General features: G+C 36.9%; 4 protein-coding genes across 7 annotated transcripts; 2 read left to right on the top strand and 2 right to left on the bottom strand.

Moving 5' to 3' along the window:
* Window positions 1-25,299: 25,299 nt before the first annotated feature.
* On the bottom strand, window positions 25,300-37,975 carry suds3 (SDS3 homolog, SIN3A corepressor complex component). 2 transcript variants are annotated; one of them, XM_084115933.1, is made up of 12 exons: window positions 37,749-37,975; window positions 35,330-35,399; window positions 35,015-35,070; window positions 33,554-33,625; window positions 33,412-33,431; window positions 33,154-33,310; window positions 31,064-31,159; window positions 30,533-30,594; window positions 29,903-29,948; window positions 29,705-29,810; window positions 26,218-26,302; window positions 25,300-25,817 (listed from the first exon to the last, which is right to left on the bottom strand). In XM_084115933.1, the coding sequence occupies exons 1-12, from the start codon at window positions 37,858-37,860 to the stop codon at window positions 25,719-25,721; spliced, it is 981 nt and encodes a 326-aa protein (XP_083972059.1). In that variant the 5' UTR covers window positions 37,861-37,975; the 3' UTR covers window positions 25,300-25,718. The 2 variants fall into 2 exon arrangements, with proteins under 2 accessions (XP_083972059.1, XP_083972060.1); XM_084115934.1 differs by having other exon boundaries at window positions 29,927-29,948.
* Window positions 37,976-39,001: 1,026 nt separating this feature from the next.
* On the top strand, window positions 39,002-110,796 carry taok3a (TAO kinase 3a). 3 transcript variants are annotated; one of them, XM_084115398.1, is made up of 20 exons: window positions 39,002-39,458; window positions 82,006-82,216; window positions 83,577-83,648; window positions 84,534-84,635; window positions 84,803-84,848; window positions 85,425-85,521; window positions 86,356-86,469; window positions 86,558-86,649; window positions 87,414-87,507; window positions 88,871-88,952; window positions 95,394-95,561; window positions 97,029-97,214; window positions 98,576-98,710; window positions 102,744-102,980; window positions 103,445-103,573; window positions 103,706-103,909; window positions 104,929-105,168; window positions 105,780-105,992; window positions 108,105-108,287; window positions 109,559-110,796. In XM_084115398.1, exons 2-20 carry the CDS (start codon window positions 82,082-82,084, stop codon window positions 109,718-109,720), a joined length of 2,691 nt encoding a protein of 896 aa, XP_083971524.1. In that variant the 5' UTR covers window positions 39,002-39,458; window positions 82,006-82,081; the 3' UTR covers window positions 109,721-110,796. The 3 variants fall into 3 exon arrangements, with proteins under 3 accessions (XP_083971524.1, XP_083971523.1, XP_083971522.1); XM_084115397.1 differs by lacking the exon at window positions 39,002-39,458 and adding an exon at window positions 40,444-40,643; XM_084115396.1 differs by lacking the exon at window positions 39,002-39,458 and adding an exon at window positions 41,245-41,265.
* Window positions 110,797-110,801: 5 nt separating this feature from the next.
* pebp1 (phosphatidylethanolamine binding protein 1) lies at window positions 110,802-113,950 on the bottom strand. Its single transcript, XM_084115399.1, has 4 exons — window positions 113,715-113,950; window positions 112,732-112,841; window positions 112,525-112,625; window positions 110,802-111,379 (listed from the first exon to the last, which is right to left on the bottom strand). The coding sequence occupies exons 1-4, from the start codon at window positions 113,847-113,849 to the stop codon at window positions 111,162-111,164; spliced, it is 564 nt and encodes a 187-aa protein (XP_083971525.1). The 5' UTR covers window positions 113,850-113,950; the 3' UTR covers window positions 110,802-111,161.
* Window positions 113,951-114,667: 717 nt separating this feature from the next.
* On the top strand, window positions 114,668-137,463 carry txnrd2.2 (thioredoxin reductase 2, tandem duplicate 2). The gene is made up of 17 exons (XM_084113366.1): window positions 114,668-114,834; window positions 115,105-115,173; window positions 115,321-115,377; window positions 115,473-115,617; window positions 116,980-117,054; window positions 118,517-118,595; window positions 118,697-118,759; window positions 119,357-119,427; window positions 122,085-122,104; window positions 123,985-124,076; window positions 124,730-124,904; window positions 129,826-129,962; window positions 131,990-132,085; window positions 132,524-132,616; window positions 133,221-133,292; window positions 133,939-134,036; window positions 134,234-137,463. The coding sequence occupies exons 1-17, from the start codon at window positions 114,762-114,764 to the stop codon at window positions 134,355-134,357; spliced, it is 1,539 nt and encodes a 512-aa protein (XP_083969492.1). The 5' UTR covers window positions 114,668-114,761; the 3' UTR covers window positions 134,358-137,463.
* The last annotated feature ends 6,716 nt before the right edge of the window (window positions 137,464-144,179 follow it).

Genomic DNA, 144,179 nt, shown 5'->3' with positions numbered 1-144,179 from the left:
AGAGCTGTTGTTAAGACCAACACAAACTATTTCAATCATACATACCCTGAGGTGTGTGTGTGTGTGTGTGTGTGTGTGTGTGTGTGTGTGTGTGTGTGTGTGTGTGTGTGTGTGTGTGTGTGTGTGTGTGTGTGTGTGTGTGTGTGTGTGTGTGTGTGTGTGCCTTTTTAATTCTATTACGATGACATCTATGAGTAGGGCAGAGGCTTGTCCTCAGGGTTCACTTCATAGTCAGTTCTAAAAGCCCCAAAAGCTCCTGGCTATGAAAATACAGTGGTACACACATGAGTTATGCACTGTGTATCAGGCTATAGAGAAATACAATGACATACTGTCATCACAGACAGCTACATGCTCTGTTTCCATTTGCACCAGTGACCAGTGTTGGGGGTAACACATTACAAGTAATATGAGTTACATAATCAGATTGCTTTTTTAAAGTAACGGGTAAAGTAACAAATTACTTTTAAATTTACAAAAAATCTGTGTTGGGTAGAGGCTTTGTGTGTGCTTTGTGTGTTAACATGATGGTTAGTGTAGTTCATTTATTCATCTCACTTACACAAAAACAGACTCAGATAAAAACACGAAAGATATAGTACACTGTAAAAAATTATATGATCAATAAGTTATGACAACATATGTTTTTACAATGCTTTAACTCAAAATAAGTTAAGCAATTTTCGGTAACACTTTAGAATAATGGTCCATAGTTAACAAGTAGCTATGCAGGAAGTAATAGTACTGCATTAACACCGAACTTAATACTATTAACTAATATGGAAGCAATATTAACTAAGCAGTAAGTAATATCTAATTTAGTACATAGGTATAGTTCCTTGGTATTTGATTATTACTAAAGAAATATTATATCCTCATTGAAAACTACTTGTGAACTAAAAAAGAATAACCAATTAATTACTAATCACAAAAGTAACATGTCTAAAAAGTGAACAATTGTGTTTTGTTTTGTTTTACTCTTAACATGGTCATAACATTTCAGAAGCTTGTGCCTCAAATGGGTTCTTTGTGGAAACCAGTTTATGAATATTATATTCCCCCAAATACATTAGCTACAGGTTGAGATTGTGACTACTACTCTTGCCAAAGGATGGACGTATGTTCTCTGTTTATTTCAAACTTAAACATAGAATAATACTAATAATGATAATGATTGTTTAAAATTTTAAATAATTAGGAAGTGATGCTGACACTCATGATTGGATTAGTTCACTATTATGAGCTCTATTGAGTGTCAGTTCAATATGTCTCAGACTCCAAAGACCTACCTTTATGTTACAGTAGCCGCCAGAGGAGGACTTCTCTTCCGGATATGAATATAAACATTGTTGTTATCTTGTCAAAAACAATTTGCATCCTTAATGAAGAAATTGGCTGCATTTATGTTGCGATAATCGCAAAACCACATCTTCCAGATTACAATGTTTGTTAGAATATTACTAGTGCCTCACAGAAATGTATGCCTGTACGGTATGTGTTTTACTAGCAGTGATTTTAAATGGATTTCTCCAAATAGCATGCCAAACTTTACCTGTCGAGTAGAAACTCAGTGGGAAGCCCAACCTGTGCTTTTAGCACACGCCAGCGTGTGAAATATTCTCCCAAAAACACTCTGGTCTTTCTCTTCTTGTCATACTCTTCTTGTCATATAAACACTTTTTCTTTTGCGACCCTCAGACATTTTGAAAAAACCCGGTGAGAACGGCGAGCTTCAATGAATGGCTGAAACCGTAGCTCACCACACATATACACCTATGCATGCGCAGAAAGCGAAAACTACCTAGGGACAAGCACGTACGACGGCCTTACGTAAACATATCACCAGAATGATTGACAACTAGGAGGACCAATAGTCTTGATGATCCACCCGGAAAAAGAAAATCCTCCACTATACCTTTAATATTGCTTCCATATTAGTTAATAGTATTAAGTTCGGTGTTAATGCAGTACTACCTATTACTTCCTGCATAGCTACTTGTTAACTACGGACCATTATTCTAAAGTGTTACCCAATTTTCTACTTTTTTATAAGTTATACAAGATTCAACTCATGTTTTAAGTCATTTTAATGTAATTTAAGTTGAAATGACTTTAGCATCTAAGTTGATTGTACTTCAAAATTTAAGGCAGCAACATTTTTACAGTGTACCTTCAATATCACTTCTTAGTAGTAAGTTAGGTGCCATGAAAAATGTAATGAATAATAACTCATCACAAATGTATTGTTGTAAAGACTACATATACTTATTCAAAAATATAGTCAAGTAGAGAGTAAAAGTTGCAAATATCTTTGAAACTCAGTAAAACTACAAAGTATAGATAAAAATATAGGCTACCCAAGTAATTAATTACATTTACTCAAATACTGTAAGATAAATACACTCTATCAATTACTGACTAGTAGTGACCTTGAAATTTAGTAAACTATAGGTTGTTTTCTAATTTTGATCTCCACTGTAGATCAAACGAGTTCTGAGAATCTACTCTAGGTTTATTTGAATTGGTAGCTGTAGTCTGTACATGAACCGCATTACTTGATTTTTTCAGAATCCGTTCCTTGGGCACAGAGGTCACCTTTTATTTTATTAGACGGTTCTCTCAAACTTGCTTGGTAAGCAAAGAGGAAATAACGATTTTTATTCTCAGTTAAACAAGTAAACAAAACTGGCTGGCTTTCTATCAACCTCTGTCTTGATCATGTCATTGATTTTAGTGCGGGAGGAACGTGGTCATGTCCTACTCAATTACATCATGGGTTAGCAGTGTTCTTTGAGCAACAAAGAGCATTGGAGAGCCCTGACAGATCAATTTAATGTACAAAGAAAGGTGAGTTCGTACAATCCATTTGTATTCTTAACGGAATAAGTCACAAAAAAAAACTTCTGATGATCAACAACAAATCAGTACAAAAATGGAAAAGGTACTGGTCATTTTTCTGTTGAGTTTACAGACATTTCCTTTAATCATAAAATGCAACAAAATGCCATGTGTAATAAAAAAAATATGAGTAAAACGCCAGTCCTATTTTTACAGACTTAATGTCATTCCAAAAAAAACCCCTGACACTTTTTTTAGTAAATGAAGACTATAAGGGACAAAATGACAAAATATAAATGGGTTTTGTAAGCCTGTTTATGGATCTAAATGGCGGTCTCCAATAATAGCCTACGGGTGAAGGTTTTTGTGCGTTACTGTCTTTCCTTTTATGCAACACAACAAGATTAAATGAAAATGTTCTTATATGTATTACCTTGTTATTTCATCTGACTCCATAAATGAAAAAGGTTTTAATGATATCCGAGCATCATTAAAAGTGAGCGAATGTTTGGTTATTCTATTTAACTCTACTCCATGGTGTTGATCAATGCTGATGAGATGGGCGCGTTCACAGAAAATCTGGTGCACACGCAATGACCAGCACGAACTCAATGGGAGGGTATTAGTTGATAGTGGGGGAGGGGCATGAGAGTTGTAAACATTAAAAATTTTGGCTAAGTCCACTCAATCTTCCAGGGTTGCCGACGGCAGCTTTAAATTAAAACAGAGGTAAGACACACCCAAATTTAGATTGGTCAAGCAGCATTTGCTGTTCTAAATGGAAATTCACTTCTTGGGCCCTATTTTAACGGTCTGAAACGCAAATATCAAGCGCGAAACACAAGTAACTTTGTGGGCAGGTCTTTGGCGCTGTTGCTATTATACCGGCGGGATAAATGACTCTTGCGCCCGACGCAAATCTAAAATGGGTTGGTCTGAAGTAGCTTCATTATTCATAGGTGTGGTTTGGGCGTAACGTCAGAGCGTCATCTCACATTCCCTTTAAGAGCAGGCACGCTTGTTCCATGGCGGATTGCTATTATAACGGTGGATTTGCCAGGCGCGCACCAGGAGCAGTTCACAGCCGAGGAGACCGACGTTCTCGTCAGGGCCGTAAAACACGTTGGGGATGGAGAAACACACCCAAATTAACTTCGGTTAAACAGGCGTATGATAATTTGGGTAAATGTGTAAGCTAAATGTATGCTTTTATAACTGTCTATCTATCTATCTATCTACAGTGAGGAAAATAAGTATTTGAACACCCTGCTATTTTGCAAGTTCTCCCACTTAGAAATCATGGAGGGGTCTGAAATTGTCATCGTAGGTGCATGTCCACTGTGAGAGACATAATCTAAAAAAAAAAAATCCAGAAATCACAATGTATGATTTTTTAACTATTTATTTGTATGATACAGCTGCAAATAAGTATTTGAACACCTGAGAAAATCAATGTTAATATTTGGTACAGTAGCCTGTGTTTGCAATTACAGAGGTCAAACGTTTCCTGTAGTTTTTCACCAGGTTTGCACACACTGCAGGAGGGATTTTGGCCCACTCCTCCACACAGATCTTCTCTAGATCAGTCAGGTTTCTTGGCTGTCGCTGAGAAACACGGAGTTTGAGCTCCCTCCAAAGATTCTCTATTGGGTTTAGGTCTGGAGACTGGCTAGGCCACGCCATAACCTTGATATGCTTCTTACAGAGCCACTCCTTGGTTATCCTGGCTGTGTGCTTCGGGTCATTGTCATGTTGGAAGACCCAGCCTCGACCCATCTTCAATGCTCTAACTGAGGGAAGGAGGTTGTTCCCCAAAATCTCGCAATACATGGCCCCGGTCATCCTCTCCTTAATACAGTGCAGTCGCCCTGTCCCATGTGCAGAAAAACACCCCCAAAGCATGATGCTACCACCCCCATGCTTCACAGTAGGGATGGTGTTCTTGGGATGGTACTAATCATTCTTCTTCCTCCAAACACGTTTAGTGGAATTATGACCAAAAAGTTCTATTTTGGTCTCATCTGACCACATGACTTTCTCCCATGACTCCTCTGGATCATCCAAATGGTCATTGGCAAACTTAAGACGGTCCTTGACATGTGCTGGTTTAAGCAGGGGAACCTTCCGTGCCATGCATGATTTCAAACCATGACGTCTTAGTGTATTACCAACAGTAACCTTGGAAACGGTGGTCCCAGCTCTTTTCAGGTCATTGACCAGCTCCTCCCGTGTAGTTCTGGGCTGATTTCTCACCTTTCTTAGGATCATTGAGACCCCACGAGGTGAGATCTTGCATGGAGCCCCAGTCCGAGGGAGATTGACAGTCATGTTTAGCTTCTTCCATTTTCTAATGATTGCTCCAACAGTGGACCTTTTTTCACCAAGCTGCTTGGCAATTTCCCCGTAGCCCTTTCCAGCCTTGTGGAGGTGTACAATTTTGTCTCTAGTGTCTTTGGACAGCTCTTTGGTCTTGGCCATGTTAGTAGTTGGATTCTTACTGATTGTATGGGGTGGACAGGTGTCTTTATGCAGCTAACGACCTCAAACAGGTGCATCTAATTTAGGATAATAAATGGAGTGGAGGTGGACATTTTAAAGGCAGACTAACAGGTCTTTGAGGGTCAGAATTCTAGCTGATAGACAGGTGTTCAAATACTTATTTGCAGCTGTATCATACAAATAAATAGTTAAAAAAATCATATATTGTGATTTCTGGATTATTTTTTTTTAGATTATGTCTCTCACAGTGGACATGCACCGATTACAATTTCAGACCCCTCCATGATTTCTAAGTGGGAGAACTTGCAAAATAGCAGGGTGTTCAAATACTTATTTTCCTCACTGTATCTATCTATCTATCTATCTATCTATCTATCTATCTATCTATCTATCTATCTATCTATCGTAATAATGTATGATTTGCAAAAATGAAAACTGCTGCTTCTGTGTAGATGAGAGAATCAAAGTGTATGCGCGTTGTGCACACGCTACATTGATTATGGCATGCCCCCTTAAAATAGTATGTGAATAACATGCGCAATGCACCACTGACTTTAAACTAGGTTTTTTTTGGTCAGTGGCGGAATTGTTTTCTAAACCTGCAAAATAGCATGAGGGAACGTTTGCGCCGGAACACGCGTCCTCTTTGTGCTGAACCGCCCCTGGGAGCGCAAGTGTATTTCTTAGTTAACCGACGTGCGTCTGTGGAGGGAAAAGTCCGCTGTGCGTGGGTGCAAAATAGGAATGATACATGCGTTGGTGTACAAAGTCAATTGCGCTGGGTGCAAGATAGGGCCCCTTGTCTTTGCAAACCAAGTACACTTGAATCAGTGCCAAATATTAGTCATCACTAATCTGACGCAAAACTTGCGGTAACATACGAATCCGTTTAATCTACTTGGGAAAACAATTTCAGAGTCAGTCAGAATAAAATCAAATGTAACAATTTATTATGTCAGGTAAATGTATCATGCCAATTTCATAATCAGTTCAAAAATAATAAATACAAAACATTAAATGCTCTGGAATAAAGAGAAAAGAACAAACCTGACATTAGAAATTACGGGCCAATTTGAGCTACAAATTGCCACAAGCCATCTTCAGCATGTCCATAAATACTCAGACCAAGGCAGAAACCTCTTTTCAAATATAAACATGAGTTCACGGTGGGAATTTGCATTAATCACCATCCCAGACTCACTGGGGACAGAAGTTGATTTACATGGGGGCACACCCACAGCAGTTAACAAGATATCTCTAAACTCTTAAATACCTTATTACCTTTTGGTTTACTTCTTTGGGAATGGGACCTTTGTACCAGTCGCACTGAGACATTTTAAATGATACCAAACATGTGTAATACTGTATGATAATTATTCACATTAAACTATAAAGATTCTTGGGTGAATTTTGGTGATCTCAGCATGAGAGAGAAGGAATGGGGGAAGAGGGAAAGAGGTGTAGATTAGGAGGATGATTCTGAGGTGAGACTTGCGTCTCGAATGGTGCACAGGAGTGAGTTCAAATGTTAATATCCTTTGTTCTCTCAGAGAATTGCCCTCTCTTCCAGTTTTTCCAGTCTTACAGGTAATAATGGGTTTTGCACGACATAAGAGTGATAACAAAATGTTCATTTTTGGGTGAACTATCCCTGCTAAAGTCCCATGGTTTTCTAGAGAGCCATTTTTTATAACATAAAAAGTCAACAATTTTGCATTGTTTATTTGACTGTCATGGCCATGATTATGTGGCTTAGAATGCCATCTTACTTAAAACTCTGTCACAGAAAATAACAGGCACAGAGAAACAGAGGCAGCTTATTATTGTTTGATTGCACAAGAGATGCTCTTAGTTTTCTAATTTTCATCTATGAATGCATCAGCATGTTTCCATATGCACTGACTTCAGTCATGCTGAACCATTCAAATTGAATTCTCTCTTGTCCTTTAGAAAGGTCTTTAAATATCCATTTTCTTCAAAAGTCAGACTATTATTAAAGTGTCTATGCTGCTGTAACACTGGCCACTTAAAATGGATCGCGACAGGTAAAACACCCTCCACTCGCACTCCTCTCTATGAATGACAACCATTTAAACTAACACTCTGTCTGTTTGCTTGTTGTTTGCTTGGTTTAATCATCCAGAGTGGGTTTGGTGGATAAACAAAAAGAAAATTATATATCATCAAAATTGCAACAACTTGCCATCTCAGACTTTCTTCTATCATCTTTTAAGAGTCCCTCTCACTTGTTTATAATCTCCAGCTGTAATAGCAGATTAAAGTCAGAAACGAATCAGATTGAGCAGAATCATTCAAATGGCTTCATGTTGTGTTAATGTTCAGTCACAGCTGCCAATTATCTTGATGACTGCATCTGGAGTGAGTCTCCAATAGATTTCTGTCCATCAGCTTGCAGAGATATAATCCTTCATAATCATTTGGTAAAGCACAAAAAACATTTCAAATAACATCTATACAAACATTAAACACTTTCATTCCGATAGGGTTACGGACAGCAGAAGAAAAAAAAATCATGCTTGATGCAAAAAATAAAATGCAATTAACTATATCATCTTGCTAGTTAGGATAGCAAAATAAATAGGCTTAATCAACTCTTACAAAGGAGGAGAAACGCTTTACAAAGCCTTTGCTGTTAATGGCAAAGTTTACGTGTCCAATCAGACTTGGCGCAAATTTATCTGTCAACTAAGAGAAGCTATTCAAATTAAACATAACAAATATATATCAATAAAACAGCTGTTGGAATGCTTTGCAAAGCAATTGAGGATGATGTAGTCAGCCGGATCCAGGCCGTATCCAGACCAGATAGAGGACCTGCACCTAGACACGACCACAACGCATAATGTAGTCAGCCGGATCCAGGCCGTATCCAGACCAGATAGAGGACCTGCGCTATAGACACGACCACAACGCATGATATAGTCAGCCGGATCCAGGCCGTATCCAGACCAGATAGAGGACCTGCGCTATAGACACGACCACAACGCATGATGTAGTCAGCCGGATCCAGGCCATATCCAGACCAGATAGAGGACCTGCGCTATAGACACGACCACAACGCATGATATAGTCAGCCGGATCCAGGCCGTATCCAGACCAGATAGAGGACCTGCGCTATAGACACAACCACAATGCATGATGTAGTCAGCCGGATCCAGGCCGTATCCAGACCAGATAGAGGACCTGCACCTAGACACGACCACAACGCATGATGTAGTCAGCCGGATCCGGGCCGTATCCTGACCAGATGGAGGACCTGCACCTAGACATGACCACAACGCATCCCTGTAGTGTCAGCAGAGATTGTGTCAACTAGATTCTCCCCTGTGAAGGCCTCATCGACACGACAGCCATCGACACTGATCCTCAACAAACTCGTCTCCATACCATCGTGACTCCGATCTTCAACCAGATGGAACTGGATAATATTCTGTTTGTTCCAAACCAATCACCTATAACCTATAATGCTGCCTGAATCATAATCATACACTGTTCGTTCATTGGCCAGAGGAGGACTGGCCCCCCGACTGAGCCTGGTTTCTCCCAAGGTTTTTTTCTCCATCCTGCCCTAATGGAGTTTTGGTTCCTTGCCACTGTAGCCATTTTCCACCTTTGTTGCCATTGGCTTGGCTTGCTTAGCTGGGGACATTAAATTTAACATTTCATTTAATATTCAACAATAATATTGATCTGCCTGCATTGACACTATTATACAAGAACTGAACTGAGCTGGACGATGACATCACGGTTTACTCCAGAGTGGATATATATATATAAATGAACTAAATTAATAACTTTTTTTAAAACAGAAATTAAACATCACTGAACTTTATTAAGCTGAAACTTTGTTGCATTATTTTCCTGTTATCTCTGTAAAGCTGCTTTGAAACAATCTGTATTGTAAAAAGCGCTATATAAATAAATGTGACTTGACTTGACTGTTTGACTTTAAAGCTACACTGTGTAGGATTTTCTCCCATCTAGTGGTGAAATTGTTTATGACTACCAACTGAATATTACATTCTAGCCCCTCCCATTCCGAGGGCGTTTTAACTCCTACGGTGGCCGTATTATTTCAAATCTGCCGGCAGTCGCGAGTAATCTCCTCCTCGCATTCGTCACGGTGCCACTGAGTGTAAAAACGCGAAAGGCGAAGCTTGAATTTCCAGGTATGTCCCTCTTTGGCTAATGTATTTTCAAGATGGAGGCGCTACATGGCTGCTGCCATTCGAGCGACTCGCTCGTATGTATTCTAAATGGCAGATTCTACGCTTACGAGAATACTTGATTAGTTGGTAGAAGTAATTACACATAAATGAGCACATATCATTTTGAAAGAACAAAGTGTTTTTTGCTAAGAATCAACTTAAAAAATTATACAGTGTAGCTTTAAGGTCCCTTTTGTTCATTTTTCTATAATAAGCAGTTTTGGTGCTGTGTTATCTCTCCATTTGATGTCCCATAAGAATCCACGTACTATGACATTACCATGCCTTGTAATCAATTCTATATAAATTGAAAAGTTAATAATTCCCAGAAGGTCCTCGCACCCTGGTGCTCGGGTCCTAATTAAAAGACTGATGAAATAGTATTTTTCATCATATTAATTAGCCCAGCATATGCTGCATTTTATGTCAACCGTGACTTGAACTGAATGTAGCATAAGATTAGTTCACATACTGTAGCACATAAAGGTGTACATTTCTGTTCATGATAATTTACAACTTCTCCAGCCAGTTTCAGCAGATTTTTATGCATGGTTCTTTTTTTTTTTCTATTACATCTTGTATTCAGCAAACAGTCTTTTTATATTAGCTACAGTTTTTTTTTTTTATCACCCTCCAAAGCAGAATGCGGAATAACAAAGCAGAATAACTCTAGGTCATTTTGCATGCTTGAGATGCACAACAGAGTTAAATAAGGGTATGTAAAATAGAAATTCAAATAGCATGAATTGTAACTTGATGCTTTTAACAATGAAGCTTTCAGCAATCATAGTTTATTAATTAAAAGTAGGGTGGGTTTGTTTACGTTATCGAATGATTGGATGAGACTTTCACAGAAGATATAGCCTATGTCATTTCTTTTCATATTTAGACAACTTCTATTACTGATTGCTATCAGCAGGGCCGGACTGGGACACAATTTCAGGCCGGGAAAACCTACACCCATCCAGGCCATTCTATGCACCCAAATAAAATGTAGAAACACGGACAACCCTATTTTTTCCCTAAATTACATTTATTTCACAGTATGACCATAACTTAAAAATTATTTACTATTTAGACAGCAGGATATGGCAACACACTGCACAGTTTTTGCAAGTTGAACAAACTGTGCCCAGAATCTACATCTATTTGAGTAAAAATCAAAGTATTATATTTATGAAAAAATGTTGTTGATTTATCTTAAAATTACTTAAATATCCAACGTTTAGCAACACTATATTTCATACAATATGTTAAAAAAAATTACAATCTCCGAATGCAATGTAACATGAGGAGAATAAAGATGGAAAGCTCCTAAAGCTTGTTTCCATATAAATTCATGGATAATTTTTATCTAAGTTATCATGCTTTTCATTGAAATTAGAAGTTCATGACATTTCCTCATATGGAGTCAGTTCATTAAATTGCATTCGGAGATCGACTACTTCTGACTGACAAAATTCCAGCCATCGGAAACACTAACTGATAAAGTGAGTCGTACAAAACCTTTATTTTTAGTAAACTTTGTGTACACAAACAATATAGTCAGTGCTCAAGTTCATGTGTAGAGCCCCTGGTGATACTTCGAGCACAGTTTTATGTTGTGTCGAGCATTCTTAAGTGTTTTAAAAATAGCGATTTTGATGCTATCATAGAAGTGCCCCATGCACTCCCATTCAAAAGGCATTTTGACTTAAAACGAAAATACGGTCAATCCTAAAAGAGAGTCCGTGTATCATCCGATCATTTCATTTCCTATTTGGTAGGAAATCTGTAGGAGTAGGAGCCAGTAGGAGCCCCCGCCAGTAGGAGGAAACTACTACCCCCCCCCCCCCCAAAAGCATGGAAAGTGATATAATTGCATGCAACCTTGAAGATACATTTTAGATGTCTTGAATGCGTTTCAAACAAAACATCCATTAAAGATTTCTCTTTCTTTTTTAAGATGCTTTTAGACTATACATTCAAACAAATGAAAAGATTTGTCTGTCTTTTATTCTGATGCACAGGGGTGAAATGTTTTTAGAAATGCATATTCTGGCAGAATTGGCCTCGGGGCCAAGAGAACATACAGTCCAGCCTCCCACGTCGCGGAGGGGAGCAGAGCAGGCAGGCAGACTTCGAGCGGCAGCGTCTGACATACTGTGCAGTCAATTCACTCAGCAGGATTCTACTGTAACTCGCCCTCAGCTAAACGCATTAGAGAAGGCAACAAATGCAGCCGAAAGCTAAATGTGCATCGGAAAAAGGACAAATGGAACAAGCAGAGAACAGAGTGAGTAGGAAATAAAGATGGACACACAGACCTTTTCAGTTCAGTAATTCTTTCTATCCATCTCACAATACATTAGGCTGTGATGTGCCCCATGGCCATATGAGGAAATAGTTTTAGTGAAGCAAAAGTACAACCTGAAACTGTGTTATTTTAGTCTCGTTGATATATAGTTATAGTTTGTTCATATTTTAAATTAGATTTTATTTTTTATATTTTCAGTTAACATTTTAGTAATGTTATTGTGTGGAATTTGTTATTGTTTTTTTTTTTTTTTTTTTAAATGTCTGTATAGTTTTTATTACTCTTAAAAATAATGTTCTTTATTGGCATTGATGGTTCCATGAAGATATTTTAACAACCTTTACATTGAGGTTATTTTTATGGAAAAAGGTTCTTCAGATTATTCAAATGTTCTTTGGGGAACCAAAAATGTTTTTTCTACACTCTTAAAGGTGCTCTAAGCGATGTCACAAGTTTTTTTAGGCCAAAACTTTTTTTGTCACATACAGCAAACATCTCCTCACTATCCACTAGCTGCCTGTCCCCTGAACACACTGTAAAAAAACACGGTTTCTGTAGACAGCCCAGGCTCCACAAACGGCAACAAAAACAAACTGGCCCAGCCTGGACCACGAAACATAACAAACTGTTCCAGCCAATAACCGACAAGAAGGATTTGGGGGTGGGGTTTGGGGGGGGTTAGAACCTTTTTCCATGTGAAAATGAGGAGGAGGGAGGGTCTAGCTAGCCTCTGCTTTGTTTGACAATAGGCTTGTTCGACTTGAACCGGCGCTGCACAGATCGATCGGTTTATGACATCAAAGTACCGCGAGAGCAATTCAAAAGCATAAGGAGCCGTCTGCTTTCTATTCGCTCTCGCAGTACTTCGATGTCATTCATCGATCGGTCTGTGCAGAGCCGGTTCAAGTCGAACAAGCCTATTACTTTGAACAATCAACAAGAAGTGATGTCACCCAACATCACTTAGAGCACCTTTAATAAAGCTATGATCTACTCTCAAAATTTCACATCTTTTTTGTTACTTTATTTTTCATTATTCATAGAGGAATAACACATACATTTCGTCTCACAGGCTTTCTTCAGTGTGTTAGATAATCTAACCGCTCCATCCCGAATCTGTGGGTCTTCTACAGAACCTTGAAGTGGAAGTTCTTAAAAGAACCATTTTTTTCTTAGTGTGAATAACATTTTAATAACCTAAAGAATCTTTTGTGCAATGGAAAGTTTAATGAATGGAATGAAATGAATTTTTTTTTTTTTTTTAGTTAATGATAATAAAAAAGGGGAAAATGTACTGCCTTCACCGCCAAAACATGGTTCAAGGTTCTGTACTATATTTATAATATTATACATATACTAATACTGTTTCAACTTTAGGTGTTCGTGCTACCTTACAATTTTAAGTTTAGTCAAATTGAGATGTGAAATTGTATTAAGTGACTTAGATATTAGTGACTTAGACTTAGATATTAGTGACTTAGTCAAGTTATATCCAGGAAAGTTATTCTAAAGCATAAGTTTAAGTTGTGATAGCTAATTGCTAATTGGTAGATTAAATGGTAATGTACAATAGGCTACTTCTGGTAACTGTTACTCTGTTGTATTAATGCATATGGACGCAGAAATATCATAATGAAAATTGTTGATTGATGCAGGTCGCTTCATGTCAAAGGCAGCATCAAAGTTTCCTCATGTAATCAAAGGCAGTTAGCTGCTAGATTAGTCACCGGTGATGAAATCCGGTGAGAACCGATTTCAGTTCGCACTCACTGACAGAATTCTCTAATCATAAACCACAAAGTGCAAATATAATGTATGTAACATTAAGAAATTATTTTTTCTCTGTATTTAGCTTTTAATATAACGGGAGTTCCATGAGTGTTTTACTGGTATTTCTCAAGAGTGAGTTGATAACATTGCTTTTCGCGCCTTGCGGTCACGTGCTTAATGTTAGCAGCTACACAAATCCGTGTTTACAATCTGTTTGAATTGGTTTCAAGTAGGATAGACACCAGCTTCACTATATTTGCAGCCTTTTGGTCAATATTAAAGCATGATGTGACGCATAACGCATCGATTACTATGTTGACGAGATTCACAGTATTTTGAGGAGTGGTGAAGAGACAAAATGAATATGTTTTTCTTCAGATATTCCTTATAGATTGTGAGTCGGCCTCAGAACCGACCAAATACCTTGAGTGTAACTTTTATCAATTAAAAATAAATTCACTATATTTTAGTTAAGTTATAGTTAGAATATATTTTATGGTACTAAAGAATTATGATAAAATAATGTCGATTGGTGCATTACATCAGTGTTCATGGCTATCAAATTGAGCACTATAGCCAATCACACGCGTTTCTGCTGAGTTTAAAAATACAACATCCAATCAAAGGCGGTTAGATTCGTCACCGGTGAAGAAATCCGGTGAGAACTGATTTCAGTGCGCGCTCCGTCACAGAATTCTCTAATCATAAACCACAAAGTGCAAAATTATGTAAGTGCGCGCACTGAAAGAACGAGCAGAGAGAGAGAGAGCCCCGGCGGCGCGCGCGCACTCTCACGTCTTCAAAGCGATGTCTTGCTCTCTCCCTCGCGCAATTTATCAAAATCAAATGACAGAAGGTCGAAAGAACAAAGGTGGAGCATTCTGAGATTTTTTTCCCCTGAAATACCACTGGGTGTGAATTCTGCTGGACAAAAAAAAACCGTTGCCTTATTTTCTCTGAAAAGCGTTCCTCACATCCAAATGACATAAAACACACTTTCAGTAAACTATTCAGTGATGAAATGTGTTCAATCTTGTGCGATGTGCTAACTGCTGGGATAATCACTCAACGCGTCCACGTCCACTAATGACTCTTTTGAACCGATTCACTTTAATGAATTGTTAAAACAACTGATCTGTCCAACACTGAACTCACAAGACGTCTGAATCGGTGTATAGGCTAACACTTTACAATAAGGTTCCATTTATCAAACTCTTGTTAACTACATTAGTTAACATTAACTATTAATAAACTATTAATATTTGTCAATGTTAATTTCACCATTTACTAGTAGTCTACATTATTGAAATCAAAAGTTGTATTTGGTAACATTAGTAAATGCACTGTGAAGAAACATGAACAAACAATGAAAAGCTTTATTTTTATTAACTAAGATTAACAAAGATGAATAAATACAGGAACAAATGTATTATTCATGGTTAGTTCATGTTAGTTAGCGTAATACATGAATGTTAAATCAAACCATACTGTAAAGTGTTACAAACAAATAATTTACTCAGAACTCAGAAGATGCAAAAGCCTCTAAGTGCCATCTGAAATTTTCTTCTAGAATTATCATTTTTATCAAGCTCATATATTTAAGTTCAGTGATTTCACTTAAATGGCAATGACAATTACCTATGAATTGTCATTTAAGCGAAATTACTGAACTTAAATATACGAGCTTGATAAAAATTATCATTCTAGAAGAAAATTTCAGATGGCACTTAGAGGCTTTTGCATCTGAACTCTTCATATATATATATATGTGTGTGTGTGTATGTGTGTTGAATAATGTGCTCCAATAAGTCAGGAACATGCATGAAACTAAATTTAAAACATAAAAGTAGAGCAAAAGAATCTTGATTATTCTGTAAAGTGATAGTCTTTAAAATGAAAGAATGACTAATCATGACATTATATAAAAAAACAAAGATATCATATCTGTCACACTCTCTGATCTTAACTCATGCTGCATCGACTGGATGATTTTGACCTTTATTTGCTGTGTTATACTTCAGTTAGTTTTATCAGTTTTATCGGTTGCTGCTAAAGTAAAAACAATTAGTCCCGCACTGCTGCCTTAAATTGCTTGGTTAGAGAAATATCAGTTCAAACATCTATTTCCCTTGCAGCTGACAGAGGGATTTTATCTGATGTGTCTGAAAAATCAAATGGGATATTTTGAGCCTCCAGGCTCTCTGAAGTGGGGGGTCTGAACAAACGAAGGGCTCATATCATAAGTTAGTATACCAGTTTTCATTTGAGATTTCAGAATAGGGTAAATTATGCAAAAGTGGATCGGTTTATGGTAGATTTGTGGAGTGCTGCTGAAAACTTTATATTCTCAGCTGTATGTGTGAAGTCTCTGCAGGGTCCAGTTCTCTCTCACACATGTTTTCTTTCACTCTCTCCTTTTGTCTCTGAGTCACATTGTTTAAAACATACATTTAAAAATACACCCATTTCTTTTTATTTCCATTCTTCTTTTCCCTGGGTGTGATGTTGAAAATTAAATCTGCATGCATTCTGTGATATCCTGAAGAATTCACACAATTTATATTTAAAAATCTGAATTAAGTTGCTTTAGTCCAGTTAAGGTCTTAAAGTCCCTTAAACTACACAACTGCTTCCTTAGTTATTGCCTAAGAAAATAAGAAGCAGTTCATTTCACATGCATTGACCTTTTGTGACAACATGCCTATTTTGAAATATAAAATACTATGTCAAATAGTGTGTAAAACATCTTAGAAACAAAATTCACAAAACAACTAATGCAACATGCAAATTTAGCAAACCATTGTTTTTGCCTACAGGATTATCAATAGTGACAGTATAACAACTTTTACATTTTACATACATATATATATATATATAGAGAGAGAGAGAGAGAGAGAGAGAGAGAGAGAGCATCAAATCATCATATTAGAATGATTTCTGAAGGATCATGTGACTCTGAAGACTGGAGTAATGATGCTGAAAAATCAGCTTTGATCACAGGAATAAATTACACTTAACTATATATTCACATAGAAAAAACAGCTGTTTTAAATATTTAAAACATTAAAAATGTATTTTTAATCAAATAAATGCAGTCTTGGTGAGCAGAAGATACTTCTTTTAAAAACATTAAAAATCTTACTGATCTAAAACTTTTGACCGGTAGTGTATATATATATATATATATATATATATATATATATATATACTACTGGACATCTTATTATTAACAGTAATAAGAAGAAGAAATGTTTCTTGAGCAGCAAATCAGCATATTAGAATGATTTCTGGAGGATCATGTGACACTGAAGACTGGAGTAATGATGCTGAAAAATCAGCTTTGCATCCCATTTTAAAATGTTAAAATCGAAGAAAAAAATTAAATAGCTATAATATTTCAAATATGCTTTACTATATTTATTTTGATCAAATTAATGCAGCCATGAGCATAAGAGACTTCTTTTAAAAAACATTTTCATATATCTTACCGACCCCAAACATTTAAAAGTTAGTGCACAGAAAAGATATTAACATTCTTAAAAAAATTTAACTAAATATGTAAGTAGCAAGTAGGCTACATAATCACCTGGTTTCACAGACAAGGCTAAAGCCTAGTCTCAGACTAAAATGAATGTTTGAGCTGTTTTAACTGATAGCAATGCACTGAGATATCTTAAAATATGTCCATGCCATCGTTTTGTCTCAAGATGCACTCAATAATGTTTCTTTTTCTTTCTAGGGCACATTTATAAAAACACATGTTATGTACTAACTGAACTAAGGCTTAATCCTGGCTTAATCTAAGCTCTGTCTATGAAACCAGGCCTATAGGTTACTTGGTTGACTTATCTTGATGAAATAATCCTTTCATTTTGAGAGGCAAATATTTCAGCAATGGGCTTGAGAACGGAGAGAAAATGAGCTCGCCGTTGTCACAGCAACACTAATTGGTGGTCATTTTGTGCTCAATTTTAATAAAGGGAATGAGAGACAAAGTGGCGTGTCCATAGCAGCGGGAAGAAAAGTCACACACTCGACTGTGCTATCCGGCACGTCTTTCCATGCGCGTGGGGGGGGGGGGGGGGTGTTTCTGAGAGGAGTGAGGAAGAGCAAAACTGATGACATTCACAGTGTGTCATGAGCCATAAAAACGCAGTGTCATTAAAGCACAGACACTGATGGTCAGATATAGCGCAGTGATATTTTCATCACTTTCTCCCCCTCTTTCAAGTTTTACTCCTCTGTCTCTTCAATCTTCAGCACTGTGAAGGTGTTTAGTTGCTGAACTGTTGGTTGTTACTATACTAACTCTCTGTTTCTGAAAATTGCTGTCAGTCTTAAAAAATTTGCTCAAAACAGTCTTGCAAGGCGGCATAATATAATCTTTCCTCAGTGCGTTTGATGGCTGAAATGCTATCTAGGTAGGCAGTTCTGCTGGGCAATATTGTCAAGTCAAGTCAGTTTTATTTTTATAGAGCTTTTCACAACACATATTGTTTCAAGGCAGCTTTAGAAACCTCCTACTGAGCAAAGCCAACGGCAACTGAGGCAAGGAAAAAAGAGAGAAACCCTGAGAGGAATCAGACTCAGCAAGACACATTTTACAATAAATGGGGTGAATTCAGGTTAATTGAGACACTTTTTGCCATCGAGATGAGTGGTAAAAAGTATCCCAATTAACCTGAATTCATTATCTACACTGTAAAAAATTTGCTGTAGTTTTGCAGCTGTTTGCCAGTAACTTACTGTAGATTTAAATCGATGTTATTTACTGGCAACAGTTTGTTCAAAGTTAAATGAACATTAAACATTAACAAGTCTTTATCTTTACAGAATAAAACTATAAAATAACAACCTAATGCAAAGCATTCTGGGAACCAGAAATCTTCATCAACCTTTTTCTGTTTTTTTCCTTCAGATTTTGGTTCCCAGAATGCTTTGCATGAGGCTGTTATTTTAGTTTTATTCTGTAAAGATAAAGACTTGTTAATGTTTAATGTTAATTTAACTTTGAACAAACTGTTGCCAGTAAATAACATCAATTTAAATCTACAGTAAGTTACTGGCAAGTAGCTGCCAATAATCCTGTAATTTCTACAGATTTTTTTAACAGTGTAGTTATGTGATAAATACCATTAGTCATGTGTTAATTGATATTGCTGAAAATATCACTCAATAAGTCAGATGAACTAATATTTATATGCACAAATACACTGTAGCATTGCATTAAAAACAGCAACATTTACTTATATTCTTACGGAGTCATTTTAATATTCTACCGTTCAAAAGTTTGGGGTTGGTAAGATTTTTTTAATGTTTTTGAAAAAAGTTTTCAAGCATGCATTTATAAAACACATAAAACATTTATATTGTGAAATAATATTAGAATTTAAAACTATTTTCTATTTTAACATTTTAAAAATGTAATTTATTCAAAGCCAATTTTTCAGCATCATTACCACAGTCTTCAGAAATCATTCGAATATGCTAATTTGTAGCTCAAGAAACATTTCTCATTATTATCAATGTTGAAAACGGTTGTGCTGTTTATTAATTTCTCCCTCAATCTTCGAACAGTACTGTACAAAAGAAATGCCAGACAGGGAAGATTGAGTGGTGCAAACAAATCATTGAATCAGAGTTTTTAATTGATTTATTGAAATAGTTTGAACAGATTCACAGAAACAAATGTTAACACTTCACAAAACGCGAGTCATGATGACTTAAAGGGATAGTTCACACAAAATTAATATTATGTCACTTTTTACTCACCCTCATGTCTTTCCAAACCTGACTTTCTTCTGTGGAACACAAAATTAGATATTTTGTTTAAAAAAAAAAAAAAAAATCATTGAACGGAAGTCAGACCAATGTTATGGAGCCCACTGACTTATACAGACAGTTGAAGCATTCTGAAAAATGTCTTCTTTTAAGCCTTCAAAAGAAGAGCAGCCCTAGATTCTGTAACACTTCGCCCTTTTCTGCACCTATGAGCTTTAAAGATGCACTAGCCTACTATATAAGCACACTCTCACAGACGCATCTGAATATCTTTGTCATGTTGTCAGGTAGTGAACTCCTGACTCCAGCGAGATGTTTATTGTGAATCATCCCTCCATCTGTTCCCTCACAATAAAAGAGCAGTTCTCCGATGCTCGCTGTTTTCTGGCAGTAATCAGACGCGAGCTATAGAGAACAGGGTTGATCGATGAATCTCTAGGCTGTAGAAAGTGCACAAGCAACAAATGCAACATGCACCGCTGTGCTCGAGCCCTGCTGCACTCCATCACGCGGAATAGCCTACACTTCGCTTTATCGATCTAGTGTGATGCCATCTTTCCCCTCTGCAGCAGCTCTAGAACCTCCTGACCGGAACAGAAAGCAAAAAACAAAAAAACACTTCCATTTGTCCAAAAATTTAATTTCAACAATCAACAAGCGAAAGGCTATTTATCCACCATCCCTAATTCTCTCTCAATATAAAACGAAGGATCTCGTTATGCATTACACAGAAAATACTGCTGCAGATTCATCGTTTTTGTCATTTACTATTGAAACTGGAGCTCTCAAGAGTGTTAGCTTTTCTTTATATAGCCTAGGATGTTGATTGCATTTTGAAAGGGATTTTTTTTTTTTTTTTGATTTGGCACCAAACACCACAGAGAAGCAGCAAAACAGCCCATCAGTAAAATCAAAAACCAACTAATATTTTCTCTCGTGCAGGTATCGACCCAGACTCACAGCACAAAATTAAGCCATTATTCCCACTAAGGCTCTAATTTCCCCTCAAGAAACAGACATGTGTGAAATATTACATATTCATGTAGCAGCTGTTAATCATCAGTGTGCAAGAATGCAAACCATAACCAGAGATATGTAAATCAGAGAGATGTAAAAAGGAAGGCCGTGAACAACAAATGGATTTTCACAGTCACAACTTGTAGCAGATGATAAAATCTTGACAAAGAAGGCATGAGTACCACAATGAATATTTGAATGAAAATGAGGGAAAAGACAACGCATTCTCATCCCAAGGCGTCATAAACTGACGCTTTTGAAATTTCGTCTACATTCGACGCACATGGCACCCTTTAGCGTCAATATGTTTAGGTCTGGGGTAGGGTTAGGGTTAGACCGCTAGGAGGCGCCTTCTGGCCCATATTTATCTGCGTCTCATATTGACGCTAAAGGGTGCCATGTGCGTCGAATGTAGACGAAATTTCAAAAGCGTCTAGACAAAAGAGGGTGTGTGTCTCTACTAGACATGCAGTCAAAACAAAATCAAGTTAGTTCTGAATAGAAGTTCTGTCATCATTTATTTACCTTCCAAGTTAACTGAAAATGTCAGACTGATTCAGTGCAAACTGAATCTCTGGCTTTTCTATTTTTCGAAACTGAATTTGGGGCTCTTCAACTGAAAACTTGAATATAGCTCAAATCTGAACAAAAATAGTTGTTTGAAGATACAAATCTATAAAACAATTCAATTTGGTCAAAAGTCCCAGCAAGAATTCAAATTTACAAAATGATAATCTATAAAATAGGCTTCGATTTGTGGCTGTTACACCTCAGGTGTGCATTATTTTCTAATAATTCAACAGACCAGAGTCAATTATTCCTTACTTAAACAAGCAGAACCATACATGAGATTTGAGAGCTACAGTGGAGGGGAAGATTTTTAGCAATACACAACTTTAGTTTCTGTTCCTCACAAAAAAACAAAAATAAAAAAAAAACATGGTATGGCTTCAGAAGACTTGTAACAATAATTATAAAGGTGCTTTTATAAACTTGACAACCACTGGTCACTATTTGTTTTGGTTGCATGGAAAAGATTAGAAAAAAGAAAATCATGTTTCAGACAACATGAGGGTTATTAAATGACAACCAAATTTAAATTTTGTGGCTGAACTATCCCTTTAAGCAGAGCTTGAACCCTCAAAAGGAGCTCATGAAAATCTTCAAAAACATACTACTTCCTTCTAAACTTAAACCAGGTCTGCCGTTCAGAGATAAAGCAGGAGGAAATGCAAACACGCAGAGCAACATATCAAATCCATATTCCCTTTAACAAGTCAGAGCGGCCCAGGGGCCAAACTTCAACCAGCCAGACGTCCCATGGGAGGCAACAGATTCACAGCGGAACAGGGAATTGCTGGGCATCTGGTTCTCAGGACTGCGTGAAAACTGATTCAGAAAGGATTGAAACCAAGAAGCTGAAGCAGAGCTGGTGTCCAGGGAACTCTTGAGTAAAGCCCACCGCAGTGAGAGCTGCAGGTATTACCATTTATAGACTGACAGCGCTTGCTCTAATAAGGCACATTAACTGTTCAGAGCTGAAAAGCCTTAATGGAATCCCTTTTCCCAGAACAAATAATAATAGGTTAAAGACTATTTCTAGAGAAATAAATAGCAAGTATTTATTGTGAACGTTCATTTGGTCACTACTATGTATTTTCATCTAATGCAACCCTTGCTGACCCTTACTGATATTGATTCCAGTAATTAGGAATCATCGATTAGAATGGTGATTTATTTAATGCTGATTGGCCCTGGAGGAACCGTCTATTTAAATGCAAAAAAAAGACAAAACGTGTTTTCGTGGATTCATTTAGAACTCCCTTTTTTCACAGAAGCCATTCAATAATGAGAAACGAGTCTTCAAAAAAAGAGTTTAGATTCACAGTTTTAACATGTGACAGTAAAAAGTGGGAATCAGTCAATAGTGCTTGTAATCTTGAATCTTGAATGTTCATTTCAGATGGAAAGTGCAGTGACTTATGTATTATATGTGACCCTGGATCACAAAACCAGTCTTATGTTGCACGGGTATATTTGTGGCAATAGCCAACAAAACATTGTATGGGTCAAAATTATAGATTTTTCTTTTATGCCCAAAATCATTAGGATTTTAAGTAAAGATCATGTTCCATGAAGATATTTTGTAAATTTCCCACCTTAAATATATAAAACATTTATTTTTGTGAATGGATGCAGCACTATCGCCAATAGAAATGGACAACTTTAAAGGCGATTTTCTCAATATTTCGATTTTTCTGTACCCTCAGATTCCAGATTTTCAAATAGTTGTATCTCGGCCAAATATTGTCCTATCCTAACAAACCATACATCAATGGAAAGATTATGTATTCAGCTTTCAGATGATATATAAATCTCAATTTAAAAAAAAAAATACCCATAAGACTGGTTTTGTGGTCCAGGGTCACATTATGTGTTTGTTTGTTTGAAGCAAAAATGTTGGTAGAGGCATGTTTTTCCAATGAGCCTATATGGTGCAACATTTGCTGTGAAATTTGCAACATTTGTCTGTCAGTGTCACAGTTTAGTGAAAAAGGTTTGAAAAGAATGTTTCAAAAGAGCAAGCTGACTCCCGTAAATTACATTTGCGGTTTAAGGAGCAGTCACACTGCATTTTGTGTTCTATAGAGTGTTGCTGGGATGACATCTAGTTCCATCATATTGAGACCAATGGGTTTTTTGAAATGCCTGAAATAAGGTCTTCGGTGAACACAAGCTGAAGATATTTTCATGTTTTATTGTACAACATAAAATACATCAGTAATAGCCCCTTTGTGAATGATTTTTTAAAAGCTTTTCTTGTCTTGTAAAAGGCTATTGCTAACAAGTGGCTAAATGGGACTATAGAGGTTGTCAGGGACATTGAACATCATCATTGAACAGGAAACATCATCAACTCACTAGTCTGCTTTCACAGCCCTTTTGTGTTTATAGTTGTGTACTTGCAAACTATTCTAACTCACACTTTCAGGGATTTTTATATAAAGACTGAAAGAGTTGGAAGCTTAGAGGTGGTGATGTTGAAGTCATGTGATCGTGGTGTAGTTCGTTTACAGCCGGCATTAAGCCTTTTACTTCTGGCGATAATATTTAGCACATTTCAAAATTTGTGTTCATTATGATGAACAAAACGCATAAGAATCAAACTTTTGTTGGTCAAAGAGCTTATTTTCTGCAATAATCCCAAAGTCTATGGAAAAATTATATTTGCTTTTTCGTCGAGAAAACCAGGATGATGGATGATGCTAACGTCTGGGTAGGACTAAAAAAACAATCACTGCAGCGCTATCGACAACATGCTGGAAACCGGAAACGTAAGTTCATGCCAATTTCGTTTGGTCCAATCTAACCAAACATATCACTTATCACAAATTCGTATCACATGACGATGTGAGACCAATAGAAAATCGATATGTTACAGCTTGACCTCTGAATTCAAAGAAAGAACACAATTTTAAACATGCAGGTTTGTAGCATTGCAGGAAAGTGGAGATGGAGTTTATGGCCTTGATATTCTCAAATTTAAATGTTTTTTGTTTTGTTTTTAATAGTCATGTTATACTATACACAACATAAGGGTTGTGTATGAATTCTCTTATAACTTCCTTCAACCCTTGATAAATGTTCTGTAGGTTTGCAAATGCACTTCCTTCTATATAATGTTACCACTGATTCGTATGTTATTTGACCACAAAAGTGAAAATAATTTACTTGAATGCTGTTAATCATGTACAATTTAACCATGAGCAACAACTTCTTTACTTACAACCCTTACATTTTAAGATGTCTTGGAAGAGAGTCTCTGTCAGGAAAGAGGTAATAATACAAGATGGTTTATACAACTCTGAAATACAGTCACACAATCATTCTGCTAAATCTGTTATCTTTCAGAATCAATGCAAAAACAACAACAACTTTGTGTTTGGGGAGGAATTCAATTTTGAACTGTGCAGAAGAAAGGATTGGCCTGTCATTTATAGAAGAAATCATTGTGACAGGAAAATGACAGGACTTTCAAAATAAAGTGTCTCAAGTGGATCCAGAGACAGTCATTTCACAAAAATGTGTTTAACCTAGGAACTAAACAAGGAGAATGTGATTTCACCAAATACAACATGTTCCTGGATCAACATTACAAACAACAAATCAGATTTGAGAGACAAGTTTATAGTTAGGTTTAAGCTTACAACCAGGCTTAGGTGATTGTACATCAGTGTTATTCACCTATTGTTTCTCTCTGATTTTAGGGATAAGTTTTGGGTAGTTTTAGGGGTGGGGATAGGAATAGGACTACATTTTCAGGCAGAAATGTTGTTCCAGGATCCCCAAAATGTGTTGAGCCAAGAACATGTCTTACTTGGCTAAAATCACGACCACCTAATGACCAACTAAACAAATCGTTAACGGAAGACTGGGAAGAGAGGTGCTGTAATAATGTAAAACAGTTATATAGTTTTTTGAACATTCAAGCATGAAAACCTATTCTAGTAGACCCCAAAAACTAAATCAAGACTTTGAAAAAGGGCATAACAGGCCACTTTAATCGATGTTAGAAAGTGAACGCACCATTATGCATTCTCAAACTAACCGGAATCTTGAGCTCTAAGCCCAAGGATCCCATGTACTTGTAAGCATCTTAGCAAACTTCTGAAATAATTGTCATAAACACATTTACTTGCAAGTTGTTTGTTATATAAAAAAAAGCTTCAGCCAAGAACATAAATACAAATGTAAATTAGTGCTTCTCATTTTATAGTACGTGTAAGAAGAAGGGCCATTAAAAATAAAGTCAACTAGCAGTATTGTTAACAGGAGGAAAAAACTAAAGCAATTATGCAGAAACAAATGTTGTTTTGCACTGTATGAGCCAAATTTATTTAATGTTGGACTAAATACAAAATTAAAACTTGCAAAGTCATTTGAAATCTAAACAAAACAACAAAATAAATGCCTTACTGGTAATACAATAGAATGCCAAAGTGTGTTGTCGCCTACACACTTCATCTGAGCGCTTTGAAATCAAACAGTAAAGCGTTACCTCAGAAATGGCGACTGCATTACATGTACAATGCAAAATTCATACAGAAAGAAAAAGCAAAAAGAAGGACAAACGTGAGACATTTCATGATATACTCAGTATGTGTGAGAGTGATAGAAAAATAAGATAAGACAGGAAGAAAAATCATGCTTCGACATGTAGTGACGACTTAGTAAAACGAGAAGAGCATTAAAATGTTTGTAAAATAAGAGATGAGGAAGAGTGACGTCTATGCTGCTGATCGGCGTCTAATGATGAAGGCCCCTCGCTGAAGCTGCCCTAAATAAATCCTCATCTTCGTGCTGTCACTTGTCTTTCTCACCCAGATCTGCAAGAGAATCGAAATCCAAGACAAAGCACTTCAGTGTTTATCCTGTACCACCTTCTTCCAGAATCCAAATGAATCCTAAACAGTGATTTGTACTCCAAAGCCACTGGCTCAGCAAGTAAGAGTCCAGATCTATGCAGTGTGCTATTGATGCTGGCATTAAAAGGATGCAAATGAGACAAAAGCCATTGAAAATACATCCTCGTACAATTTGATATGGATGCAGATTACAATAAATGAGAGCGACTAAATGAGAATTTGCCTCTTCTGGCTCTCCAAAGCTGATGCACTCGGGCTGATCTCAATAACCTGCTGTTTATTTCCCCTCTGAGCAGGGCATTAGTTTGAAGAGCACAGTCATTTGTTTAGCACCAATCAGAGGAGAGAATCAGACACTAACCTCATTGGTCCCCACAGAGCTGATGACACAGCTGATCTTGGTGTTCTCCTTGGACTCCAGATAGATTGCTTGACTTTTATGGTACCTGAAACAAAAACAGTATTAGTCACTTAAGATCCTTTAGACTGAAAGATCATTACAGAAAAATCCCTCTCAGTCAGGTACTGTATGTGAGCTTATCTCCTCACGTATCTTCACTGAAAAAGCAATATTTTGGCTTAAAGGATTTCACAGTTATTAAAATGCTGTCATCATTTTCTCATCTTCATGAAATTCTGCATGGAGAATTAACTTTATTGATGTAAGAGTTCAAATACGTGTTGCTACAGTCAGATATTCTACTTTGAAATGTGCATTCTGGGTCGGAATGTCTGTTTTTGTTTTGGTCTGTGTGATCCCGCCCACTGCCAATTTACTCAATAGTATTTCGACACCCCAGGCTGACAGCGAGCGGAAAACACATCATTTTGCAGCCATGGAAGCAAGCAAACGAACTGGGTCAGAGATCTCAGATTCTACCTGACGTAAAAAGCCTCAGCATCATCTAAAAAGCTCCATGACGACTTACAGTGTAAGGCTCATCACTTTCTATTGCCAATTGCACTCATTCCTGTTGCGTGCCCTCAGTCTGGCAACCCACGGGCGTGAGCGTCGAGGAGGGGGGCACAAATTTGGCACCCATTTCAACCGCTAGCTGTCAATATTACATACTGCACTTTTAATTGGGAGCACTTACTGTTCCAGTGTAGTTATGGTTCAATTAATTTTGGTATATTTTAGTTATACTGTCCATTTTTCTTACATGTAAATTAAACTCTCTCTCTCTGCTAATTCTATAAATTATACAGGGCAGTGTTTCAGACTGATTTAAACTAGCAACTTTTTGAACTATTCACTAAAAAAAGAACTGGCTCATATGAGTCTTTCATTTTGGGAACCATGCTACACTGGGCTCAATGTATTTTTTTTTTTGATTCAGTAAAAAGAACCGGCTTATAGGATCAGACCAGGGACTGATCGGATCGAATCGGATCAGACTGGTCATGCCGAATGTTTGCTTCTGTTTTGTAGTCCGTGATGACAACTCAATAGAAAGAGGTTTTTTTGCTGTTATTTTGTGGTACACTGCTTTTTTATTGCATTACACTCAATACAGACTGCAAACTCAGATTCACAATTCAGGTAAAATATGCCAGATTAAGAAATGAGGAAAGAATCGGTTCTTAAGAGTCATTATTCGTGAATCGTTTTTTGGCGTGCAGCCCGTCAAAGAGGACAACTCAATAAAAGTTCTTGCCTTTATTTTTGTCTTTTTGTTCCATTACATTCAATACAGACTGCAAACTCGCTTTTACAAGTGTGCTGTGGCACAAACACCACTAATTAAAGAGTCATTTCTTAAAACGCAGTATACATAGAGAGCGAAAGTAGCCTGTGGCTTCAACCTTCTCAGATAAGCATCCTCTGGAAAAGTTCATAGAGAGGCATAACTCAACCTCTCCACTCATTATCAAAATAGCAGAATAAAACTGCATTTAATATACATGTAACATTATTTATTGCCTGCGGTATCACGCCGAACCATATTTCCTCCTCCGCTCACTCTATCCTCATCTGCACAGAAACATTCCGGTTGGATTGCAATGCTGAAAGCTACGGCAGCCCACTGTCTAAAGGGCACGACTGGATAAATGCATGCTGACACGCTCATAAAAATCCAGAGGCATTCATGACATTTAATGTCACAAACGCATAAGACAAAGTAATCTCCAGTCCTCATCCTAAACCACAAGCTTCCAGTGTATTATGATCACTTATTCAAAACAACAAAATATAGATTTATGTAGTCTGTACAGAGTACTGCATGTCAGAATTTGTGGATCTTGATGCCCATGATGTTTACATTATTAAATATCAGGACACGGACAACGGTAAATACCATGTTAGGAATGTGTGACCTGAATCCTGGCACAGATTTTGCCTTGTTCAAGCAAACTACCCCTTGCAAATACATCACATTCACATTCTTATGTACATACATCGAATGAAACAACAGCCAATAGTAATAACTTATACGATATGATATTAAAGATAGCACCTTCTTATAGCCCACATAAAATAAAAATCAGAATGCTGCAAGAAACAAAATTTTTTAAATATCCTTCCTCCCATGTAAATTACCTACATGTCATGCTACTTAAATCCCGGAATCACTATATAAAATTGTAAAAAAGTAACTTATGATAGAAATTATGTATACAAATAAGCCTATACAATTTAAAGACTAAATATGATAGACAGAACAAAAGACAGAATGACAAAAAGATAGAATGATAGACAGAACAATAGAATGATAGACAGAACGATATATAGAACAATAGAATGATAGACAGAACGATAGATAGAACAACAGAACAATATGATGATAGAATGATTGAAAGAACAGTAGACAGATAGATAGAACGACCGACAGATAGATAGACAGATAGAACGACAGACAGACAAATAGATAGATAGATAGATAGATAGATCTGTCTTGTCTCAGGTCAGTTCCAGCTCTCTGATGTGACACTGTCCTTTATGTAAACTATATGATAGAATTGAAAAGCAAAAGAGTGATTGTGCCATCTTGTGGTCAGTATAAGTAAAAAAGTTTTTTTTTAGGCTTCAAGGCCCTGCGGGAACCAGGGGGTCAAGGTTTGATTGGCAAGCGTGCAATTAGCCCCAGCTGCAAGAAGCTGTAAATACACCATTAATTTCCACAATGTAAATCAGTCAGTCTTCATAAGGGCTTTTATTTTCACTATGTGCTTTACCTAAGGTTATCATCTCTTTAAACCAACATCGAGTCACTGATCATTAAAATGCAAATAAGCATGTTAAATCAGAGTTCAAAAACCTTAAAGAAATCTTAAAACCTGAATATGTAACATGAATTACTAATGAAGTATGTAAAACACAATAACCCAAAATTAAGTTCACCCAAAGATTTTCAGAGAGGCTAACAATAGTGATCCCACCCTCCCTTCAGAGTGTCTCCAAAGCCACGCCTTCTTCAAAACAGCAGGGAGCAAACAAAAGCATCACAAGAGGCTCAAAAGCACATAACATTATCATAATGAACATAAACAACTAAAAAGAGCACTTACCTGTATCACCTGACAGCTGCAATTCATTTCAGCGTTGATAGTGTTGCTAGTAAAACCTATCAATTCGAGTCACGAACCCGACGGAGTATAACGTCACAGGTTTCCATCTCTTCCAAATTACAGTGGTTAAACCATAGTTACAGTAGTTAACACGGCATAAGCTCATTGATTGGGTTCAGGAGGAATTGTGAGGCAGAGGCGGCTTTTTCGGTTGCGGTGCTCAGTGACTGACGTCTGTCTAACTCTGCATAGCATGAAACGGGCTGATGACGTGTGTTATCTGCGAGAGCAGGTGCATGGATGTATCGAAATACATACTTTGACAGGCAGAATCTTACCATCTCTTGTCATAGTAGAGTTTCCCCTCCTCTATCCGTGCCTCATAACGCTGGGACGGGGTGTCCACTGGAGTGGTCGGGAGGTGCTCTGGAGAGGACGGGGATGCTGAAAAACATCGCTTTTAATTAATTTCCAACTCATTTTTAAAGACTTTGTGGTTTAAAAAAGATTTGATGGGAAATTATATGGGGAATCACCTCTAAAAGACAAAACCTCCATACCTGGTCTTTTCGGAGATTTAAGCTATAAAGGAAATGAAGCAAAAAGGAAGATTGTTTTAATTTTCTTCAGCAATCTCAGGTGTAAAACACGACAGACACAGACAAACAACCTGATATCTTGGTCAGCTAACAGTAATCAGCAGTTGCCAAAAAAAAAAATGAATCCAATAGTATGTCAGTATCAAAACCCTATTTTCTGTGGTCTGCAGCCTTTTCAAGTCAGTAAAATACAACCAATTTTTGTCATCCGCAAGTAATGTGTCTCGTATCTCTTTGAGTAATAAAATGTAATACAATTTTCAGGGGATCCTGCTTTTTATTACCCAAAAAGAGAGAAAAAATCCTTTCTTCAAAGCCGAGACGCAAATCTTTAAGACTTTCATTACAATTTGATGAAATTTTTTAAATCACACTACATTTTCTCATCTCATAGCCTGCAAAAAAATATGCAAGTGTATTACATTTTTATAAATGGTAATGGTATAAAATTAGATATATTGAAAATTAGGTCAAAAAGTTCTGAGAAGCAGTGAAATTTGTACTTAGATTGTAACAGGGCTTCATTTGCCGCATAAAAATGGAGCTAATTCCAATTCGTAACCTTACCTTGTTCAATGTTCTTAGATCTTCCATGATCTGTTCATCAGTAAGTAAATAATTTAACTGAGGTGAGGAGAGTTAAGAAAACCTGATCATTACAGCATACACACTGAGATATTTGACTGCACATCACATTTTTTACATTATTGATACTGCTTGCAATTATAATGGACCGGTCTATGGGACATCAATTAAGACTTTAATTAAAAGGTTTTTTTGAGCTGTTGACACTGTCATTTACGATAAAAGAGCCTGCACAGTGACAGAAAATAAAACCTGCCTACCTTACACAACACTAGAGTTAAGCTTGCACTCAGGAGTAGAGCGGACAAATTCTTTCAACACACACTCACAATATGACGTCACACTCTGTGCGAATGTTTTAAAAAACATAATTTGTGTTGCATTTACAATCCAGTGAAAACAGCACCCCTACTTCCAGCGCCCCCTGCAGATGCATAGAAGATGCATAACTGATGTGTTGGTGGTCTGAAGTGTTTCCAGTGCATGGGGTCTCTACAGCTATGTGAAGGATATCAGGTGCAGGCTTTCTCCGCTTGTCTGGAATGGGCACAGGGTCATTGGGTCGTCTCCGGAGCTTCCGGGTTATGTGGGTTTTTACCTCCATGGAATCTAAAATAAATAAATACATGGACAACATACTAGGTTTAGGGATTTAAATGAATATCTCACACAAAAATAAATTCAATGAAACACAAAATGTAGAAATTCTGAAGGCTGTACTGTTTTTTTTTTTTTTTTTTAATAATAATAATAATAATAAATTTTATTTATAATGCACTTTACATTTCAGCGAAATCTTCGCACAGCGAAAGCGAAGTGCTAATTTTTCATGCAATTGCAATGAGAAAGATAAGAAACCTTGAGAAAGATAATAAGAAAACACCATAAAAGTATAATAAAAGTGGTCTATACGACTTCTGTAAATGTCTTCTGACATTACAGGATAAATTTGTGTGATTTAAGTTAAGTTTAAGTTTAAATTTAAGTTTTTATGGATGGATGTTTTTATGGATGGAAATGGCAAAATACACAAACTCTAAAAATGCATTAAATTAATGCTGATCATTGTTTTATCTGATAAGAAGACATGCGCATAAACTACGATTGAAGCACATTTACTTAAATATAGCTGCAAGCAGCGATGACGGGCCCAAGCCCCGGCGCCACCCCGGTAACTTCAGGAAAACTGTGCAAGATGGGCAATACGCATTTATAGCCGGTAAATGAAAAAAGACAGTCAAAGTCAATTGAATACGCTACATTTACTACAGTCAGCTGGTGCCACTATGGCCGTGAACCATAACAGCCACATCCATGAGATCCTTTCAATTTAAATAAACTGCATGTGACAGGATGTTATAGTTCAGTTTCAAGTGATTATAAATGTATCATTTGCATCTAAAAATGGTGTACTTCCAGAAGTATTTATTAAGGTTATCTGAAATTTTTATTAACCTAACAAATAAACTAATTATATAAAACTATATAGTCATTGTGATTTTAAAAGAAAAGGCCTAAGAAATCTCTTATCCTGTAATGCAGGCAGAAATGATTGGGTTAATCTCTAAATCAGCAAGAGTGTAAAATACACACACACCTTAAGGCTTGGGCCCTAATAAATCCCTCTTTGCGCAAAAACTCACATAACTTTGGATGTGATTAGATATCTGGACTAACCAGAGGACCAATTTCATTGCACAGCATTTCAAATGTTGGTTTGGTCATTCTGAAATGCCTGAGCCAAAGTCTGTCATCAAAATGGTTGGAAATAATGACCTCACAGAACTGTTTCACACGATTGAGTTCCCAAACACCAGGCATCCGCCTCCAAACGCAAGATAACATGACAATGTTTATTGCGTTTCATTATTCCGTCATTTATGATGTGTGAAAAAAGAGCCACAGTGGCTTTCCCGATTGCAGCAACTTTAATCTTTATTACAGATATTTGCGCCAATTTCCTACAAAGTGACAATTTTGTTATCTTGAACACATGGGATGGAAACTGTGCTTTATTCGCAAATATTTTATGAGATATTCCAATTTCGTGCACAAGTTAAATTCACACAACTTTGGATACATAGCCACTGATAATCATCCTCCCCAGAGAGTTAACCAGTGTGACTAGATCATTGAGTCCGAGTGTTAAACTTGTAAACCAGTTCAGTCTGATTTATGAATCCTTCGGTTCACTTGTGTCAATTAAGAATTACTGATTCTTTGACTCAAAAGAATGATTCCTTCCCGATTTGGAAATTGGTACTTCTCTCATGAACTCATCAAAGAGAGTTTCATCACTTTTTATAGTGCGTTTATGTACTTTTCTGAAGCTTGAAAGTCCTTGTTGACTGAATGGAAAAGCATTTCTCCTATTGTGGTATGCATAAAAAAAGTCTTTCAGCTGGGGAGTGAGTAAATGATGACAGGAATTCACTTTTGGGGAACTATTGCTTCAAGTTATTTTTCTTTATACACAAAGTAGCTACGCGTTCAGCTATAGGAACAGGATATTGTTCTCTACAACAGCAATACTAACAATGCCTTGCACAAAAACCCTCTCAGGTTGCATTTATCTCTCTGATCTCACTTTCCCACTTTCTCACCTCCTGTCAGCTCCATTGTTAATTTCTCGTTCTCGATCATCTTCTTCTTCTCCTCCAGCTCTGCAATTAGATTTTCCTTCAGTTCCACTTTCTTATCGTCAAATTCTTTCACCGCTGCTTTTTTCTCTTTGATGTAGTTCCTCTCCACTTGCTCTGTCTACAAGAAATGTATTTTGCATTAATTAACCTGTCATATCTGTTGCTTTCTGCAGCTATAATAAATCAACAGATACATAAAATTAATGAATTGCATCCTACCTCAAGTTGTAAAAATAGGTCTGAAAAGATAAAGAGAGGGACAGAAAGAGAGAGCACAAACAAGAGATAATCATGTAAAGTTGGCTTCTGAAATATTGACACTGACATCGAGCTGAAAAGCTTTATTATAAATCATTTTTACCAGCGTTACGAAGTCTCTCTTTATACTGCTGATCGAGCTTCTTCATTCTCTTCTGGTACTCCTGCAGTGTGCCTGTGGAAATTAATGAGTATAAAAACTGTTCTAATGTATTCATTTTTAGTTGACATTTTTTATCACTGATGTATAGTACACTTATTAGGGACAATCCCATTGGAATAGCCTGTCTTGATCAAGGGGCACAATGGTGATAGATTACCCCTTCCATTTGAACCTACAACCTTTTGGTAACAAGCCAGGCTACATCACCTTGTTAGACCATTATCAATCAAAACATGCACTTTTCAGGACATATGTTAATAAAAAAAAAATTGTTTTAAATTAAATGAAATACATTTACTATGTGTATACACTGCAAGCCTTAAATGGATAGTTGACCCAAAAATGAAAATTTTGTCATCATTTACTCACCCTCAAGTTGTTTCAAACCTGTTTGGGTTTCTTTCTTCTGTTGATCACAAAGAAGATATTTTAAAGAATGTTGGTAATCAGACACTTGATGGAATCCATTGACTTCCATAGTATTTTTTTTTTCCTCTCATGGAAGTCAATGGATTCCATCAAGTGTCTGATTACCAACATTCTTAAAAATATCTTATTTTATGTTGAACAGAACAAATAAACTCATACAGATCTGGAACAACATGAGGGTGAGTAAATGATGACAACATTTTCATTTTTGGATCAACTATCCATTTAATGCTCAATTCTGATTTATTGCTCAGATCCGATCTTTTTGTTTGGCTGTTCACATTATCTTTTAAACGTGGCCAAAATCAGATGTGAGTGTGAACTGGTTACGGTCCTGCACACGGTGTCATATGGAAGTAAACACAGAGGTTACTGAAGTCAGCATTCACGCGTTCATTTATAAGGTTATGTACAGAGGAAGACAGCAAATTTGTGCACAGGCGATTGGGAGAATGCAGACGAGGATGAGGAGAAAGAGTTTTTCCTCAGGTTTTGCTTGTACAGAGCTGTCATTGTAATACTTGAGTATATGAGTATAACAGCTCACCATCCCTCGACAAAAAAATCAAATCTGAGTCACATATGAGCAAAAATAAAAATCAGCTTTGGGTCACTTTTGCCTGCAGTGTGAACGTAGTGTAGCTTTAGTGTCTGTGCTAGCAGAGATCATTTTCTCCATTGTCAACAGACATGTTTTACTGGATAAGAACATGTGAAAAAAGAATAATGCCTTTTTTTTTCTTTTTTTTTACATTTTACATACTGCATACTGCATATTTATTTACATTGGTTTAAGATTTAGGATAATGCAAGTACATGAGTCAACAAAATATATAACATTGTTCAAATGGTTTTTGAATATTTGAATCCAAAAATCGTACAAATTGTGCCTTAAAAGTGCTCAACTACAAAATTACTTGAGCTTCTCTTAAAAAAGAAAATGCAATAGTGAACAGGAGTATTTCCAGTCACCTTCTTGCAGTTGTTGTAACTGTCGTTTCAGGGATGCCAGTCTGTCTTGATACATCCTGAAATCAAGACAAAAACAAAATATCTCAAAGAAATGATGCAGTTTTATTACATAATATGCACATAGCAGAAATTTGTCACAGACAGACAGATAGATATAAAGACAGGCAGATAGATAGATAGATAGATAGATAGATAGATAGATAGATAGATAGATAGATAGATAGATAGATAGATAGATAGATAGATAGATAGATAGATAGATAGATAGATAGATAGATAGATATGAATACAATATCAATTACAAGGAATACTCACTGTTCTTTGATCTCAACATAGTCGTCTTCATCATGTTTGGCCATATCTGTTTCACTGGCATCTTCTGTGTCTATAATAATAATAATAATAATAAATATAACACCAATAAATTAATTATACATTATAGTATAAGATAAGGTATGGTATCACACTTTTGGCCTTTTAGTTTATGGTTTATTCACGTTATGATTGCACATTTGTAGCGCCATCTAGCGGACAGACATGGTAGCTTTATTTTTTTTTTTTTTTATGGTAACAACCAGATATTCTCCTCTGTTGTTCTTATTTAGAGTGGAAAATTTGGCTGAAAAAAGATACATGTGCCTATAGATAAATCACATTACATATGTTGTTTGCTGACCTTTTTATAACAGAGGAATTAATGTACATAGTGTTTGTATTAACTGCTATATGGGGAACTGTCACAAGATACTAAGATTAATAACAAACAAAGATCTAAGACTATTTCAAAAACATAAATAAGTTAACATGGAAAAAATAATAAGTTAAAGCACACATTTCAGACCAAAGCAATTTGATCCAAAGCAACATACAATGCATTCAGTTCATGTATTCTCTGGGTATGAAACCTACGACTTTAATTGCTAACAATACGTCCTACAGTTTGAATTCAAAATTTTGAGGTACGATTTTTTTTAAAGAAATTAAATTGATGAAAAGTGAAAAAATATTTCTACTTCCAATAAATGTTGTCCGTTTCAACTTTCTTTTCAGCAAAGAATCCTGAAAAAAATGGTATGGTTTACACAAAAATATTAATTGATAATAACAAGAAAAGAAATGTTACATTGAGCACCAAAACAGCATATTAGAATGATTTCTGAAGGATCATGTGACACTGACTGAAGTAATGATGCTTTGCATAGGAATATAGGAATAAAATATATATTTTTTTAAATAAAAAAAAATAAATAAAAACATTTATTGTAATAATATTTCACAATGTTACTGTATTTTTGTCAAATAAATGCACCCTTGTCTTGGTGAGCAGAAGAGACTTCATTAAAACCATCTAACTGACCCCAAACATTTGACTGGTAATACCATTTTCATTCAAAGAACTTAGATTAAACGTTTCTACAAGATTTGAAGAGTTTGACAAATGTGACCCTGGACCACAAAACCAGTCACACATGGGTCAATTTTTTGAAATTGAGATTTATATATCATCTGAATGCTGAATAAATAAGCTTTCCATTGATGTATGGTTTGTTAGTATATAGGACAATATTTGGCCGAGATACAACTATTTGAAAATCTGTAATCAGCGGGTGCAAAAAAATCGAAACATTGAGAAAATCACCTTTAAAGTTGTCCATGTATGTTCGCGATTGTGCTGCATTCACTCACAAAAATAAATGTTTTATATATTTATGGTAGGAAATGTACAAAATATCTTCATGGAACAAGTTCTTTACTTAATATCCTAATGATTTCTAGCATAAAAGAAAAATCGATCATTTTGACCCATTCAACTTGTGACTGGTTTTGTGATCCAGGGTCACAAATGGACATTAGCATATCTTAACATTAAGATTTTGGTTTAAAATATAGTTGTATGAGGGTAATATGCACAATAATTAGTAGTAATAATTAGTAAAAATGTCCCCACAAGGACAAGGATTTCGTATATTGCCATCTTTGTGGGGACATTTTGTACCCATAATAGTAGGGTTTACCAGGCAACACACACGCACACGCACTTTATTCTTCAAGATGTTTCCAATATTTTAAATATTGGAAGCTTTTATTATTAAGGGGAGAGTGAAAATACATTATGTCAAGTACAGTATCTGATCTCTTAAGTCTGATTTCATTCCCATCATCAGTCTCATCTCAAATGTGTTCATGACACCAGCATTAGCTAAGTGAGCGGAGATCAACTCCAAGCATTTCAACCCAAATATTTGCCACCATAAATCAACTGTTTCCCAAAATGATACTTTAAAAGCAAGTAAGTCCTCTGTTGAATCTGATTTCGAGTCTGTATGAGTTTAAAAACACCCTGCTTAATGTAACTTATTTGTTTCCTGACGTGTGCTGCTAACTCTGCTAACTGTTTATCAACAGGCTGGATAGCACATAAAACATACAAATATGAAAATGCATAGCCATTATACAGTTAAATGCGTATACAGCCAACATTAACGTAAAACAATATCACTATACAGATTTAAAAAATGCCGATAAAGTTGCAAAAAAAAGAGCTCGAAAATAAACAGAAAACAACACGACACATGCACACTTTCCTTGCATGTTTACTCATAACTGAGCTCCTATTTTACTATCAGCGTATAGCCAGTTCGCTCATTAGCAATTGAAATATGCCTTTTAATGCATCAATCATAAGTGAATGAGATAAAAAGATAGATAAACTGAAATTACTGTGCGTATTCACCTTCTTCCGAGTCTCTGCCTCTGAAACTGCGATCTTCATCTTCATCCACACTGTCTAGCTCTTCCTCGTCATTATAATAATCCACCATGGGTGACAGTAAAGTCGATGCCATTTATTATATTTATATATTGATAATATTGCAGGAAATACCTATGTGTAAACAATCACACTGCACAGACAACGTTTCAGTCTCGAGCCTCTTTTTTTTTTTCAATTGGAGGGTAGGCCGAGGAATCTGATTGGTGGAGATGGTCAAGTGATGCATGCTGGGAAATGTAGTTTGAACCGCTTGTGCGCAAGTATGACATAAGGGGAATAAGAAAATGAAAAGAGAGAGAGAGAGAGAGAGAGAGAGAGAGAGAGAGAGAGAGAGAGAGAGAGAGAGAATAGTCTCTCTGCGTTTCAAATGTATTGTTCTTATTATCAGCCAAGGAACATGAAGATTTTCTGAAGTTGTCAGTCCCACTTCTGCCTCTTAGTCATTTATCTTGGTCAGGTAAGCGTATTAATGTCATTATGAAAAGACAAGAAAAATACCATTATTTATTGGAATTGCATCGGATGCACATTGAGTTTCATTTCCATCCCACAGACTGCTTTGGGTAGTTATTTCATTGTGCATATTAAAAGTTATTCACGTATTCACACACAATGTATGTTTTTAGGCTAACTGTTTATCATCATTATTATTTTTTTCTTGTGAACAAACAAGTTAGTGAAATAAATTGGGAAGATTTATATTCAAACAGCGTCTCTCCATTTGTGTTGCATAAAACAGAAATACTACTGCTGCTTCTGCTACTACTACAAATAATAATAATACAATCTATAAGATTTGTATTATAAATATATAAATAATTTTATTATAAATGATACAAAAAATCGAATTAAGTGCAAAATGTATTGCATAAAATGAATGCACCAATAACAAAATAACAATAATAATAGCCGATAATAATAATATCATCATCATCAAACTATATTTGTTAGGGGATCAGTTAACTATCAGATTCACAGATTAGAATAACAGGTGTTCAACATATGGTAAGATTCAGCAAAAATGGATCCAACTCATGCTTGGTCAGACTCATTCTACTCATAAATATTGTAATCTATTATTTTAACTTGTCAGCGGGAGTAATCTACGAAAAAGCCTCGATCTAATCATTATTTACTCTAGATTATAATCCTGTCATATCTGTCACACTGCCGTCTCTATTGTGTCTTCATGGGCTCTTCCTTCCTCAGCCGGCAGGTGGCGGCGTAGAGTTTCAAAGCGCTTTGACTCGCGAGATCGTTTATCAGCGCGGTTACCTTGTAGCAGGTACGATGATGGGTTTTTCTAAAAGCGTCAGACGCTTGTCAAGTCTTTGTCAGTCGCGCGGGGTTTAATACAGTATTTATGCTGGATATCATAACACGAACTGTGTGGACGTTTTTTATCATCGCACTGACGGGGGAGATATAGTCATGACGTCTGTCGAAAAATAAAACAGGTTGATGCATTTTTTTCAGGTGTAGGAACACCAAGAAGCCAATTGCAATGAGTTTGGAAGTTTATTTCTTTCAACATTCCACCTTACAAGGACTACAGGGGAAATAAGGTTTATTTTCACGGTTCATCACTGAGAAGAGCGCCTGAAGACATTTGCTTGTAACCGGACTTCTATGGAGTTGGACCTGGATTAAAGATAAAGCTTTGTTGACTTGGTAAGGCCGTTTTTGTTGGTATTCACATTTATTATGGCTTTGGCAGATCATCTGTTTTGTCTTTCAGGGGTATTTCATATTTTTTGATAAGGTGCACCGTGTATTAAAAGCGTCTTTATCGTATCTGGTGTCACTATTCGCGTCTTCATAGATTCCATCTGCGCTCGATTGATTCTCCCTTGATGAACCTTTTAGAAGCATTTAGCCTACAAATGTTCAAGTGATGCAGACAGTGTGTTTAAACTCTTGGACTCAATATAGAATATCCATGTTTGTTATTTTATGTTGACACTCAATTCTTTAATATAATAACATTTTAATAGTTAGGCTAAGTTATTGTATGTGCTCTAAAGACAAATATGGATGATTCTTCAATAAGGCATTTTTTACTGGAAACATTCAACATTTATCTTCAAGTGGATCATTTTTTTTTAAAAAATTTAAAGTTAGATAAATCTTGGACTTGCCAAAAGTTAGAAACTTTTAGCAAAAAATACTGTTTATAGCCATATATATGTGTATGTATGTATATAATGTGTGTGTGTGTGTATGATGTCAAAGTCTTCAAATTAATGCCATTTCTGAACTTCAGACTGTCACATGTTGAGATTGCTTTCCTGCCACTTATTATTTCTATTATAAACAAACATATTTTTTTCAATTGAAATAACTGACAATGTTTTTTTTAAAAACATCTATAAATGTGCAAAGTAGTTTCCCAGTGTTTTATTATTAAAAACACTTTTCTACAGTCATTTTAGAGACAAAGTGTTTTTAAAGGGAACTAGAATAGTGTAACTGACAAATGTTTCAACACTCTTACAAATTAGAGATCAACTTAATTAAAAAGAAAATAAAGCTGTTACAATATATCGTTAACTAAGCAGTATTATTTTATTGTCACCCTTTTTAGAGATTAACCTATGGTTCTGGACTGAGAGTAAATTGGCTGCTTTGCTGTCATGCACTTTATTTCCGTGTGTTTATGTATGTGTGTGTGTGTGTGTGAGCGAACTTAACTATATGCGCACGCGGCTGTTCATCCAGGAAGTCTAGACAGCAAAGACTGACAGACAGGCGAAGATGGGCCATCAAAACGTTTAAAATACTCTATTTCCGGCTGAAATAAATGTTTTTGAACGGTGAATTTTACCCTTGAGCTCCCAGTCATCCTACAGAAAAGAGGTCAGTAACATTTACTACATTGCCATGGGTCTCGTGGATAAAACTGTCAAAGGTTCTGCTTGACATATACGTGCACATTAATTTCAGAGTCATGCAAAAAGAATTAAATACAAACCAGAGTTTTTAACGCGGGTGTCAAAACAGAGTTTAATTATTTTAACTAACACCTGCTGGCGCTTTGCAAAGCTAGTCAGTTTGCTAACCTAACTGTTCAACCCTATCGCCTACCACCCAAACTTTCACTTCCTCTGCGGCTCAAATCCTCACTACGTTCACATTCGTTTTATTTTAATCCATATTGACTCGTTTAAAAATGAAGCGCGTGAGAAGCATGATTCATTTATAAATACAAGCGGCAGCAGCGGATAGACGCACTTCAAACTTAAGGTTAAGATGAATCTGCGTCCAGTTTGACATATTCAGAGAAATGAGGCTGATGTCAGTTAAGGCTGTTTATGGTGGCTCTTTTTTCCTCGTCTTCAGCCCCCGCTCCTTGTGTCGCTATTTTAAGCAGCGCGTCTATCTCTCACACACGCAGCGTTTATTCTGTTGGTTGGAGATCATAATGAAGTTTATAGTCATGAAGAGCGCAGGATAGAAACATCTCACAATGAGGATGAAGGTACTTTTTTTCTACCGTTTTTTGGCGCTGTCAGCGTTATGCGTGAACTAGTTGTTGTTTTTGGGGTCATTTAAGCTAAATAAATAGCCTAAGTGCTGGTGCGATTCTTATTGGAATGGTGGATTATAATAGATTTAATATTCAACGTGAATCCAGTTCGTCTTTTAGCCTATATAGCCTAGCTTATATTGTCATTTACGATTTTCTTGCATTTTCTTCATGGTTTATCTCGTGGTCATGATGGATTGTTTAAGTGGTGGATGCAGATGCACATGCATGATCAATTACCAATGTCCGATTCGTATCTGTGTCCGAATGAATCATACAAGTTGTGATTCGATTCGAATCTTTTCAGTGAATCAGTTCGACAAAAAAGATGTCAGCATCATCACACCGGACTAAGCTATTCGTTCATGAATCGGACTGAATAGTTCCAAACGATTCTTGAGTCAACATCGGTCGGTTCGTAAACGATCCGGTTAACAACTCGCTAACTGGAGAACCGTCTTTATTTCGAATAAAGCTAGATTCATCCCTGCAATAAACTGACAGATGAAATCACAATAAATTATTAATGCAGCTTAATAGAAAAAACGTAATTATTATAATAATGTGGTGGAAAAGAAATGCTGAAATCGTGCTTCGAAAGAATCGATTTACATAAATGAGTCAGGGTCTCCATCACTGTGAAGCAAGTCATGTAATGTAGGCTTACTGATAATCATCGGCACAGCTGTTTTTCAGATAGAAGTGAAACTGGGTCGATTTCGGTGCTTATGTGTATGTCATCCTACTACTAGACCTGCTATGCAGTGTTTTTTATACATTTGATTACTCTGTACAATTTGTAGTATTTCTTATTTTTATTGATTGAAATTGTTCTGGTAGGTCTATTGTAGTTCATTCCTATATGCTTGTAATTAGCTTCTTTGTTCGAATTTTATCACTTATTTGACTGTTTACTTCAACTGTTTTCGTTCATTTAAGACAAAACCAACTGTTTATGAGGACACCATTTTGTGTGTATTTGTGCATTCATGCGCAAGAAGACTCGTACAAGAACTCAATTCAGTATCTCACAGACTCAGAAAACGGTGCACAATGTAAATGCTGAATTGAGTTATCTTTGGCATCTTCTTAAATTTGAAAATGGTTTGAAATCCCATTAAAATTCGCGCAGGAATCGATAAGCAGAATTGAAATTAAAATTTTATTACAAGTATCCTTAACTATCCGATTCCAGAATTGGAATCGATTATCGATTCCCAAATTAGTGTTTGAGGAAGATATAGCCTAGTTCCAGAATTTGGAAATGTTTGCAAGGTTTACCATAAAACTATTTGAAATGTATTGGAAAAAAAATCTGATTCACTTAGTTGCAGGCAAACTATCATTGACTGCACAAAATCTGTGCTTTTACATTTAGTAACAGAATTAATTTCTTCACTAGTAGTGGAAAAGCCTATAGTGGCTTAAGATCAATGCTGGTAACTGAAAGGTTGAAGGTTCGAACCCTGCCGGAGGTGATTCATGAACTATCAGCATTGTGTCTTTGTTTGATTAAAGCACTTAATCCAGGTTTCCTTCAGGGGGTCTGCACTGATAGTAAGTGTGCTGTAAACTTGCTAAACTCTTCTCTGCTTATGTGTGGGCATTGGGAGACCATTGTATTATTGGCTTCAGGTTGACTCTTTAGTTTAGTTACCGGTAGTTTAGTTATTAACAATTTGGTGACCGATCAAGGTGAACTCTGAAACTCTAAGTCTGTGTGTGACTCAAGGTTTAATGGTTTATTGCTCTCACACACATCTTTTATAGATGCTCTTATCTGATTGCTGGATGTTTGGTAACTGGGACATTCCTAAATTAATAGCATTAAGACTAGTCATGTTTTCATTACAGGAAATACACTTGTTTGTCAGTGTTACTAACTGTTTCAACATGAACCTGTTTAAATGTTGCTTTGACAGCATTTGCCTCTATTTTCTATCCATTTCATGTCATGATGTGAGGTCAGATTATATATTTGCTGAGTCTACAAAAATATGAGAAATTCTCAGAAACTTGTTTAAATTAATTTAATGTAATTTAGTAATAAATCATTTATTTTGTAATATATCATTAGTATTTATTTTATCATTAGTATTATTGGTATCAAGAATTGAAAGTGAAAATATGAAAACAATTGGAAAGCCCAGACTTTCCAAGCCAGCAGCATGTCAATTAAAGAATCGTGCCAGAAGATAATTGATTTAATATGGTTGGTATTTAATATGATAGGTATCATGTAGTGATGCTCTGAAATTTCGGAAGTCCAAAATATTCAGCTAAAATGACAAAAATATATATTTTTGGTTTCAAATGAAATAGCTTTGAAGGGTGACAGTGACGTTTAATTAGCACTCCTCTGATGACGTGTTTTGACTGTGTCAGTGTCTATTTCGTATTGTCAACATTGTGGACGCACTTGATTTCACACACTTCAAATATGTACAAATTTGTTTGGCAGAAATAACAAGGCGGCTCGTTTCAGAAGAACTTTACTATGACCGATTAATATTTATTAAAACTTAGTCCAATACATATACATTTAATTTTAGCTATTGTTATGCATGTTTTTACTATCTTTAAATTAGTGTGAGATCACACCTTCGGTTGGGGTGTGGACAGACATTCATGGATTTATGTTTTGACATTTTTTGTATAGCATATTTGTTAATGAAAGAAGGCCAGTCCAACGTTGGCTGTTAATATGGTCTTTGTGTATGTAGTAGTGTAGAATGAGTGGTGTCATCTGTCTTTGACAAGGACTATGTTGTTAGGCCAACTTGAAGCCACTGCTCAGTTCAGACACACACACATACTAGGTCATACCACACATCACCACACATTATAAATGTAGTTTTGCTATTTTCTCTAGTGAGGAGAATTTATAAGGGTCTCTTGTTGATCTAAAGGTGGTTGTTCACACTCCCAAGTCTTTCCAGGCAAGCATGAGTTTCAGTGACCAAACCTCTGTTTAGAATCCAGCTTGTCTAATTCACCATCTTGGCTAATTTTAGTTCCTCTAAAATATGAGTTAATGATGTAGTAGCTTCAAATGAGTTGACCACAGTCCATGCGCTCTGTTTTTGAACTGACTTGCCCTCCATCGCTCCTTTGATGGCAGCACAGGGAGTCTGTGAGTGGCCTGAAAACACCCAGCTCATTATAATTAGCGCTACTGATTAAACCTCATGGACTTCTCTGCCCGTGTAATGTGTACCCAATCAATTCTTTCACTGCATGTCATTCCGGGCTTTAACTTTGTAAACTCCCTTTTTTGTTCCGCTCTCAGTAATGTTATGTTTCTGTTCCCTACATAGAATGGGAATCTGGGGAATTCAGGGAAATTCTGAGGTCAACTTTAATGTTAGATAGACCTGCGTTTGTCATTTACTTCTCTCTAGCTGCCCTAGCTGCTTTTACATTGCAATTTGCATGTGCATGACATTGCAAGTGTATTTACCATACTCTGCTTAAGGGTGTGATGGAGTTAACATCAGTGTCTGTTCTATTACAGCAGATCTGGTGTCATTCAAATAGCTACTGTAGAAAGAAAAAAATGTGAAAGTTTAACTGACTTGTTTAGATTGTCTTCAGAGAAAACCTTAGCAGCAACGCTGAGAATGCAGCTTTTGCTTCTGTTGTTACAAATTGAGTTCTGGTTGATACGATAATTAGATTATTTTCATTTTGTGGCTGACATTAAAGTTATTATGACGTTTTGTTTAAAAAAATTACAAATAAACCACCAAAAACAAATTGTTTTAAATGCAATAAAGGAATTTAGGCATCAATGTACAGTATGAAAAATGGATATTCATTTTAAGATTTGCTAAAGGTTACATTTGTCAGTGTTTTATATTAACTGTTAATTGCAGCATTAAATAACACTATTAACTTTAAGGCTGCATTTATTTGATCAAAAATATAGTATAAATTTCAAATAAGTTTTTTATTTTTATTTGAATGTAATTTAATCCTGTGATTTTGCACTGAGACGTTTATATTTGCACCGGAACAGTGGATTGCGGCTTTGAAATCGAGTGCATTTGGACTTATTCTTCCAAACCGTCAGTGGTTGTCAGGAAAACACTATAACGCCTGTCTTACACCTGTGTACTGCCCAAGTCCTGCTTTCTTCTCCGACATAGAGAACAAACAAGATGACAGCACGATCGCCAAAATGTTGGTGACATTCATTATCATGTAAACATAATGGCCGATATATAGTCACCAAAAATGATTGAGGTCATGTACATATATTGTGCGATAAGTCGATATATTGATTATTGCGACAGCAACAGGTTAGTCCGCTTAAATCATAACTGACTGTGTTTAAGTGAATACTCGCCAAGACCAGCATTTTGACATTATTTTGTGTGTGTTTGTCTGTTTAAGTGCAATAAACCGCGGGAAAAAAACCCTCAATTTAGTACTGAGAGGTGGCTTTATGTGCACACACTGGGTGTGAGCACAAAATCTGTGGGAATGAGTTAAATTCTGCACAAATATGTGCAATCCCATGCCGAAATTCAAGCCCTGTAAACACCAACAATTTTCATCCAGAGCAAATAAAACGAGGCTTATATAACTCGCTGTCGGAGAGATGAGAGAGTGTGAAAGCGCAGCTGGTATCGTGTCTGCGGAAAATGAGTATTGGAAGCGTTTCAGATATTTCAGTATCGTTTCGTTATGTATCGAAAAAAGACTACAATGAAAAAGTTCTAAAAGTCAACCTGTCCAAGTGGCCATAGCAGTGACTGCTGAAATCCACCCCCATTTGGTGGGTTGGTGGGTGGTAATGTCAAGCCCTGCCAATAACCGATACAGACAACAAAGAAGAGAAGACAATATAGAAGACCATTTAAGCAAATGCTTGCTACAGCGCCCCCCCAGCATTGCTGAGAATGTAATGTAATGTTGTAACGGCGTTCAAGTGCATGAATAATGCTCTGCCTGTTTAAAAACGTCACCGAATGCCAATTCCACCAAATCTTTCTTCTTAAGATCATTGACTTCGCAACATCTGCACAAGCGCAACATAGAAGTTCCTCGCCATAGAAAAGCGTGATCAAAAAAGTTTGAGAACCACTGATTTAGATGGACTGACTTATCTTCCTACATCAGTGTGAGGTGAGGAATGAGTCTTTCGTCACTTTTCATGACCTAAGCAGCCTGTTACGCTGCAGGCCCATCTCCCTCGGTTACCCAGAGCCTTGTCTTCTGGGACTCTTCTCTCTCAATCTCTTCCATGTGAGCTCAACGTCTCTGTTGAAAAATGCATCAGGATGGGAGTAACCATGCTGGCAGTCAGACGGGGCGACTCGAGAGTGTATGGCCCAGTAGGAAAGCGCATTAAAAATTAAACCTCTGCTGTCAGTCGTAATGTTCAACTGATCAGTTTCAGTGAGGCTCGTAGAAAAAAACGCCGCTCAAGATAACACAAGGAATGATTTCCTTGGCGATGACACTCACATGTGCTGATTTTAATGACTGTATTGAAAGCTGTATGAACTCGTAAAATACATTTCCTTCTGACGCTTTAGGTAATTGCATTGCTCCAGTGGATTCAGTTACCGATATTGACCGCAGCCCCTTTGCTTGTTCACAATAGCGGCCCTGTCACAGTTAGGTGGCTCTCTGGGTCACGGTACTGGAGAAATAAAAGCTGCACTGTCACACAGAAATGTCTGCTGTTGTCAATTGGAAAAAAATGTGAGAAATAGATCGCTGTCATTAGGCCAAACTGGAGGCACGTGAGTCACTGGTCTGCCACTTTGAAGACATATATGCCTCATATGAATTGAATGGAATTGAATTAGATATTATCATTTAGCAGGGAATGAATTCAGTGTCCTTAATTTGCTGAACTTAGAAGGTAATTTACCTCTTTTGGACAATGAATTGTGTGCCAAATAGCTTAATAAACCCAACTTTTGAACCTGAAACCTGATTTTTTTAAATGTTTTTGAAAGAAGTATCTTATGCTTACCAAGGCTACATTTTATTTGATCAAAAATGCAGTAAAAGCAGTAATATTCTGAAATATTATATTAAGACCATTTAATGCCTGACACCCCGTGTCCTAACTACACACGACGCAACGCGTGATAAAAGGTATCTTTTCCATGTTAATCAGAGTTTTTGTTTGTGACGTCGCGGCTGGAACAACAAACACAAATTGTGGCAATGATAATCTCAGGTACTGTTTATGTGCTTTATTCAATGTTAAAGGCGTAATGTGACTTTGAATATAATTTAGTGATATTACAGCTTTGTTGCTGTAAAAGCAACAATGGATAATTCACCTCAGATCTTGAAATCCGGTACCCTGGAAATCCAGAGTTCTCGCGAGAGCACAAGTTGAATTTGCTCAGTGAGTTACTCTGGCGTCGAGTAATGATGCTCATTAAATATGCCCTTCTATCCGAGCTGCACCAATCACATCGGGTTATCTGATATAGGCGGGCCAGAGGCGAGCTAAACGGATGACGACAGCGCTGTGACGTCGAAGTCATTGGTAAACATTGCAAGATGGCTATGGATGAACACCAGTTGTTTGAAATGGCTTTGGCCGCTACAATGGACGAGTTAGACTTGGCTTTTTATCTAAAACAGGAACAGAAGACGCCGCTCGAATCGTTCCTTTGCAAGAAGGGCGTTTTTGCTGTTTTGCCGACCGGATACGGCAAGAGTCCAATCTACCAGTTAGCTCCGCTGGTAGCTAAGCGTATGGGGCTTGATGTTGTGATTGGTCGTAGTGTTATCCAAATGCGTGCCGTGCAGTGAGATTTTCAAATGCATGCTTGGTGCCGCCCCTCGAGCTGGCCGATTTTCATTAGTCGATGCCAGACCATTAATCTTTCAGATTTAGGTCTGGATTTCCAGGCTAGAAACTAGGCCTAAACAAATGGAAACGAGAACGTCCAAACTGTGATCAAACAAGTGTATTATTTGACAAATATTGTTTTAGTAACTCAGTAGCCTATGAATTTCTAATAATGTTTAAATGGTGTAATATTTGTGAATTTGATTATGTAGCCTACTTATCCATTTTCTTGCGATTGCCATGAGGGTTACTCTCTGGTGCGGTGCACTTGCCGTCCGTCCACACGCTGTTCTGATTGGCTGTGGGTTTTGATTGATTTTGACATATCTCGCAGACGCATTGCGTCTAGTGTGGACAGACAAATTATTTGTCGCTGGAATCTTATCGCATCGCGTCCGGTTAGGACACGGTGTTAAAGTGAATACGTGATACGAGAATAAGATATCAGTGCAAGTTGCTTTCAGTTAAAACAGCTCAAATATACATTTTAGTCTGGGACTAGCTTAAGCCTTGTCTGTGAAACCAGGGGAATATGTTATAAAATACAAACATATATACAAACATATCGTTTGCCAAGCCACGTTATTTTTTATTTGCTGTGCCTGTGCTGTTAGTAGATTACTCGCACCTGATTATCATCTGCTCTGTTTGCACTGCTCTTTGTAGATTGTGTCAATCATTTTGGAAATGTGTAGGCCTACTTTACTTGTTGAATTTAAGTAGCCTACATGAACAATAGTGTATGCTTCACCAAGTGTTTTAATTAAATTTGTATTTTAGTTATTTGCAAATAGTATTATAATTTGGTAGTGAAATCTCCTGGTTCCAAAATCCTTCTACACAAAACCACTATATAATAAACATCAAGTCTCTTCTGATGGAATGTGATTGTGTTGCATTGCACGGCATTTTCACTTTCTGTGTGGACAAGTCACTTGTTTTTGGGAGCTTGTTACATCACATATTTGATTTTTAATGTCAGCCTGATTTGTACTGTCATCATGTACTGTTACATAGTTTATGGTGAGTAAAACTGATTTTTGTTTTGATGTATAACTTTTTTCTCAAAGGAAATATGCCTGTGTGTACAGTGCACATACATTGAAGAAACGTTACCTGAAGGCCTATTTCAGGTCCACCTCTCTCTCTCTCTCTCTCTCTTTCTCTCTCTCTCTATTTGTTCACATGCATCTGTAGTTTGATCATTGTAGTTCATGGATGGCTGTTCTGTTACCCCATTACACCTCCTATAACCTCATATCATTATTTGCCAGTGCTGGTGTAAATAGGGTACAAAATGTTTTGTGATGCAATCAGTGAAACCACATTCAGAGGTAGACAAAAAAAAAACAACGTTTTGACACATCCTCTGTTGACGTACAATCTAAAAATAAATATGTACATATTTTGCGTGTGTGTACACGAGCGTGATTTGGAACAGGCCCCCTGTTTCTCTCTGTTTGACAGACAGTTCAGTCGATGTGAAGAGAGCGTGAGGTAATGAGTAGTGTTCTATAAATAGTCACCACTCCCCCGTCCTAAAGCCCTCTGTTTCACCCATCTGATGTGCTGGCTGCCACACAGTAAACAGTGCTAACATGCAGTTTATAGCATCTTTGAGGATTTAGGTGATAGAAGTTTTATTTTAAATCAATTTGGCCATGTTATTTGATCTTTATTGAAACAAATCTTTAATGAAACAAAGCAACAGCAATATAATAAAAGACATGAATGATAGATTGATATATTTTTATATTAATAAACCCAATTAACATGAGTGTACCTAACATATAACTCTAGTCTTTTTACAGCGCCAAACAATTGAGAATTAAGAATTCAACTAGGTCACAGCTAAGCATATTGGTATTTTACAATGACTAAATTGGCTCAACCAATCAGATTTTAGTGGGCGTCTATTGTTCATTTTACAAAATTAAATAAGTATTGTAATACAATGAATAATGATACAACAGTTGTGTAGCCATCTATGATTTTTGCTATTATTATTATTATTATTAATAATCCTATAGTTTTTTTTGTCATTGTATGACTTTTATTTGCTTATATTAAGTGTGTGTGTGTGTGTGTGTATATGTGTGTGTATATATATATATATATATATATATATATATATATATATATATATATATATATATATTATATGCGTGTGTGTTTATGTACATGTTGTGTATGGTGTGTGTGTGTGTGTGTATTTGTACACGTTGTATATGTTTGAATATATAATGATATCTATTCGTTACTGTGAAATTGGTTCTGCATATCGTCTAGCAGACACACAACTCAAAAATAAATGATTGCTCATAAAAATAGTATGGATTGATTGCTATTTTTATGTGTGACAATAAACAGCTACAGCCAGTTGCTTTTTTTTTGCCATTTCTTATTCAGTATGAAATAATTTTGTAAACATCTTAACATTTGCTCTTACAAGTATGTAAGATATTCGGTCTATGAATCTCTAAGTTGAGTTTGTGAATAGCTATATTGCATTACTTTTGGTCTGTTGAAGTTCAGCTCCATTAAGCAGGCACATGTTCCCATGGGGATGTGATGTAGTCCAGGCCAGCTCTCCTACTGGAGCTTTCTCATTGGGTCACTGACAGCTCTCACCATCTTCAATGATATCTCATATCCCATAATGCCTCATCTGTGTCTGTACCAGTGTCATGCTCTAGCCTGTTCACATCAGTGTGATCCGACGCTGAAACACATACGAAGGGGGTCTTTCTATCTTTCACATTTACATTTTCCAGTTTACTCACTGTCTGGGGAATTCTCTCTCTCCCTTCATCTTTCTCAACATCTGACATTCCTCTCCTAATGTGTCATTCATCTCTCTCTTGCATAAAAGACATTGCTACATCCACACATAAATGGAGCTTTAACCCTTTTCAGTCAAGAAGACAGTGTTTGAGTGCTTCCTATAAGCTTGGGTTTTCATTCCATCATTTTTGTCAGCCCAGATGTTTGAAAATCTCTCTCTGTACATTTGACACTAATAATCTCGCCCTTGTGTCTAGTAACATAGACACTGAACAAATGTAATCCTGCAACAGATAAGCATTTTTAAATGTCACTGGTACAAGACATTTTCAACGGATTCTTCTGTTCACGTGATTCTTATTATTTCCTTTGTTTTGTTTACTGGCAGTTGCATTCTAATATAAATATTAACATGTAATCTTGAGTTCCCACCAAATCCAACAAGAAGCATGAAGAGTAAATATTTGCATATATTTGACATAATCTAGACATAATCTCTTTGACATAATCACTATGGTTTATGTGATGGTAGTTTCGCTTGTACAGATTTTGACTATGCAATGAAAATATTAATACATGTGCTACGTGTTTCAGAGTGAAGTGCTGCACTGTGTTCTCATTATCCACGGGTGTTTGCAGTGTCTCAGAGAAAAAAAAAAAAAGTTTGACGGTTTAACGTTTGAAAATAAGACATTCACAAATATTACTACTGCAATTTTACAGTTGTAATGATTTTTTTAAAGTAGCCTACTTAAAAACTTTTGTTTCATTTTGTAGTAAAAATTTCAAATGTAATATTTCCTTTTTTATATATTTGCATGTAGTAATAATCATAATTATAATAATAATTATAGCCTTACTGATATATAATAACAAAACTTTGGCCAATTTGTGCAGCCCAACAAACAAGCACAGCTTTGTTTTTAAAATCGCACATCTATCGGTCTATCTGTCTATCTTTGCCCTACATCTATCTATTTCTTCTTAAAAAGCACTTTTAGTAATCTGTATCCAGTAAACAATTTTGTTTCCGTGCAGAATGGTAGAAACTATTGCACCCTGACTTCAGAAAGTGGCATCAGATTCACAGACCAGATTAGAGTTCACCAGATCAAGAAAGTGTTTGCCATTTAAGTGTGCAGTTTGCGTCAGACGGTAAGTGAACGGACTGTGGGCGGTCCGTGGGTGTGCCTTCTGAGGCTAACACCCAGGTGAACGTGAGCTAACCTGCTGAACATTATGTGGATAAACTGATATAAGATATTTTCAAAAAACTTCTGGGATTTTATCCATGCAATGAAAGGCAATGGGGTCCAAAAAGTATTTTGGACTTCAATGTTCTTTAAAATATCTTTTTTGTTCCACAGATGAAAGAAAGTCATACAGGTTTGGACATGTGGATGAGAATTTTCATTTTTGGGTGAACTATCCGTTTAAGTAATACAAAGGTAATGCATGGCACTCTCAGGGCTCTACGGTAAGCACAGTCCAACATTTAGGAGCACGGACAACTGAAAGGTTTTTTTTCCTTAAACGACACAATATTAATGCCACATATAACATGCACAAGTATGGAGAGAATTCAGAAACATAGCGTGTGACAGAAGTTTACCTTATAAACATTTAATATTTTCAGTTTTAGAAAAACAGTTACACTGGCTCTCCTCAGAAAACACTAAAAACATGCATAAATTCATACATTTCATACGCACAAATACACTGCACAGACGCTGAAGTGTAGTCATCAAATGTACACTGCTCAAAAAAATAAAGGGAACACTTTTTAATCAGAGAATAGCATCAAGTCAGTTAAACTCCTGGGATATTGATCTGGTCAGTTAAGTAACAGAGGGGGTTGGTAATCAGTTTCAACTGCTTTAGTGTTAATGAAATTAACAGCAGGTGCACTAGATGGGCAACAGTGAGACAACCCCCAAAACAGGAATGGTTTTACAGGTGGAGGCCACTGACATTTTTTCCCTACTCATCTTTTCAGACTGTTTTTCACCAGTTTTGCATTTGGCTAGGGTCAGTGTCACTACTGGTAGCATGAGGCGATACCTGGACCCTACAGAGGTTGCGCAGGCAGTCCAGCTCCTTCAGGATGGCTCATCAATACGTGCCATTGCCAGAAGGTTTACCGTGTCTCCCAGCACAGTCTCAAGAGCATGGAGGAGATTCCAGGAAGACAGACAGCTACTCTAGGAGAGCTGGACAGGGCGGTAGAAGGTCCTTAACCCATCAGCAGGACCGGTATCTGCTCCTTTGTGCGAGGAGGAACATGATGAGCACTGCCAGAACCCTACAAAATGACCTCCAGCAGGCCACTGGTGTGAATGTCTCTGACCAAACAATCAGAAACAGACTTCATGAGGGTGGCCTGAGGGCCCGACGTCTTCTAGTGGGCCCTGTGCTCACTGCCCAGCACCAGGGAGCTCGATTGGCATTTCCCATTGAACACCAGAATTGGCAGGTCCGCCACTGGTGCCCTGTGGTTATAACAAATGAGAGCAGGTTCACCCTGAGCACGTGACAGACAGGAAAGGGTCTGGAGAAGCCGTGGAGAATGTTATGCTGCCTGTAACATCGTTCAGCATGACCGGTTTGGTGGTGGGTCAGTGAGGGTCTAGGGAGGCATATCCATGGAGGGACGCACAGACCTCTGCAGGCTAGACAATGGCACCCTGACTGCCATTAGGTATTGGGATGAAATCCTTGGATCCATTGTCAGACCCTATGCTGGTGCAGTGGGTCCTGGGTTCCTCCTGGTGCACAACAATGCCCGGCCTCATGTGGCGAGAGCATGCAGGCAGTTCCTGGAGGATGAAGGAATGATACCATTGAAGGGCCACCACGCTCACCTGACCTACATCCAATAGAACACCTCTGGGACATTGTGTTTCGGTCCATCTGACATCACCTGGTTGCACCTCAGACTGTCCAGGAGCTCAGTGATGCGCTGGTCCAGATCTGGGAGGAAATATCCCAGGACACCATCCGTCGTCTCAGTAGGAGCATGTCCCGAAGTTGTCAGGCATGCATACAAGCACTTGGGGGCCATACAAACTACTGAGAACCATTTTGAGTTGCTGCAATAAAATTTCAGCAAAATTGACAAGCCTGCTGCATCATTTTTTCACTTAGATTTCAGGGGTGTCTTTGAATTCAATCCTCTGTAGATTGATTATTTTCATTTCCATCAAACGATGTGGCATCCTTTTGTTCATAACACATTACCCAGTTCATATTAGTATAGATATCCAGCATGATATTTTTCCCCATTGAGATCTGATGTGTTTTCAAAGTGTTCCTTTAATTTTTTTGAGCAGTGTATTTAAAAGGACAGTCACCAACAAATAAAAATTCTGCCATTTACCAACCCAAATGTCGTTATACACCCATAATATTAAAAAATGCCTTCAAGTGTGTTCTGAAGATTAAAGAATGATAATAAATGAATAATATATTAAATAACAGAATTTTCATTTTTGGGTGAACTGGCCTTATAAAAGCTCTAAATTGACATCTGCTCTCACTGCTGAACACAATTAATGTTTCTGCCACACAATGTAGGCTACAGCAATCAGATGGCCCAAATTTCGTGAATGGGATCTCTTCTTCCGCTATCATGTATGCAGTGTTGAATTTGATTTTTAGTTGTCAGAGAGCTTCTGCGTTTGTAAGGCTAATTTGCCTGTTAGCGGCTGCCTGAATTGTACGGGGATTATTAGGTTGCGACCTGTTAATGAATATGTCCCTGCAGTGTAAATGACGCTGGGAACTGCCATGCTTCACTAGCGATTCTCGCTTGAAGTGTGAATGTCTGCACACAAAAACATTGTTGGCCCTGCTAATTCTGCACCGGCTTCTTTGCAGTTATTTGCACAGCATAACATCTTTATCTTGCTCGTATTGTAGCCACGGAAAAGCGTCTAGCCATTCTTTTTGAAACCTGTACTGTTTAACATTACCTGTCACTGATATTTTCTGCTTCTTCTTACAAGGAACAACAGCACCAACATCTTGCTCTTGTTCAACGTCTTGTTCTTTTTGTTCGAAGATACTCTGTTCTGCCTCGATTGAGACAGAACTTTTAAAGTAAAATGTGATGCTCTTCATCCCAACACAAGACAATTTCAACGCTACAGTCGTCTCAATACTCTGGTTGACTGGCATTAAAAAGCAACCAATTGCAGTGCGAAACATCACTGTTGATATGTAACGTACATGTAAGGGCATTTGGGAGTTGTAGTTTTTAGCTTCGATCGGGTCAGTCGCACAAGTGCGCCTAAATCTCTTTTCATGGTCGCACACAGAAATTTTTAGTCACGAATGCGACTGAAATGGTCGCACTGTAGAGCCCTGAATCTAGCTGTTTTAGCACCCATCACTCTGTGTGAGGTAGAATAGCACATCAGGATTTGGGAGAAGCAAAGGAAATGCTAAGGGTGCTTCTCAATACTCAAATTGATGCTTCCTCGCTCCTCCGTCCTCCAGCCCGTGTCCTCGAAACCGATCGAAGACAGCCACCTTGAAGGACATCTCGATTCTCTTATTACACCGCAAGCTTCCTGAGGAGTCATGAGTAAGAATACACAAGTGTATCCTTCCATCGCATCCTAAGGGGGTGGAGCTAAGATGCAAGGAAAGGAAGCAATGAGTAAGAGTATCAAACAGTGTCTTGCGTGTAGTAATCATTTCCTGTGGTGACAGATGCTCATATCCTGTCTTTCAGGAAGTGATCTCATGGCGCCTTACCATCATGTTTTGTTTACGGTAGATGTGCGGTGCATTTTGTGGTGATTAGCAGCTGCGCGGTCATTTTAACAGAAAAGCACCACATCTTAACCAGTGTAACATGATAAAGTGACTAGCAGTAAAAGAGTTTTAACTGACTACAGGACAGATAAATTGCTTGTTGGTGGAAACACGGTGAGAGGCTTGACCAGACTAATTTGCATAGATGTAGAGAGACAGCAAGAGATCAGATAAACATAGAGTTGAATAACAGAAGCTTTATAGAACTGACAAATCAATAGTCAGGTATACAAGACGAAACATGTGGCCTACTCATATTCAGCCACATCAGAGTCTTGATGTCACATCTATCTGTTTTGGATCTTTTTTGGTTCTGATGTCCCCTGTGCAGTGAGTTCCTGGTAACACACACACACACACCTCGACATGCTCTCGGGGGAATGATGAGTCAGGAACAGCAGATGACAGCACTGTCTGGTCAGGACCATAATTGCTGCTGCACACTGGGCCTAAAGGGCTCTACTAGATGCAGCAAGGGCTTATGGGAATGACATATTCCACTTACCTTCGCAAATGTTGACGGAACCTGACAGACTGCTGGAGTAGGGACGGAGGTTATTTTAATTTCTTTTAATTTAATTTCTTCACTTTTTCCTGTAGGGATGACATCGGTTTGACATGGGGTTTTCAAACTGCGCTCTGGGAATCCCCGGGTGGGGGGTTCAAAGGGGTGCTATAGGGGATTTGTCGAAAGGTTCTGAGAAAAAATAATAAATACATTTAAAAGATTGACCAAATTTGACATTAGTACATCCTGCATTTTAAAGACTATTCACAAATCATGAGATTAATCAAAATGGTTTTATTGACAGCTATAGTTTAATGTTTCTATTCAGGTTTAGCAGGTTAAAATGTAAAATATCGGGAAATATCTGGTCAATTTTGAATACAGTTATTTGCAGGAAGATCATCATATTTTGGGGTCTGTGGCAATAAAAGTGTTAAGCCTCCACAGTTTCATAAGTTTTGGTTAGTTCACTCAGAAATGGAAAAAAAATCTCTGTTTGTATCCCATTTTTCCAAAGAAGAGCTCTACATTTTCAGTTTGTATTGTGTTTTTCTCTATTTTGTTGGGTGTCTTGGATCTTTGATTTCTGTTTTGATACCTGTGCACTCACTTTCCACTTTTTGGTAAAAAGTCCAAATTTAGAAGCAGGAATTCATCAAAGTAACTGACACTCAGTAGTGCATTAGTGCTCTGAATGATTAATGGAGTTTGTGATCCAAAATGTGTTTTTCCTTGTTTTATTTCTGGTCACTGCTTCCTCCCCCAAAGCAAATAAGCAAAAAACAGACAACTCCGAACCAAATAATTTCACTCAAATTCCACTTTAATACACACAAGGTGCAGACATTTTTTTTTGCATAGTTTATTTATTTATATATTTTTAAATGAATGATTTGATTCGGTGCATTCTGGGAAATGGATAGAACGACAGCGGGTGTGAGAAGGAAAAAAAGAGCCTGACAGTGCACTAATTTCATTCCCAAATTAGTTTGATCCTGAGATAAAAGCTGAAGTCACAACTTTGAACGTTCCTTTGCGATGATGTACATAATTCATATGGTTGTCAGTGTATTTTCTGAAAACAAACCCAACGCACGGATGATGATTCAGTGGCCTAGATGTGCGTCGTTTGACCCGTTTCCCTTCTGAGCTTTTACTTCCTGAGGTTTTCCTTCGCAACATTTTATCTCTCTATTTCAATTTCCTCTTTCCTGCCTGGTTTTACGTCTTATTGATCTCAAGTTTGTACAATTAAAACCTTTCACCTTCTGTTTGCTGCAACAGCAGTGTAATTTGGTTCATAATCATCATCGGCAGGTGCTCTCTGCAGTGTTGTATCGACATGAAAAAAAGTATTTCATGCACATTTCCCACATGACTTGAACAAAAAGCTTTTTAAGGCCACTATGGCCTCTTTATATCGTAATTATGAGACAGTGTGAGTGCGACAAGTTATTAAAAACTCCTATATATGTAAGGGGTTTTGGCTGTGTGTGTGTGTGTGTGTGAGTGAGCGAGTGAATATAGTAGCTCCATTTTAGGTCAGCTACTCTTAAAGGCTTGTGCACGAAATTATGCAAATGAGTTCCAAATCCCCAGAGACTTCCAGGGCCCAATGACATCATCATCATCATCTCCAGCTGATGAGACTCCAGATAGCCGGCTTGGTTCCTCCGGTCCCTCGTCGATTATACACACTCTCACACGCATGTACACACGATAATACTCATTTGTAAGTTTTATAGTGTGTGTGAATGGGGAAATGAAGACAGTGGAAGTCATAAAAGGACATTAAAGGGAATGCTAATGTTTTTAGAGGTATGACTGTGTGGTCCCTTGGAGCGCTCACTCTGTGTGGCTTTAATTCATACTCTTTAGAGTCTAAATATTTGATGGTGTAAAAAGCCGGTGGTTTGTGTTTTGTGCCAGGGAAGCAGCAGCACTTGTGTGTGTGTGTGTTTGACTAAAGCATTAATCTCTCTGCTCTCTCTGATTGGAAAATCCTGTTGGGTTTAGGGCAGCTCTTCTTTGAATCTAGAGCATGGCAGTAGTGTGTGTGCATATCTGCATATGTTTCCAGAGAAAATCAGTGTGTATTTTTCATGAGTTTTAAAATGTATAGTTGTAATGTGTTGAGGTGTGTGGTTAAAAGGGGGAGGGGAGGGAAGTGAGCATTATTCTAGCTGATTTCCTGTGTGAGCTTGAAAGACAGAAACCGTTGTGCTCATATGTAGGTGCAGGAGTGTGTAGGGTACATTCCTGTGTGTGTGAACAGATGCAAGAGAGTTGATTCACCACCTGTGGTGATCAAATCACCCAAATCCACACAGAGTAGTACAGTATGTGACCATGTGCTTATCTCAAATCATATTTCACTCTGTCATCAGCTGTTTGGGCTAAAACAGAAGTACAAATTAAGCCTCAGTATCAGGTCAATTTGAGATAATTTAAGGTCAAACTCTCATGTTCCGCTTTGATGGTACATCTAGCCTAAGGGTGGTTGACATATAAGCCTGAAAAACTTTTTTTTAATTCAAATATTAGGCATACAAAAATATTTATTTGTGATCTCTTGAATTTCCAAAAATATAATGTGGTCTTTTAGATTTTGTATTGGAAATTGGATTTATTCACAATTTGTTGCATTCGTGCCTAAAATTGTCATATGGTGTGACATAAAAGTTATTCTATATAAAATGAAAATGGGATATACTCTCCCTAAGGATCTAACTTCACCATAAATCTGTATCATTTCTATCTTAAATTTACATTTTGTATTATTATTCTAAATCATCATGCAAAGTAAGACATCTCTCCTCAGCCTATTCAGATATTTTAGATTAATTATTTTAAACCCTGTTATAAATATATCAAAATGCTTGTGACTCCTGTTGATACTCTTGTGTTCCATTGACTTTTTTCATGATTTATAACTAAAAAAGGTATTTTTATTGTCACAATTCTGAATGTCACATCAAATGATATAGTGTCACACTATATGATGAACAGCAGCACACCACAATTTGTCATTGCAAAAAAAGTCTATTGTGCATTCAACATTCAATGAATTCAATTCAGTTCACATTAATAAGAATAAAAATCATTAAACATAATAAAACTTTAAAAATGTTATTTAAGAAACTCAGAAATATGATCAAAATGACAATCTCACGTCAAGAACCTTCAACATGAACATTTTAAAATTAGAGGAGAGTGTGTATTGTAACAACAATTATAATTTTTAAACACTAAAAATATTATCAATCTACAATTAGTCAAATGTTGGAGACATTTCAAATGATATCAAACATGTATGTATCAAACATTTCAAATGATATCAACATGTGGAGAGAAGAGATCGTGGAAGCGGGGTGAAGGGAATGAGATGTAAATTAGGACAATATTGAGGTGATCGGATTTGGACTTACAGTGTGAACAAATGTTTTTGACCTTCTGAAATTTATGAGGCTATGAATATAGTTATTTTTTGCAATAAGAGTTTTTGCAAAATTAACGTGTTTCCATGGGGTGTTTTTTCCATTCGCAATTTCACTTAGCTCAGTTTGAAGGGTAATGGAAACACAGCTACTTTCATGTTGTATATAAGACAAAAAATATCTCTATTGCAAACCCCTCCATGTTGCTGTTGTTGTTTTTGGCATATACCCATAGAAACCAATGCAGATATTACAGAGGACGACACATTCTATTGTATTTATTTATAGAGCACTTTACAGGCTACACAGTAACTCAAAGTGCTGTACATCCCAAGTACATAAAGCAATAATAAAAAAAGAAAAACAAACAAAAACCAGAAACCTACGGAGTGTTGCACAATAAACATTACAATTAGGTCTTAAAGGCAAATAGATGGTAAGAAATACCATTTAAAAAAAAAATTATAATAATAATAATTATTTCATAATTTAAAAAATTATAAAAATTATTTCCCAAGGGAAGCATATATAATGAAAACAAGACAGGGCCAAAAATGGACCCTTGTGGAACCCCACTGGTGACGGTGCTGGATAAGAAAAACAATTACCAACCTTCACTGTAAAAGATCTTCGCTCAAATCGAATATCAAATCTGACACAAATCTGGATATGACCAGTTGTGATACTCAGTATGGACAGTTAATAATTTAGATCAGATTCCAATCCCTATAGAAGGTGTCTGTTCTGTGTGAACTGGCATGATCTCTTTACTTGTTCCTCCTCTCCCTCAGGACCTCCTCTCTCCTTGCATGGTCAGCATTGAGTCTTTCCCTGTATTTTTGTGTCCTCTCTTTACTTGACATTTCTGCCTGACACAGACAAAAAACATTGCATCTTTTAATATGCAAAGCATGGCAAACATGGTTAAATTAAGTATAAAATCGAAAAGGAATACATATATAATGTTCACCATTAAATTAATTCAATATGTTTTGAATATTTATTTATCATTAAAAAAGATGTTTGTAATATTGTGCAACAAATATATCATATGGTGTGACTTGGAAAAACGGTCACACCATATGACGTTTGGTACTTACCAGTTAGTTAGTTAGTTCCCTGGAAATTGTAGTGGCCATTTCTGAATTTAAGTTTTTTGATTGGTTGGCACCTCTTGGGGAAATTGTGGTGATACTGTAGTGCCTAGGTCTGAAATGTACGTATATTTAGTTAGTTAGTTAGTTGCTTTTCACCTTGTGAAATTTGAAGTGTACATGTCTGAAATGGTAGTTAGTTTGTTGTTTGGTTAGTTGGCGCATTGTGGGGAAATAAAGCTATAATTATAAAGACATTTTTCTTACAAAAACGCATCACTTCGCTTCAGAAGGCCTTTATTAACTCCCTGGAGCTGTATGGATTACTTTTATGATGGATGGATGCGCTGTTTTGGACTTCAAAAAATATGGTAATACCACCAATCACTCCCATTATAAAGCTTGGAAGAGCCAGCGTATTTTTAATATAACTCAGATTGTTTGTTCGGCTAAAAAAAGAAAGTAATATACACCTAGGATAGCTTAAGGGTGAGTAAATTATGCAATCATTTTTGGGTTGAACATTGAATGAAAACCCAGTTTTTCAGAGGTCAGAATGCAAAATAAATGAATAGCAGCAAACTGGCTATTAGGCTATACCTGACTTAACATCACTCCGATCTCTTATATTATGAGAAAAGGAACAAGAGTTAGTCCACATTGTTGGGGGCGGGGAGAAGTGAGCTCTGTGTATTGCTCACAATAAATCCGGCCTTTGAGAAGATGCGCTCTGGGGGTGTGGACTTGGAAGCTAAGTTGAACATGGCGTGCAGTAAGTGCGCTACTAATTTAAGATTCCACACTCCGCACAAACACTTGGATATATGCGCCTAATATTAGCACACATTTATCTAGGCTTACATTAACGTTAGGGCATGCGGCTTTTTAACCTTTTTACAAACTAATTACCAATTACTAATTGTAGTCGACTTAAGCCTCTGCTTCTGTGTTCCCCATGTTAAAATGTTAGTTTGTTGGTAAGTTGTCCTCTTGTGAGATATTACCATGCTTTAGTTATTTTGGTAGTTAACCACCATAGTGCCCATCTGAAACATAGTTAGTTAATTTGTGTTTGTATGTCCCTTGTGGGAGTTATTTTTTGTACCTCTTGCAGTGCCTTACAGTGTCAGTTGTAGATGTATTTTACATGCACACTTTACTCAGGTGTACCAGAACAACAGTCGGAGAGCTTAGAGCATGTGTATGAATTAGACTATAGGATGTCAAGTGACTTGTCTCACGCTCTGTCCTCCATAACAGGTTCTTACAGGCCGTTGTGAGTGTCACATTGTAGTTTGTATTCCTCTGCAGTGCATGATGTGTGTGTTTGAGTAAGCATGGGCTGTGTGCAAGTAAGTGTGTGTGGCTGAAATCAATGTGCTGTGAAATTGATAACTTTGTAGCTGTAGGGAGATCGAACTGTCAGAGAAAATAAAGATCAATCCTGAGATGAACCGAGATTACACCAAACATCAATGTTGTTATGAAAAAGATTCTTTACTGCGTTTACACTGGCACAAAAAATTCAGATTTTTTATTTTTTACTCGTATCTGACACAGATTGGAATTGATTGCACACGTGTAAATACAAAAATCCGCACTAGATCCAATTTTGTTTTCCGCATTTGTTCTGAGCCACTAAGATACATATCCGATATCTGGACATCTGACCACGTCTAAACTCATTTATCCATCAAGGCGAGAGCAGCACGTTTGCCCACAAAGATAGCTTTTTAATGTTGTATTATGAAGCAGACTTGCTAGTATGCGCTCACACTAAAACTCCCAGCTTTTTTTTTATTGAGTTAGAATTAGAAACTTTAGGCTATAGGTAAGAAATTGCACAGAAATCGCTCATTTCAACCTCTTCCCTGTGAATTTTATAAATAAAAACCACTTCGCTACTGAAAGCTTATACAAGGTGTTTTTCGTGGTCAGTTTGCACTGCTGTAATTTAGATTTACAGTAACTAATAATTTCCCAGAATGCATTGAAAATCTACAATAACATACTGTCAACTGTGTGCACAGTACCTAACTGTTGAAAATACAAAATAATACTGTGAAAGCAACAAAATCTACAGTAACATACTGTACATAGGTTATACAGCAACAAACTGTTGAGAAAAACAGTATAATGCTGTGAAAACAACAGAAATAATTTACAGTGTACACTATTTCTCAGCAACGAGGTGATAACTTCACTGTTTTTTAAAGGGATAGTTCACCCAAAAATGAAAATTCTGTCATCATTTACTCACCCTCAAGTTGTTTCAAACCTGTATGAGTTTCTTTGTTCTGTTGAACACAAAGGAAGATATTTGGAAGAATGTTTGTAACCAAACAGATCTCGGTCCCCATTGACTACCATAGTATATTTTTTTCCTACTATGGAAGTCAATGGGGACCGAGATCTGTTTGATTACAAACATTCTTCCAAATATCTTCCTTTGTGTTCAGCAGAACAAAGAAACTCATACAGGTTTGGAACAACTTGAGGGTGAGTAAATGATGACAGAATTTTCATTTTTGGGTGAACTATCCCTTTAAATCAAATTCACAACTTCGCTATTACATAGAGACGCTGTACAGACGCAGATAATCAACACTCACAATCTCTCTCTCTCTTCAGTGAAAGACTAAATGACATGTAGCCAAGAAACAAACTGTGACCTAATGAGCTTTAAAATGTTTAGTGTGTCAGACAAGTGGACTTTGGTGATTCACTATTTTATTGTCTTGTATCACATTTTATTATGTTCTATTTAAACATCAGTTGCAAGGTCACATGATAAACACAATACAATAAACACAGGAAGGATATACTTTACATATCACTTATGACGTTCACAATTGTGACGTTTACAGCATACACACAGCATACACATCATTTCAATAGGGGAAGTTTCTGAAATTTGGTTGATTTGAAAACCGATTCTTATTCAGGACCGTTTCTAGTTTCTGAAACCGAATGTTTTTTATGTTTGGTTTCATTAACAGTCCTTGAACGTCTGTGTTCTTCCACCGATGCAGGTAGAACAACATGTTAAAACACTCAGACAGGATAACCCCACACTCTCTCTCATTAACCTTTTCAGTCGTATCCGAATCTTGGTCATTCTATGGCCATCTCTTGCCATACGTGAGAGACTGTCCTTGAATTTTCTTGGCAGTGTTTTTCCAGGGTAGGTTGCCAGGTCTTTACCAAACCCCATTACAAGGCTTGGGACTCTTTCTCACACACACACACACACACACACACACACGCACGCATTCACACATATGGTCAATTTGTCTGCATGTCTTTTGGACTGTGTGGGGGTCGAACCGGGAAAATTCTGTCTGTGAGGCGACAGTGCTACCCACTAAGCCACAATGCCATCCAGAACCCCACAAATCAGAAATGCAAAGTGGATTGACTCGAAATTGTAAAATTTCTTAAAATTTCCTGTAGTGGTCATGCTTTCCTGTTTCGTGTTCTCCTCCTTATACGCTGAAAATAACTTTAGTTGAACCTTTTGAATGAATCTCATTCAAAGCTTTTAGATAAAGCAAAGTTGTAGTATATGCACATTAAATGTCTGTGATTGGCTGAATGGAGTTTTAATGTCCAATCATTGATAACTACAGTGAAAACACACTGCAGAGTGCAGACATTCAAACAAATACTGTGGTTGGTCTTTCTATGTCTACTCAGTCAATCGGACACCCTTGCCGATGGTGTTTAACAGGAACATGAACTGCCAGAATATCAGATTAGATATCAGCTGACACCTAAAGGAAGGCCAGAGGCAGAGTGAGGTGGCTGTGTTTCAGGCCTGTTAGCTCCAGCGTGTTCAAGCTACAGAGATACTCTGATTTGGTTTGTTTGTTAATAGAGAGCGTGAGCTGGCTTTGCAATGTCATGTCTGTGGGCATAATATGAAGACTTGGATCGAACGGAGGACTGAAAATGGCTTATATTTTGTCATCTTTGATAATTAATTTGATCAATCTTTTGTCTTGATGTGCTTAGAAGCATATCTGCTACTATATATATATATTTTTTTCACCGCCATATCAACAAAACACCCACATTCACCATTAAACATACTCAACACTGTAGACTATTTATTTGTGTAAGTGGATTAGGTGAGAGGTGCCATTTATAAACTGAAATTGCATATTCATTCATATTAGAGGAATTGTTCACCCAGAAAGCAAAATGTTGTCATCATTTACTCTTCATGCCATTCTAGCCCTATTTTTTTTTTTCCTTTTTCATGAAACGTTAAAAGCAGATCTTCGACGGTATGTCCAAGCTTCTGTTTTCCATCAAAGTAAAAGGTGATGAGGACAAGATGAGGGTGTGCAAATCATATCAATATAACATTTTTAATTTCTGGGTGAATGATTCCCTTCAAGTTCACACACATCAGAAGAGTCATAGAGTGAAAATAGATGCTATAAATTGTTAATCTGATCCATGCAACTCATTATAACCTGCTGATTTGTAACAACTCTAGCACAGGTGAGTGAGGGGACAACTCTAGTACAGGTGAGTGAGGGGACACTCATCTCTTTTTCGGTTTTGGCATATGCAGATTACGAGTCCATGATGATCAGGAGTGGAAAATCTGGGCTAGCATTAGCCTTGGGCTGTGTCTCCCTCCCACCCCATCGTGAGGCGAGTGTAGTCATGCTGTTCAACACAAGAACAGAAACCGGAACGACTGATCATGTCCTTAAATATTGTCCTTCACATTTACAATCCGGTCTCGCCGAGATGGGACATCCATGCTATCAGCCGCTCGCTCTTTTTATTTTCATAAAAACTATTTGCTGAGCTACGAAAGGCTGTGGGATGAATTTTGGATTGAATGGGTTGGATTTTGTAGTGGTTACAAACCCCATTCCCCCCTCAATCCCCAAAGAAACCTTCCATTTGACCTCCGTTAGCCACAGCCATGCTATCAGCTCTCTGTTTCCTTACCCATGTTCCTCATCAGCTCAACCGTACTGAATGACTGGCAGCCACCTCATTCTGCTGCGGCCCAGTGCCTTTGACCTATATTACATTAAGGGAATTAATTCTCTCTCTCTCTCTCTCTCTCTCTCTCTCTCTCTCTCTCTCTCATCTGTTTGGGTTTGTGCGGTTGTGTTATGCAGATGCTGCTCAGCCTTTTTTTTTTCTACCGTGACTCTAAATGAAAAGGCGGTTTTGGCAACATTAAATGCTGTTTAATGATGGCTTTCTCGTGAAACGAGATGAAAGTGGGGCAGGAAGGAAGAGCACGTGCACTTGGGCTGTTTTTTGTGTGTGAGCGGCGTAGTAGATTGGCAAAGAAATCGTAAAATCCGTTGTCGAATTCCCTTCGCTGGGAATTCCTAACTGGTTCATTCTGACGCCGCTGGGGTAATGGAAACCAAAATGCTATCAGCTATCTGCTCTGTCATGTACAGGCCTGGCTCAGTTCTCCATGACACATTCCCACTGCATCTATAGGTTTGCTGCATCTATGACTGATATGCAGTATTTTGCCTGTGATGGCAAAGCTGAATTTTCAGCATCATTACTCCAGTCTTCAGTCACATGATCCTTCAGAAATCATTCTAATATACTGATTTTCAACGCATTCTCATCCTAGGGCGTCATATACTGACGCTTTTGAAATATCTTCAATATCCGACGCAAAGGGCACCCTTTAGCGTCAATATGAGACGCCGGTTATGGGTAGGTTTAGGTCTGGGGTAGGTTTAGGGTTAGACCGCTAGGAGGCGCCTCCTAGACTCATATTTATCTGCGTCTCATATTGACGCCTAAGGGTGCCCTGTGCGTCGGATATTGAAGAAATTTCAAAAGCGTCAGTATATGACGCCTTGGGATGAGAACGGGCTGTGATTTTGCTCATTTCTAACCGTTATCAGTGTTGAAAACAGTTGTGCTGCTCAATTTTTGTGGAAACTGTGATCCATTTTTTTCAGGAGTCTTTCAAAAGAAGTGTTTTTTTTTTGGTTTTTTTTTTAAATGTTTTGTAACATCATAAATATCTTTACAGTCTCTTTTATTCATAAAGGACCGATTAACTTGATCAAAAGTAATAATTTCTTTAACAACATAATACTGACCCCAAAACTACTATATAATAATAATAATGATTATTATTATTATATTTCTATTTAATTATTTATTTTAGTTACTAGTTAGTTTGTAAAAGAGCTCACATCTCATGTTGTTTAATGCCTAATTATGATAGTTGTTTTTTTCCTCGATTTTTGTTATCAAAAGCGGGATCCTGATTCTACCCTTTTTTTTTTACACTCGTTGATTTTGTTCATGTTCTTCTTGGGTTATATAAAAAACCCTGCAACCCTTGTCTCAATTATAATGTACTTTTAATTAAAAATGGAGAGTGTTCTCCTCTGGTTAGTCAAGCATAACACCCTTTATTTTCTCTCACATGTTGCTGAAATTGTTATCTTATCTCTCAGGGCATGAAGCAGCGACCCGGGGCCCCAAACTACAGCTGTAAACATATAGTCAGAGATGCCTGTCAGCATGCACATTATTACTCGTTATCATGGCTTTTGTGTCAAAATGAATTGAGCTGCATATTATTAGCAGTTCAAATCGATTTTATGGGCTGTGACAGCCTACTATTCTTATTTGTGATGTAAATAATATTGTAATTGCAGAGGCGATCACTCTCACAGGGGCATGATGCTACTTGATGTTTTGAATCATATTATAGGATCATTCTGGGAACTTAGCCAGACACTTAACCCCAGGTTACTCCAGAGACAAATCCCTTCCAATTAATGGTCACCTGGTATTTGACAGATGCTTTTTATTTAAAGTGATTTACAGTACACTAATAGCAGAGAGACTTCCAATGGATCATCCTGGGGTTAAGCGCCTGCTGAAGGGCACTATGGGGTCAGTATGATTATTTTTTTGTTGAACGAAATTAATACATTTATTCAGCAAGGACAAAGTAATTATAGTGTTACAAAATATTTCAGTTTTTTTAATAAATGTTGTTCTTTTTAACTTACTATTCCCCAAAGTATTGTAGAAATGTGATTTTGTACAAACGTTCAGTAAACAAAGTTAATATTACATTTTAGACACTATTTTAAACGCGTTTTAAATACATTTTTGCTGTTTTGGCAATGAAAAGAGTTCCAAACAAATCCACAGAAGAACTGTTCTGCATTTCCGAGCAACACAGCGGTGTTTCGTCATAAACGAATCAGCTACTTTGAACAAAATGGTTGAATAAATGATTCAATGACTTACTCATTAAGTAATTTGCTGCCACCTACTGGTGGTTTTAGTTTCATATTTAAAAGTATCATTTAATGTTCCATCATATTTATATATTCAAATGTTTTTTTTATTTAAAAAACATTAATCTCAATATTTAGGCTATGCAGTTGTAATTGTACCAATTCAGATGCAATTTCTGTGCCACCTCTGCAGTGCAAAGACGAATTTTGTTGTTAGTGATTTCTTTTGATTGGTAACAGCTCTATGTAGAGTCTTATTATTATAATACTACATTTCCCAGGCAGTAAATGTGGATCTTTCCGATGTTTTTTTGAGGAGTGCTGGTTTGGTCTTGGTCTAGTGTTGCTCTCAACCCCTCAAAGTCTTGGTCTTGCTTTGGTATCAACACACTCTGGTCTTGGTCTTGGTTTTGGTGGTCTTGACTACAACACTAATATGTATACATGCATAACTACAAACATAAAATAAAGGTTGTCCTGCAAAAATCCTGCTGTAAATGTCAAGTAACCTCTGCCTCATGTTTAGACCCACTGTAACATCTCTCCCTGGAGGTTTTTTTTTTCTGTCATTGACCTTAAATACTTTCCCAGGTAGAATTTGTGCCATGCCTGAACTCTGCGCTACAAAAAGCCTCCTACCTAGAGACTTCTTTTTATGATTTTTTAAGCTTTTCATAGTAAGGAGTGAATCATTCTGCAAACTGCACGACTCAATTCCTCCTCGTGTACTTCTCTGAGGCTATATGAACTTGTTCACACTGTCAGTATCAAACCTTATCAGAAGACAAACGAGGAGCTTTTTGATGGTGACGAGAGATGAAAAAGGATTATGATATGATATGTTAAATAATTAAGAATTACTCGATCATTTTGTTGGGAATATATTGAATATGGATGAGAGACTTTTTGCTGGCTATTTAGAATATACATTTTGTTGGCGATATAAAATTAACAAGCGTCATGAATAATGCAATTTATTTATTTTTTTGCTTTTTTTTAATTAATTGCAACAGCATTTCATTGTGTGCTGAAAACTCTGCTTGTGCCCCACTGTGATGTTCAAATTTAGTTTGTCTTTCATGTTTTTGGCATCCAGTATTTCTGTTCGTCATGAACCAGAAGACTAAGCGGCATAAGACACACTTGGCCCAGACCATCAACATCTGTCATTTTGTTTAAAGGTCTCTCTCTCTTTCCGCCTCTCTCACTTCCTCTAACAGTCTCTGCAAGCGTGCGTTTACGAGCCGCCCGGCGCTGCGTGCTGCATGAAGCAGAAATGTTACAGCGTTTTTTTGGGGAATGTTACTCTAAATAGAGTTGTCTATGTGGAGAAGCAGCCGATCATACTGAATTAAAGCAGTCAGGCAGGAGAAGCCAGCTTTTTCTAGTCTTGCCCTGCTCCAGATCTCTCACTGTCTTTCTCCCACGGCCCTTCTCTCTCTTTCTCTTTCTCCCCATCTCTCTCTTGTTCTATCTCTCCCCCACCCCTGGTCAGTGAGCAACACTGTCTGCTGAGTCACACAAACAGAGAGGAAAAAAGCAGCAGAGAGAGTGAGTGAGGATGTGAACATGAGGGGTGCCCTGGGAAATGTAGAGGAGGTTGTTTTTTGACCCTCTTTTCTCTCTCTCTCTCTATTCCTTTACTTCCTCTCTTCCTCTCAGCTCTGAAACGCTGCGGTTTTCCACCTCTCTTTTGTGATTCACTCTTCAGTTTCCTAATTATGAGCTGCCTGAGGTGCCAAGCTATATCTGTTGTTAATCAATTGAACATTTCTACATGTCTTTATTTCATTTACATTTAAAGGAAATATATATATTTTTTACTTATTGCACCCCCTTGCACAAAATCGTCAATTTAGTTGTTGTTTTTTACAAGTAAAGGGATATTTCACCCCAAAATGAAAAATCTTTCCTCATATTCTCATGTTGTTCCAAGACTGTATGACTTTCTTTATTTTTGTGGAAGACATTTTTTTTTTTCATGCATTGAAAATCAACAGTGACCTTTGACTTTCATTGTCTTTAGGAAACTCAGTGGCCAAATAAAAAGCACATTAAATTATGCTTTTTAATTTTATATTGCCAACAAAATAATGCATATTATGAATATCCAATATATTGCCAACAAAATAGAGTATATCATAAATATTCAATATATTATGCAGCCTTAATGTACCTGAAAGTAGACAACATTTTCAAATAGTTAACAGTTTCAGTAGGGGTCAACTAGTCATCCAGCAATTGTGGTTAATTAAAAAAAGTTTAAGCTTATTTAATAATTTACTCGTTTATTTTTGCTGACGTTTAAAAGTTGCTTCAATTACAGATTCAATTACTTTTAGTTTTCAGACTGTCTGCCCATAACTGTGACACTGTCGTAGCATTGGGATTCAACAACTAGATCTAGATGCAGAATAAAGGCCCGTTCACACAAAGGATAGCTATAAAGATATCTATAGCAGTAACTATATTAGTTTCCACGCCAACACACAATATCGTTCTGTTTATTCTAAGCGCGTTGCGGTTTTGTTGTCAGGGGCCGGTTTCACAAAGCTATTTTAGACCGGTCTATAGTGTTAGACAAGTCTAAAATTTGCTCACAGACTAGTCTAATGCAAGTTAGACTGTTTCACAAAAATAAAGACTGACTTAATTTAGACCAAAAAAATTAGACACCTTACCCCCAGGCTAACTTAGGTCTAAAGCCCAATTTATACTTCTGCGTCGAACTCACGCCGTAGCTACGTCGTAGGCTGTGTGTAGCGCGCGTACCCTTCGCCGTACCCTGACGCGCACCTCTCCAAAAATGTAACAACGCGTCAACTCTACGCGGACGCAAGCGCTGTGATTGGTCTGCTAGGACCGCTCCCTCGGGTTTCACATGCTCCCTCTGCGTGCGTCAACGCGGACAACGACGCAGAAGTATAAATGAAAACCAACGCGTTGCCTACAGCGTAGAGGCTCCGGCGTAGGTCCGACGCAGAAGTATAAATCAGCCTTAAGACTCTGTTACAATGGCAACCAGCAGTAACAATCAGTTACAAACTGCCAAAAGAAAAGGGAAAATGGCTCCTAATTTAAACATTTCTTCCAGTTATTACATTCCCAAGTAAAATGTCCTTGTAACTGTTAGGGCCGTTACATAGTCAACGCGAGCAACGATCAACGCGCTCCTTTTCATAGTCTGAGCAGTGGACGCAAGCGTCACGGGCGATGCGTGAAATGCAATACACCGCTCACGCAACTGGGGGTAGTAGAGTCATAGTGGAGTCGTGGCTCTGAACGGCCTTCTATTTCGCTTCAAACGCTCGCTTTATACGCGCGTCCTATTCGCCTTGGACGCGCGAATGGATTCAAAATGTTCAAGCGTCGAACTAGACACGATAGACGCGAATTTGACGCTCTATTCGCGTTTGGTGTGAATGCTGCATAATAACAGGCTGCGATGTCAAGATTGCAATGCTGAAGTGTGTGTGTGTGTGTGTGTCAGCAGTGGCGGTTCTAGGATTTTTCTGTAACAGGGGCCATTAAGGGGCCACATGTTACATTCAGGGGCCAAATACAGGGTACATTCAAGCACACAAAATTATTTATTCAGTACGGTGCAAATACATTTCGGCAGTCATTCCTTTTTCAAACGCTCTAATAAAAAATTATGAGCCAGTAAAGTTCTTAATGATTTTTTTCATTTATTTATACTGTGCATAAAGGACACAATGCACTTCTTTCTGAATTCCACCTAGCTTTTAAGTTTCATAATCATGTCGTCGCTTATAAACAGTAAATTATTGTTAATTGTTTGGGGGCGGAATTGCATCTGTGATCGTTGTGAAGAATTCTCCGGTTGCTCTTCTCGTCGACAATTGATGGGTGGGAATCTCTAGGCACCTCACGATTCGATTCGATTCGATTACGATTCAGAGGGTAACGATTATCGATTATTAACGATTTTTTTTTTTTTTTACTACTTGGTACTTTTAAAGCAAAGTATTTATGATGACCCATAACGGACTTACTTCCAATACTTCTTATATTAATTTTATTAATAAAACAAATGGAAGTGATTTGGCAAGCCAACTGTAAGGTTACATTTGCCAGCATATGTCCCAACATTGCAATGAACCAACAGGAAAATAAATGTGTGCCTGTACTAGCAGCATACTTGTAGTAAATTAATACAAACTTCACCATATTCTGAATCTCTAGCATTTAATAATAGACTTCTAACCAACATCCTCCTGTTATGTGTAATGAGCAATATAATCCTCCAGACAAAAAAACATTCTGTAGAAAATTCACAAACAGTTTTTGTTCAAAAATATAGAATTATGTACCAGCAGCTCTCATATAATGCTTGTGAACTTATGCATATTCTGAATAATTAGTAACATAAAGTTACACAGCTGCTCTTATTCACAACTAAATAATAAAGAGTTATGACTTGAAATGTTTGCTGTATACCACAATCAAAAACAGCTTATACAAAAAAAGTGAATGAACATCTGCAGAGAGCACAGTCAAAATGTAACTTTTTGTGACTGACATTGCACATATTGCAGGGCAGTATAACGTACGTATAACAGATCGGTTTACAGCATATTGATGTGAAAACTAAACAATACAGAAAGCAGCTCTCATACAAAAAATACTAAATGGGTAACAATGAAATTTCCAATTTTCCATACGTTAGCTTTTAATGAAGAGGGTGCCGTTCGGATTTGGCGCTCAGCCATCATGCGTTATGTGCAGGTTATGTAATGTCCGCGCCACGGACTGTCCGCGCACTGCACGTCCGCTTTAGAGTTCAGCCTTTTGCGTTCCGTCAATATTACGTTATTAGGAAAAATATATATATTTTTTTTGAAAATCGATTTTTGACATTTGTGAATCGATTCAGAATCGTCGACGTCGGCATCGCGATGCATCTAAGAATCGATTTTTTCCCCACCCCTACGGGGGCCAATCAGGGGCCAATCAGATTTCAGCAGGGGCCAGGGCCCCTGTGGCCCCGCCTCTGGAACCGCCCCTGTGTGTCAGAGGGAGAGAGGCACGGGCGCGATCGAACAATGGAAACATAAAAACATACGCCGTCATTTATACTCCTCCAACAAACACATTTTTTCCGCTAGGGTAAACAGCACTGAGCGGTTGAATGCGCTTACTCGATCCGCCATGTTTTTTGTTTTGAAAAGTGTCTTATTTTACCCAGAATGCATTGCAGTGTAGTCCTACTTAAGATAGTCAGAGTCTTAAGTGCTTTGTGCAACGGTCTGATTTAGATGTCTATCTTAAGTCTGACTATCTACTATATCTAAGCCATAGTCAAAGTCTATCTTTGTGAAACCGGGATGCTTTAAATGCTCGAGCTGTTTAAAGCAGGAGGGATTCTGATTGGCTGTCAATCAGCTGGAAAAAATAGTTCTGAAAGTGATTCTAGAAAGTGACGATCTCTTTTCTCTGTGCTGTTATCGTTATAGTTATGGTGTGCACTCTGCTATTCTTTTATATTTAGAACGATATTTAGAATGATATCAGTATCTTCTGTGGTGTGAATGGGCCTTAAGACCGACTAATCAGTTTTGAAAATATGTGGGTGGTCTATTTGCTGGATACTAAATGTATTGATGTCAGGGATTTTTTTTGTCAGATGAATCTTTTTGACCTTAACTATTTACATGAAGAACCCTTTGAGTTTAAGTTAATATTTCAATAATTTAACACATTGCGTGTTCACATTTCTCTGATGTCGGTTAATGTTCACATAACATGCATATAAACAAATACAATATTTCATCCTTTCATTCTTCTTTTTTTTTTTTTTTATTAAGTGTTTTTATTAAGTTTATTTTTTTATTTTATATTTAATTTGTTAAATTTTTAAGATTTAATTAATTATTAGCTTTTCATCAGCTCACAAACCCCTATGGTTTCATGAACCCTATTTTGGGAAACCTTGTATCAATATCAACTCATTTGTTTCAAAAGAGCAACGAAAAGTCTGTTTTCCATGACATTTCTCCTTTAAATATTTAAAAAATATGCAGCAGTCATTGATTTAGGACTATTGTTTTTTTAATTTAACACATACATAGGTTATTCTTTTATGTGTGTCTGTGGCATAAGTAAATATTCATTTCTGGATCTAATGATGTGACTGTTATTTATTCATCTGTGGTGATGAATGAGTGACACTGATGACTGCACAGCTCATGTTAGTGCTGATTAAAGGATTCGACTTAAGAACTGATCTGTGTGCTGCTTACAACTCACATCAAAGACCTCCGTCTCCTGACGCACAGTCATCAGAGAAATGAATAAAACATTGGCCTCTCTCTTATACGGCATACACGTTGTTACGCGCACACACACACACAGCGTCACGACTTTTGACTTTTCTTTTTAACTCGTCATATCGTTATATATTAATTTTGCACTTGTCTTTTTCACCTTAAAGCAAATTTATGATGATAAAATATATATGTGGATCAGTAGTATTGACACTTTTTTTTTTGCACCACCAAAAAGGATTTTTTTTTTTTGGCTTCTTAACTGAATATTTGATCACAAATGTTCTACTTTCATTCCAAATTTGGTGATTTTGTAGAAACTTGATTAAGTCTTTCCCTTTGGCCATAGAAGTTGTATTACTTGTTCAAACGACATCCCTGTTAATTTTTATCTTTAGTGAAATACATAGGATAGAAAAACACAAGTTAATGCCTTTTCCTCTAGAAATGTGGCTGAATCCCAGGGCTCCTTGGGTAAATTCTTTGTCTTTGATTTTTGGTAGAAGAGTGGGCGTGACTTATTCATTTTAGCGAATTCTATTCAATCATGACCTTTCACACTACTGAACAATCAATTTTGCAAAGCTTCTGTTGTTTATTGTTAGTGTTAAACACAAACAAATTATTTTAGCTAATATATTATTATTATAATAATATTTTATATAATAATTTAAATTTAATGTTGATACCTTTAAAACACCTCAAATACTTACTTGATTTCAAGGTATATATTTTTATCATAGAATGAAAGATGCAAAGAGTTCTACTGGGTATTAAGTCCGTATTTCGGTGCTCTTTGGATAGTTCAACTTGAAAAAAACATGAGGCCAAAGCACTCGAGAATGTCTAAAAAATATAAAACCTTTATTTATTCATGGCTATAACATTAATAACATTCACATATGTTAATGTTATATCCATGAATAAATAAAGGCTTTTTTACATTTAATTCTACATTCTTGAGTGCCTTGGCCTCTTATATTTTTGTCAGTTCATGCATTCCTTGGGAATCAAACCCATGACATTTGCGTTGCTAGCACAATGCTCTACTGTTATATACATGGACCGCTTCCATGAAGCATTGTGGCTAATGCAAACTACATTAAATATTTGTATACACATTATAATTTGTATGTATATAGCAATAAATTAAGTTGATTTGTTGGTGTTTTTCTTATAACCATTGACTATAAATTATTCGTTTTATATTGTACCCTTTCTTTAAACAATTACATATTTTGCAGTTCTTCATAGAATTGTAGATAATTGCCTTGTAAAAGTAAAAATAATCAATAATAAAAAGAAAAAGTATTTAATTCAGTGGATCTTATTAAAATAGGGGAAAATGGTTTGTATAATAAATAACCATATTTTCCAATTTCCAGCAAAAAGAACTTGTGTCATATATACCATTTAGTATTAGGCTACTCATACTCAGTGTTGGGGCAACGCATTACAAGTAACGCAAGTTACATAATCAGATTACTTTTCATGTAACTAGTAAAGTAACGCATTACTTTTATATTTGCAACAAAATATTTAAGTTACTTTTTCAAATAAGTAACTCAAGTTACTTTGTTTTCCCATTTATTGACTTGACACCTGTCTTGTCCCCATGTTGAGAGAAATTGGGAGTAAGTGCAGAGGCGTTGTGTGCGCTGGATCATAGAAGGATCATTTCACTTTCGGTGTGAGAGGTACTTTAGGTTTGTCAAAAATAGAACTGTTATTTTATTTATTTATTTATGTAATTAAATATTAAACAAGCAAGCCCAACCCAGGTGAGAAAAAGTAACGCAAAAGTAATGCAATACATTACTTTCCATAAAAAGTAACTAAGAAACGCAATTAGTTACTTTTTTTAGGGGGTAACGCAATATTGTAAAGTGTTTCTTTTAAAAGTAACTTTCCCCAACGCTGCTCATATTTAAGTCTTAAATTGTGTTTTTTGCTGCCCACCCCTAGTGCCTGGATGTCCTGGCATGTGTGCACGGGTGTTGGTGGGATTTCACGTGTTTGTGGAGGTTCCTCCATATGTGGGAGGCCTGTGGTTTAAGAGGACGGACCGTATGCGGACACTTGGGTCTAGAGTGCTTCTCTCACCCACATGTCAAACATATGTTTTATTCAAAGGCTTGATGCACCTCACACGCGCATGTGCGCGCATTCACAGATAAATTAGTAATGCCGATAGCTTTCCACTGGGACCTGGTGGGACAAGGAAGGAGTGTTATATAGAGGAAAAGTCAGTCTAATAAAGTCTCTCATACATACCCATGAAGTCTCTCTCTCCCCATCTCACCCCTCCACTAATCTGGCTCAACCTGCTCGCTAATCTCTCAACTTCAGCACAATGCAGCCATAGATTTACAGTTATTCCTACCGGCTTTCCAAATAGATGTGTTGTTATTAGACGGACTCTCACCGTTGGGCTCTTACAACCTGTTGGTTCTACATTGCATCATCTCACCTCCTCTGCCCCCCTCCGGTCTCTTCCTGAAGCGGGACTACGGCTCCCTTTTGCTGGAATCTTATTGGATGCAGATCTTTGGATCTCGGCCTATGAGCGTAAAGGAAAATGCTGTCGTATTCAGAGGCACCGATTGAAGCGAAGGTAGAAGGCGGCAACTCGATGCGTGAGTTTGAAAGTGGCAGAAACAGAAAAAGGAGAGAGACAGACAGATAGGCAGACAGACATGATGCAACTAGAAGACATCATTCTGTCTGTTGCTGGTTGAACAGGTTAACCAATCACGTTTGGCCTGGCTGAATTATAGATCTTCATTAGAGGAATGTTTTGGGTTCAATGCAAGTGAAGCTTTATCAACAATATCGAAAACATTCTGAAATGAACATTTATTCAAACCATCCATCAGTTTGTAAAATAAATATCTTGTTTACAATAATGGGGCATGGGTTTCTGTAGGGTTTAAAAGCACAAAATGTAAAGCTTGTATTTTTGTTAAAGCACATATTGATTCTTCTGTACAAATTTGTTATTTGAGCTGTCTAAATCTTCCCTTCAGAAGCAGAACTACTGTTTTAGGTGGATGACTTTATAGTGCATGGATGCGTACTTTACGCATAGTTGCGTCATATCGCTTGCTGGCAGTCTGGTGTGTATGAGCAAAAAGTTGCAGGGTTTGCCAGCATTATATGGCTAAGGTGGGAGTTGGAGAATATAAGTTTACACAGGCAATGTGTTTAAGCGATTCTATCACACTAGTCTAAAATGCGATGAATCTGAAATAGTGACAGATAGGGGTGTAACAATATATTGTGTCACAATGTATTGCAATACAAAAATGCAACAATATATTATGGATAGTGACAATACGTATTGTATAGTTCACCCAAAATAAAGATGACTGTGTAAGGAAATAATTTAAGTTTTCAGAGTTTTAGTGTCAGTACTACATTAAACTGTTATATATAATGTTGAATATAATGTATAATAATGCAATCTGGGAATATTTGTGGGTCCTGATAATGCCAAATATCTTATTTTACCAGTAATTAAATTTATTTTAAATATATCTAGTCAGTGAAAGAGTACAAGCATATTCGTCTAAAATAGGCCTAATTCTGTATTTTTAGCTTCAGAATCATCAATATTTTTATTCTGGTGTCACTATTGTCCTGTTCAATGGGTTACCAGCACCAAGTCCAAGCCTATTCATTTACACACCCAATGTAATATAAAATTTACATTTTAATGAACAGTACATTTTTGTTAACCTTTTACCTTATGTCTTGGAGTATCGCAATAATATCGTATTGTGAGTTCAATATCATATGTATCGAATCGTGACATGTGGGTATTGTTACACCCCTAGTGACAGATCTTTTCTTCTGTATTGTGAGTGTAACATTTTTTACAAAAAATATAGGCTTGGGGACTTGGTTCTATCCATTAGCTAGTTGTTGATTGGATTTTAAGAAGTGGGAATTGCACACAAAAATGTATGCGAGTTTGCAGTTGAGGCTTATATACGTCACCAAGATCGAGAGTTATGACATTTTCAGTAAACATTACAAGGTCAAAAACTACATTGTAATATAAATGATGAATCTTTGGCAATAAGATCTATAACATGCATTTACTAAATAGATTTTGTGAATGTTGAGATTGGTGAATTTTTTTTTTTATTTTTTTTTTTATGCCGTCTTTAACACATACATATGCTGGATGTACATTTTCAAACAGTTTCAAAATGTTTCCACCAAATTGTTAATTTAATTTTGGAAATTTAAATTGCATCTTGCTATTTCCATCTATTTTTTTCATGCAATTATCCCAAAAAAATGCAGATGGAAACCCAGTTGCACAGCATCTAACTTCAGCAGACTCGCGTCAACTCCTGTTGCTATTGAAGCCTGAGGTCATAGCAACATGGATATGTTTGCACCAGCTCTGCAATTTGGCACTCTAGTAAAGTCGCATCACTTTTATTTATGTAGCACTTTATACAATAGATTGCTTAAAATCAAGCAGCTTTACCATATTAAACATGAGGGCTTCGATTTTGCTTGAAGTATATGAGGGCCTTTAAGAACCCCTGTACAGTAGCGCCTTAAGAATCTGTTTTAAAACAAACAGCCAGAAACGACTTTGAGGCAAAACGTTGGTTCCTCTCTAGTACTTTTAAAGAAGATGAATAAATAAACATGTAACATGTTCTTTTGGACCAGATATTAAGGGAGGGACAATTATTAACTCAACAGTGACAGACAAACTAGAGCAGACATTGTGTAATGGGGATGCAGGCAAACGTGCAGTATGGCAAGTAGCCTACGAGATTATCGTCTATCTTCCACTCAATGAAGTGTGAAAGTTCATGTTCTTTATAGTTTAAGACTTTTTCTCCATAAGCCAATAAATGCTCTGGAACAAATGGGTTTTGTGACTGCATTGTGCAGAAATCTGTATATTTTTATAGGATGACTGTGAACTCTGATTCACCTTTATGCCAATTTAAAGCTTTAACCGTCACAATCAGAATCTGCCTTACGTGTACGTCCAGTTGAGGCTTCTTCTGCCTTTCCGCTTTGCTACCCACAATCTAATTGATTTCTGCCGTATTAATTCAATAATTAGATGGCAATAATTAGATGGCTTCATGCCCAAGGCATGAAGTAGTAAGATTTCACCCATTTGGTCAGAGGATTGAAAGTACCTCAGTCATGAAATGTTATTGTGCTTGAGGCTTTTCTGCTCTTGTGGTTTAGGATGACACTGGGTCCAGTGCTGCCCGCAGTGACCTTCATCACTTTGGTCATGGCACTGGTATAGCAGAGTGGTTTAAGGTCAGAGTTAGTAAAAAAACTAGGGATGGGGCCGATCCGATCCAGTATCGGTATCGGGACCGATACCAGCGTAATTCACGTATCGGATTTTCCCGATCCAACCTGCGGAGATATCCGATATCCATGAGTCATGTCTGCGCTTTAACGTTGTCTGCTGAAATGACTCCAAAAGTGATTCCCGCCGGCGAGTCTGCTAGCTGGCTGCAAACTGCGGAATGGATTTCCTGAACGGAGGCGCGACTCAATGAGACACAGAGTTATGACACACGCCCCTGCTCAGGAAATCCATTTTGCAGATTGTGGCTAGCCAACAACGTCCGCTGTGTGGAAATACTCCACACTGGAAACACCACAGAGCAAGACAGCAAAATCCAATGTTTGCAAAGCCGTAATTCAGAGCTCTTTGAAGCTCCCTCGCGTCGTACAACACAACGAAAGCAATCAAACATTTAAAAAAGCACGTTACTGTGCGTTCACACCAAACGCGAATACCGCGTCAAATTCACGTCTAGTTGGACGCTTGAATATTTTGAATCTATTTGCGCGTCCAGAGTGAAATTGACGCGCATAAAAAGCAAAAGTTTGAAGCGAAATTGATCTGAGGGAAAATCCGCTTGTCTGTTTGCAAGATGGCTGATTTTGATCGAGCATTCATCGAGAGAGTTAACTTACCGCATCGGAGCGAGGATCACCCTTCGTGTGTGTGTAAGATGTTTACACTTGCACTTTTCTTTATATTTAAACACTCAAGTATTTTACATTTTGGGAATGTAATAAATATTGACATGACAATTAATTTGAAACCCTTATAGTTGCATATTTGTTTTCGGAATGGGATTTTTCCTGTTAACAATATTTCCTGTTTTTCTAGTTTATTTCAGCATCATATAAAATAAACAATAATGATAATAATAATATTAAAGTAAACACAGCTCTGGTATCGGAATAGTATCGGTATCGGCCGATATCCAAATTCAGGTATCGGGATCGGATCGGAAGTGGAAAAATGTGGATCGGTGCATCCCTAAAAAAAACATTGCAAGTTTGAACCTCAGAATTGCACACTTCACTTGAGCAAAACGCCTCTCAAACATCTTTCCTTATCACATGATTTCACCAAACCTTTCTGTTTCCATCCATCCATCAATAAAAACAAAAGAAATCCATACTCCTCCAACCACCTGGCTACATTTGATAGATAGACAGAGCCGTTCTTGTTGATGGGGGTTGTGTTTTATTGATAGTACATGAGCTGGCCAGTAATGTTGATCATATTCATAATGAATGTACAGATGGATATTAGCCCATGTTTTCAGTCTCTATATCGGATACACAGTACTTTCAGCACCTTTTGTTCTTGGGTCAATGGCCGCTTGTGTGTCAGATGTCTGATGACTCAGTAGGCAGTGTTACATGCAGGTGGCCAGTGTGTGTGTGTGTGTGTGTACATGCTAGCATGATGAGCAATGCTGCCAGACGTTGAGCTGTCTTCCCATGATGCCTAACCAAGCTGCCTCCAATACAAAAACACATTTGTGTCACACCAGTTTACCATCGCAAACACTTGTGCATGCTCAAACATGCCGGGAACAAGAAGTTATAAAGGCTTTGTGGATGGGAAGGGCATATTTCGGTATTTAGCATAAAAGTATAGAATTGTTCTACACTCACTAGTATCTGTAGGTTTGTGAGTGTGATCTATTCTGGGCATTATTATTATTTTTTACTACATTTATGTATTTATTATTTAAATGTTTTAAATAAAGCAAGCCATTTGTACTAGGTTTACCTCAATATTTTTGTGTGTGATTGGCTGGTGGTGTATAGCCTAATAGTTAAAGATCTGGACAGATCATTTAAAGATTGCGGGTTCAAACACCAAAAGTGTTCAAACCACAATATGCGTTTTGTCATCATTAACTCACCTTGATGTAATTTAAACCCTAAATTGTCTTCTGTGTAACACAAAAGGAAAGTTTCTAATGAATATCCTGGTCACTCAATATTGTGCAAGTGGATGAAGACTGGGCCAGTCAAGCTCCAAAATTAATTTTAAAACTACTGTAGTCCGCAACACTTGAATGCTAAAATTCCATATTAAAAGTCAAAATATTTTGGGCTATGATCATTTAAAAAAATAATGTTTCACTTCAGAATGCTTGGAATATGGTGCACAAGTCTTTATTCAAACATCTATTCAAACTCAGTCAAAGTCATACTGGTTTAAATGACGTGAGGGTGAATAAATTATGACAGAACTTTCACTTTTGGTTTAACTAATCATTAAGCCACTTTTTCTGCTAATGACACTCACTTGACCTGGACAAGCAGTCAGTCTTTAATCCGCTCCATTCTGTCCACAGGCAAAGCAGGTAAATGCCGGGCCTGCTGAATGAAGGCGAGCAGAAGCACGTCGCCATCAGAGGTTCTGTCTAACTCATGATGCCGTCGTCCACGCGGAAGGGAGCAGTGAAAGACCCGGATGTGGCCAGCCTCTTTTTCAAAGATGACCCGGAAGAAGTCTTCTGCGATCTACACGAGATCGGCCATGGGAGTTTCGGAGCAGTGTACTTTGTGAGTATAGAAATGTTGAGGAAATGTCAATTTTTTTTTTTTCAGCTGGATCTGTTACTAGAATAGGGGAAAATATGATGATGATGTCATTGATGATGTCAGTGTATCATTTACATATATTTGCATCTCAATCCATTACTCTCCCCTTTATCTACAGTGTACTTTTCAAACTCATTTTTATTAATTATTTTAAAATACTGACTTTTTGTCTCTACATTCTAGTAATATTTCTTCTCTTTTTCTAAGTTCTGTAGAAGACGAAAGGCACATAGTTGAGACGTAAGAGACCAGGATAGCTTTTAATACCTAAGCTCGATGAGCCTTTTTTTTTGTCTTATTCTCCCCTTCAGTCACTTCTTAACTGTAGTTAAACTTGGAGCCCATCATTTCATTTTCGAAACTACACCATAGTGCAGCAGTTTTGTCAAATACAAGAACTGCAGCCTCATGACAAGTTCTTGTGCATTTCTTAATCTGGGAACTTATAGCATAAAGCCTTTGATTCCAAATCTGTGGCAAGACTGGAATCCGTCGTGCAAATCCCCCCCTTCTCTCTCATTCTCTCTCTTTTTCTCATATACACTGACTCGCGTGCACACACTCACTCACTCACATGCGGACTGCCCATCCAGATGTAGGGCTGGTCTCGAGGGGAAAGAATAACTAGGAGACACTGCTCTTAAGACAGATGTTCAGTCCGTTTAAATGCGAGGGCCAGCTGCTGGCCCCATGTTGTAGAAAAGACTAAGATTACTCATGTCTGCCATACAGACTTCTGTTGGCGATTACAAGTGACAAACAATGGCATTCCTGACTTAACATGCACGGTCAAAAGTTTAGGGTCAGTGAGAATTAATATATTAATACTTTAATTCAGCAAACACATTAAATTGATCAATAGTGACATATTTGGGGTGAAAAAAAATCAGTTCCCACAAAAATAAGCAGCAGCACAACTGTGTTTGATAGAAATAAGAAATGTTTCTTGAGCATAAAATCAGCATATTAGAATGATTTCTGAAGGACCATGTGACACTGATGACTGGAGTAATGATGCTGAAAATTCAGCTTTTCCATTACAGGAATAAATTACATTATGAAAATAGAAAAGTTTTTATTTATAATTTTTTTTATTTTGTTCAATTGTAATAATATTCCACAATATTACTATTTTTATTTTATTTTTCAAAGATGCACAATATGTATGTGATCATATATTTTAAGGCCAGTATTGCCTTTAAATTTTCCACATTAGAACTACAGTGCAAACTGATCATATTTTACATGCCTGGTTTAAGCAGTACTAAACAGTAAAAGCCAAAAATAGTATAAAATAAAAAATGTTTTTGGTTTCCCACAGGCCCGAAACTCCTATTCCCACGAGGTGGTGGCCATTAAGAAGATGTCCTACAATGGCAAGCAGACCACTGAGGTGAGAGACAAACTCTACTGTCATCAGCTCTGATAGTTTGACTCTATATTTGAACGTGTTAGTGTTTTACTCTCCATATAAAGCAGTTCTTCAATGTTAAGCAAACCTTCTCCTAATGTCCTTGACCTTGTAGATGATAAAATCAAAACATTTATTTATTCAGTAGTTTTTGGTTGCTGTTGTAACAGTGTGTTTGGCGATATTTTTTAATGTAAGTTTCCGCTGGGTGGGTGGATGGATGGATAGATGGTTATAAGAATAGACAGACTGATGGATGGATGGATGGATGGATGGATGGATGGATGGATGGATGGATGGATGGATGGTTATAAGGATGGATAGATGGATGGATAGATGGATGGATAGATGGATAGATCTTGTATTGTCTTGTAGATCTAGTATTGTCTAAGTAGATCTTGTAGATCTAAGATCTTGTTTTGTCTTGTAGATCTAGTATTACTGGATCAAGAAGCACTTGATCCAGTAATACTAACACTTTCTCTTCTATTCTATTTAATAAAAATAAAAAAATTAACATGTACATATTAAACTGAGATTAAACTGAGAAGGGTCATAGCACTTGCATATTGTTGTCCTACTGTTAGTTTAACTGCTTCTATTGTTCTAATTTGTAAGTCGCTTTGGATAAAAGCATCTGCGAAAGGAATAAATGTAAATAATAGATAGATAGATGGATGGATGGATGGACGGACGGACGGACAGACGGGTGGATGGATGGTTATATGGGATGGATGGATAGACAAAATGATGGAAGGACGGATGGGTGGATGCTCTTTAGTTATCGGTATCGAATATCAGTAGAAGCCAAAAGTACTGATGTTTAAATTTGTATATGTGTGTGTTTCTTTGGGTTCCCCTGTTCAGAAGTGGCAGGACATCATTAAAGAGGTGAAGTTTTTGGAACAGCTACGACACCCAAACACCATTGAATACAAAGGCTGCTACTTGAAGGACAACACAGCATGGGTTTGTACTGCCGTTAAGAGTGATAAAACCGTTTTCTTGGTTCACAAACACGTTGCTATTTATAGGAAATATTTTCAGCTTAGTTTACTTTAAGTTTATTCCCAGAATTACCTAACAATTAACCATGCCTGCTTTTCCCAATAATCTTGTCTGCGTTTTTCATTCAGCTTGTGATGGAGTATTGTCTCGGCTCCGCTTCAGACTTGTTAGAGGGTGAGTTGACACTTAACTCACACTACACACACTTTCATGTATGCAAGTACAATGTACACCCCCAGTATTCATTCACACAGAGGAACAGTAATTGTTAGAGCTGTCATGTGTTTTTTAGTCAGTGTGGAAGGCCTTTATTAACCACATCCCTGACACGTTACAAAGCCCATTGTGTTTTATTTCCAGTGTCACTACCAAACTGCCATTGCATTCATGTTTTTGTTTCTTTCAGATGTTGTCATGGCAACATGCACAGCTTTAATGATAGACTGTTGGTTTCAATTATCACTCCATATGTGTGTGTAAAAGAAGAATTTAGAATTTCCAGTTTAACTTGCCATTGTCATTTTATGAGTAATTTAGGCTGCGTCTGATTAATTCAAGGCCGTTTTCCAGTCAAGTTCTCAGTCCTTTTCTATAAGAGGATAATGTATCTAAATGTCATGTCAGTTCGCGCTGTCTTTTTGACACTTTTTTTCTTTCTTTTTTTGAGCACCACGCTTATAGTAACAACAGCAAATGTTGTTATGCACATGTTAAGATGTCATCAAGCATCTTTCTTTTATTTTTGTCTAGTTCACAAGAAACCCCTCCAAGAGGTTGAAATTGCTGCCATTACCCATGGTGCCTTGCTAGGACTGGCTTACCTACATTCCCATAACATGATACACAGGTGAGTCGCCACCTGACTGATGCCTGTTTGCACATTATCAGCATCCTCAATATGCTCCAATATGCAATATTCTTTTTTTATGAGTTTATATGCTTACCGTAAAGCACTGCTATTTTTCCCTTTTTTTCCCCTCTAACTTTGTTTGCAGTGACCATATTTGCTTTTTGTTTTGTATTGTTTTTAATTTTCAGCATTGGTCTGACTAGAATGATGTTATTGGAAATGGATTACATCAACGTATCTATTTTTTTCAAATTTTTCTAATTAAGTGTCTGTGCTCTTCAGTTTCAGGTTTCAAAGTACAAAATCATTATAATTATTTAAAGTACTAATCCATGACACATCCGCATATGTCAATACCATTTATTGTCACTTTATTTAACTGCTTTACAGCATGCAAGTTCTTATCTGCTTTGCTATTTTTGATTTTGCTTTCTTTCTAATTTTTTAATTTATTTTCTTTTACTGTTATTTTTCAGTGTTTGTAGACTAGATTGATATCATTGGAAACTGATTATATCAAAGCTTAATTTTTTTCTATTTCAGAGTGTGTACTCTTCGGTTTCAGGGTACTAAACCATTATAAACAACACTAAACCGTTATAAATACACATCCGCATGTCAGCATACCATTTTTCGTCATGCTTTATTGAACTGCTTTACAACGTGAGTTCTTCCAGTAATACAGTGCTATTTTCACTTTCGTTTTCTCTCTGCGAGGTGTTTTTTGTTATTTTCCTGAGACACTTGCCATTGCATAATGTGGTAATATGATACTACAGTATGCCTGTACTGTCTGTCTGCAACGCTCTCTCTCTCTGTGATTTTGCTTAGAGATGTGAAGGCTGGTAATATCCTGCTGACAGAGCCGGGTCAGGTCAAGCTGGCTGATTTTGGCTCCGCTTCCATTGCCTCTCCTGCCAACTCCTTTGTGGGAACCCCATATTGGTTTGTACCACACATATTGACATTAAAGATGATGACACATCCTGATAAACCAGGGGTAATTAAACAATTGTGTGTTTTTCTACCACAGGATGGCCCCAGAAGTGATTTTAGCCATGGATGAGGGTCAGTATGAGGGGAAGGTGGACGTCTGGTCTTTGGGGATCACTTGCATAGAGCTGGGTAAGTGTTTTTAAACTTTATATTTCATCCATGTTCTGGTGCTTTAAAGTAAACCGATGTTTAGAAGCTGTTTTTAACCATTCACTGTGTGTTGTTACATCAAAACTATGGCTGATGCCCTTTGACCTTTATTCATAATTCAATATGACTCTTTTCCTTATATGTCATTGTATTTTGTATTTATAATATCATAAATTAAACATGGTAGACGAAAATGTTACCAATATTTTCTTTTATAATAAACAGATGTGTAATTCTCCTATCATTTGATTTATTTTAATATATTAAGGACTTTTTTTTTTCTTTGTGATTTCATAACATGTGATCTGTATGATCTCATTTTAATTAATTTAGAACGCGCTGCATTTGCAAAGTATGCACGTTGAAGCCCAATATTAGTACTAGTATCCCAATATTGGGACACTTGACAAAATCATAAAATTGTGTCTTATTTTCACATAAGAGAATCATCATGTACACCCCTGCTAAGAACATACATTGAAGTGAAATAGTATTGGCATAATCGTATTAACAAATAATGTAGCTTATCATCCAGATGTTTTCAGTAGCATATTTTTTACTGTTTTTAACATGCTATGTTTTTTCAACACTATTACTAATACTGCATATGATTCAAGACTAATTGCGATTCAGCCTAAATATTGACATACCATCTGCTTCTGATTGGCATATGTGCATATTCATTCAAAATGTATGCAATGACGCATTTGTTTTTGATTTCTTACACCCCTGCTGTTTTCTAGCTGAACGCAAGCCTCCCCTCTTCAACATGAACGCTATGAGTGCCTTATACCACATCGCCCAAAACGACTCTCCCTCCTTACAGTCCAATGAGTGGTGAGTGTCCTTCTACACAATCGCCAAACTGAAGTTGACTCACTCGTATAGATGTATACAGTATGTGTATACACTCCTACTCGTCAAACATACAGTATGCACTCTCTTAACTACGCACTCCTCTCACACTTTAAATGTGTTATGCAATAACCCTGACCGCATCTGCCAGTTCTTCACAATTCCTGATCTTGTGCATTATTGCACAAGCAAACTTTCAGTCACTTCATCTTTCTGACCTGCAGCAAAGCCAAAAGCCTGCTGGTCTTTCAGGCCTTTAGTTTATGGATCTGGAAATAGGAAGGCTGTCTGAATGGGCCAAAATATTGTTGAGGGTGTCACAAAGTTAATTTGGTGACTTCCTTGTTTTTTATAGTGTTTTCTTATGTGGAGGAGATATGTTCACATTACACATGACTTTGCAATACTTTTGCAATACACTTCACAAAACTAGAAGGAATCCTTTCAGTAATAGAAACAGAGAAATATTATTTATGTAATAAAATTAATATGAAGCCAGAATCAGCTCTGTTTACTGGTCTTATTGTGAATGTTTTATCTGTGCACGTTATTCAAAATGTCATATTTTTATGACAAACTTACTTTATCCCTGAAATTACTTTTTTGTGTCTCTGGGCATTCTTGTTTTTCTAATCAATTGACCATTTATATGATCCCCATAAATTCCTACAAAAATTAAAAAAATCTATTTAATATATAATACAGTATACCCTACTGATGTACAGTGTATGTATGTATAAAGGACTATATATATATGAACACTGACATTCAAAAGTTTAGATCAGTAAAAAAAGATTAATATTTTTGTGAACCTGTAATATTTTTTTTTCCCTTTGATGAATAGAAAGTTCAAAGGAACAGCGTTTATTTGAAATAGAAATCTTTTGTAACATTATAAATATCTTTACTTTTACTTTGATCAATTGAATGCACCCTTGCTGAATAAAAATATGGATTTTAAATGGTGGAATATAAGAATGGTAACATTATATACACAATTATTGAAACTGAAGTAAAATAGATTCAGAAGGTTTCATGATGACTGTAAGTATTGCTTCAAACTTCAAAATTGCTTCAAAAAATGTAGAAAGGTGTCACTTGCGCTTCAGCCTGGTTGGTGCTCACGGAACAGGACGCGAAAATCAAAAGAGGAGACCCAAGGTCTAGCTAGGACCAAGGAACAGGACCGGAGCACACAACGTTTTAAATAATTTATTATTGGTACAAAACGACTAACGTTTCGACGCCCATGCGTCTTCTTCAGAGTCTGAGTATAAAAATGTTTGCACATTCAGTACCCTACAAAAGTGCATAATACTGTAACTGTTGCATGTATTTTGTGAAGGTCGGATGCATTCCGGAGTTTCGTTGACTACTGCCTACTAAAAATTCCTCAGGACAGACCCTCCTCAGCAGAGCTCTTGCGGGTGAGTAATCGCATACACACCATGTTCACACATGCAGGGGAAGTTATCATGTCACTTGTAAAGTCACACATAAGCATTGCTCATCTAAGTTCAACCATGACTTCTGAGTGCCCACACACTACTGTTAATTCACTCCCACTTTAAGTCACGCTTTCAAACACTCTCTGTAAACACACTTGCTGGGGGAAGGCAAAATACTCATGTGATACTAACACACAGATTGTTACATTTTAGGCACAGAAATGTAAACTTCTTATGTAGCTTAATCTCGTGTACTTAGAACTTTAACAAACGGCATATGGTCGGGTCTACATTACAGCTGATTATGGCAAACTGCTGAATTAGACAGGAAGAGGCCGTCAGGGGCAGGGGTGTCAAATTCAGTTCCTGGAGGGCCACAACCCTGCAGAGTTTAGCTTCAACCCTAATTAAACACACCTGATCAGCTAATCAAGTCCTTCAGGCTTATTTGAAAACAGGTTGCAGGTGTGTGTGTGTGTGTTGAAGCAGGGTTGGAACAAAACTCTGTAGGGCTGTGGCCCTCCAGGAACTGAGTCTGACACCTGTGGTTTAGGGGTTAAAAGACTTTGAAATTATCAAAAGTTTTACATTACATTTACATTACAAGAATTTCTATTTCATATAAGTGCTGTTCTTTCATCAAAAAAATCCTGAAGAAAAAAAAAATCATGGTTTCCATAAAAATATTAAGCAGCAAACTGTCAAACATTGATGATATTAAGTTTCTCGAGCACCAAATCAGCACATTATAATGAAGTAATGATACTGAAAATTCAGCTTTGCCATCCCAGGAATTAATTTTATTTAATATATATTAAAATAGAAAAAATAAATTTTAATTATATTTCACAATTTAATGTTTTTAGTGGATTTTGGAGATATTTGCAGCCTCAGTGAGCATAACACCGTGTCCTAACCAGACGCCATGCGATAAGATCAAAATCAAAATCAATCAAAACCCACAGCCAATCAGAACAGCGTGTGGGCAGAGTCTCGCAGCAAGTGCACAACACCAGAGACTAATCTTGACAGCACTCGGAAGGAAATGGATAAGTAGGCTACATAATCAAATTCACAAATATTACACCATTTAAACATTATTAAAAATACATAGGCTGAGTTACTAAAACAATCTTTGCCAAAGAATACACTTGTTTGTTTTCACTTTGAACGTTCTTGTTTCCATTTGTTTACCGTAATTTCAAGATCTGAGGTGAATTATCCATTGTTGCTTTTACAGCTACAAAGCTGTAATATCACTAAAAAGAGCCTAAGTCCCTCCCCTCCGCTTCCGGCTCATGGGACCTTATTTCGGAAAAAATATGTATGGTAGTCAATGTCGAGAGACAACTTATCTTTTTATTCCGTCTGAACTGTGCCCTGAATTACACGTATGATGTTTGTCAATTCAAAAGATAATTATGAAAGTCAAGAAAGTCGCAGTTTGTCATAAAACAGAAGAGTAACATTTAGTTTTATGTGAAAATTGCTCAATGAACTACATCTCTCGTCTCGCACTATGTACGTCACCAACATGGCTGTCACCTTAGCGCGTTTCATCTCGTTCTTCCAGAAAGACTATAGACTTAACGTAAGACTATAGAAAAAATGACAGACGTTAGCTTCAGTAAAGTTAGCTTCATTCATTGAGAGAAAAGGTATGACATCACATGTGCACCTTTTGGGTTTGTAGTCTTTGTAATTACGTATTTTCACAGTCTTATACCTCAACAGTTTTACATCAAACTGCTACTTTCTTGACTTTAAAATGTATCTTTTAAGTTGACAAACATCATATGTGTAATTCAGGGCACAATTCAAACGAGATCAAAATATTTGTTGTCTCTCGCCATTGACTACCATACAATATTTTTCCGAAATAAGGTCCCATGGTGGTCCACCGGAAGGGGAGGGACTTACGGTGTGTTCACACGGGGCGTCAGCGTCAACGCTTCCCATTGACTTTGAATGGGTGACGTCAAGTGTTGCCGAAAAGAATTGTGGATCCGTCGGCAGCGCTTCACTGGCGTTGCTCGCGGCAGAAGTTGAGAATTTTTCAACTTCTGCCGCGAGCAACGCCAGTGAAGCGCCGCAGACGGAAGCGTCAGTCAATCAGGATCGCTCTATGCAAATACAGTAGCCAGGCGGCAGCCAATCACGTTCATCCTGTTCAATGAAGCTTGTTGTTGAGTTCCTGTCTAATTTCATTGGCTGACGCTGCTATGACCATGGCGTCAGTGCCAAACTTCAGCCACGCCTTCCGTCAAGCGTTGACGCTGACGCCCCGTGTGAACACACCGTTAGGCTCTCTATGACACTCAAAGTCACATTACACGCCTTTAACATTGAATAACGCAGATAAACATTACCTGAGATTATCATTGCCACACTTTGTGTTTGTTGTTCCAACCGCGATGTCGCAGAAAAATAGAAACCGTTTTTAAAATTGAATCGTTGCGTGTCACCGTCGCGGCTGGTTAGGACAATAACTCCGATTAACATGGAAAAGATACCTTTTATCGCGCGTTGTGGCGTCGCTTGTAGTTAGGACACAGTGTTAGAGATTTCTTTCAAAAACTTACAGACTCCAAAACTTATGAACAGTAGTGTACATGTTACATTCTCAGCATTTCTGTCATCTAAAGTAATGATTTATTTGTGGCACATTTAAAGGAAACTCTGATGTCCCTTTAGAGAGTTCCCGCCCTAGTAACATACACCCGCACATTCATAAACCCCATCATGTGTCATTCGCAAAAACGTCAATATCTTCATTTTTATAGAGATAAAGATGCTCCTTTGCAGTTGGGGAGTGCACTTCCTCTTCGCCATATCTGTCAGTACTTCCTGCTCTCATGACAGTGGGTTCCTTACTCATCCGTCCCTGCTGACTCACACACATACCGGTACACGTTTTCGTTTGCACAGCCAAGCGCTCAACCCACAGAACATGTCATTCTGCTGTTTTTTCATTTGCTCACTTCCTGTGCCAGCTACATCCTTGGAGGGTTAATAAAAGCAAGAGGATTTTTTGATTGTGTGTGTCTTACTCAACTAATATAACCATGACTTTCTCTCAACCGAATCACTGGAGCTGTAGGTGGACATATTGCTGTGTGGTGACTAATGTTCGTGATATCATGCTGTGGTGGGAGGCTTATGGATTTTATATCATCACCAAAATAAATGTGTGGTAGAATATAGCACTACAGTGGGGATATGGGCAATTATTGGCTGTGGGGTATCTCTGGATACTGGATCATTAAGGGATTTGTGTTGCCGAAGTGATTCGTTTGTTTGTTTGCGCTTTGTATGGGTCTGTTTATGTGGGTGTATGTTACAGGTTACGGTTGATCTTGTTGGTGGACACAGGTAATCCTATTTAGCACTGAGAGCTTAGTGGCATGCTAGGCACGCACTTCAGGCACAACCTCACAGGGGTGGGCGGCCCAAGGTGGCATGGGATACCGGGGTCTCTTCTGTGGCCTAGGTTGGCACTGGGAAAAAATTAATTTCGACCCAGTTTTGGTCTCCCATTCCTTACTAATACCTCAAGTCTGGCCTTTCAAGCTCCTTAAGACCAAAAAGAGGTCATTAATCTGAGTCTAGCATTAATTTATTCTATTCCCACCATTTGCCGCTTCCCAACTGCTGTCTTAATCTCACATGGGGTCTAAATCCACCTCAATTCTTGACCTACAGAGGTCTTGTCGATCGAGAATATCGCGATCTGACAGTTAGAGCTGGAAGACTTCAGATTATGTAATTTCCTCTAGTTAAAAGGGATAATCCGGTAGATTAGTTTCCACCCGTGCTGGACAGTCACAGATGTCCGTTTAGAGTGGCGAATGCTTATCTATGTTATCATTGGGAAGCCGAGCTGTTAGCTGTAACTGTCTTTGGCGGGCTTAACGGTTGACCCGTTTGCTCTGCAGTGCTTTACCAGCTCGCAACACAGACGCGATCTGCTTAAACTAAATGCATTTTCAGCTAAATTTGTAATTCCTTTCCAAATCACTCTCCATAGATTAAGATTCCAGATCTCTCACATGATTGAGAGTGGTAACATTTATCAACAGTTATTGAAACCAAACAAAGTTGGAACCAGTCCACTTTGATTAGGCCTACGAGATCGGTTTACGCTTTAGATCATTTTATATGTTTGTCAAATGAAAACTTTTTTAATGTTTTTAAAAGAAGTCTCTTATGCTCACCAAGGCTGCATTTATTGGATGAAATATACAGTAAAAACATATTGTGAAATATGAGTACAATTTAAAATAACTTTCATATTTTAATACATTTCTTGTGATTTTAAAAAGCTGAATTTTCAACATACGTTATTCCAGTCTTCAGTGTCACACGATTCTTCAGAAATCATTGTAATATGCTGATTTGGCGCTCAAAAAAATATAAAATCTGATTATCAATGTTGAAAACGGTTCCTAATATTTTTGTGAAAACTGATATTTTTTCAGAATTCTTTGATGAATGGAAAATTTAAATAAAGAGCATTTATTTGAAATAGAAATATCTTCTAAAATTATAAACGTCTTTACTGTCACTTTTGATCAATTTAATGCATCCTTGCTGATTAAAAGTATTAATTTCTTAAAGTCCCCCTGTAGTCAATCATTTTATCCCTTAAAACTTATCTTTGGAATATATGATGGTTTATGGTTATATGAATATGCAAATTAGCCCCGCCTCCACTCACTCACACCAGCTCAGAGATCCACTTGTTGATGGTCACACGTTGTTGTGATTGATTACAAGGTAGTTTGTGACATCAGAGACACCAGCGATTTCAAACCGTGATTTTGAGACTGCCTTTGGTTCACTGCAGTTTTAAGGAGAAAATACTCAGCAATGGTGTTGACGTGAAACGTGTTTGCCTGAAAGCATATTAAAAACACCACATATACATAATAAACAACATTTAAAAGCTTGGTTTTCACCACAGGGGGACTTCTTACTGACCCTAATCTTGAATGGTAGTATATAAGAACAGTTTATGCTTTAGAGCAAATGACATGTTGTCAGATGAAGAGTAACTTTCATTAATGTCAATAAACCAAGGTAGGTTCCACTTCAAAGGCCCTGTTTTCACCTGGTATTAAGATGCGTTTTGGTCGATCGTATCACAAGTGGATGGTGTTAAATACCGGTGTAAACGGGGTCTAAAACGTTTTGAGCTTGTCCACTTTCGAGTGTGAACGGTCGAAAGCGTTCGAACAGCCACAAAAGACCTCCAACTCTCCACCTACTAACTTAATGCGGAAACATTATGGGAAGCGCTCTAGCCCGGCGGGGTTTAAACTTTGTCAGCTGGAGACCCAAGTTTGGTTTGAAGACCAAAAACTACCAAGCACAAAGTTCTCTCTCCATTCCTGATTTCTAACTCGCACTCTCTTGTCATGTCATGTCATAGTCTTGTGGCTATCAGAGCAGAAAGAGCAGATTGTCTTCTTCTGTGTGTTCAAATGTAAATTGTGTGAGCTTATTTTGTCCATTAGATCGAAAAATCTGTAAAAGGCCATTACATTTACCCTCCCATAGACCCTCCCCTTGAAGGAATCAGGACAGAAGTGGTTGAAAATGGTAATGTCTCCCTCGTCTACTTGTGATCCGATCGACCAAAACGTATCTTAATACCAGTGTAAACAGGGCCAAAAAGGTCAATGAGAAAGCTTAATGTGCTAGAGCAGTTGACATGTCGTCTAATGGCTGAGAAATCTGGATTCTAACCGTTTTCTTCCAAATAAATGAATGACTCCAGTTGGGTAATGGAAAGAACTCCAACATGACCAATTAACTTTCAAAGAGTCTTGGTTTGTGGTTTAAAGAGCACAGTTTTGTGAAACCAGATAACATGCGCACATGCAGCTGCATGAACTTGAGTCGGTTCTCTTTATATTATCATTGAGGAGGTGAGATCAAGTCCTCATTTAGCCAGCCATGTCAGAACCCCTTCTCCATATACCAGATGTCCACTCAGGGCCACATTACACATGAGCACCCTCTAGTGAGCAAGGAACAAACATGAAATGACGTAATTCAGAGCACAAGTGGAGTAATCCGACACGCTGAGAGGATTGAGACTGTGGGTTTATTTCATGGCAGTTGAATTGCATCATGTTTAACCCCCAAATGTTTCTCCCGAAATATCTGCCTTTATGAAATGAATGTCATTAATGTAGTTTTCAGGTGAACATGGGGCCAAATAAAAACACATGTGATACACTCGTCATAAATATAATAAAATCTGAGGGTGAGATTTGATTGATCAGGATGTTTACACACAGAAGCTGTTTGTACATTTCATCACCACTTATTGCTCATTTTACTTGCCTAAAATTCCCAAAACTCTCCTGTGTTAATTTCACAAATCTCCTCTCTGTCCCTCTTTGTCCGTCCCAGCATGATTTTGTGAGGAGAGATCGTCCTCCACAGGTCCTCATCGATCTGATCCAGAGGACGAAGGATGCAGTCAGAGAACTGGACAACCTGCAGTACCGTAAAATGAAAAAAATCCTCTACCAAGAGAAACACAACGGCCCAATGGGGGAGTCTCAGGAAGAGGAGGAGGTGGGTGCAGGAAGTGCTCTGAGAAATGAAAGGTCCCCATGAGTGTCATACGCACATGTCGGATTCATACTTGCCACTGCAAGTTTCATAGTGTTGCATTTTGTATACACAACTGATATAACATTTTATGCTGAGGCAGGCATTGATTTCTCTTTTTTAAATATATACTTTACATGTTTGCCATCCATGCTTTGATTTTAACATCAGTTTTGAGTAACTGGGCCGATCAAGCATTTTTTTATTTTTTTTTAAACTGATTGATTGGTATCGGCTATACTAAGCAGGATCCTTTATTTTACATCATCTGACGGGACTCCGTATCGGCAAATAATCAGTATTCAATGACTCTGATAGGATCAGGGGCACAAAAAACTTGAACGAGACATCCCTTGTTTTGAGTTTTAATTTGTGACTACACTTGGATTTAAAATCAGTCTGTCAATTTTAATGTATATTTAGAGGGAATAAAGTGATACAAATACACTTAAGGGATAATAAACTACTCTGAACTATATTATAAATATTTAACTTAAAAGTACACTGTACCTTATACAGTACTATACTGAACTGAACTTAAGGTATATACTATATACTAAACAGAACTACAAATATACTGAAAGTATATGAAACTACTGTAACTACTATATCGTGCAAAAGTTTGGGGACTGTATGATTAAAAAAAAGAAAATAAATTAATACTTTTATTTAACGACGATACATTAAATTGAACAAAAGTTACAGTAAAAACAAGACTGGAGTATAGGCTGCTGAAAAAATATATGAAAATATAAAACGTTCTTTTTAATTGTAATAATATTTAACAGTATTCCTGTTTTTTTTTTTTTGTTTTTTTTTTTAATCAAATAAATGCAGCCTTTATAAGCATAAGAGACTTCTTTCAGACTTATTTCTTTTAAAAAACATTTAAAAATCCCAACCCCAAACTTTTGAACAGGAGTGTCTATACTGCATACTGTATTGACATGCACTTAATGTTTAGAGTTTTGGAACTAAACACTATACTGAATTATACACTCTATACTATGTCAAACTACATTGAAAGAAAGTATATAGAAATATATACTTTACTAAATTTTATGAAATAACCTACTGAATAAATAACCTTTATGAATGACTATACTGAAGATAATACTATACTTAAGTGTAGAAATACAAACTGAACTATAAACTATACACAACTGTTTATTATACTGCTTTACACACCATGCTGAATTTAACTGAGCTATATACTTTATTGAATTATATAATACAGACTATACTGAATTACACCAAAAGTTTATGAAACTAACCACATTGAAGGTATATAGAACTGTACAGTATTTTGAACAATATTGAACTATTAGGCAGAAAGGCTTTCAGTATAGTGTGAATATTGATAGTAGATATTGTTCTCCAGAAAGGTTGGTGATCTGTTTCTCCGTGTGTATGTCTCTGTCCCCCGCGCAGGACGGAGAACAGGCAAGCTGTAAGATGAACAGTTTGGGCAGTAATCATTCCATCCCCAGCACCTCAGTGAGCACGGGCAGTCAGAGCAGCAGTGTCAACAGCCTGCAGGAGGTGCCCGATGACTCCTGCTCCGAGCTGCACCACGACTACGACAGCACCCTAGAGTCTTCCACGCACCACAAAAAGGTTCAGGACGCACACAGACATCTCCACAAATGCTTACCATACTTTGATGTTGACAAACAAAAATTGAACGTATGCTTTCCAGTAGATTCCTGGAAATCATTTCAGTTGAGCTGTTCTTAGAAAGACCGGCTTGTTACAATTTTAATGGTTTGAACATAGTCTTTCTGTGCGCAGAGAAGGTATACTTGGAAATTAGATTAGATTTAAAACAAATAGTTCAAAGATGCTCCCCTCCCCTTTTACAGTGTGGTATGCAACAACAAAACCTATTTTTTATTTTACAGTGAAATAGTATTATAGTGATGTTTTTTAGTAATAATAATAATAATGATTATAAATATAGTAAAGTATATTATTTTAGTATTATTTTCTGCAATAATCTTTTTTTTTTGTTTTACAGTCAAATATGATAGTAATTCCTTTTATATAATTTTATGTAGTAATAATTATTATTATCATTATGGTTATTTTACAGTTGTACTGTAAAATATAATTTTATTGGTTTTCTTAAATACTTTATTTTACAGTGAAATATTACAATAGTATTATTTATATTTAATATTTTTTAGTATCAATAACTAATAATAATATTTATTATTGTTATTATTGTTGTTGTTACTTTACAGTTGTACTGTAAAAAAAATCCTAAAATTATTTATTTTACAGTGAAATATTACAATATTATTATTTATTTTTAACATCTTTATTTAGTATTAATAATAATACTTATTATTGCTCATTATTAAGATTGTACGGCCCTAGTTTATACCATATTCCTATTTAAATACTGCACTGCATCGATTACATACGCTGTACATTCTTTGAACGTATGTGATTTAGGAAGTTAACGAACACATGCATGCATGATTGACACTTCCTGTCCTCAAGGAAATTACATCAGCATGCAGCAGAAATATGAATCGACTTGATGGGAACTGAACAGCCCTTAAACAAGTTGTTCTTCATTTTATTCACTGAGAGAAGATAAAACCCTCAGGAATATGAGCGCTTCAGTTCGACAAACCTCGTGGGTCGATTAATAAAGATATTTTAAGATAGTGAGCGTGTTAGTATTGAACAGTCTCATGTTGAAACATCTCAGCTGATGCTACAGTAACAGGAAGCATAAAACTTCTGCTTCGGATGTTGTAAGGAAAATGTATTGCTTGAATGAACTGCAAGTCACTTCGGATTGCATCTGCCAAATGCATACATGTAAATACTGTGACGCAGTACATGGGGGAACTCCTGCAGTTAAAACAAAAGATCTCATTAACTCCTCAAGAGATGTTTATGTTGTGACACCAAATCTTTGACTGATTTTATTTGTGTGTGTGTGTGTGTGTGTTTTTTCCCCTCAGGATCATCAGTATATCCGCGACGACCTTCCTCATCGGGACCACCGGTCGGAACTGCGACCGTCTTCGTCGGAAAGAGCTCAGGCTCACAATTATAAAAACCGTGAGCGCTTCGCCACAATCAAGTCAGCATCACTGGTGAGGAAAAAGAATGACATCATCCTCTCATCCCCCCTCCTCTCTTGCTTGACTCTTTCGTTCTTTTCTTTCTTCCTTGGCTTTAATACACTCTGCGGTCATTTCTCTCTCTCTCTCTCTGTTTCTCAGTGGTCTTTGCCTCCTTCTCTTTCTGTTTAACCCTCTCTTTATTCGAGAGGAAGAAATAAAGGGTCCTACTTTTCTCTCTCACTCTCATGTCTGTTGTCAAGGCAACATGATTCAGTCAATAGCCAGCTGCACTTCTCACACGAGTCATTGGTGTTGTTGTCTACTATTAGTTAATACAGTGTGATCCCACACAAAAGGATATTCTTCGTTTTGTGGGGTTTTGGGAAAATCTTTTTTTTATATATATATATAAAACAGAAGGTCAGTGTCAGATATGTACGATACCAATAAAGAATTTTTGCAATTAAGCAAAAAATAATCTATTGTGATACACTTCCACCCTAATTGATGAATATATGGAGATCTCTGGCAGGCAGTGTAGTCGATCGCAGTATGCTTGGTTGAAATGATGATGTCACCTGTTTTGGCCCCATTTTGCTGGAACGTGACTGCCCTCTAGGGGCAGACAACCACAGTGGACTTTGTCTGATACTACAGACACTCATCTATCATTTCAGATGATCACAAAGGAGTTTGGCTTTAGTGGGTTTATGTGCATGGCGCACCTTCCTAAATCGAATTTATTTTTATTTTTTCATCGACTTGGTGGAAACAACTGTGCACTTTTTATATATTGATTTGGGTTTACAGTTGTATGGAATGAGACACAAGGATATGGGCTATGCAGGGAAAGAGACTCTCTTTGTGTTTCATATGAAAAGCCGTAGAGGAGGGGTGAGGTTTAGAAAGTGAGACGGAAAAAAGGAGAAAAGACTAGAACGAAGGTGAGAAGGGACGACATATTGTATAGGCAAAACTATATAGGGATGAAAAAGGGAATGTGAGAATGCCTTAGATGCATTATAACAGCCAGGTTGTAAATCGAAACATAGTGTCTGATAAATCCACAGTTGATGTCATACTAACATGTCACATTTTTGTTTAGTTTTCTGACCGTTTTTTAAGTTCGTCGTCTCCGGCTTGCAGTTTGGATTTACATTTGAATCCTTAGATTTTTTCCAAAACCTAGTGAACTGCCATGCTGTCACCTTCTAGAGCAGAATCCTAACAGTCTTGGAACCTCATAAGCGCCTTTCGATAAAAATCATATTTCTGCAAAGTAGGAAAGATCATAATTCACAAAGTTTCACAGCCACCCTTTGTGTGTTCTTTCACCTTTATGCTTCTAGTTACCAATGAGAATGCAATGCTTTAGGATATTTTAACAGTGATTAAACCACCATTTTCCCCCTAAAATCAGCACAAAATGCAAACTCTGCAGATTCTGTGTGGGTCTGCCTATAAGTGACTGATATACATGGGTAGCAACTCCTCAAGTCTTTAGTGTTCACTTGAGAGCAATTTGTTTGGTACAAATAACTTTCTTCATGTGAAGCACACCAAAGTCTTGACTTATAATTCCAATAGCATTTTACGTTAGTGTGCTTTTTAAATGCTTTTTAAAGAAGTCATTATTATGTGATCAAAAATACAGTAACAAACAACAGCGATATTTAACATTTTTAAGTTTTCTGTTTTAATACATTTTGAAATGTAATTTGTTTGATGGCAAAGCTGAATTTTACTCCAGTCTTTTAGTGTCACATGATACTTCAGAAATCATTCTAAGAAGTTTCTATGTATTAAAAAAAAGTTCAAAAGAATGCCATTTATTTGAAATAAAATTATTTTGTAACATAACTGACTTTACGGTCACATTTTGATAAAAATGATGAAAAACGTATACAGTTTTTTTTCAAACGAGAAAAAATACAAACCCCAAACTTTTGAACAGTAGTCTACATATTTCATCACATATTTTAACTTAATTATTCTATTTTATTTTTTTCAGTTGATACTATTTAGAATTGAATGAAATCAATTGATTATTGAAATATAGTTTGATAGGAGTTCTCTTCAAGTCACCATGAAATTAAAATGGACAATATCTCATTTTTTTACAGGATGTTGCAGTGTGTATTATAACTGATTTATCTGTATCATTATTTATTGATTTTTGGTTTTTTTAATGCCCGCGTAATCTTTATTAAAAAACATTAACCTCCCCCGAAACGGCATCTGTTCTCTTCATGATGTGTGTTTCGGCATAGGGGAGACTAAATATCCTCCACAACTAACTGCAAACTGCCATTCAGATCTGCCTACATATAGTTAGAAACACCCAACTTCCTATGATCCAATCAATTCCTGAAGGACAAAATCCAGTCCCGCCCATTTTTCCTCATTCCAGAAGCCGCTTCACTCTGATATACGTCACAATAGGGAAGAAAAGACTTCTGTTTCATGCCGAATTTAACTCATCTGCAATCTTTCACTAAGCTTGTCGCAATTAGCATTTTCCGAGAGAGATGCATTCGATTCTAAGATACCATATTTTGGCCACAGCAACCTTTTGGAGCTACCTTTGCATCAGGAGCGTGCCTTAAAACGGCATTTCTCTTGGTTTAAACAGAGCATTAAATTGCCTGTTCTGGCAACACATTAATTCCATTAGTGTCAGCTCCACATAAACATGTATTTTCCTTTAATCTGAAATGGTCAGAAGTTGAATTTGAATCTAGTTAGGATGCCAATTTGTGTTACCTTTAACCTGAAAGTGTTTCTTTCATTATTTTCCATTCTTTTTTTGTGACCTGGCCCAGGGCTTAGTGCTATCACATGCCCCTTTGGTGCGGCTGATAGGGGCATTTGGGCAGAAAGTGATTGGATTGGTGACTGCGGTTACAGTGGGGCTACTGATTCAGGGTGATTAGGAAATTTCCCCCTTCAACAGGCATTTCATGTGACTGGCCTACTAAACGCTGCTTAGCTCGCGCGCGGGGCCAGGCCTCTCTGAGAACCTCTTTCATTCATGGCGCACCTGCGAGGAGAGAGGAGAAGCAGTGTTCGCCCTCTCTCTTTATCTCCATCCCTCTCTCGCTCTCTCTTTCTCTCTCGGTGGGTTTTGAGCGAGTGCTTTTGGGGGATGTAGTGCAGGCGACTCTCAATGTTCTCACGGGTGGTTTACTTCGCCAACATGTTTGGCATGAGGAGTTCAGGTGGGAGTTACGAGAAACTCAACGAACAGTTTGATCTGGACACGCCCTTCTTCCAGGTTTGTCTTCCACGGGTTTGCAAAGTCAAGGGAATGGTGGGGGTTTTGTGTTTTCATTTATATATTTAGTCGCATCAGTGACATTCTAGATGTAGGCAAAGGCAATGTTGAGATGGGTAACATTCAAAATCGCATTTTTTCCTCTTTGTCACAATCAGATATTGCACTAAAATGAAAATTATCCATCATTTTGATGGACTGAATTGTAATTTTTCCATCATGCTCTATTTGAATTTGTCAGTATAATCATACAGTGCTTGTGATTTTAACGTGCCTTTGATATCACAAGAAGTTTTAGTCTAGTGCTGGTGTTGATTTCAGGGCTGCTTCTTTTTATTCTACTATCATAATGTGAAAAGACGACACTGTGGTGATGATGATGATTTGAGCTTGCGATCTGGTCACCCAATTTAATGGACGACATCTAATGAATTATTCCACTGGACTGCACTGGGAATCTCTCGTTTCTCTTCCTAGATCCTTACATTTTCCTGTCTATTTTCATGGGGATGCTTTATAAACAACCCAACAGTTATAGGTGCCAGTAGGGAGTAAAAGTGAAGAAAAGAGGATATAGTTAAAGTGTTCAAGTAGGGAAATGCCTTTAACTTGATACCTCATTTTGAATGATCTGACATTCTGATGTCTTTGGTCAAACTTTTGGTCACCATCATCCAGTTGCCAGGTCTTCCTAAGAACTGTGGGTTGCTTGTACATTTTGCTACACTGACAATCATAATCATCTCAAAAGTTACCCGTCACCCTCTGACCGAGTTCTTCTCCATCTAGGTAACGCGTCAGATACACGAACATGAGCAGGAAAATGAGCTCCGAGAGCAGATGTCGGGGTACAAGCGCATGCGACGGCAACACCAGAAGCAGCTGATCGCTCTGGAGAACAAGCTGAAGGCAGAGATGGACGAGCACAGACTGAAGCTCCAGAAAGAACTGGAAACCCACGCCAACAATGCCTTCATTGAGCTGGAGAAACTCGCCAAGAAGCACGCCATCCAAACGGACAAAGAAGTGGGTGATCTTTCTTTATTCTTCTTTTTGAGACCCTACTGTTTATAGTTACTAGCCAATCAACTATTGGTCAATTGACATGATGTTGATTGCAAGTAGTGATTGACCAATGTGTGATCCAGTTCTTGGACTTGTATTGCTTTAAGATCTTAACAATAAATTCTATATTATAAAATCCCTGTACAAAGAAATAAGTTCAAAAGTTCACGCAGGTCACTTGAAAAAGACCCCAGTTAATTTATGCTTTTCCATATTGCTTGTTAAACATGTAAATAGCTACGGGATGAATGCTAATTATTCATGCAACATATGTTGATTGGTATGTTAATGAAGCCTGAGAGAAAATAGGACTGTGTGGATCTTTTTAGTTAGTTTTCTTCAGGAGTGGTTTTAAAATGAGAGAGAAAAAAATCTGTGATAAACTGAAGTGTTGATATTTATGATAAATTTGTTACATTCCTCAGATGAAAACACTGGCAGCTGATGAGAAGAAGTTCCAGCAGCAAATCATGGCCCAACAGAAGAAAGAGCTCACCACCTTCCTTGATAATCAGAAGAAACAGTACAAGCTGTGCAAGGAGAAGATCAAAGAGGTTCATGTCTAAATACTCAAAATTAACATGAAACTAAAAATGACCCTATTTACATCAACTGTTTTCTTAATTCCTAAGAATTGTTGTTATTTCAAAAACAATATATATATCTTTGTGATTTTTTTTGTTTAGGAAATGAGTGAAGACCACAGCACGCCTAAGAAAGAGAAACAGGAGAGGCTGTCCAAGCACAAGGAGAACATCCAGCACTCTCAGGCTGAAGAAGAGGCTCAGCTCCTGGGTCAGCAGAGGGCTTTCTACGACAGGAACTGTAGGGCCTTCAAACGCAAGATCATGGTCAAGAGGCACGAGTTTGAGCAAGAGCAGTTACGAGAGGTGGGGATGAAATGCTTCAAGTCAGAAAAAGACAAATTACTGCCTTGCACTCTATATATACATTTCAAAGGTTTGGGGTCAGAATGTTCTCTTTTTTTTTAATACAGAAATGAATACACTGAAGACTGGAGTAATGATGCTGAAAATTCAGCTTTGCATCACAGGGATAAATTACATTTCAAAATATATTCAAATAGAAAACTTGTAATAATATTTTACAATATTACTGTTTTTGCTGTATTTTAATCAAATAAATGTAGCATTGGAGAGAATAAGAATCTTCTTTCAGAAATCAAAAAATCTTACTGACCCCAAACTTTTGAATGGTATTGTTTATGTATACTTGTACATTCCTATGAATCGTATTTGGGGCTTTTCCCAGGGTTAATGCAAAATTTGAACCTTTTCTCAGGGTTCATGACTCTTTTCAATTAATCTGATTTGAAAATAAGTAATGCAGCAATGTGCAAATCTCTTAATCTAGCGCTTTAATCAGCAGGAAACCTTCGGAAGTATTCCCGGGTCGAAACCCATTTATGGTCTATAGAACAGCAAACATGTTGATGCATAATCCAGTGTTTGCAATTTTGGTCCAAATTTAGTCCTGGTCTTAAAGCTTCTAATAATTGTGAACCACTTATCAACATCTCCTTATACTATTATGTTTCATGCATGTGTTCATACCTCATTTTACTCTTGTAACCTTTGTAATTCGCCCCCAGAATGGTTTGTTGAAAAGGTGTTTACCATTACTTTAAGTGTTCTTAGTGATCAGATGTTAAAGGAGGTATCCAAGCCGTATCTAGGGACTATAATATCATCAGAGACATTTATAGAGACTTCATAGAGACTGGCTCTTTTGAGCAATCACCTGTCAACCACAAAATACACCTTAGCCAACCTAGCAACTCCCTAGCAACCATCTTATGTATCCACAAAGGATCATGCAAAAAATTTTTATTTTTTTATTTTATTTTAGTGTAAGCTAATGTAATATTTTCTGTTTTTCTGACTGTCAGGAGTTGAATAAGAAGAAGACCCAGAAGGAAATGGAGCACGCTATGTTGATCAGACAAGACGAGTCGACTCAAGAACTTGAACACAGGCAGCTGAAGATGCTACAGAAACTTCGCATGGATCTGATCCGACTGCAGCACCAAACGGAGCTGGAGAACCAGATCGAATACAACAACCGTAGAGAGAGAGAACTGCACAGGAAACATGTGCTCGAACTACGGCAGCAGCCCAAGAACCTCAAGGTACCATCAACTGTGGAATAACATTTCTTATTACTTAGCTATATATAGTGTGAATTTAACCTACAAAATCTATGTAGGTCTCGTTGTTTCTCTGACTGTGGTTGCAAGATTAACCTTGATTTATTTTAGAAACTGGGTAGATATTAGGAACATTTGCAGGTCAGTAGAGACTGATGATGATGTTTAATGTTTAAATTAAACGTTTAAACATTTAATTGCATAGGCACTTAACACATTTAAATCTAAAACTGTGGTGACACTTTATAATAAGGTTCAATTTGTTAACATTAGTTAAGTTGAACATTTAGTTCATGTTAATTTCAACATTTACTAATACATTATTAAAGTCAAAAGTTGTATCTGTTAATATTATTTAATGGACCTAAGCTAACATGAACTAACAATGAACAGTTGTTTTTGTTAACTTATTTTCTTAGTTAATGCATTAACTAACGTTAACTAATTGGACCTTACTGTAAAGTGAAAAAAAAAGAGCATATTTTTGCTTAATTTCACAATCCTATGAGACAAAACGCAAATTAGATGATAGTTTTTGTCCTGAAAAGATTGTCAGTTTGTGTTTATACAACTTTGAGTTGTGTCTCCTGCAGGCTATGGAGCTCCAGATAAAGAAACAGTTCCAGGATACGTGTAAAGTCCAGACGAAACAGTACAAGGCCCTGCGGCACCATCAGCTAGAGGTGACCCCCAAAAGTGAGCACAAGACGGTGCTGAAAGCCCTGAAGGACGAGCAGACGCGCAAACTGGCCATCCTGGCCGAGCAGTACGAGCAGAGCATCAACGAGATGATGGCGTCACAGGCAGTGAGTGAAGAAAGCACACTGTTAATCATCATAATGGCCAAGAGGAAGAATCACATCAACTGTTGACCATTTATTCTAGTATCTATGCGAGATCATTATAAGGCGTAGACCGATTGGAATGACATTCACAAAGCATTTAACATCCATAATTTGACACATTTTTGAGTGAAACAGCGGATAATAATGTAGTGATATTTGTTATGCAATTTGTTTTTGCCAAAGTATACAGAGTGCAACAGTCAGGTTCTGGAAGTAAAAACTCCATTCATTTTCTGCATAGGGAAATAGTTTTTTAACAATAACTTCTAAACCTTTTAAACGCAGACCTGTAGTGTGCTCCGAGTTAATTGATGGTATATGGTTTTGTCGAAGCTGTCAATCCGCATTTTCAACTTATTTTTTAAAATAATCCCGTTTAACAGCTGAATTTGTGGTGAAAAACTACATTACCCATGATGCTATACAGAAAATTCCACCAATCATAGTCTCGCAGCGAGCAATCTAGTCTTCATATGCTCGTAAAAAAATTTTTTTTATATATATATATATATATGTGTATGTATGTATGTATGTATGTATGTATGTATGTATATATATACACTACTGGTCAAAAGTTTTAGATCGGTAAGATTTTTAATGTTTTTAAAAGAAGTATCTTCTGCTCACCAAGACTGCATTTATTTGATAAAAAATACAAACAAAAACAGTCATATTGTGAAATATTATTACAATGTAAATCATCTGTTTTCTATGTGAATATATAGTAAATGTATTCCTGTGATCAAAGCTGAAGTTTCAGCATCATTACTCCAGTCTTCAGTGTCACATGATCCTTCAGAAATCACTCTAATATGCTGATTTGATGATCAAGAAACATTTATGATTATTATCAATGTTGAAAACAGTTTTTTACATTTTTATTTCATGATGCTATGATGAATAGAAAGTTCAAAAGAACAGCATTTATATGAAATGGAAAGCTTTTGTAACATTAAACGCTACCCTTCAAAAGTTTGGGGTCAGTAAGAATTTTTATTTTATTTTTGGGCGAAATAAATAAAATAAATCAATACTTTTATTCATCAAGGATGAGTTAAACTGATCAAAAGTTACAGTAAAGACATTTATAATGTTAGAAAATATTCTATTTTAAATAAATGCTGTTCTTTTGAGCTTTCTATTCATCAAAGAATTTTGGAAAAAAAAATGTACAAAACTGTTTTCAACATTGAAAATATTAATGAATGTTTTTTTAGCATAAAATCATCATATTAGAATGATTTCTGAAGGATCATGTGACACTGAAGACTGGAGTAATGATGCTGAAAATTCAGCTTTGATCACAGGAATAAATTACAGTTTAAAATATATTAAAATAGAAAACAGTCATTTTAAATTGTCATAATATTTCACAATAATACTGTTTTTTTAATTGTTTTTTATCAAATAAATGCAGCCTTGGTGAGCAGAAGAGACTTCTTTTAAAAACATAAAAAATCTTACCGATCTAAAACTTTTGACCAGTAGTATATATAAATATATATTTATATATATATTTATATATTATTTATTTATTTATTTATAATATTTCACTATCATTTTTAATTTGATTATTTCATTCGCAATGCTTTGTGGGTTTGTAGTTCTTTTCCTTACTAAACATTAAGTATGGTCTTGTACTTTTATCCAAAACTTTTTTGCTTCACATCTGTTAACTCTTAAGTTTGTAAGGTTGTGATTCACCCTGTATGGTTTGGTTCATGGAAAAATTTATGGAAAAAATACTTCTAGAACCAACGCTGCTGAAAAAGTGGGCGGAGACTAATGCACTCTATTAATGTATAGATTCAATTTGATTTCATGTTGTCTTCAAGATGCAACACACAATGTGTTATTTATAAGCTGTTTTGGAAAAACAAAAAGTAAGTAATTGTTTTGTTGATAGTTGATGCGGATTTTAAATTAAACATAAAACAAGGCCTCCCTTCTGTTCGAAATTCCAGTCTCGGCCCATTGCCCGTACAAGAAAGCCATTGATGGTTAACCAAAACTGTGCTGTAGTGTCAGCAAACCGTCTGAGGCTCACATATGCACGTGTGTGTTTTTGTGTAGCTTCGTCTGGATGAGGCTCAGGAGGCTGAGTGCCAGGCACTGAGGCAGCAGCTGCAGCAGGAGATGGAGTTACTCAATGCGTACCAGAGCAAGATCAAGATTCAGACCGAGGCCCAGCACGAGCGCGAGCTGCAGAAACTGGAGCAGAAAGTCTCACTGCGCCGAGCGCACCTTGAACAGAAGGTCTAGCACTCTTATTATCCTCTTATTTACCCAGACTCTAATTAAGAGTATTTTATCATCAATAGTGGTGGTCTGCCAATATAGGATTTTCTAGAGAGCAGGGTATTTAATCAGCAGTTTATATAAATATATATTAGTATAACATTTATCATCACTCTGCCCCCTCTCCACCAATAAGCTGGTGTGTGGTGGGCGTTCTGGTGCAGAATGGCTCCTGTCGCATCATAGGTGGATGCTGCACATTGGTGGTGCTTGAGGAGATTCCCCTCTTCCATGTAAAGCGCTTTGAGTGTAGAGAAATGTAACTAATTATTATTAACACTTTTTCTTTATTTGTGTTAAAATTGTGGTAACCTTTTGTTATATCTTTATTGTATTGTATATTTCATGCAGTAAATAGGCCTATACAGATACAATGCTAAAGTTTGGGATCAATAAGATTTTATTTTGAAAGAAATTAATACTTCTAATAATTTTATTTAGCAAGGATGCATTAAATAAATCACAAATTATAGTAAAGTATATATATAATATTTCCTTAACATATAAATCATGGTTTCCACAAAAATATTAAGCAGCACAACTATTTTGAACATTGATAATAATAAGAATTTTTGGAGCATTAAAACAGCATATTAGAATGATTTCTGAAGGATATACACTGAAGACTGGAGTAATGATAAATTTCCTTTTAAAAGATATTAAAATAGACCGTCACATAGCAGTATAGCATATATGTGTGTGTGTGTTTCTTTTACAGCATATTTACCTTAAATTTGACTCTTTAATCTCACAATTTGAGATTTCATAAAAAGGTATGATTACCTACAGCCTTGTGCATCCATGCTGCACAAAAACACTGGTACTGTTATATTGCTTCTATACAACAATTTTATTAACAAGAAGTTTTATTATATGCACTCTGCTTGTCCAGTAAAATTAGAGGACTGGATCCCTGAAAAATGAACATAAGTGGCACCGGTTCATCAAAGGTCAATGGGACAACATGAGTCCAAAGCCAAAACAAGAGGGATAGGACCATTATTTGGATTATTCATTGAGGTTAAATATTACAAATCGAACTACCTTTGTTTTTGCTAATGTGTGTAATGAGTTCATAGAGTTTTTAGCAAATTAAAGGGAAGAAATAAATCAAAAGCCTTCATTTCAGGATTGATGTAGTCTAGCGTGGAAAGATATGTCCTGTAGGTTCCTCTACACCTCTGTTTGTTTGACATCGTTTTGTTTGAGCTTCTGCCTTGTGTTCATAGATCGAGGAGGAGCTGGCTTCTCTTCAGAAAGAGCGCACTGACCGAATCAAACACCTGCTGGACCGCCAGGAGAGAGAAATCGACGCCTTCGACATGGAGAGCCTTCGTATGGGTTTCAATAACTTGGGTGCTTTGGACTACCCTAAAGATGACTACAGATGAGACCATAACACTCCACCATCTTCGCTCTTTCCTGGTCACACACCTTTTTTTTCTTTTTTTTTGAGCTGTTTTTGCTACTGACAGTCCGATCAATCCTCACAGGCCTTACACATGTGGGGCGCCCTCTGCAAGACAACATGCTGGATAACGTCCTTTAGTTGTCTCTTTTTATATAAATATTATATACGAGACGATTAAATGTGTCACAGTGTTGATGTCAATGTTTTCTCGTGCAATGATAACACTTTCGGTGTAGCTAAAAATTAAAATGGAGATTTCAAGACAAAAGCAATACGAACTAGCGGTTTGCATTGCTAATTTTAATCCAGATGCACTCGTGCAGTTTTTGTTCTTTTTGCAGATGTTTTGATGGACGAAGTGTCATTTAAGAATTTTTTTAAACTGTATTTTTGTTTTTTTGCAGCCTAATGCCTCTCGCTGCTTGAATCCCTATTTGGTATTTATTCATCCAGAAAAATGATGAAAAATACCTTTTATTAAGTATTGAAGAAATTTGATAAAGTTTGCATATTAAAACAATGTACATATTTGATAGGTGCATCTGTGACTCTGAGATTCTTATGGTATTCAACCATTTTTTTCTTTTTTGGGAGAACAGTGCGTTCATATGTACAATACCATAAATCACCTCAGCTGAGGTGCACAATGTGAATAATACATATGTGAATCCTAAACTCGTGGTACCTGCACAAAGGGCTGAAGGGGAAGTGACATGTATTTTGTGTATAGAAGGCTTTATGGAGAACTTTTACTTATTTTCCTATTACATTTTAACTGAATTTCAATTTCTTTTTATAAATATACATACACATCTATATATAATAAATGTTTCACCACCCTTTCCCTCCTGCAGTTACTGGTGAAATTGTCTCAATGGCCTCTTATTTCATGATTCTGTTCTCTGCATCTTCTCCAGCTGTGTATTTTCTACAAAGTCAAATTAGTGAATAAAAACGCTTTACTGTCGCATGCACTTTACATTTGTTTTCAGATTAAGAGGCATGATTCTGTCAGAGCTTTTAATTATATTTGTAAATAAAGTGCTCATCACACAAGCAACGTCTTTCCATAGTCTGATTTAATTATCCAGGATTTATTTTTCCCAGTGTGTTAATTTCCAGTATATAGTGGTGAGAAATTCATGAAATTAAAGGTGCAGCCAAAAAATACAACACAAATTTGACTTTAATTCATATTCAAAGGTGCAAAGTCTTTCTTTTTAACCTGAAGGTAGTCCGAATGCTTAGATTTAGATTGCTTCATTTCAATTTAACTAGAACAAAAGATGACTTGAATTTCACAATTTCTGCACAGCTTTTAAAACAAAACACAGTTTCTCTAGTTCATTATTTTCATTTTTGAAATATACCGAGTCAAGCTCTGACCAGAATAAACGGCAATAACTTATTCTAAATGGTCCTTATTTGCCAGCCAGCTGTTCGTAAAGTTTGGGCACGTAGTCGTCCCACTCTGCCTGGAAGCAAGACCCTGCGAGCGGAGCACCGAGGCCGTATTTCTTGCGGAAACTCTGGATCTTGAATTTCCCACGGTTGTCTCCAGAGCGATTGGTGAGGACGCGTTCGGTGCAGCTGATGCTATCTGACTGCTCGTAAACCAGCCACAGGTAACGATGGAGACCTGAGGAAATCATCCGCAAGTGTTACTCGCTATTGTTATTCTGCTGATTGGATCCAATATATTCAGCAACATTTAAGGCAGTCAATAGGTGTGTTCGACTCACCCTCATTCCAAACACGCGAGCCTTTCGTTCATCTTCAGAACACAAATGAAGATCTTTTTGATGAAATCTGTTGACAGCTACGCAACTACCAATTTGATGCTTCAAAAAGTTCATAAAGAGATCATAAAACTAATCCAAATGAATTGAGCGACTTAGTCCAAATTTTCTAGTAGAGACACGATCGCTTTATATGATGAACAGATTTAATTTAGTCTTATTCACATATAAACATTGATCAGCGAACATAAACAGAAGCTCAACCGAACCTGCTTGAGGCGTGAGAACAAACCTCATTGGTTCTTGTGGAAGCTCAAACGTGCTGCACAACACGAGAATGAACCTCATTGGTTCTCGCACGTCAAGCGAACATGCTTGAGCATAATGTGTGATTTGATGAATTTTTGTGAATAAAAGCCTAAATTCAATCTGTTCATCATAAAAAGCGATCGTGTCTCTTCAAAAAAATTTTGACTAAACTGCTCATTTCATATAGATTAGTTTTACGATCTCTTTATGAACTTTTTGAAGCGTCAAAGTGATAGTTGAGTAGCTGTCAACGGAGGGTCAGAAAGCTCTCAGATTTTATTAAAAGGATCTTCATTTGTTTTCCAAAGATGAACGAAAGTCTTACAGGTTTATATCACAGTGTTTGCATACTTGATCACAGATAAAGTGGATTGCATGCAATATTTGTTCGACAATTCAACATTTTCATGAACTAACAGTTACACTTTTCATTCAATACTTTATGTACTGCTTTCTGCATCGTCTGTAACATATGCCTATACTATTTAAATAGCCTACCAATAAAGCGGAATCTATATATATTTTTTAGCAGTTTTATTTTATAAACATGATGCAATATAACATTAAAATTACATGAAAATTGTTTTTTACATTTATAAAAATACAAACTTGCGAGCGTCAGCAGAACTGAAGGTGTCAAATAAACAAAAAAACATTAAGAATAATATCTGGCATGCACTGCTTCAAGTCAGATGGCATTTGGCCGAAATCGAACACACCTAAACTGAGCTCTCACCTGTTCCCTTCGGGGGTCCTGCACCAACGTAGTCCGACATGACACATCCGCTGGAGATGTCATTTCCTTTCATGTTGACAACAAGGAAGTGGTGCCATTCCCTGAGATTAAACGCAACAATAGAGGATTTCAATATCCTGACTCTAACCTGTAATCTTTGGTTTAGTTCTGATACAATGAATATGGCTGATCGATCTGACAACACACCGAAATTTGGGGTCTTTTCGGCTGGGTGCATCTGGATCAGTCATGGCCAATGTGTACAGCTTACTGGGGTCACATCCCTCCCACTCAACGGATGTGGGCCGATTCTGCACCTGCAAAATGAAATGACAAAAAAACTCTTTTGAGATGACAAACACACATATTACTATATACATTCATAGTGCACATTACTTCTATAAATTATAAAGCATGTGCAAATGTAGATCTACAGCTAACAATTGTTTTACACAAACTTGACAGCATGTATTAATATGTATTATATTTTGTATCTTTATATATTTTGTATGAATAATGCATGTGTTACTTTTGGAAAATTGTAACCGTTTTTAAAATAAATTTAGATTTTTTGCACTTGAATAGTCTGATTTTTATATATATATATATATATATATATATATATATATATATAAAAATATATATATATATATATATATATATATATATATATATATATATATATATATATATATATATATATATTAATCTGGTATTTCAATTAATATAGGATAAAAATGCTGTTTAAATAAAAAAAAAAAAATGTGATTTAGATGTCCCACTCCAGGATGCTGCTGTCACTGCTTAACATGTCAAAAAACATTTATACAATATGTATTTATATTGCATTTTATTATATTAATTATAATGCAACACAATTCTGATCCATTAGCTGTTCCAGCAAACAATTTTTTTCCACAAATTTTGCACGAGGTAACGTTACGCAGAGAAAGAGAGACCACATTCGCATCACGTGATCCTGGAATTTCTAGACAGATGCAACTTTGGCTGCGTGCATGCGCATTACATAACTACAGACAAACTGCATTTAATTCAACCCTTTTTAGTCAATGCAAATGCACAAATATAAATAAATGCAAAACTGCATCAAAATGACCCTCCTCACACATGATGCAGAAGCACTGCTGCTAGCCACAAGCACTGGCCTAATTCCTGCATTGGACTCTAACCTGAGTGGGTGTGAACACTTTCCCCAGCGCGTCAATTTCCAAAGAGCCATATTTGACAGTTAGAGGCTTGGCTGGCTGTTCCTCCACCTCTGTAAGAGCTAGAGAACCAGTCCATTCAGTAATATCCACAGGCATGGTGACTAACGGCTCTTGTGAAATATAAACACAGCAGAAAAGTCGAGCTTCTGTCTCCCCCTGCAGTTCTTTTATTGTGATTGTTCATCAAACTGTTCAGTGACTGGTATAGCCAATCAACTTGCCGCAGCTGACCATGGACTTAATTTTGATTGGTCAGATGGTCTGCCAATATTCTTCGACCCGCCTCATTTCGACTCATTTCCGCGAATCGGTTCTTTTGAGCACTTCAGCGAAATTGCTTATTTTCTAAAAGAACACAACACTATAAATAACAACCAAGGAAAAAGTGGAAAACGCAAACGTAAAAATACATTAGAAGACAAATGTACATTAATCATTTAAAGAAATTCTTTGGAAAACTAACAAATATTAAATATGTCTTGGTGGCTTTTTTATTCAGAGTGGTTATCCTGTCTGTTCATGTCATAAAAAGTTATTTACATCCTAAATAGGATTTGCAGTTTGAATATTTAAATAAGTACATATTAATTTGCATCTTTTGATCTCTTGATTGTTCTAATTATTATTACTATTATTATTATTATTATTCATGTTTTTTTAAAACAACTTTGTTTTGCATGCGATTCGTAATCAAACGGGTTCATTCGATTCATTGAAAAGATCCGACTCAAATGAACAAATTTGTTCACGAATCAGACGTCGCTGTTGTACTTGTAACTGTCCTGTATAACAGCTGTCAGCGGCAAAGTTCAACGCTTTTCTAAAGAGCTCTCGTTCTGTAAACTCGTGATTGTAGTTAATAAACCTATTAAAATCGATTAAAATTAGACTCGAGCCATTCTAGACACAATGTCATACCATAAAATTAGAAAACAATGTTAAAACATTCACCCAGGCATAATTTAAGGCACCTATAACGGTTGACAGGGGTCTTGCCTCCTGACCAGTATGGCTGCCTTCAGTAGAGGCAGACAGAGGATCAAAGCTTTCAGGACTATAATATTTACAAGACATTTTACAGGTAATGCTTATTGAATAGTAAGATTAATTGTTGCAAAGCTTTTTCGCTCAATTCTTTTGTTCAAGATGTCAATATCCGTAATCTCGTAATTTACCTGGTTATATATATATAATGCAGGCCATTCATATATAAGATACCCATAATTTAGCAATAATGTCCAGTTGCATGTGCGAAACAAATTAATAGTTGAAACTAAGGCATGTTTTTAAGAGCAAATATCACACATTGTTAAAGTCTCTGTGGTTGAATTACTTGTAATCTTGATTCCAGCCAGGAAATTTGATTATGATCTGGTGGTTATTGGTGGAGGCTCTGGAGGTTTGGCATGTTCAAAAGAAGGTATTTGTCATCTCTACTTTAGGGTTTGGATTCTCTCCTTCATTTACAGTTATTAGGAATGGCATTTAAGTTAATATCCTTAATGAATCTAATTAAGATGACATTTGATGGGGTTTTTTATGCTTCACACTTTTTTGTTGCTTACAGCTGCCCAATTAGGGCACAGAGTTGCTGTTTTGGACTATGTTGAACCTTCACTCAAAGGTACATGCAGACAGACAGAACCATTTATAGCTGTCATCTATTTGCTGGTAATGTATTTATTTCCAAAACAACTAATCAGCTCATGCTACCTTTAGGCACAAAGTGGGGTCTTGGCGGGACGTGTGTGAATGTCGGCTGTATTCCAAAGAAGCTTATGCATCAGGCGGCGCTGCTTGGCACTGCTGTCAAAGATGCTAGGAAGTATGGCTGGCAAATCCCAGAATCCCTGTCACATGACTGGTGAGTTTCATGGATCTATATCAGAGACTGTATGTAGAGACATTGCTTGTAGCCAGAGCTGCCTTGTTGCAATAACAATAAGTGAAGCTTCATACTGATCAGAGTATGTTATGAAATTCATAATATTCAGGGTAAGGTTTTGTTTGTCAGTGACATAACTTTATGTGGCACAGCACCATCTTGTGGTGAAAAACCAGATATCTTATGGGTCAAATCCGATCATTTCACTAGAGGGCACTCCAGGTCTGATAAAAAGGTTAGGGTTTTTACAGGTTTTCTCCAAATGCTGGCCTTAAATACAACTTCCAATACAGCTACAATAGCGATGTTGAGTTGTATTTGGCTTTGTTGTTTTTTAACTAACAGCTTTGGAGATGGATAATATAGCACTTTCTGCATTGTTGGCTAGACGGATTATTAATTGGAAGCTGTCATCTCCTCCAACCTGTCGTCTATGGGTTTTTGACCTTCTGTTTGCCCTCAAACTTGTAAAGATTAAATTACAAGTCAGAGGAAACCCAGTATTGTAAATTATGGAGCCCTTTTATACATTACTTGTGTTATACTTGTGTTAAAATGTCTTTATTTAGGTATAAATAATGTGTATGCATACTGTATATTACTGTTGTACATTATGTGTATGTTTGTGTTTGTGTATAAAAACATCTTACTCTTTTATCTCTGTCCTTTTTAATGTATTTTTTAGTTACACTTTGAGATTTATTTTATATTTACTTTACAGTAAGGTCTCATTAGTTAATGTAGGTTAATGCATTAAAGGGATAGTTGTCATTTACTCGCCCTCAGGTTGTTCCAAACCTGTATGAATTTCTTTCTTCTAACACAAAAAGAAGATATTTTGAAGAATGTCAGTAACCAGACAGTTGATGGACCCTATTGACTTCCATAGCTTTTTTTTCATACTATGAAAGTCAACTTGAGGGTGAGTAAATGATTTAGGGTGAACTATCCCTTTAACTAACGATGAGCAATACATTTGTTACAGTATTTATTCATCTTTGTTTACATTAGTTACTACAACTACAGCTGTTCATTGTTACTTCATGTTAGCACAGGTCCATTAAATAATATTAACAGATACAGTACAATTTTAATAATGTATTAGTACATGCTGGAATTAACATAAACATTAACTTTGAAGTATTTTTTCATTGTTAGTTTGTTAACTAATATGAACAAATGGAACAAATATTGTAAATTGTTACAAATTTATGTGCTCAAACCTATTTCCATGCAAAAGTTGATGGATGAAATATTAGATCTCAAATGCATGTTAGGGTTTCTTTTGTGATTTGCATTGTTGTGACCAGATAAGAGAAGTTTTTGTGTAATCTGTTGCAGGCCAATGATGGCTGAGGCTGTCCAGAACCATGTGAGGTCTTTAAACTGGGGCCACAGAGTGCAACTACAAGACAAGTACGTTTTACTATTAAAACAACATGGCCAAAATGTTCTTTTTCCAATATGGTTTGTATGTTTTACATGGAGTCCATTTGTCGATCAAGAACAACTTAAATGCAACTTATCTGTTTAATTCGTTTAGTTAATGATGGCTATTTCTGTGCAGATCCCATCAAGCTTTTTAGCATCATCCTTATAATGTTACGCTGACTTGGAATGCTTGGCTGTTGGAAAAAGTAATTCACATCAGTAGACTAATGGGTCAGAATCTGGGTTGTTGGACCACAGGTTGAGGTTTACAAAAATGTTCATCATTTTTGTATTCCAGGAGGGCCTGTAGTAGCACGATTAATCGTTAAAAGATTGCGATCTCGATTCAAACACGCTATTAAACCTTTGACAAGTACGACCTTCACCGTGAACATTCAAATCTGCATTGGCGCTGCTGACCCAGAGAGAACAGTTGTCTTGTATCGGTATGAAACAGATACACACACAGTATTTTACCTCACGGTATTATTATTTCTGTTGCAATAATTCAAATGATCACAGAAGCACTGGGATAAAAGTTTATAGTTCATAACCACTGATGTCTACAGTAGCGGTCAAAGTAGAGTAAATCCACTTTTGAAAATTACTTGACTCTTCAAAAAATTATTGTATCAATAACATTGTTACAACAGTTAACCAGACCGTTAAAAATATGTATTTGTCATTGAATCAATCATTCAAGAGATTTGTTCAAAAATGCTGAATCATCCAGTAATGAAGTCATTATGAGTGAGTCATTGAATCATTCTTTCAAACCGATAAAAAAAATAATAATAATTAAATATTTTTAAATAGACTGCAGAAATTAACATTTTGTCTGAAACTCTAGTAAATGACATTTGTTTAGTTGTCTATTTAGAATTGTGGGAATCGTGATCTCTATGTTAAAAAAAAGATTATTAATCAATTTATCCAGAGTCCTGTAGTAAGTGTCCAGCACTTCCCCGAGGGCAAAAACTGTGTATTAGCTAATTACTTAAAAAGATTGCGAATGATTTTGGATGAAATATACAGACATTATAGAGCAGAATCTTTATTTTCCTGTAGATCTCATTAGCTGTCTATCTCTTTCACCATCTAATCAGGTAATTACAGTCTGAGGCTAAATGAATGTGCCATTTTGATAAATTGTCCTAAATTTCAGCCGTCTTACTGTATGGCTGTGAGGCAAACAGGTGTGGTGATGTCATTTCCCAGAATGCTCCAAATATATGTCTTGATGTTGGAGCAGAGGTGTCAGTATGTGTTTGAACATCAATATTATTAATGATCAAATCTTGTTTTGTTGTTGAGCTTTCTTACATCTCCATGACTTTGTAGAAATGAATTCACTTTTGCAAAGTTGATGGGGAATTGTGACTTCGGTAGGCAACTTTCTTACCATCTCTCTTACTTAGACTTACTATCTCTCTGTCCGATGTAACAGGAAGGTGAAATATTTGAATATGAATGGCAGTCTGGTGGATAAACACACTATCAGAGCTGTAAATGCCAAAGGGAAAGAGGTATGATTTTGAATTTATAGCAACTTAATTCTCTAAAATGTTATTTAACCACCAATCTCTTGTGCCATATTCCTGATTATCCTGCGTCGTTGTATTCACAGATGACACTGACCACCAAAAACATTGTGTTAGCTACTGGTGGACGGCCGAAGTACCCTACACATGTAAGTGTGCGTGCCAGTGCAGGCTGGCATGTGTGGGTGTTGTCTTTCGAGTATGTGATGTGACCTTGTTCTGCTGATAGGTGTGTGGGAGAGATAATTTCCTTTCTGGCTTTCCAAATATGATACAATTGATATTATTCTTAATCACACTTGAAAGCCTGCTATTTATCTTTGTTTCAGTTGAGATACTGGTAAAGGACACAGATGTTATAAATCACCCCTTAAAAATGGCACATTTAAAGAAAGTGATGCCTCTTCTTAGGACAATAATATTTTGCATTGTGATAGTATTTTATATTTTATAATTTATGATAATTTATATTGGAAAATTGAGAAGCATTATATTTTGTCATTATTGATATATTTAGAATTGTACATTATATTGTATATTATTACCTTTTTTTACAGTCTATGATTATTACTATTACATTACAAAGAACACTTGATATTAATCATAATTTTATATTGATTTTAATGTTTTTTACAGCTTTAAAATATTCAGTTAAATTAAAAAATAATAATTAAATTCTGCTTATGCTGCATATTTAATCTTTAAAGTGGCTCGTTTGGGTTTGAACTGTGCGTTTTATCCTCCAGGTCCCAGGAGCTATGGAGTTCGGGATCACAAGTGATGATGTCTTCTGGCTCAGAGAGTCACCTAAAAAAACGTAAGTGACTTTTATGTTGTGAACAGATTGTGAGCAAACGCTTTCGGCACTTTGATGTATGTTTCAACATTATCTTCTTGTCATAAGTGGTCAAGAAATCTGCTTTACCTGTTGCTTAGCCAGCTGCATTTGTTAATCTGCAAGCATATTGAATTTATATTTTTTTTTAAATCCATAATGCACTTAACAAAATAAGAACTGAATTTAAAAATGAACTTCTGTTTCAACTCGGATAATGTTTTCGGTTCCTTACTGCAGCTTCCTCTTGAAGTCACACTAGTTATTGTGGTAGCCACATCCTTCTCAGACAGGTGATGTTGTTTTGCCGTTGATCTGTCAGCTGTACAGGTGCGATTTCAGGCCGTTGCCAGTAAGAGTGTTCATCCTGTGGAAGTGGCAAGACCTTGGTGACTGATGGGCATGAGCAAGGCCATTGGCACGCATGCCTGACTTGTGCAGTCGTTTCCACCATAACATCAGAGTGTCTGTCAGGACTGATGACACACTGTATGCTTTGGATTCTGAAGACTACCAAATAATGCATTCAGTATGATATCAACCCTTGGGCTCATTATATAAAAGTCAACTTGTTTTGAGGAAACCAGGTAACTATTTTGTCTGTGGTTCAGGTGTCCAATGGGCCTCGGGACCTACAGATGCTTGCGCAGTAAATAGTTCTCTGTCCCGTGCTTATCTCTCTCTGCTCTGCTGAAATGAAAGCAGGCTCAGTCTGGGCAGACATTAGGAAAGGCACAGCATGAACTTGCTGATCTTATCATGGTCGGGGTTATTATAGAAGTGCTGCCCAAGGTTGACTGAGTCTACAGTAGCCACAGTTCCCACACACTTCCCAGGATAAACTCTCTTTCCTGCTGTGGTGGGACTTCAGCTGAAGAGAATGTTATGATAGGCCTAACAGTAAATGCCTACGGTTTTTTAAGGACATGATCAAATATAAGTTGTTCTTTTTTTTTCTTCTAATTTTTGGCCTTTTGCTATATTTTATGCTACAAATTTAAAGCAGCCCTATTATTAAAGGTTGCAAATTATATTACAAAGGTCTACTATAATAGGTTTTTACATGCATCCAAAGTAAAAAAAAAACACTGACTGCGCAAGTTGGAAAAAAAACGACCATTACCATATCTGAATTTCAGCTCCGGAGGCTTACTCAGCACTTCAATACACAGTGATATAAAGAGTAACCATTTTAACGGTATCAATTTGAGGCTTTTCTTTGGAAGTGTATGCAAAGTGGATTTGCTTTCGCAGCGCAGAGAACCGCATCTTCTCGACATGTCGACAACACAAACTCGTCAAAGTAGACGTTGTTCACAGGCACCCAATGAAGACCATAGTTTATTATGGCACTGTGCAAATTTGTTACAAACTTGCGTAGGTTTGTGCAGGAAGTAAGACTGGAATTACTGACGACTCGTTTCAGGCAGTTCAAAATCGGTTCAACTTCTTTCCTCTGGGAGACAATAACTCTTTGATATTTGAAACTTTGCAGACCTTTTACGTTCACAAACGGCTATATTACACACTACATGAAAAGTAATTTCTGAAAAAGCATAGTAGGGACACTTCAATAGGGAGTGAAGGGAAATTTATATGAGAGAGACTGAGAGAGGTAATGTAATTGGAAAACATAGCGATGGACTCAAACTGGGGTTGGAATCAGCAAAGGCGTGTTGATATGACATTGATATCTGGGTCACGATATGATTATTATTGCGGTTCTTTTTGTTTAATGTGTAGTTATACAAAATTGTGATTTTAATTGCATACTTTAATGCACTTGTTTTCCATTCATCTGCATTGGACTTTGCATAATAATACGCTCAGTCTAAGCTTGGATTTGTGTAAATAGAATGAATATGGCATGTTTTTACAAAGAATAACTTGTTTCATCTGTACTGTAGCACACAAATGACAAATGATTCCCTTAGAATGATTCTCTAATCAGCAGATTAGAATTTTTTTTTTACCTATACACATGCAAATTAATGCAGTGCGATTTGATCTCATGTATCCTGTGTTTGTCATTCTGTATAAAAAGGAATGTCTCTTATACTAATCCAGACAGAAGGTTTCTAGTCCATGTCATTCATTATCATCAGACTTGTTCCACCATGGCAGGTTAGAGCTTAGGGATGTGTTTTGTTGGGGGGGGGGGGGGGAGCTCTGAAATTTTGCTCCTAATCCCTCCATAAGCTGCCACACAAAAGAGCACTAAGTGCAGATGTGCATTAGCAGTGTTGTACACTGAATGCGTGTGATGTTGCTTTGGTGTAAGTGGGTTTCACTCAGCAGTGCTGTGTGGGGACATCCATGAGGATTAGACCTTGCGTTAACAATTAGACTTCACCATGACCGTGAATCTCAGGGCGGTGTACTCGTTGACCACACACAGTCATTGCTCTTTGTTCTTAAGTCATCTTTATTGTGTTCTCCTCTCTTTGTTTTGGTGTAAGTAAAGTGGTGTGCATTTTATTCTCTTTAGGTTATTTAGTATCATTTTACAGAATGTTTACCAAATCCTGTGACAAATTTACTGACTCTTTCACATTCGTTTCATGTTTGTAGTTATGTGACCTTATTGTTCATGTTGTTTATCTGTGATCTCACTAATTCCTGTTTTCTGTGTGTTCCAGGTTGGTTGTTGGTGCCAGTTGTATCCTTCAAAGCCGACTCTTGCTTTACAGGAGAAGTGTCTACCTATCGAGATGATTCTATTAGAAGCGCTATGATTAATCAATGAGTGCATTTACATGTTCGACCAAACGCCAAGTCAGATCATTTAGTCTGATTTTCTTTACCAGAATGCCTGTAAATATTTATATGCAGAGCAAAGATGTTTCAGAGGGGAAAATTTGATGTTGGTTTTGCTTAGCCTATATGGTTTTTGACCTTTACCCAATAAAAAGAAAGAACACTGATGTTTTCATGCCTTTACATGTTATGTTATTAAGCATAATTAGTGTATTATTGTACATGCAAATGCACTCAATGGCAGATTATGGCTAATCCACTGTGTTTTTATCCCACATAACAGAGATTTACTAATTTAACCTCCTAGTGTCTGGAATGCAATTTAAATTTGCATTTTATTTCCTAAACACCAATTTTATTACCAATTTTCCAGAAGTCCATGAGTTTTTCCTCATAGATTATGAGACAATAAATTAGCAAGGACATATTAAAAAGCTTTATTAAATCACTTTCAGAAACAGCAGACTGTGGACAAGATTTGCTAAACAGGGCCACAATCTAATAAAAGTTCCTATGCGAGTGGAAATTTCTACGAGTTATTTACTAAGAATGCACAAATTCAGTGTCCTGTCAGATGCAAAATTGGTTAAAGGGATAGTTCACCCAAAAAATTACAATTCTGTTATCATTTACTCACCCTCAAGTTGTTCCAAACCTGAATGAAAAGATGTTTTGAAGAATGTCGGTAACCAAACAGTTGATGGTCCTCATTGACTTTCATAGTATTTTTTTTTCCAACACTATGGAAGTCAATAGGGCCAATCAACTGGTTACCCCTATTCTTAAAAATATAATCTTTTGTGTTCAGCAAAGTCCTCACTGCTTTTTATGTTTTTTTAATCCAATATAAATTCATGTTCCAGTTACACTTACTGCTGACACATTTTCCAGATTAAATACATAATTATTACTTGCGCTATGAAAAAAAAAAAAACAATACAGTTATTCTATTTTTTATTTTACCTTAACAATTGAATGAATTTTCTTTTTATTAAAACTTTATTAAGCCTTTTTACATTTATTCCAAAATAACTATAAGAACACATTAACAAATTTCGAATTACAGCTGATTTTCAGCTTTTCTTTTTAATAGTCCACTTATTTTCGGATCATCAGTCATCAAAAGCTCGGTAAACACAGCAGGGGTCATGATGATCACAGACACAGAGATGTCTCTTTCCGATTGCTCACTAAAAACCCTCACACATAGTGTTTTCAAGTCATTTGAGGTTTTATTTTGACGTGACCTAAAGCGTTGATATCCAAGTTTGTGAGTTGTTTACATAATTTTTAATTAGTCTTCCCATTAACGCAGTTTTTTACATAGCACGATGTAGGCATTGCCTCTTCTAATGTGATTTTCCCAATTCATTCTCGATTACCCCCCACCAAACCTACGGTATGCTTTAGGGCAGGGATGGGCAACTTCGGTCATGGAGGGCCAATGTCCTACAGAGTTGAGCTCCATCCCAAATCAAACATAACTGCCTCAATATTCAAGCAATCCTGATGACATTTTTCAGGTGTGTTTGATTAGAAATGGAGCTAAACTGCAGGACAGTGGCCTTCCAGGGTCAGAGCTCCCCATTCCTGCATTAGTGTGTCTGTTAAAACGCAATGGGCTCAGGGAAGGCAAGGGAGACGCTGCCTCACACTGTAACTTTAACTGCTGGTGTCGTTGTCGGACAGGGTCACTTTAGAAAAACGTGATTTATACACTTTTTCATGTTCCATAATATTTGTGCTATTTTATTTTTGTTTTCCTTCACTGTGTGTGTGAAGATGTAGCACTGGAATGTGCTGGCTTCCTTACAGGCCTTGGGCTGGACACCACTGTGATGGTGCGTAGTATCGCCCTCCGGGGGTTTGATCAGGTACTACATCTCTGTTTTCTGCCTTGACACTTCGTCCTCTTTGATGTTTTTAGAAAAGAAAAAAAATCTTCTTCTTTTTATTAACCTGATTTAATTTATTTTTGAGTTGTAAAATGCACTAAGAATAGTTATTATTAGTCGCTATAACTGCTTTTGGTTTGGCCATTCTTTAATGTGACTCACCCTGGTAGAACCGCCAGGCTAAATGGCAAAAACAGGATGAGAGACCTGGCTAGACTTGTTTTATGACTGTGTTTTTTAAGCATTCATCTTTAATTAACGGTTACAGTGTTCTGACAGGAGATTTGTCAAGTTATTAAGCATTATACCCACAGTATGGTCTGACAGGAGTAACAAAATGACAACTTGGAGCAAATTGCTCAATTGAAATAAAATTTGTTTAAGAAAACAAATGATGAGGAAAAGCTTTTAAATGTATTTGTTTAGTTACTCTTTGTTAGATTGTATAGGTTGCAACTATGTAGATAATCCCTTATCCTTATTTCAGTTAAAATACTTTTAATATGTAACAATATGCAGAGGAAAAATGTTTATATTTTTTTTTAATTTGTTTGTCCATTTTTGTAGGCGTTTTAACTTTGTCCATATGTCCATATTGTCATTTTTCTGTTTTTTTTCTGTTTGTGTCTCAGCAAATGTCTGGTTTAGTCACAGACTACATGGAGGCATATGGCACCAAGTTTTCCTGGAGGTGTGCGCCAAAAAGTGTGGAAAAGCTCCCATCTGGCCTTCTCCAGGTCACATGGATGGATCTAAAAACCAAAGAGGAACATAAAGACTCCTTCAACTCAGTACTTTGGGCAGTAGGTGAGGCCATCTTAATGCGTCACAAATACAGGCACAACATCAATTTGTTTATTAGGCACTTTTCTTGAGAGGAAAAGTTTATTTTCTTTTTTTCCAAATTTATTTGGAAATTATTATTAATATTATTATTTATAAAACTGTGGCTAGGTTAGAAATGCATAACTCACTCCATAGTGTCTTTCTTCTCACATAATAAAATAATTGACCTATATATATATATATATAAAGTAAATCCTTTGATACACTGATCACACTGTCAGGGTTTATTTAGCAATTAATGAATGTCTGACTGTGTATTATCTCTTACTAGTATCATAACTGCTCTAACATAAATTAATGCTTCAGGAAAATATGTTGTACAGTTGACTCATCCGCTGTGATCAGTGATGCTTTCATCACATTTCAAAAGCATAAATCCTCATAATACATATATCAGTTTGCGCTTATATTGTCCTACACCGCTGTGCTGCTATATCAGCGAAAATGGGACTTTCAGGCCTGAAAACAGGGTAATAAAGAGAGAGGGATGGAATCATCTAGGGAAGTGTTAATCACTGGACTGAGGTCTGCTCTTCAGGACCAGGATGCACCAGGGGCCCTGGGGTCACCCCATTCCCTGCTTTGTTCTCTTGCTCTGGGTTTTCCTGCCAGGGTTGCATGTCTCTCTGTACGGAAACCCACCCAGAGCTTCCACAGTTTTCCCCTTTACTCATCCCTCAGCATCTCTGACTGCAGATGCCATCCTCTTCTGTGCGTTTGCATCTGATTTCTCTCATTCCGGTTACAGGGACAATGAAAGGAATATAAGACTATCCGGTTTATTTATTGATGGTGTGAGAAGATAGTGGAGCACAGGTTACAGTGTACAGTGTGGATGAGACTTCAGCTTCCTGTCTGGATGTGTGTGACATGGAGAGAGAGATTTAGTGATCTGTAGTGACTCCTGCTGCACTGTATGGCAGCCTTGGCTTTGGGTGTTGAGTGGCTTTCTCAGGCCTTTTTGTTCCTGAAATTTTGGTCCAGACTTGTTCGCTGTTGAGGGATTAAAGTTCTTTGTTTTACAATCCTTTCAGTGTGTTTAGACTTTTACCACGGATGAGTGTATTTAGTCAAAATACAAACTGAAATGCTTTAAAACCAAGTGTGTAAAATCTAGTGATTTATTAAAAATCATGGCCGATGGCCAATATAATGCATTAAAAATGCATATACATGCATATAGGCAATATACATAATTAAAAAAGGCAAATTAGACATACACAAATTGCTAAAATTAGAGGAACACTTATTTTACTTCATTATTATTATTATTATTATTATTTTACCATTTTATGAAGTACTTATAATGTACTGAAACTTATTGTAATTAATAAAAAAAAGATTACATTTTAAACTATTATTTTACATTTTATGTAGTATTTACAATTTAATAAAATTCGTAGCAATTAATTTAGAAATTTTATAAAAAGGTTAGAAATTATTAACAATAGTGTGCTGTCCATTGCATGTAAATGGGCACTTATTTTACAAAATTCTATTTTTATTATTTTTATTTTACTATTTTATACAGTATTTACAATTTGGTGAAATTTGTAGTGATTTACTTTTTTTTTTTAAGTATTAACTGAAAAGTGGACACTTATTTTACTACATTTTTATTATTATTTTACTTATTTGACTATGTAGTTCTTATAATTTACAAAAAAATGTGAAATTATTAAAACTTATTAATGATATATTATTATTATTCCATTTTATATAGCACTTACAGTTTGCAAAGAAATAGCAGTCTGATAATGTCAAAATTGATCACTAGTAAAATCACACATGCTTTCTTGTGGTTAAATACTTTTTCTATAAAAAAATGAGACCGCAATGTTTAATAAATTTGACATTTATGAATTGCGAGAATCATAACAAACAGTTCCACCATCAAGTACTATCATGCATTAGCGTAGGGAGTTTATGGTTGCCAACTTGGAGCATTAATAATCTGTTTCGTCAAGTAGTGTTAGTATTGACTGTTGTCATAGTGAAAAGAGCTTTCAGAGGCTGATATCCTCTATTACACCCTCGAGAGGATGCTGTGTTTCCATGCTGTGGCCTCTCTGTTTCTCCATCCTGCTCTCTTTCTCGCAGTGGAAGCATAAAAATCTCCCTCATGGCGACTTCTAGAGCAGCCCCATCCCTCCTCCTGTCTTTCACCCCCAGCGGAGCTCTTCCACCCTTCCGCTCCTCCATCCTTCCTCTGGGCTGCGCCCCTGTGCAGGTGGCTGTGCTAAACACCAGGAAAGAGAACATTTCCTCCATATTGTAGGTGTACCCCTTTTATGAGAAGGGAAGTAATATATATTGTGTAAATATGCTTTCCTATTGGTTCACAATTGTGTGCATATAATGTATTTTTGATTGATTCTCATTTTCTTTTTATACGCTATTAAAAATGACCGTGATAACTATAATTTTCATAATAATTTCATAGTTACTGCAGTTATTGTTACTGTAATAAACAGTGTTAACGTGCTGTTTACCATAATTGAAAAATGTAAATTTGAAGATGACTTGTTTATTCTTTGAACGTTCAAATTAGCATCAGACTTTTGTTTTTTGGCCAATATTTTTCCATTTAGAGGTTATCTGCATGACAACATCAGCCAAAAATACTCTTTCTACCAGTTAACATTTCGTAGTTCCCCCTAATGTCTTTTCCACAATCTTGTCACTGGACTGTTCATTTCTGTTTTCAAATATTTTTGAGTGAATTTGGACTAAATATAATGTGATGATTTCAACAGTTTCGTGTGTGTACATTAAACTATATTATCTATAGTGGCAATATGGAGAGATGGGGACAGTGTTCAGGTTTTTTTTTTTTTTTTTTATAGTTTTACAGTAGTAACCATAACTTTGATATTTTGGAGGAAACAGATCATTTTTGTAAGATTAGCTCTCTATTATGTCTAGGCTAAGCTACTATTTTGAGTTTAATTCATTAAGGCCGTTTGGCTTTCACTCTGGTTTTTCGACTTACATTTCCCAGGAGCTGTTTTTCTGCTAAAATTTAATTAAAATCACCATGGAGAATTACAGATCTCTCTCTGATACCGTGTGTGACTGGAATGGACGGCGACTCAGTCCTCTCTTATTGTTTCATCCATTCTTCTCTCCGGCCTGTTTAGTCGATAAGGCTCATTTAAAGTCTTGCCAGGCAGATTGTTGTGTCTAATTAGCATGTTGGCCTTGATATTTTTTTCTTGTATAACTCCAGGCTTTGTTCTTGTTCATTATCAGAGGCAGCTGTTTGTGTACGTGTGTGTGTGTGTGTGTGAGAGAGAGAGAGAGAGAGAGGTGGTGTGGGTTTGAATTCTCAGGCATAGCTCTTATCAGTGGTCCTCTGTTATTGCGTCCAGCCTTCACAATGCCCAGCGACGTTTCAGGAGCCCAAATCAGACAGAAAAAGAGACAGGAAGTGCAGAGCAGGAATGCCCCATTTCAGTTTGACGCAGATACTGGTACTTTTCCCGCTTTACAGTAATCATCGTTTCGGGTCGTTTTTTTTTAGTTGAGCCAATAAAATGCACATTCTCGCTATTATCAGGTCTTTGCCCACACAAAGTCAAGGACGTTCTTTTTCCACGGGCCGAGAAGGATATCTCAAGGGTTTTTTGCTGATGGAATGTGGTGTAAAACAAAGGATGCCTTTCATTTAGACTGAACTTGTAGTTCGTGGACTTCTGAGCCTTTGTTGCGGCGTTTTCCTCTAAACTCAGCCATAAAAATAAGTGTCATTTTTTTCACTACAGTTCTTCAACTGATGGCAATCTGTGTGGTGTTAGTGGAACTAGGCATTACATTGAGTATTTATAATTTCAGTATTATTTTATTAGCAAATTAAAATTAAACAAAAACATTTTTGAGAGCGATTATTTTGTGTCATTTTTACAACACTTTTTATTAGAATTTTAATTGCCTTAAAGACTGTGGCAGTGGTTTTATCTGCTAATAATTTAATAATAAAACGTATACAAAAAGATATATATTGAGATATTTAGTTGTTTTTTTAAATATATTTTTAACAATATTTTTTTAACTAAGTGAAACTAAAATCAAAAGTATTAAGAATACTCTCTTTACAGTTCCATGTTTACTGTTAATGATTCAGTTTACTCTTAAGTCATTAAAAATTAATGTTCCATAATATACAGGGTGGGCCATTTATATGGATACTCCGTAATAACATGGGAATGGTTGGTGATATTAAAGTCCTGTTTGTGGCACATTAGTATATGTGAGGGGGCAAACTCCTCAAGATGGGTGGTGTGTACTAATATATACTAATGTCTCACTTTCTCTGAGTAATCGATGTGTACATACATACTCATATCTGTGTCTCAGGTCTCACTGTAGTCGAGCAGAAGGAAGTTGTTTCTGTGCTTGAGGCAGGAAAAGGGGCTTAAGGTTTGTTTTTCTTGCTGTCTGATAGCATCTACATGGGTACCTCTGGCTTCTGCTGCAAACATTGTTTATTGTGATACCTATGAAGGCATTGGGACTCGAGTCTTGTGTGTGTGCTTGTCTGAGACGCTGTGAATGGGGGAAGGGGGCCAGAGATGGACAAGTGTCGACAGCCTCTCTCAGCCCTCGGATAGGAAGTGACAGAAATGACACCACAAGCCCCAGGTGGCTGATGGGATATGCATCCAGGTCTCTTCATTACGCCCTCCGTCAGACCACCACCTCAGCTGTGAATTGTGTTTTCTTTTCTAATCACTGGATAAGATTTTGCCCTCTAATCTCATAGTGTAAAGCCACCCCTAAATTCTCCCAGCAGGCCGAGCGATAAACTCCAGCCTTAAGCATCCAAAAGCTGTCAGATAACTGTCCGCGCTAACTGTCATTGCTTTCTTCTCTTTGAGTTTAGGCAGAGCCCCCGAAACCAAGACCCTCAATTTGGAGAAGGTTGGCGTGGAGATCAACAAAGAAACTGGGAAGATAATTGTGGCCGCTGATGAAGCCACATCTGTGCCAAATATTTTTGCTATCGGAGACATCAGTGAGGTAGGCGTTATGAATGAATGTCATCAATATTGCACTAGTAGGGTAGGGGTGGACGATATGACCGAAATCTTATTTCATGATATGAGTTTTTCAGTTACAGTAGGTTTATTTAACATGTAGTAAGAAATACTGCAGAAACTGAATAATCAAATGTAAAAAAAACATTGCAATGTAAAAATGTATTCTTATTAAAGATACACAAATTATTCAGTCAAGAGGAATGTGTTACTTTACTAGTTACTTGAAAAAAGTAATCTGATTACATCACTCTTGTTAATGATTACATAATGCGTTACCCATAACACTGGATACAGACAGCAGCAGGTTTATTAGGCCTAAGACCTAATGCATGGATCCAGTATACTGATACTCATCGGATTTACTCCCAACTGTTTACGTTCCCTTAAGACAAAACCGACTGTGTTTATGTGAATACTCTACATGATGAGCATTTTGATATAATTACGTCTATTTGACCATTTAAGTGCAAAGAGAACTGAATTCAGGATTGCATGCTGTCTGAGAGAGGCGACTTTTTGTGTGCGTGTGTCAATCAGCGCGAGTATCACATTGAGTTGTTTTTTTCTTGACTTGTTGTGCTTAATAACTCTTATTAACATCAAGCACATCCCTCTCTTTATTTTCATATTCATGCACGTTTCTTTATCACTCTATCGTCAGCATGAAAAAGAAGTTGTGATAGACTTTTCTTTCCTATCTTGACATATAATCAAGAGAACAGCTTCCCAAACAAGAAAAAATGTAGGGCATGACTTGAATTTGTCCGCTGGGAAGTTATTGGATCATTGTGGTTTGCTATTGCTGTGATCTCATGTGAGTGACAGGTTGTCCTGCCCTCGTGTCAGTAAACACGTCATCAGAGAAGAGAAGGGAAGTTATTCTGATTAAAGATTACGAGGGTATATGCGTTTTGTTTTTAATAACGCAGTGCACCGATAAATCGTTTACAAAAAATACTACAATATTCCATCAAAAATAAGGATTGGCCATTTTGATTTCATCGTGACTTAGATATTTTCACATATATTTGCGATATAAACATATAACGTCACACCGCCCAGCCCTAATCAAACTCAGCCGAGAAGGAACAGCTGGAAATCAACACATCTACAGCATATTCCTGTCTGTCAGTTCAATCACTCTCTTGGAAGGTCGCTGCCCTGTAACATCTCCAACACAACTGGCTACCGGGATCAAATATCACAGCTGCTGCAGCTGTGTGATTATTGGCGTGCACACACTGCTACACAACTAGTCAGAAGAAGCTCTTTGTACGTCAATGTGCATGACATATCATTTTGTTAACGAAAGAAAACTAGATGTTGAGCTGCACCTGGTTACTGCCAAGAAGTGCATTTACTATACAGCTGCCTGGGTGGTGTACACACACACACACACACACTCTGAGCCAAACACCCAAGGCAGTTTCTTGGACAGCAGGATGTACAGAAGTTATCAGACTGGTTGCTGATGGCATTAGTCAGTGAATGAGAATTCGCCCCGCAGTGCTGCTTGTTCCTGTGTTGTTACTGTAGGCATGTTTTTCACAGCGCTGATTGGCAGCCGTCCACCTCTGCACTGTAATAATCATCTTGACTGACAGCCATGTAATGTTGAGATGATACTAATCTCCGAAATGTCTGATCAGGCTAATCGTACATGGATTTATACTTAACGACACATCATTAAAACATAATGCAAAGAAAATGATCATTTAAATCTTTTCAATTGTTGCACATTGCATTGACCTGCCCGATTCTTGTAGACTAGATTGCTGTTTAGCAGGCTTGTTTATTTTAGTATTATTTATATATTATACTATTATTAATTCATATTAACCTAATTTATTTCAGTTAGTTGCCAAGACAACATTTTTAATTTTCATTTACGTTTTTAATGTTATTATTATTATTTTTTTTAGTTAACAATAACAACGTGTATGTGTGTGCATGCGTGTGTGTGTGTGTAAATGTTCTCTGACACAGCCTACTCATGCTCTGTTTCAGGGTCGTCCCGAGTTGACCCCGACAGCTATTAAGGCCGGAAAGCTCCTGGCCCGTAGACTGGTGGGCCATTCCGATGAGCTCATGAATTATGAGAATGTGAGTTTTTCGTTACAGCATGTGCTCTCATTCTCTCTTTGTTTCTGGATTAATCTCACAAAGCCTGTCAAAAACATATATGAAAATAAAATCAAAACATAATGTTATTATATGTTCATGACAATTAAAACATTTACCTCCAAATTATCATTACCGTTATGACAAATCATCTCATTTTAATGCACAGTTTTTACCATTATTTATATGTAATTACATTACAGTATTTTTTATGAGAATGTAATCATAAAAATCTTTAAAAAATCTTCTTTTTACGAAATAACTCAAAATTGAAATGACTGGACAGTAAGGAGAATTAATTTTTAGAATACTCTCACAAAAATGTCTTGGTGCAACAAATTTTTATTTTATTTTTTTATTATGGATGTTCTCCAGTTAAAGTGTGTGTGTGCGTGCGTGCGTGTGTTTGTGTTTGTGTAGGTGGCCACTACAGTGTTCACTCCACTAGAGTACGGCTGTGTAGGTCTGTCTGAAGAAGAGGCTGAAAAGAGACACGGCAAAGACCAGACTGAGGTAAAATACAGCAATTGTACCATGGGTGCTGTTAGATACAATGTGAAGTGCAGTTATAAAATGGCAGCAGCAGCAATACATGTTCAATACATGCAATTAATATTGCAGTAGGGTGAACAATTCTTCCAGCAAATAATATAGTTCATTATCCTAACCGTGGGCTCTGTACAAAATTGCCAAGCAAGCACATTAATATACTGTATTACTGTATATGTGTGTGTATGTGTATACTGGGTCCTCGCACACCTGCACGGCTCTAAAGCCTAAAGCATTCACAGAGGGGTGTGCCTCTGGTTTGATTGACAGGTGTTCAGGAGGGCTGACTGATGCTTGTAGAGGTTGATGAGAGAAATGCAGCATCCCATTGGCCCTGACAGCTGTGAGCAGCATGTGTCTGCACGCCAGAGCGCTCGCTCGCAAGCATATTCAACAATGATGATTTCAGCACCTAAAAAATGTTTAGAGCAGTAACAGACACAAACATAACAGTAGCAGCACTTGTTTCCAAGTGCTTGTTGTAAAATGATGAGCTCAAGTGGTTGATGATTCAGGAAATGATGTCGTTGTTGGTGTATCATAGTTTTTGTTTTGTCTGGTTTAACAGGTGTACCATGCCTTCTACAAACCGCTCGAGTTCACTGTGGCTGAGAGAGATGCCACTCAATGCTATATAAAGGTATTTTAAAATAGTTACACACATACACACACACACACACACACACACACACACACACACACACATATATATATATATATATATATATATGTGCCATCTGAAATTTTCTTCTAAAATGATCATTTTTATCAAGCTCGTATATTTAGGCTCAGTAGTTTCACTTTAATGATAATTAATAGGTAATTTTCATTGCCATTAAAGTGAAATAACTGAACATAAACATACAAGCTTGATAAAAATGATCATTCTAAAAGAAATTTCAGATGGCACTTAGATGCTTTTGCATCTGAAGTCTTCGTATATATACATATATACATACACTAAGACAATTTTTGAAAGAAATTAACACTTCTCTGAAATAGCATTTAATTGTCATCTAAATCTAGTCAACAGTAACATTGTAAAGTGTTACTATTTGAAATAACTTTTTTTTTAACTATTTATTTATCCATCCACAATACTATTTTTCCATCCTCTTTCAAGTCAGTAGTGCAAGAAATAGATTAATTTCTCAAAAGAACTACAGGCTAATAAGTTGATAGTGAATTGTATTTTTGGGACTTTTGGGATTTTTGAACTTTGGAAGTTCAAATGATGATGGTCGTCATATCTCATGTCCTCTAAATCCATGTTCTCTTTCCTGCAGGTGATTTGTCTACGGGAGGGTGAGCAGCGCGTGCTGGGTCTGCATTTTACTGGGCCGAACGCTGGTGAGGTCACGCAGGGCTTTTCTTTGGGCTTCCGGTAAGTTCCACGTCTCTGTTAACCTGCACGTTATGTTGAGCTGGAGTCAGATTACATTCATTTGATTTGATTTGATTTGCTCTGATATCACCCAGGTGTCTGTTTCATTACACGCACATTTGCGTATAAATTCAAATCAGTGAGAGTTACAGCACCTGTGGGCGAATGAATACAGTCTGTGTGTTTTATATCTGCAGGTGTGGGCTTACCTATGGCCACCTCAGGAACACTGTCGGGATACACCCCACCTGCGCCGAGGAGCTCACCAAGATCAACATCACTAAACGCTCCGGTCTTGACGCCACGGTAACGGGCTGCTGAGGTTAAGCATCCCTTCCCTGATCACACGAGCACACGGGAACCAGTAAACAGGGTTATGATCATGTGAGTTATGGAGTCACAGGAAGCATCTCATGAAAATTCAGGAAGTCTGTCTTTCAGTTTTTGCTTTAGTTTTTATCTCGTCTGTGTGTACATCAGGGCCATATCTTTGATCTTCGAATGACCACAGAATGCAAATCTATTTCAGTTTCATATGATAATTCCAGAGGTCAGTGCTAACAAGTAACCAAATCCAGGGGAGTTCTGCTAGCTTTTTACCACAGGTCAGGATAATCCAATAAGGTCCTCACGTTTGCTCTACAGAATACGAACACAGATCCAGGTTAGAGCAACACGAACCGCAAGCGGCGCTGCGAACAGATAAACACGGCCATAAATCAGGATTAAGCCCCCATTACAGTTTGCTGAAATAAGAACCGTTGGAGAAAGTGGCCTAATGTTTCTGAAATATATTCTGCAAATATTGTTGTTTCTCTGGTTGTACTTCCTGTCCATTAGTCATGCGCCACTCCTGACACTGATGGATGGGATAGGCCCGTCGCTGCGCTGACACCACCCCTTTTCCCAGGGACGTAGACAAACACTTGGTGAGCGGCGTGTCACTCAAACGCAGAACCCAGTCGTGGACAGAGTGAGCGCTTGTTTAGTCCTGGACTTCAGGAGGTTCCCCAGTGCACAGCGGGAGCAGAGAGTACACAGTACAATAACATACTCTCCTGCTCCTGATGTCTCTGCTTAAAGCCTAAAAGAAGTCAGTACCACCGGCTACCTAAAGGTGGCAGTGTTTGCTTCCTTTTCCCCCTGTTCTTCACTCACACATGGGGATAAAAATCTCAGAGCTGTGTAGTCATTATGAATTCAAGTCACAGTTAATCACTGGCAGAATGTTAAGATTAATTGAACACTTACTGGGCATTTATCGCTCCATAGGTTTAGCTTATCTGTTGTTTGTGTACTTGGCTAATAGCTTTGGCCCATGGTGCTGCCGCCCGCTTTGAGGGAAGTTAAACTGCAACTATTCCCCGAAGTTCAATTCATTTTGTGACTGGAAATCTGTGTACTTTCAAACCAGATATAGTATGAAAAGCATATGTGCATTTTGACACATACTGATATATAATGTCAGCAGATGCAAATCTAATTGTAATGCCAGATTTTACATTTTTCACCTCACTGTCATGTCGATCAGAACCCGTATAACTTTATTTATTCGTCAGGACACTAATGAAGGAATTTAGATTTGTACTGGTTGCACATTGTCCATTAAATTACAATGAGGCTTTCAAAATTCAAAAGCACCCATATGACTGTATTCCATGTGTTTTGAAGTCATATGATAGATTTGTGTATGGAAAATAATGAAATTTAAGTTGTTATTGACTGCAAATCTTCCACCTTAGCTCTCTTTGCTGCATTCATGAGATAAGTAGCGGTGCTAGATTTATGAACAAATCTTTTTTCTTTTTTTCTTTTTTCAATAGTTCAATTGATCCAGATCACAAAACCGGCCTGAATAATTCACGAATTGGACTGACACGATTCTCAAGTTCAAACTCAACCTATAAGTGTAACAGTTTTCTCTGTTCTCATTCATTGTAGCATGGAAATGAGCCACCAGAATAATTATTCCATGGAAGCCTTTATTTCTTAGTGTAACACAAAAGAAGAAATACAGGTTAAATACAGGGAAATACAAGTAAATAAAGGCACAATTTACATCATGGCAAAATATCACTTCAGTTGTTTAGTAAAATGGGTAATAAAGTTAAACTGGCCATTTGCATTTGTAATGCAGTTAAAGATATACAAAACTTATAAAACACCTGAACAAGTCATAGTCGCTCAATTTGCCTAAGTTTTGTAGTTATACATGTAAATGTGTGCAAAATGAATATGAAATCAGCGTAAGAAACCCTAGTCAAGATTTCAATGCCTCATACCCCATCCTTAAAGGGATAGTTCACCTAAAATTGAAAATCGTCATCATTTACTCCTGGTGTTCCAAACCTGTATGACTGACTTTCTTCGACGGAACACAAAAGATGATATTTTGAAGAATGTTGGTTGCCAAACAGTTTTGGTTTGGAGACTTCTCTCGAAATGTTTTATTTTATGTTCTAGTGAAGAAAGGCATTCATACAAGTTTAGAACAACATAAAGATGAGTAAATGATGACAGAAATTTTATTTTTGGGTTTAACATTTGCTAAACCCCCTGTTTCTTTAACAATGCCGATATGTCTACAGTTTCACACAAATACTTTGCATTGTGTAAATTTTCAATTGGTTTCATGAGAATGCCATAGACTTGGGAGTGAGGGTCCACGTTGGAAGAACGGTATATCTGGAGTTTGTTTTTGTTTGAAGTCTAATCTGCCCTGGCTCTGATTAATGAGCCTGAGAGCGGAGTGACAGCCTGCTGTGGAGAGGAGCACTGCGCTACCAGGTTTATTTGTACCCAGGACTGATGGGAAGAGGGGGGTACCGTGTGCTCGACTCAGGGACGGGGTGCTGACTGAAGAACCCTGACCCCAACACACTACCACCAACAGCTTGGCTCTATCAACCCACACATACACAACACACTCACAGCCGGTGGGCGGAGCTGCGCCACAGCACAGAACTATGCGGGCGCTTATTTCTCCAAAGTGTACAGATATACCAGCGTAATTGTTACCGGTCAAACTTTGACATTTTCACATTTGTAAGTGTGAAATCTAAATGTTACATATAAAATTGAAATTAAAACAGTTATCGGCATTGATTGTCTCACTCAAATGTTGATAAAATGTGCTTTAGACACATTACCCGCAGGCCAGCTTGAGACAGCAGCTCCGATCCACACACACACACACACAAACACACACACACTGTGAAGGGTCAGGGTTCAACTTTCAAGGGCCCAGCTAATGATGACTTGCACTAAAAGCCAAAACTGGAGAGGGCAAGTCTGATGTCACCTGGCGTCACATTTATTTCTGTAAATAGAGAAGCCTGATTTGGCTTAAGCTATGCACTGGATCATTTATGTGTGTGTAATAAAATATACAAATGTACAGTTGCACCATTAAAATAATGATAGATTCTGTTCTGTCTTCTGTTTCTTTTTCAGATGGTGTGTATTTACTTTGTTTCAAAACTTAGTGAGCAACCTCACTGACTACTTCTTATATAAGCTGCATACTTTTTCTTTTTTTAATTGTTGGTCCATGTACACCTGCATTGTGTGTTTTTCAGCCATTGTGTCGTGTCTTTAATTTTTTTTGCAGCGTCTTACAGAGTGTTGCACTTTAAAGGTATGTCAAGTTAAAAGTAGTTCATTTTCAGTTCCGTCTGTTCTTCATCATGTTCTGTGTACAACTTCTAAGAGGCTATTCACAGAATGTTTTTGCATGTAAAATGTGAGACAGATAAGTGGAATGAAAAAGGACGGTCTAGAGGTGCGTTTTTTTTTAACTTGAGCGCCACGTTGCAAGACATACAAAACGTTTTAGTATGTTTACATAGAAAAACAATGGAAAATCAGTGCAAAAATTACCCCAAAAGCGGCATCCTAACTGTCATGGATTCTTAAGTGATTGATTTAGAGCACTCTAAATAGGCAGCAACTTCAAGTGTACACTAAATTCACGTGAACCACATGGAAGACAGAACTCGCAATTGATTTCAATATAATGTGGCTTTCGGCATATTAACAACACAATAAGCATACAATAAACATAAAACTGCATAACACAAATGTTAGCTAAAACAGTACATTTTTAGATTATTGTACCTTTTTTTCACCAATACTTTTCATTATTTAAATGTTTTATGTTTCACTCTTGACCTTCAACTCCATATGGAACTTGTTGCAATGCATTCTGAGATTGCAACAAGAATAGCATTTGGTCAAAATTAGATATCTGAGAAAGCTTAATGTTGCTTTTTACCTTTGTGACTGTAGTGCACCTATGCGGTCTTAAAATGCTATTATGAGTTTGGTTTGGTTTTGGTTTTTTTTATATATTTTTTCAGCAAGGATGCATTAAATTGATCAAAAGATTTATAATGTTACAAAAGATTTCAGTTTCAAATAAATGCTGTTTTTATTAACTTTCGATTCATCAAAGAATCCTGAAATGCATCACTGTTTTCAACACTGATAATAATAAGAAATGTTTCTTCAGCAGCAAATCAGCATATTAGAATGATTTCTGAAGGATCATGTGACACTGAAGACTGGAGTAATGATGCTGGAAATGCAGCTTTTACTTCACAGGAATAAATGACATTTAAAATAATAGTATTTCACAATATTACAGTTTTTAACTGTATTTTTACTCAAATAAATGCAACCTTGGTGAGCACAAGAGTCTTCTTTCAAAAAAAAAATTAAAAACCTTGCTGACCCTAAATTTTTTAACTGTGTGTGTGTGTGTGTAAGGTCAGCTCCTCTGAGGAGTTCTCTCTCAGCAGGGGTGGTCACGGTATGACCTCTCGCTGTCTTCGCTGACAGGCTCCTCGGCAATGCCGACCTGTCAGTCAAAGCTGCACAACAACAATGGCAGAAATTCCTCTCTGTTTGTTTGCTTAAGGACGGGGCTCTCACAAACCCTGAAACTCTTAACGTTGTCACCCCTAAAACTTTCCTAACTCCGAGCTTTCTCCACAGCCATTAAGGGAAAAGCCAACCCCGTCGTTCACTGAGAGAAAAGGATAGAGCCCCCTTTTTAACCAGCGACACGCTTTCAGCATTTCTTTCTCTTTCCAAATGGAACAAATGTACGTAAATCCACCTTGAAACACACTTAGCAGAACATGTCAACATGTCAAGGTGGGTTGGGTGGATATTTAGCGTCTTAATCCTCTGCTATTGTGGGTTGACAGTCGGATTCAGTGCGTTTGAGCTGGGAGTCTATGTGGATGCGAGTCAGACGGCCCTCATCACCCTTCTGCTGGGGGTTTACACTCATGCTGGTTATACAGCCCTGCGCTTGTGTCCAAAGCCCTGTGAGGAGAAACAAATATCTTCCTTGTGTAAACATGCGCAAAAAGTTTGGCATAGAAAAGGGGGATTATTGGTAAAATGAATAGGGGCCATGCAATTATAGTCCGTTTTTTTCTTATGTGTATCGGATTGAACGTGTGTGATCACGCTATTTTATTTGTTTATCCATTTATTTGATTAAAAATACTGTAAAAATATTATTACAATTTAAATTAAAAATATATTTTAAAAAGTCATTTTTTATGTGAGTTTTCAGCATCCAGTCTTCAGTGTCACATGATCCTTCAGAAATCATTTTAATATGCTTATTTGCTGCTCAAGAAACATTTCTTATTATTATCAATGTTGAAAACAGTTGTGCTGCTTAATATTGTTGTGGAAACGGTCATAGATTTTGTCAGGATTCTTTAATTAATAGAAAGAAAAACCCATTCGTCCTTTAATACGTACTTACTAAATTAAAGACATTGTCAATACTATTATTTCACTTGTTTGACAGTTAGAGAAAAGCTATTGGTTTAATGACATTGGGCAAAACTACATTTTTTGAAAAAGGTGCATGATAAACATTTGAAAAAATGACCTAAACATTTGAGTGGTATTTAGTTTAGTATGCTATTTTATTTATTTATATATTTCATTTCATTTTTTTATTTTCAGTATTCAACCTTGTCAAATATGCACTATGCTGTTCTATCCCACAATGCAATGTGGTTGATATATTTTATTGGAGTAATTTAAGTTAGAATAAAACCTATAACTTTTTATTTCCAGCATGATAAATTAAGTATAAAACCCAATATTTTCGTTGGGACAGTCCCACACACTGTAAAAAATTTAACCGTGATTTTTACGGTAAAAAAACGGCAGCTGTGGTTGCCAGAACTTTACCGTCAAAAATACGGTAGCAACCCGTTATTGGTTTTACAGACTTAACTTAAAATTGACAGTAATAAACCGTATTTTATTATCTGATATAATGTGAATTTACCATCCTATTGAAGTATTAATATCTGGTTTGTACCATAATACACTGATAACCACCAATCACAGCAGTGATGAGAGTCACATGATCAATCAAAGCTCATCACAAGCAGCTCTTCCACAAGAAAGTTAATACTATAGAAGCTGCACAGTGTCATTCACACAAACATTAAACACCATCACGGTAACACACATGAAATTTTAAAAATGCAATAAACATTAATTTAACAACATTAAATGTAACATAAAACCCTAATGTACATAACTGATTAGAAAACTATGAAGAAACATAGTTATTTCAACAAAAATACATCAAATGTGAAGTGTCACACAGGGAATTGTGGGAATGTCAATTTACGGTTTTTCACTGTAAATTATACAATGAGTTGTTCTTTTTCACTTTCAAAAACTGTAAATTTAATGGTATTTTACAGTAAAATTACATTAAATGTACCATTAGATCTATCACAGTTATTTACCGTATATAGTACGGAAACTTTTTGTTAACCAATTAACAGTTTTTCACTGTAGCATTTTTACAGTCTTTTACCGTTAAAATTACGATAATTTTTTACAGTGCACACAGTGAAACATGAAGAGTTGAGGGTTCTGTGACTCTTGATGATGTAAGATAGGTGTGGTTAGAGCGCAGCTTCTCCTCTCTCGTTACAGGCCAGATGTGTGGCACAGATTTGTGTACTGCTACACGGCCACTGTTAGATCATCCTCTTTGTTCAGCAGTTTTTTAAATGTTTTACTCCATTGTGTAGTTGCATGAAGAGTATGTTTCTACCTGATTTGATTTTGTCTTCATTTCAAGAATCGTCCCTTGTAAAGTTTGAACCTCACAACCTTTTGATAACCAGCTAGCTCTTTAAAGTCAACATGAAATCAATTGTCAGTTCTTATTTTTAATGAAAATAGTGCAGTATTTGTAGATTATATTTCCTTGCAGATATTTTTTTATTATTCATGTGGCCTCATAATCTTTAATTAAAATAAGTTTGCCTCCCTTTTTGCAGCGCCATCTCTTCTCTGATGACGTTTCATCTGGCGTGAGGGCGGGACGACCTGTCACTCAAATGACATCACGGCAAAAGCAAACCACAACCATCCAATTAAAGGGATAGTTGACCCAAAAATTATACTATGTTCTTTCAGACAAACACAATTGGAGATACATTAACAAATGTCCTGGCTCTTCCAAGCTTTATAATGGGAGTGAGTGGGGGGCGAGATTTTGAAGCCCAAAAAATGCACCCATCCATCATAAAAGTAATCCATACATTAATGAAGGACTTTTGAAGTGAAGCGATGTGTTTGTGTAAGAAAAAAAATCCATATTTAAAACTTTATTAGCTATATTAATAGCTTCCGGAGAGAATACTGTACGCATACTGCGCAAGTCACAAGAGTAAGAAGAGCGTGTATGACGTAGGATGTAGGAGTATCGTAAGCTTTGACGCCTCACCGCGGTTTAAACAAACAGGGCTGGGCAACAAACTCAAGCTCCTCTTATCTTATCGAAATCCTCCGACATTTCTCTTTAGAAATTCTTCTGTGTTTTGTTTTGCATAAATGCATTTTTTGGGGCATCAAAATCTCACCCACCCATTCACTACCATTATAAAGCTTGGAAGAGCCAGGATATTTTTAAATATAACTCTGATTGTGTTCGTCTGAAAGAAGATAGTCATATACACCTTGGATGGCTTGAGGGTGAGTAAATCATGGTATAAATTCATTTTTGGGTTAACTATCCCTTTAATTCCCGCCCTACGTTTTTTCTTCTTCGAGAAGCCGTTTCACTTGGACAACCATATAAGCCACACTATCAAGCCTCATTTATTTGTGCGGTTTGTAGTCTTTTTAAATGTAATAGTACACATTTAATTTATTCAGATATTTATATGGATTTATTTAAAATGGTGTTCCAAATTGAATGGTAATACTTTGTCTGTTGATCCTAATAGGTCGTTTCCCTCACGTACACGTCACACTGAGCTTGAAATCCCAACAAGAACAGCATTTCTTATCTACTCCTTTCTGAGAGTAATTCAGATTTACTCAGCCTGAAATATTTTCATCCAGTTATGTATATGAGGTTAATGTAAGACAGAAAGACATATTATCTAAATCATATTTAGATAAACACTTTCAATAATTCTACTTCCCAGCTAACAAAAAATATGGGTAGCGCTTTATTTTACAAAGCACTTAATTGTAAATGTTCCTCATGTACATACAAATGTACTTATTACAGTAATTAGCTATAGTAACTGGGTAATAACTAGGTATTAACACAGAACCTACTCCTAAACCTAACCTTAACCCCTGTATTTACCTTACCCAGTATTTTCTTATAGGTACGCTGTAAGTACATGTACTGTAAAATAAAGTGCAACCAAAATGTGTTCTAAGAACGTTTTGCTAACAGTCCCATTAAGTTATTAAAACATTATTTCTTGAATGTACTCTGAACACCCACTATTGTTGTATAGATTATAGATATTTAGTTTGTGATTTGCTTAGATGAAACCAAACAAAATGGGAAGTGGTGAATCACCTGTCATTATCTCTGAAATCTTCTTTATTTGTTTTTCAGTTATTAAATAATGACAGTCTGCTCTCAGACTTTATTTTGCATAATACAATATATCAGTAAATATGCCACTGAGATAATGAGGCATTTGATTTGCTACATCATACCTGAGAGGGTTTGTTCTGTTGTTGTCTGCTTTCGTTCCTGTGGGACGGTATGAGACATGCCTCACGGGCTCCTTCAACTGCACCATCTCCGAAACCTCGTGCTGTTTACAGTAAACACTCGCCGTTATGCAGAATGCAGTGCTTTTACTTCACAGGAGAATCATTTTTTAAGTGTTTTGTTTGTGTATGCCCAGAACTTATTTTAACAGAAAACTTAGGGTTAATTGTGTTTTTAAGCAATCCTACATTTCCATCTGTGATAGTTGGGATCCGATGCGATGGGGGGGGGGGGATTTTCTTTGACAGAAAATATCCAAATGACAGATTTAATTGACATTTGAAACACTTGGGATGTATAAACCTTTTTTTAAGCTTGACATCCCCGGTTTTATTATAGTTTTATGTAAACAGCAACAATAATTTATGGTTAAACATCTCCTCTTGTGTTCCCATATAAAATAGAAATTCGGACGACTGATAATGAATTCTCCATTGGTTGAATTCCAGCTTTCAGTTAGAATCTAGAAGCAGATTCATCTCTCCAGCTCTTCAACACAGCGTGTCTCTTACTCACTGTTCAATCTTCATTCAGGTGATTAAATGCTCATTGAATCTGGTTCTGTGTTCTTTCACTCAAGTCTTCAGGTCTGCAGTGGTGAGAAATCCCTGCCAAAACATTTCTTCTTCACTCCTACTCTCCTACTCTCCGTCCTCTCTCACTGCCCTGTGGCACTGTGATTATTATCCTCACGCTCTCTGTCATAAATCACCTTATCTTTACTGGCTGTGACAATACTTCCCACTTTACAGCCACAACATTAACCCTGGGCTGTATGACTTTCAGTGAACATGCCACATTCTCTTTCTCTCTCTCTCTCTCTCTCTCTCTCTCTCTCTCTCTCTCTCTCTCTCTCTCTCTCTCTCTCTCACTCACTCACTCACTCACTCACTCACTCACTCACTCACTCACTGTGGATCAGGGACATACACTACTAGTCAAAAGTTTCGAGACACCTACTCATTCTTTGTAAGGACTATTTTCCAGGGAATTTTATGGAACTTATATATCTGGCTGACAGGTTTTGGCAACTCATCCATCAAAAAAAAAAAAAAAAATAT

Source organism: Abramis brama (genome assembly GCF_963993115.1).
Source record: "Abramis brama genome assembly, chromosome: 5".
Taxonomy (NCBI): domain Eukaryota; kingdom Metazoa; phylum Chordata; class Actinopteri; order Cypriniformes; family Leuciscidae; genus Abramis; species Abramis brama.
Note: the sequence above shows the minus strand (reverse complement) of the source record. Positions and strands in the feature narration are given on the sequence as shown.

Bases quoted from the DNA above. Each gene is read 5' to 3' on its own strand.
- suds3 (XM_084115933.1), bottom strand. From the start codon at position 37,860: ATGGCATCGACTTTACTGTCACCCATGGTGGATTATTATAATGACGAG. The intron at 29,949-30,532 runs GTAAGGTTACGA...TTTCCTTTATAG, and splicing joins ATCTAAGAACATTGAACAAG to CTTAAATCTCCGAAAAGACC. The intron at 26,303-29,704 runs GTAAGATTCTGC...TTTTTGTTTCAG, and splicing joins CTCTACTATGACAAGAGATG to GTACCATAAAAGTCAAGCAA.
- taok3a (XM_084115398.1), top strand. From the start codon at position 82,082: ATGATGCCGTCGTCCACGCGGAAGGGAGCAGTGAAAGACCCGGATGTG. The intron at 86,470-86,557 runs GTTTGTACCACA...TTTCTACCACAG, and splicing joins TTTGTGGGAACCCCATATTG to GATGGCCCCAGAAGTGATTT. The intron at 98,711-102,743 runs GTGAGGAAAAAG...TTCTCCATCTAG, and splicing joins CAATCAAGTCAGCATCACTG to GTAACGCGTCAGATACACGA.
- pebp1 (XM_084115399.1), bottom strand. From the start codon at position 113,849: ATGCCTGTGGATATTACTGAATGGACTGGTTCTCTAGCTCTTACAGAG. The intron at 112,626-112,731 runs GTGTGTTGTCAG...GTTTAATCTCAG, and splicing joins CGAAAAGACCCCAAATTTCG to GGAATGGCACCACTTCCTTG. The intron at 111,380-112,524 runs GTGAGAGCTCAG...TGATTTCCTCAG, and splicing joins AGGACCCCCGAAGGGAACAG to GTCTCCATCGTTACCTGTGG.
- txnrd2.2 (XM_084113366.1), top strand. From the start codon at position 114,762: ATGGCTGCCTTCAGTAGAGGCAGACAGAGGATCAAAGCTTTCAGGACT. The intron at 114,835-115,104 runs GTAATGCTTATT...TCTTGATTCCAG, and splicing joins ATTTACAAGACATTTTACAG to CCAGGAAATTTGATTATGAT. The intron at 115,378-115,472 runs GTACATGCAGAC...TGCTACCTTTAG, and splicing joins TGTTGAACCTTCACTCAAAG to GCACAAAGTGGGGTCTTGGC.